At 45.9% G+C, this 143,682-nt stretch overlaps 3 protein-coding genes across 13 annotated transcripts; all 3 read right to left on the bottom strand.

Moving 5' to 3' along the window:
- Nucleotides 1-40,061: 40,061 nt before the first annotated feature.
- AREG (amphiregulin) lies at nucleotides 40,062-60,946 on the bottom strand. 2 transcript variants are annotated; one of them, XM_085057707.1, is made up of 6 exons: nucleotides 60,784-60,946; nucleotides 59,918-60,088; nucleotides 57,167-57,350; nucleotides 56,558-56,716; nucleotides 54,937-55,039; nucleotides 40,062-40,209 (listed from the first exon to the last, which is right to left on the bottom strand). In XM_085057707.1, exons 1-5 carry the CDS (start codon nucleotides 60,824-60,826, stop codon nucleotides 54,952-54,954), a joined length of 645 nt encoding a protein of 214 aa, XP_084913833.1. In that variant the 5' UTR covers nucleotides 60,827-60,946; the 3' UTR covers nucleotides 40,062-40,209; nucleotides 54,937-54,951. The 2 variants fall into 2 exon arrangements, with proteins under 2 accessions (XP_084913833.1, XP_084913834.1); XM_085057708.1 differs by lacking the exon at nucleotides 40,062-40,209 and adding an exon at nucleotides 52,742-53,997 and having other exon boundaries at nucleotides 60,784-60,942.
- Nucleotides 60,947-74,937: 13,991 nt separating this feature from the next.
- On the bottom strand, nucleotides 74,938-96,661 carry EREG (epiregulin). Of its 7 annotated transcripts, none has more exons than XM_085057698.1 (7): nucleotides 88,513-96,661; nucleotides 87,636-87,758; nucleotides 87,192-87,286; nucleotides 77,201-77,284; nucleotides 76,932-77,055; nucleotides 76,218-76,364; nucleotides 74,938-75,350 (listed from the first exon to the last, which is right to left on the bottom strand). In XM_085057698.1, the coding sequence occupies exons 2-7, from the start codon at nucleotides 87,740-87,742 to the stop codon at nucleotides 75,290-75,292; spliced, it is 618 nt and encodes a 205-aa protein (XP_084913824.1). In that variant the 5' UTR covers nucleotides 87,743-87,758; nucleotides 88,513-96,661; the 3' UTR covers nucleotides 74,938-75,289. The 7 variants fall into 7 exon arrangements, with proteins under 7 accessions (XP_084913824.1, XP_084913826.1, XP_084913828.1 ...); XM_085057700.1 differs by having other exon boundaries at nucleotides 87,636-88,583; nucleotides 90,303-96,661; XM_085057702.1 differs by having other exon boundaries at nucleotides 90,303-96,661.
- Nucleotides 96,662-99,814: 3,153 nt separating this feature from the next.
- On the bottom strand, nucleotides 99,815-136,043 carry LOC146437752 (epigen). 4 transcript variants are annotated; one of them, XM_085057692.1, is made up of 10 exons: nucleotides 135,831-136,043; nucleotides 133,730-133,914; nucleotides 133,270-133,392; nucleotides 128,448-128,600; nucleotides 127,615-127,722; nucleotides 123,790-123,882; nucleotides 119,647-119,772; nucleotides 102,595-102,715; nucleotides 101,719-101,871; nucleotides 99,815-101,425 (listed from the first exon to the last, which is right to left on the bottom strand). In XM_085057692.1, exons 1-10 carry the CDS (start codon nucleotides 135,956-135,958, stop codon nucleotides 101,371-101,373), a joined length of 1,245 nt encoding a protein of 414 aa, XP_084913818.1. In that variant the 5' UTR covers nucleotides 135,959-136,043; the 3' UTR covers nucleotides 99,815-101,370. The 4 variants fall into 4 exon arrangements, with proteins under 4 accessions (XP_084913818.1, XP_084913819.1, XP_084913821.1 ...); XM_085057693.1 differs by lacking the exon at nucleotides 119,647-119,772; XM_085057694.1 differs by lacking the exons at nucleotides 99,815-101,425; nucleotides 101,719-101,871; nucleotides 102,595-102,715 and adding an exon at nucleotides 110,609-112,302.
- Nucleotides 136,044-143,682: the final 7,639 nt, after the last annotated feature.

Raw genomic sequence — 143,682 nt, 5'->3', positions numbered from 1 at the left:
TCCTCTTCTTAAAAATTGTATCACCACTGCAACAGCAAAGCATTTCTTGGAACTTCCCACATAGATCTTCATGTCCTAAAATCTTGGCCTTTCAAAGTCAGTATTTCCATCTGACCCCCTTCTATAGTTCTATTATAAAGAACTTACAGTTACATATACAGGGAAATTGCCCCATCTCCTGCCTAAGAAATGATGTGACACATAAGCAGAAGAACCTCCAAGCAGAGCATCTGAGACAAACTTCACTAAGTGGCCTGTTCCTGAAAAATTACACTTCCCATAAATATTTTCTCCTCTCATTTCCTGTGTGCTACTTGTTACATTATTTGTTTAAGTCAAATCACTGTGTGGCAATTGCTAAGATATGGAAACTGACTGTAACTGCCCCAGGAGCAATTGAAACTCCATGGATGAGAAGTATAAGAATGTGAAAATGGAAATCATTGACATGGCAAAGTGCAAACTGGTAAAACAATAAAAAGTCCTTTCCAACTGGCAATGGCTTACTTGGTTAAACTGGCCTTTAAACATGGGTGAGAGACCTGCTCTAGGAAGGGTTTTTTAAAGACCAGAGGGCACAGGTTTGGGCTAATGTGGCTGTCCATGACTCAGGGCCTCTGAGATCATTCCTGCTACTGGCATGACAAAAAAAAGCAAGGATAGCAAGTTCACATAGAACCAAGACAGCTTCTAACTTAATATGAGTGGGATGTCACCCACCAGACTGGAGGAAGGCAGTGGCATCCAGTTGCCCCCAGAATAATGTCTGCAAGGAGGTTCGGGGAGACACTGTCTTTGAAGTCACTCCTTTTTCTCTTGTCCCCAAGAGGTATGGCCCTTCTTCTGTTGTCATTCCTGCTCCCAGTGATTTCCCTTCTCCCTTTTCCATGAAGCAGCATTTTGTCTCCAGCACCAACTCATCCTCTGCAGCCTGTGCAGGCAATGTCAAAGAAACCTACAGCAAGCTGTGGCCTGTCCCTAGGAATGCCATCCATACGCAGAGGGAGAAGAGGGAGAAGAGGGAGCAGAGGGAGCAGCAGAAAGCACACAGGACTGACCTGGCTGCAGGAGGCAGGGGACTGCATAAAATAAAGTGCACCTGTTTTATTGAAGGCGTGTTTACATCAAGGATCAGATCCTGCCTTACTCTGCTAAAACCGTAAAGTGGAGTGGCTTATCTGGAACAGCTCCTGCATGGGCTTGTCCAAACAGCAGCCAGGGAACATCAAAAGGTGCAGCGATCATCCACAGATAAGCACTCCAACTGTCTGATCCTGAGCTACCCCCAGGCATTGCTCAGCAGCTTGTCTGTCCGTGATGAGCTCTCTCTGCAGCCTGCCCTTGTACCAGAGCCACTTTCCATGGTGACTGCTCCATGCACATTGTAGAGACCGAACTGCCAGTCAGCAAATTAGTTCTGATCTCCAAAGAAAAGAAAACCCTCAGTGTGAAGCCCTTTGAGCAGAGAAGGGAATGGGAACACAGGATTGGGTCAGTGCTCGAGCAAGAGAGCCCTCGCCGTAGTGACCCAGCCGCAGTGGGAAGTGTGTTTGCATCAACCACCGCTCAGTAATTATAGCAACAGATGACTCAAGATCAAAGTGTTTTTGCGAATGATGTGGCAAAGTAAATCGATGGAAATCTGAGCTTTGTTATCTTTGGATCTGTTTTTAATGCTGACTTCTGTCCAGCTTTAACCTGCCCTGGGATAACATCTCTGCTCCCAGTGCTGCAGTGCTGGCCCAGGCAGACCCCTGTGCAGCGTCCAGCTCCCTCCAGGCTCCTGCCTCCTGCAGGGCATGGATGGGAGCCACCAAGGTGGCAGTGGGGACAGCAGCCACTGGGCTTTGGGGCCTGATCCCCAGAGTGGTTCTCAGTGCAGGGCACGTTTGCTGTCACAGTGAATCAACAGAGCCAGGTGCCCAGGTACTCTGTGCTGACATGTCGAGGTGCTGCTGGTGCTGCTTCCAGGGGCTGCCCCTCCCATTATGAGCATCCCAGCAGGCAGCTGCTCCTCTGTTGGATGCAGCCCAAGTGCTCCAGAGACAGGTTCTGATTCAACTACTCCTGGCCTTGCCCACCCATAAAGATAGACCCTAAAGAGGGCTGGACAGGAAGGCCTCTTTATTTAGGGTAACACAGCACATGGAAACCATGGCTGAGCAGCACATGGAAAGGGTACCATTTGCCAATTCCTTTGAGTATATCCCACGATCACCCTTCATCTAGGCTGGATTTGTCTTCTCATCTTCTTTCTGTCACATGTGATCCTATCAGCTTCTATGATGTGTTTATCCTGAATTTTGGAAAGAGTTAATTACTTTGCTAAGATGTTAAGCTCCAGTTGTTACCACACCAGGTGTTCTCTGGGTGCCATCAGTTGGTGCTCCATTGATTCCACACACTGGTCTCTTGTGTGGCTGCATACTGGCTCCAGACACCTTTCCTGCATGGTTCCTGGCTAGGGGTGTTTGAGTCACAAGCGGCAGAGTGTGGAGAGAAGACCAGGGTGGCTATGGGTTAGGTGAAGAGAACAAATCCTGACTTCCAAAGCGTTCCCCAGGTGTCTCTGAGACAGTCTTGATCTCTCTTGGTGATCTCTGTTGCTTTAATTTGCTGTTTTAATTCCACAGGCAGTGCCTCCTGCACTGTTATCACATGGCAAGGAGGGCCACGTTGGATAAAGTTTGAACTGCCTCCTGGGGCTAGGCACCGAGGCCAGCTAAACACGGGATTTCCCAAATCACATCAATCATCAGGGCTTTTCCTTGCTTATGCTGAGATGCTATGCTGCTCCTACCTGCTTATTTCCCAATAGAGCAGAGAGGTTTAATTACTGGTTTGCAAAGTTCCCAAAGGTCTTATGAATATTGACTTGGAAAAGTGAAGTATCATGATGTACTAAACCATGATAAATTGTTATCCAAAAATTTGTTGTCATCCAGGGGCAGTCTGTCCCCCAAACCAGCTACCCAGCCTGCATGAGTTTTAGTTGTTATCATCAAAGTCTACAAGATGAACAGGCAATTCTTTATCATTTTGGGTAGAGCTTTGAATGTTATCATTTGAGTTTCTTAAAAGGGTAATCTTCTGTCCCTGGGATCCTGATGAGGAACAATTAGTGTATCCTGTGGTGAAACATTGGATTATTATTAATGAAACTTGTGCTGCCCTGGAGTTTTAATTGACTCCAGTGTTTAAACACACGCCTGACTTAAAACATGTGGGTACTCTCATTCCTGCCACAGGAGCTACCAATGCTTTTCACGCAATGCCAGGAAATGTTAGCTATGAAAACCATGTTTGATCATTTATTAACCTTAGCGCCTCACATGTCCTACCCAAAATCCCTCAGCATAAAGGCCTGAGCATTTAATGTGCCCTTGAGACAAATCAGGGCTTTAACTACATTTTTCTTTCCCTTATGACTTAAAGGAAGAAATGTCTGGATTCTGTCAGGGCAATAGCTATCCAGAGATCATTGTTTTTCTCTGAGCCACCTTCAGCTGGGGTCTGTAATATCAGGAACTATTTTTGTCAAAGTTTTCAAGACAGGAGCCAAGCTTTGACATTTTCAGATGAAACTAAACTATTGGGATGTTTGACAGTGCCCATGGTAACAAGTGGTGGTAACAAGCTCTATGTGAGCTTCCAGCTGAGGTGCCATGCTCCAGCAGATTACGTGGTAGGGACAAAGCAGGTCCCATGGGCCACAATTGCACCTGGCTCACACTCTAAAGACAACATAGCTGAGGCTTTTGTTCACACGCAGAAAGCAAAGGGAGGTTTGCTGATTATCTACAGGAAGTCAGGGTTTGACATCAATGTGCCTGTTCCCTCATCCCACCCTTCCAATTCTCCTTTCCCATTGCAAGCTATCAGATAGAGAGGTTTCAGGAACCAGGCCCTGTGTGCTACCTGTGTGTATGACCAGGATACAGTTGCATCTCAGTTCCTGCATGGAGACTCCCATCCACTCCCACAGTACTGGCTGAATTTCCTGGGCCATGTGCTGGAGCAGAAGCAAGCTTTTTGCATAAGAAGGAGCAGACCTGGCTGGATTTGGATCTTTGTGGGAGCAGGACCACAGTTAGCAAAGGCAGTGGCTGCTGCCAATGGCTCTCAGTGAGGAGCACTTCATACAAGTCCCATCTGCTGCCCTCTTCAATGTCATGATCCAGGAATGCAGCTACTGCTCAGGCAGTTGCCAGATGGCCACAGCAACTGCAGGTGTGTAATTTTTATTTGTTTATATATGTAAATCGAGTCCAAAGTCTCAAACGATTAAGTCATGCGATGCAAGGCATGTGACAGAGTGGTTAATAGTGAAGGGTAGACAAGGATGACAGGAGGAAAGCATTTCAAAGTGGCAGCTGTGAGGTAAATCATACTGGAATTGGGTAACCTGGATTTAGGGGAGAGGTTGGAAAGGAAGGGCGTAGCACTGGGAGAGAAACTCTTTCTTTTTTTTTCTCTCTGGGAAGATCCCTTTTCCTCAGACTTAGGCCCTGATTCTCAGACTTAGGCCTAGATTTTTGTCTTACATCTGCTAGTGTAGGGCTGATGTGTGCCCACCAGCCTCAGTTGAGAGGGGCCTGACTGACATCCAGAGAAGCCTGAAGTTATTTGGTTGGGCTACAGATTTTGGGACATGCTCTCAGCACAACCAGTCCCTCTCCCTCTCCCTCTCCCTCTCCCTCTCCCTCTCCCTCTCCCTCTCCCTCTCCCTCTCCCTCTCCCTCTCCCTCTCCTGGCCTCTCTGTGGCACATGAGAAGGGTCAGAGGGGTGAATGAAATGGGCTTGTGGATGGGACTCTGTCTGCTGGACTCATGCTGGAACACAAGGGAAGTCTTAAGATGAGTGGAAAATACCCACTCGAATAGCAACTGGATCTGAACCCGTAATTACCTCTGCCATCACGTCTGATTTGCAGCCACGTGCACAAACAAATGACTTGTCCATGCACTGATTGTTCTTCACATTAAACACTACCTAGGCCTGGTCTTTTTAGAAAAAAAAACTGGTCTGATCCTCATGGAAATGAGTGGGAACCTCTGTACGGACTTCAGGAGAGCTGTACCCTGACACACTACCAACCCTGTGGCAGACATCAAATGATGTTGTTCCCTAGCAGTCTGCTGATGTTATCGCTGTTTCTTTGAGGAGTGAGAAACAACAAGATCTTACAATGACAAACCACAATGTTTCTTGTGGTACATAAAGACAGGTAAAAAACCATTACCAAAAAAATCCCCAATAAAAAATAAACCTTCCCAAATAATTACAAAAAAGGAGAGCATTTCATGTACTTTGTGTTTTTCATGGACCAAGCACCTTACAGACAATTTGCTCATGATTTGCCAAACAAAGGGCAAAAGGGACGATCATGAAAGGCAGACAGAAAGCAGATAGAAAATCAGATTGGAGAGGAGAACAGGACTACTACAGGGGAATCATTACCTGATACTCAAAACTCTAAATCAGAACCACATTTACTGAGCTTTCAGACTCACAATTTCAGGGAACAAGGAAAAGCCTATTTTACATTAACTGATATGTTACTTTGTGGGTTCTTGTTGGTGGCTGCTGTCACCCAGAGAGTAATGCTGTTTATGGTACTGCCTCATGAAAAGCACCACAACAGCCAGACACTGTTTCATCTTCACCAGCTATTGGCTTGGTAGACAGTAAGGATTTTCATTTTCTGCTATGAGTGTTTTAAATTCTTTTTTAAGTATAAGGCTAATACAAAACCAGAATGAAGAACTGGAATGGAATCTCTGATAAGCAGGAGTGTCAAATTTTACAGGCCGTTGTGGCCTGTATAGTTTTGTTTGTTTGGGTTTTTTCTGATGGGATTTCCAGACTCTTAAGCCCAAATCTTCTGAGGTTCTGAGTCCATAATAAACCAGCAAGGTGAAGTGAAATGTGTTAAAGACCAGACTTGTGTCCAAACCCAGTCGCATGGAGAGTAAGAGGTATGCAGGCACTCAGCAGGGAGGCACACTGATATCCTGCTGTGATCCTTCAGCCAGGGAAGCTGGGGCAGGAAAACTAAGTGGGTTTAAAGTGGAGCATGATAAATGAATTAACGGGATTATAGAAGGTGTTAGTTTGCCATGCCAGTGCCTGGACTTGATGCACTAGGAATTACTTTCCAATCCTGTATTCCTACACAAAGCCTAAAATACTTACTAAGTCCTCTGAATAAAAGTGCTTCTTGATCTCACTGGATGTTGCATGGATGTGGCACAGAGGGGAAAAGTCAGACTGTCTGTATGCAAAGTTTACTCATTAGATATTTACACCAACATCACAATTTACAGCACTGCTGTATGTAGATGCTGACATGCATTTTGAGGTTGGATTGAAGGCATTTACTTCAACAAACTGTATTAGCTTGGCAATTTCCTTGCTAGATACTCTTGGCAAGTCTGCCCTAGAAGAGGAGCCACTCTAGATCTAGAAAGATGCCAAGAGGGTTGAGTAATGTGCCTTTAGACTTCTGTGTCCTGTCATCAGTAGGCCATATGATTTCATGCAATTACCAAGTCCTAATACTCTCGTGGCGCTTTGGACTGACAGTCCGTTGCCTTTTCCAGAGCTGTTAGATAGAGGGGACAAGTATTTTTTTCAATCGGTACTGTTTGTTTTTCCTCTGTGAACTCCCCCAACTCCCTGGTGTCAAAACACCTGGCAGGGCTGCCATGTAGGTACTGCTTGTTTGTCCTGTTACTCCAATGCTGTGGCAGGTGGGAATTTGGCTGGCCCTGGGGAAGCGAGCCACATCAAACAACCTGTGCTCCGAGTCGCATGGGGATGGATTGTGCTGGCTCTTTATTCCCTGCTGGGATTCAAGTAGGTCAGAGCTTTGGGGGAAGATCATCCTCCAAGATGATGGCGCTGCACTGATGAGAATGATGGGAAGGATCTCCACAAATGATACGGGGTTAATGTGGGGAGCACAGTAATTCTGGATAACACCACCAGTGTAGGAGACACCCCAGCCCCCCTGGTACTGGCCACACATGGGTTTGTAGAAGTCAGCTGCAAGCTTGAGGGAAGAAATATCACCTAACCACATAGGAGTGAAGTGCTACATCCACATCTGCATCACCAGGTCTGGTTGCCCTCTTTTTAGAAGGCCCACAAACTCAGCCAGATCAGCTGCAGCCCCTGCTACTTTATGGCCTCACATACAGGAGCACCTGCAAATCCGGTTCAGTCCCTAGAAGAATGTGAGGGGAGCAGTGGTACAGACCATACTTCAGGGTGGAGACTCTTCTCCCAAAACTGGCTGCAATTGTTTGTTGTGTAATGGTGCCAATGAAGTTTTGTAACTCACTCACACACTGGGAGGATTCATTTGATCATAAGAGCAATTTCACTTTTTGGCATCTACCATCCATCAGAAATTCCAGGCCAGAGCTCTAAAGAGCAGCTAATGACTTAGGATCTTATGACTGCTAAACATTTCAACTGAAGTACCTCAGCAGGCATGCACAGTCCTCCTCCCCAAACCTCTTCCTCAGAACAGACATCAAAACTGTGGGTCGCTCCAACAGCCCTACCTAGGCTGTGATGTGGAGTTAACAGTTGTTCAAGATGAGTCACAAAAGGTCCCTCTGAACAGAAATGCCAGCTCTAACCCCCAGATGAAGATCCCTGCCCAGGATCCCTTCAGGGAGCACATGCACCTTTCCCTTTGCTGTGGGACCTCATACAAGTTTTAGGGGTGCAGCAATGCCACAGGCACAAAGGGCACAGCCGACGAACACTTGAAGGCACCGGTGGTAGAAGCTACAAGTCCTGGCAGTGCTGACAGGCTTAGGGCAACACCAAAACATGACCCCTCTCAGTCTCGTGTCAGGCTTTGAAGCTCACACAACCAGCTGGCAACATGTGAGAGGGGACATGGACACAGGGCAGGGTTGAACACTAAGTGTCTGATGGAAGTTGGTTCTGTTTTGGACATGCTTTGCACAAGACTGGGCTTCCGTTGTGAGATCCTGCAGATAGTCCCTGCAGGGCATACCTAGCTAAGTAGCTCCCAGGCTTTTCCATCCAGAGAGACTGAGCCTGTTTGGGAAGGGTGAATCCAGTGAAGCTTGGCAACTCTCTTACAGCTAAAGTTCTTTAGTTAAGCATCCTACTTCCCCTGAACCCATCTTGAACTCTGTCCTACACCATTCCTTAGCAAAATGGTGCCTGCATCTGTTCCACTGAGGCATACAATCAAACAGTGACTCATTGTCACGATCCTTATTCATGCATTTATTGCCCAGATAACTCTCCATTAAGCTAATGAGTCATTCTTTTACGCCCACCAAATGCATAGTTTGAAGGCTGCTGATTTCTGCTATTCATAAATCAGGAGAACAGACAGAGCCTTGATCCAGAAAATATGCCTCTAGTGGCAAGCTTCATATTCCAAACTCAATGAATTCAAGGTTTTCCATGTATGTTACAGGGAACAAGCAAGGCTCCAGAACCTCCTGCAGACAAGCACTGGAGGGCTAATGCTGCTTGGTGAAGTGCCTCACACCAGTCTACTTCTGGAGCCAGAGAATGCTGGCCAGGGCTTTCCAGGCCTTGGATGCCAGGACTTCTTGGCCGTGTTTGAAGCAGCATTGCTGAGATGAGCAGGAAGCTTTATTCCGGACATCACTAAATTTTAAGTGGAGCAGGAGATAAAATATTTGGCATAGCATTAACTATATGGATACACAATCCATGCAAACTTTTCTAACATATTAAACTAAGAATTTCCAGGTCTTGCTAGTTTGGCAATATTTTGGGTAATTTAATTTTTACATGCCTGATGTGGTCCATGACATAAAGCTGTAGCTAAATGCCTTACTGACCCCTTTCAGCAGTGCTTTGCAGCTGAGATGAGCTGCCTGAGCCTTGTCAATAAAAGAGGTGACCAGAAAAGTTCCACTGGCTTGGACTCTGGTTTGTGCTGCCGACACAGGCCACGAGTGTGAAAGCAGCCCTTGGTTTCACACCGACCTTCCCCCTGCTGGAGCAGCGGTGCCCTCAGACAGTGCGCTGACAGCTGCTTATGTCAACAGCCAACCGGTTCAGCTTCTTGAGGCTTATCAGACTGTTTGCATAAATACTGGGATCAGAGCAAGAATGAAGGAAGGATGGGCTTGAGCTTTAAAAAGGCTTTATCCTACAGTTTTCTTATCTTCTCTCCTCTGTCTGTCTGTCTGTCTGTTTAAAGGACTTGCTCCCCAGGAAGTCATGATCCCAGGTTTCCTCTGGACTGGTATCTAGAGCTGGAGCCTGCAGGCTCCTGAGGTGAGCTTGCACTGCTCTTGCAGTTCCATCCAATGCAGTTCCCTTTCTCATCAGTTCAGGTTGGAATCCAAGGAGACTGTTCTGGCAGGGAGCAGGGAGCAAACCAGTCTGTATGCACACGTGAGGAAGCAGTTCCCTTGTCTTCCCCTCTGGAAGCACAGACTCCTCGCTGGATTGCTGGAGCTTCTGCAAATATTCCATGCTTCTTTTTCTAAAGAACTAGGCACATATTTAAATGCTGAGGTCTTCTTGCTGGACACTGCTGTGAGTTCCCTGAACTTGCAGAGGATCCCAGGACTATCATCTCTGCTGGGAAAAGAAGTTCTCCCATATGTTCAAAAGTGGAAGAATGTAATATTGACCAATATTGAGAAATGTATTCTCCTGGTTTCAGAGGCAGTTATTAGAATGTGCTTGGTATTCTGATGATAACTTACACCTGCAGCAACTTGCTGAGTGATGCCTTGAATCACACTGTGATAAAGGGATGTGTTTGAAGTTTTTGAAGGCAGCACCTCACTATCATTCCTTTTCAGTGCTGTCACTCAGCTCTGCAGCCTTGCCTGTGTCAGCAGGTAGTCAGAGTAAACTAAACTTCCCATTCATCTAAATCTAAAACTCATCTGGGTTTGCTCAATTATTGATTAAAAACAGGCACCAGCTAAAACAAGGGAAACAATCTTTTCCTGAACATGTTATCTTAATACAAACAGCAATGGTGTGTTTTCCCCCAGTGAATGTAAGCTACAGAACAAGACCCTTCCAGCCACCCCAAGAACCCAGAGCAGGCCATGTCATGCGACTTTTGGGGTGCTGGCTTCTGTTGTTTTGAGGCTCTTTCCTACAGAAATGGGATTTAATTGCTCCTGCCATCAAGCCTAATAGGGGAGCACTAACACACCCACTGGCTGTGAGCCGGCCTGTGACTGCACATCAAAGCTGATCCCACCTCACAGCAGCAGCCACGAGCACATTCCAGGGCAACAAGAGCCCTGCAAAAGGTAGACGGAGAACCCTGTGGCCTCTGAACCTCCCCACCCACTGCCGACTTCCATTAATTAATTAACTCTGCAGCTTTGTTCCCTTATCATAATCCTCCCAGCAACAGCACGATAAATTGTACTTGCAACAGATGCCTAAATGAGATGATCCCAGGTCTTTGCAACTTGAATCAAGGGTGGGAAACTCACAGCTTTGTGGTGATCTCCAATTCATTCATTATACAATCGGATCTTAATTGCTTTAAGAATGTGATTCTAGTAAATCTGGCCTCTAGTACCACTCCTATTAGACTTCTGTTGCTAAATCTCTGCTGCTAAACACAGTCAGTCCATCCCTTGAGGTTTTTTTTAATTTCAGTGGGCTCTGAAGTATTGAATTATATGTAGAAATTAACACTGTGTTCACCCACTCCATATTTACCCTAAATGGACAGGCACCGAACCTAATTTAGCTGTTGCCAGCAGCAGTTTTCAATAGCTCCTGGGGGAGTCTCATGCTATGAACAGGTAACATAGAGAAACATCCTTGGGGTGCTTTTGAAGGTGATTCTTCCGTAAAAGAAAACACTGCATGGAGCAAACTTAACCCAAAGTCCTGCTATCCAAATGCAATGTGTCCAAATATAAGCATAGTGGAAGGGATTGGTGCTGCTTGTGAAAACTTCAGATCCAAGGGATCCTGACTGAGATCCTCCCCTCCAACTCTGTGCCAATGTGTGCCTGTCTGCTAGCTGGGAAACCTCGAAGGCAATCAGGTGTCCCCAGAGCCAGCTCTGTGGACTCAGTAGGTGGCAGTCTTCACCTTGGCTTTGCAGAGATCTGTCACCCTGTGGAAGGTGCTGGGGAACCTCTGGGCACAGAGGATACTGATTTCCTGGACAACAAGAGGTGGGCTGGCTGCAGTTCACAGCCCAGGAAGCACTGCCACCATCTCTGACTCCACTGTGCTTCAAAGGATCTTTATGCACAACCAATGCAATTACAAAGACAAAATAAATGGGTTTGGCAGTTTGGAAGAGGTTTGGATCAGCAGAATCACTGTTTGTATGTAGAGTAAGCAAGAAGTGGGAGCAGTGTAGTCTTTCTCTATTTTTTAGGGGGGAAATTTGGCACGGGAATGAAAATGGAACCCATGAGAGCTGTGTTTTGGGACAGGGACAGTTTGGGCAGTAAACAGAACATAGCAGAGCTTTATGTAGGCTATAACTCACAAGCCCATGAAGAGTGGAACACCTTCACCGTGCAAGTCAACATTCACTCCTCGAGGAAGGTGAAAGGAGAAACTAGGGGAGTGGGATCTGACCACAGAGGAGGTGAGACAGGCTCCTGACCATGAATGAAATAGCTGATTTCAGCTTGCCTCCTCCTAGAGTCAAGAACAGGGACCAGCCCCAAGGGAACAGTTTGGTGGGGACCAGCATCCTCCACCTGAGTGGGACAGGTCTGAGTGAAAGGGGCAGAAGCCTCTTCACATGGTACAGCTGTAGCTGGAATGACCTAGCTGATCCTAGCCTCGGCCTCTGCATCCCTGCAAACCCAAGGTGTTCCTAAGCATTGTAGTTTTGAGCTATGATACTGGACTGCTTTCCCAAAGCTCTTACAGTTTCAGGCACTATCAAGCTGAATTTTTTTTAACTGTTCACCTGAAAATGAGAGGAGGAGCCTCTGCTAATATGAGAAAGCATCCTGGTTTCCTCAGTGGATACTGACAACACCTGCCTTACTACTCGGCATTACGCCTGCCTGCCCTTTTTTCTCCCCCTGAGTGAGCTTGAGCGAAATACCAAGCATATTTTCCCCTCCTACCCAGAGGCAGATGTATACTCACACTCCTGCCATTCTCTCACAGCATCTTACATAAATCACCATTGGTTTTGGAGAGGTGCCAAAACAAGTCTGAAGGAATGTGTACAAGATCTACCAGAACAGGGTTTCCCCATGTTTCTGACTGTATAATCCCCTTATTCAGAGCTAAACCAATAGGCTCACACCTCCTAAACTGAAAACCTTTGCCAACTCCATCCACTGCCTTTAAAAACAAACAAGGAAACCCACAAGCTCATGCCCAGTTATTACCATGAAAGAGAAAACAAGAGACACAAAGCAAAAGAATTTGCCACATGCAGCTCTGTAAGTGCTAAGTCCATGAGTGGGGAGACATTTGTCTTTGTTCCGTGTAGTCAAACATGTCCTAATCTTTAAAACACCTTCACTCCAAAATTACAGCTGATTGCTTAGTCACAGGGCATTTGCTATTTAAGCAAGGGCCTTTGCTGAGGCCCCAAAGTGGTGATACTGGGAGACTATAAATTTAAGCAATGGGCAAGGTTTAGGGAAGAGAGTTCTGTGAAGAGCTGACTGAAGTTAACAGGGGTTGTAGGACTTTCCTGGGATCCCCGTATTGCCACCACAGGCTGAAAAACTCAAAGCTGCAACTCAGAACAGGCTCCGCACAGTGAGTGCCAGGTATGGAAATCATTTGGTGTCTGCTACATGCTTTGGCCATCACCTTTGGGGGAGGTGCTGATGAAGGGCAAAGTTCCCTCCATGCTTGCAGAGGTCCAGCCCTGACCCCTCTAAAGCAGAGCAGTCAGTGACATAATAGTTACAGAATCTGGCTAGTGCTGACAACATATTTATAATAACAGCTAAATATCTACCTGGAAAAGACTATTATCACTACAGGACTTAAAGCAGGTAATTAGAGAAAGGCAGACACGGGGGACCATGCTTACAGCATGGCTTTTGGGAGATGTTTCTTCTTACTCAAGGGGAACAGGCCAGAAGCAGTGGATATACTCAGGGAGTCTCCTCTCAGCACCACATACTACAACATGATATGGCAGACAGCCCTTGGTGAACCCCCGAGTGCCTAAACTGCTCTGGTGCTTGGAAGACTTCCCCCAGCTATTCCTTCATCCTTAAATCCCTGTAGACATCCCAAAACAGCACAGGGTCCTTGGGTGGCACAGACCAAGTTATGTGTACACAGCTAAATGTGCTTCTGCCATCTGGCTACAGAACAGGAATGCTCAGGCTTGCAAAACACCGTGAGAATGTGTGAATGAAGTCTGCAGACTTCTTCCTTGTTCCCAGTTTACTCAGAAATAATAGTTTACTTTATCCAAGCTCTTCCTGATCCATATCCACACATCAGCATCAGGCTCAGCACTGCAGCCTGGCATGCAGACAACTGAGACACAACAGGGCAATTTTCTCCTCAACACCTCTCTCTGACAGCTTTGAGGATGTTGTGGCTTTTCAGTGCAAGACGGTGAATCTGAGGCTGATGCTGGCTTTGAGTCACTACCTTTCAAGCCTGAGCACCTGGCCAGCTGTTGGCCCCAAAAGTGCTGTGCCATTTTTCAGAGCAAGTGTGGCTTTGCTATGGTTTCTACTGTTTATGTGCTCGAGAACCCTGGCTTTTATTTGCTGGTTACCTGCCAACCTCCTGCCAGTCGTTCAGGTCTCGTGTTTGGCTAAGAGCATCCTTGGAATCTCCAGTGGCATCTTGCTTGTCCCAGCCACGTGACTGGCCTGGGCTCCTGCCTGCGCCTGTTTGATGAGTGCCCCATGCATCGGCTGCCCCTTACCTGCGAGTCTTCGTGCAAACCGAGGAGTGACCCAGCTCTGGGTGCCACCCAAGGGAAGGCTGCGCTCAGACGCCCTGTCCAGATGCTAATCACCTGCCTTTGATCTGGCTGCCTTTCAACTGCAGCTACCATCTTCTCCCTGCTTTCCTCCAGGCTCCCAAGGAAGCCCTGCACAGCTGCCAGGGAACATGATAGGAAGTGCCACATCCAAGCAGATTACAAATCTCAAGCCTTGGCCAGGATTTTCGACAGGTAATTGAGGATGTTTGCGTTTTGCACCAGCAAAGTCAGTACCAGTTTGTGTGGGAAGTCCATGGCTGCACCACTGCCTGGTCTGGACATGCAAATAGTCCTTCGTGAGAGCAAGCACAACCTTTGGAGAGACAAACCTGAGACCCAAACTTCATCTCTGTTAGTCCCAGAAAACTGGGGTTTACTTTGCTAGCCCAAAAACAAGTAAGAAATTCAGTCACTAGAAACCAATGCCAATTTCTTGACTTCAGTGATCTATTAGAGATGGGTAAAGCTGCATTCACAGCCCTTGCAGATCTTCCTGTCTTCTTCTAAGTGTATTTTCTATTTATGGGTACCAGAAATGTTGGCATTTGACAGTTATTTTCATCTTACTCAAAACAAGAATTTAATGAGGTTTCCATGGTAGGTTATCATCATGGTCTGGAGATGAATTTTATTTTGATTTTTAGGTAGTAGGTTTTAAATAGTTGCTTTTTAATTTGTCCCCTTGAGCCTTATATCAGGCTGGATATAAAACTCATAAGCATTTGGGAGACATTATTTCTAACCAGAATGCAAATTTGACCCCAGAGCTTTTTATTTTTTTTTTTCTTCTTTTTTCTTTTTTTTCTTTTGAAATCCACAGCTGAAGACCAGACCTTTGTCTGGGCTTGGATCCAAAACAGGACCAAAGAACACAGAGCCCCTCTGCTCCATCTAACTCCCCAAACTAATCCAAAAGAGTGTATCCCTGGGCAGCCTGTTTCTAGGAACAGTATCACTATATGAGCCTTGTAACTCATTAATGCTAATAGCAGTTGCATAACACACAGCTGAAATGTGGTTGTACAGTGAGCTAAGAACATATCCCAGCTACACGAGGTACAATTGCCAGGCAGAGTTTCTAGTGGGCAGCTTTCCTTACCATTACAGCTGAATTTATCTTTGATTATAAATGCTCTGGAGGGGCCAAATCTCAAGATATCAAAAAGTGGTGCCGCCAATTCTAGAATAAGTCTCTGCTTAAATGCTGCATGAGTGGCCATGGTCTGGAAGGAGGTGTGATCTCTTCACCTTGTCATTGCTCTCTGTGCAAAACCACAGGAGCAAAACCTCAGGAGATGTCCAGAAGGGCCTCAGTCAGTCACTGCACCTAAATGAAAGGGAGCTCAAGCATCAAGAGTGGCATGATGTCTTTGAACCCTCAGGGAGCCCTGAAGTACCAAGATACAATGGAAATCTCAACCTTTACAAAAACTGTTACAGCCTGGTGTGCTGCACACAGGTGCAGAATTGATTTCTTTCATATTCTGCAGCTTTGGCCAGTTCCCATGACTCAGAGCAGCTATCTCATCCACAGGTGGCTTGCTGTGAGAATATTAACTATGCCTTCTTAAGGCCCTGTTTCTCTTCTTCTGTCATAGCCTCACTTAAATGCCCTTGACTGTCTATAGATAAACAAGCTTTGGACCGTATTTAAAATCCAAGGCCAGGTGTACCCCAGGGCCATCAGATAACAGCCAATGGAGCTCTGTATGTACAAGCAGGACTTAGCCCTTAGTTTCCATAGCAAACAGCTTTCTACTGCCTGTCCTGGCCAGCAAAAGTGTGGAGGGTAATTTCCTTAGGAGATACTTCTCTGTGTCCTGACCTTTGAGCTGTCAGTGCCAACTCCACAATATGCAGCAAAAACACACAACACAGATTTGGCTGCTCAAGGATGCTTCCAACCTTCCACCTATCTGGGCCAGTCTGGGGGGCTCTGATGCCATTGTGGTGCTCAGAGGGATGTGTGGTTTCTCCTGACCTCTACTACAGCCAGAGCCTGCCCTGCCTCCGGCCCACATGTGTCCCCCTGAAATCAGGGCTCATCAGGAGACAGCTCCCTGGCTTGCCAAGCCTTTCTGTTCTCACTCTGATCATCCTTTTGCTCTGGAGGCCAGGGTTTTTCCCAGAGACACAGAAAATGGTATTTAGCTATGTTGAAGGTTGCTCCCTCCCAGCTTCTGTGCCTGCTGCAGTGTCACTTCCATTTGGGAATGTGTCCTGCTTATAGCTGAGTGAAATGAATGTTGGGGCTGAATTATGAAGATGTGGGGCTGTGAGAGGATGAAGAGTGCTGCTACAACTTTGAAACAACATAAAATATGAAATAACTCTTAATTCCCTTCTGGCACATGTAGGCAGTATACATAAACATTGTAACTATATAAACAGCACACAGCTTCTAGGAGCTGGACCACCCTCTGAAACAGCAGGCAGAGGAGTCTGCTCCTCTGCAATAGAGGGATCATGCTTGGCTAAATTATGTAATTCATTTAAATGCACACTGTACAGTGACATAATTTTTGAAAATCATATTGTTTGACCCTCCAAAGTGATTCCCAGAAGTAATTCCTGTGAGGAACACACACCCAAGCCAGTCAGAATTTCTGGAATGACATTCCAGTTGCTCAACACCTGGTTATGCAGATAGAAGAGAAAACAGAGCAACGCCTTAGCCAGTATAATAGATAAGGGTGTGAGAATCCAACTTGCTGGCTAGCACATGAAAGTGTGAATGACCTCGCCCCACGTCCAGGATTGCTCAAGCCAGAGATGTCAGTATCAATACACACATCTTCCTTCATAGTCACAGGACTCTCCTCAATGCTTGCTGCTGCCCTCAGATCTTAACCCCAGAACGGAGGGAAAGCACCATGCCTGTTGAACAACTAGCTTGCAAAGTACTTTGCTTCTGCAAACCAAATGCAGAGAAGCATTAAGGAAATTCTCTTTTATTTTTCCATCTAGTGGAAGACCTTCCACCTCTTCAGATAAACTCATGTGCAATTAGAGGGAGGTCAAAGTAACGGATTCTCTGTTCTCTTCAAAATGAGACTCGTGGCTCCACTGTTTCCAGTGGTCATGGGAACTGACCACATCCATTCTGTCCCATGGAATGACTGGGTCACCTTCCCTGTACTAAATAGAAAGCAGCTCCTCTGGGTCAAAATCACTGAGTGTATTCAACTTTTTTTTGTTAAACACCTAACAGCTGGAAGTGAATACTATTTCCATCTGTGTCCTCAATATCTATCAGGACTAGGCCAAGAATTCTCAATTTGCCTCCCTAACCAGAGAAAATGTGTGTATCAATAGTAGTTATATAATTCACTGACTAGCAAATTTTGGCAGCTGTAGTGCAAACCCTGGGGTAAGGTAGGAGGGGAGAGGGGAGTTTCTTGATGTGGGTTCCTCCTTGGCCCAGCTGAGGTGTAGAGACCACTTTGCAGGGGTGAAATGCAAGGAAAGGGATTGTGAGTAGGAGTAGGGGATAAGTGCTGGGTGAAAGGGCACCTAAATCCTCATGCCAGTGATGCCTGGAGAAGTTCTGGAAGGACTCCAAAACCAAGCAGCCTGGTGCTAATACAACAGGCCCAGCACGTGTCCTGCAAATCCCTGACTGAAATAAAGACCAGAGGTATCTGGTTGCACAGTGGGGGATCACGTTTCAGGTAAATGCTTCCCCTGAGCTGGAGGGAGACCTTCAGCAGCAGCCAGTCCCCCTTGTGTTACAGCTGGGCTCCTCACCTGGCTACAGCATTGGCTAAAGTGGTTATTCCAACCCTGTAAAGGCAGCTTTGGTAAACAAAGACCCATGAGTATGAGTAGGCAGGATTAGGTGAGGGAAAAACACAGCATGTGGTGCCTCTCCCATAGGAAGGGAAGATGCTTGCAACAGATGCTGGTACCTATCCCAAAAGCCCTAAGGAATCCCTTGAAGGTTGAACTGGCTGACAAATTCTGCTTTTCTTTATTAGCAATGAATCAAAACCTTTCTTCCCCTCCAGAAAGTTCCTAAGGCATATGTTTTCCTACTGACTTCTCTGCTCTCCAAGGAAGAGACAGTAAATGTAATGAATTAGGAAAGCAGTCTTTTTTTTCTTCTATTTCCTTTTTTTTTCTTTTCTTTTTTAGCCTTTCTAAGAGCTCCACAACAACTGTCACACAAAAAATATATGGGAGCCTCATGTGACTTGAGGCATGAAGTTACATTAGAACATGTCTGGTTGTCTCCCAGTTGTGGAAGAAGGGCCAGATCCTCAAAGATAGCAAGACCCTTAATTTTTGCTGGAAGAAAAGGATCTTCAAGTATCTGGATCTGTTTGTCAAATACCCTCATTCTAAATATTTCTATTTAGACATTTCTATTTAGATATTTCACATTAAGTGACACACGCCAAGTCTCTTGGTTTCTCACTAATTCTGTGGGGTTCAGGCAAGCAAAGGGTTCTCCAGAAATGCTTGCCTCAAGCCTTGATGAGGTCCCACATGTGCAGTTCCCTCTCCCAGCTTGCTCTGCAGTATTATTGAAGTTGTCACACCAAGCACTCACAATTCATAATGAACCTTCCTTCTGCCTCCTTGCAGATGTGCCTCATGGAAGACCTCGAAGTCCAGGCTACATAAAATTATGTCCATAATTTTCCTTCATCAATTTACTTTGATTGAAGCCAATGGCCAGACTGTTTACCTGTTCAGCAGGTAAATTTCAATGAAATCCACAAAGGGGTTCATTTGAGTGTGCACAAGGTATATTGGTGGGTACAACTCATACTGGATACAATAGAGAAAAGGAGGTGAGAACAAACAATTTCTGTAACAGACAGATGTGGGACACTGACCAGCTAAAGAAACCCCCAGCACTAGAAAGCCCCCCTGAGGTTTTTTAGTGCTTGTCAGCCAGATTTCTACCCCGAAAGCAGAGCATGGTATAAATGACATGGAGTGTTCATTTCATTAGACCTATGCCACTGAGAACAGATACATTACCAAATCCTTTGATTTAAAACAGAATAAAGGATATGAAGTCAATAAAAGGTTTGGGTTTACCTCAAAGCATTGCTGTGCTTGTTAGCTGAATGACTGAGCTTCTCTTCTGTATCACTTTGGTTCTATATGCTTTCTGGGAACGGCAGTGGTTTCTAGGCCATTCAATATTTGCCTGCATGACCGATGTGTTTTCCCTCCTCCTCACCTGCACTGCTAACGTACTTTCCCCAGGAGATGGAATGTTTGTCATACCAAAATAGCAACTAAATGAATGAAAGTTCAAGCAGGGCTATAAATAGAAAGGGCACCAGGTTTTCACAGTGCACATATAAGCTACTTCACACCCACTTCCTTTTGTCTGCCATTAACTTTGAGATCTGAAGCGGAATAACATTTCTGCCCTTTGGAAGAATGAACAGCAGAACAATTAAGAGACCAAACTATTATGAGGAAGTCACTGAAGTGCTGTGTAGGAAAAATGGACAGACTATTTGACAGATAGACAGATAGATTAGATAGATAGATAGATAGATAGATAGATTAGATAGATAAATAGATAGATAGATAGATGATAGCACTGTGCCCCGCAACCAGAGTTGCCAAATAGTAAATTTTAGCAAGACTTACAGGGAGATCTGGGGATGGCTGAATGAAACTGCTTTGAGTGAAATTTCACTCTGCCTGTCCTTCTTTAGCCATTCCTCTTCTGCATGATGTGTAGCAGAGTCAGAGCTCAGGTGATGGGAAAGGCACAGTGGCCTCTCCTGGTGGAAACCAGCTTCCAGGGCTGCGAGCTGCAAAGGAGGGAGAAAAACATGTGGCGAGTTGTAAAATAAGATAGGAAAGCTGAAAAAAAAAATCCCAACTTTTTTTTCAAAAGAACAAATCCCACTTGCTTTTCCTACCAAAGGCAGAACACGCTGGCACTATTCCACTGTTGCTTTTCAAGGTAAATAAATTACTTTTCAGACTGCCACAAGCAAGGTGTGTTTAGGACAGCTATGGGTGGAAGGGATGGGGTTACAAAGGCAGAAGGGGTGGGGAGGTGCTCCAGGAGGTCAGACAGCTCAGGTCTCAAAGTGCACCAGCCCTCACACTCCACTGCATTTTCCTGTGCTCACCCTGGACCTGGCTAGAAGTTCTCTTGTGGAAGGCTGTTAATAGTCAATAATTGACCTTGAGATAAAAACCAAATAGACCTGTGAGAAAGCAGCTGAGTCATGCAAGGTTAGATTAGGTGGCAATTTACTATTTTTAGTTTTAGTTGTTGGACACAAAACAAAATCTCACAAAAAAGAAACCACCTGCCCCAAATGTAGGCTCATAAAAATGTAACAAGTTCACAGGTTGGGTTTATTATGCTTTCAGTGTGCGATATGAGAACTGTATGGATAAAGAGAGCCTTTTCTCCATTTATGGAGGTTCTTTGGAGTTTGGCATGTGGCACACTTGGCCTGTTGGGAGTTTCATGATGTTTCTAGGTACAAATGCAATACTGAGTAATAGAACAAAGTATAACAACATGTTCCAATGTGTCTCCTTGTCTGCTGAGAACTCCAGACCATTTCTGCACAGCTGTCTGAACAGAGCTCCCAGCTGATCCTTATCGTTTCGCTCCTTGCAATGGAGGTGGCTGTACTTTATTTTTCCACTTCAAAAATGTTGAGGAAATGAGATGGAAATGCTGACAGACCAATTTCCTGCTTTTTCTGAGCAACTGGACGTGCCAGATATTTGCTCTCATCTCCTTTACCTTACTGTGCACTGTGCTGGGGCTAGCTGGAGGGGTGACTGTAGCTCTCCTGTTACCCCTGGTGCATTGCCACTTGTTACTCCTGGGACTACAGTTACCCAGTCAGATGGTCACTACCAGTCTGTTTTCTCTTTCATCCATTCCAAAACATCCCTAAAGGGAAGTGGCCTGCATGAGAAAGAAACTCCAGTTGTGTTTAGAAAAGTGCTGCAGCGCAAAGCTGCTTATGCCAGGAGTTGCACGTCTGTACACAATGTGAGCAAGGAAATAATCTGTCTGGGAAGATGCTACTGCACATGAAAGCATCTGCCTGCAGCTAGATTCCATCAAAGAGCAGATCTGTGGATTGATTTTCCCAGTATGACATCTTCCATCTGCAGAGCACTCAAAAGTTCTTTTATTAGCTCCTCTGTTCATGATTCAAGCAACAAGATGGAACAGCTCAAGAAAAGGCACTCAGCTCCCAGAAATCTCCCCAGAAGCACAGGAAGTCCCAGGATATGGTGGTGGCAGAAGCAGAGCCATGCTGCAGGGGCAAGAGAGTACCACAGGAAACGCTGTGAGCATAGACAATGGGAGCGGTGATGTCCAGCACCGGCAACTGCATTTCCCAATCTGTGATTTTATCAAAGCCCACCTCATCCTCTAGGGACAAAACCTGAGATTCACCTTGTGCCAGCACAGCGCACCTGAGCATATCACCAACAGTGCTGCAGCTGCTGGCAGTGAAAGCTGGCATGTTTGTTTGCCCTTTCCGTCTCTCCACATGCACAGGCGTGTTTTCCTGCATTTTTATTTTATTTGCAATGATGTCAGAGGCAACCTTTTGATGACTTATGACCCACAGAAGCCTGGGTACCACTGGCTTATGAAACAATGAGGGAAGAAGAAAGTCAGGAAGAGAGCTGGAATAACACTAATTAAATAAACTCAGCAACCAAAAGGACAGAAGTGGCACATAATTTCAAACTGAGCTGGCATAGATGTTTCAGGAGGAGCCAGTGAATAAGGGAGGCTTTCAGAGTACCTAAGAGATTTGGACACAGCAGAATATGTTCCCTAGGGCTGAGCCTGAGTAGCCACATCAAACATTTTTGGGACATAGCACACAGCATGTCAATTTGCTGGGGACTGGGTTCTGCCACAGGATATGCGAATACTGCACAAGAAGTCTCAAGGAGTCCTCAGAAGAACTACACAGATTTGCATATCCTTCTTTAGAAATGGCTTTTATTAGTTGGCCTGAACAATTTATTTAGCACAAGTGTGCTTTTATGTCCTCAACCTACCAGAAAGCCCTATTAGATCATTACGCTGTTGAAATATAGACCCTTACATGTCAGAGGGAAACTCTTTCTGGGCCATTCCCTGTGCTTTTAATTGATGGGTGAGAAATATGTTGCTCCCCAAAAGCATTTCCTACTGATTCACTTCTCTTTATCATCTGTTTTACAGGTCTGATCTTGACTTTTCACCACACCCAGTTCTCCCATTGACTTCAAGGAACAGGGCTCTGTGGGGGCAGTGTGAAAGTCACCCAATAAAGGTTTTCAGGAGGAAGCTGCTGAATTCATTAACACCAGAATTTACATAGATCTAAAAGATGCCAACAGGTTCTCTGTGGCAATGATGAGTTGTGTCAATGGAAGTGGCCTGCTGCCCTGAAGAGGGACTGTGCAGCAGGGCCCACATGTTTGCATTGACAATCCTTCCCACTCCTGGGCAGGGTACAGCACATGCACTGCATGCACTGCCTGCATCTCCTCCAGTCCTGAGAGTGAAGGAGCTCTCATAAATATTATTTGTGGCTTATGAGGGACTGCAAAGTCTACAAACTCACTGCCCCCCTCCACAACGATACCAGAAGCCATCATCTCTAAGGGAAGCTGGAACACACTAAAATTATTTCATTTTTTCCATGAAGAATTTGCCACAGACACTTAGACAATCCTCAGCTCAAATTAGAGACTTGTGTAAAATGCTCCACAATCACAGAAAGCACAAGCTCCCTTTAGAGATCAACAAAACACAGCACTTCCTAAGAGGGCTATGATGCAGTGCAAAGAACCACAGGCAATGCTGCAGCAAGGGAAAGGTTGACCCAGCTCCCCTCTCCAGGTCCTGGTCTTGGAGAAGCACTGGGACACATTGAGGCTTTGCCAGCTGCATCCTCCATACATAGTACATCCACAGCAGAGTGGTCTTGTGCCCAGATAAACCTAATACTGCAATGATTAATTACAAACACTGCTTCTGTAACATTTGGATGGGAAGAAATCTTTTCCTTCTGCTAAGGAGAAAGAGAAATGACACCTTTGAACAGCATAATTTATATAAATTACTCTGCTTTTTACCCACAGCTCATCTGCCAAGTTCTCTTGTCTGGGAGGAGCCTGTGTGTGTTTTGATGTGCAAAGTAGGATAATGGATTTCCATTATTAAAGGGCTTACAAATTGGGCAGGCAAGGCCCCGGTGAGAGGTCACTCTGACTGTACAAAGGAAAGTTTGAACTGAGTTAGGAAGCTTGGGTTTGACTGAGAGAACAGGGAGTAGAGTTCTGTTCTGCAAGACTTCAGGTCTGTCTGCAGAGAAACCAGCTACAGGCCCTTTGTTGTGTTCTGAGTTTCTCACTCTGCCCATTTGCAGAGGGCGCTGAGCATGTGTGATAACAGAATTCATCCCATGCTCCTAATAAATCTGTCTGCTACAGAGAGGAACTGGAAACAAACTCCTCATCCTGTGGGGCTGGGGAGGGGTAAGGAACAGTAGGAATGCTGTGTGAATGACTAGGGAAGCTTCAACTGTCCTTCCCAGAGGCTGAAGTCCTGGGATTGAGATGCAGCCACAGCTTCATTTATTCCAGAGAAGGAGCCCTAGACAGCCAGATGGTTGCCCTCGGTATTGGGCTGAAGGGTCATATCATAATGACAGGAATGATACTTGTTTAAAGTACACCAATGCTGCAGCTTAAAGGGATGCTGGCCCTTAGGAAAAAATCCATCGTTGTGCCAGAGAACGGAGCTAATGAACTTAGATTGGGGTGTCTGCTTACCTGCTTGGAGCCTATTGCTGCTCCCCAGACCTCAGGCTGACACTGTCACCAGTTTCAGGGGTGGAAAACACAGGCTTCAGACACAAAAGAGAAACCTCATGAAACAAAATCGGAAAGAGGAATCAACAACTTATGTTTCTCAGGAGGCTGAGGAAGGGCCTAGTCCAGCACTTTCCAGAAAACAGTCTGTAGTGTCACTGGCTATGGTGACAGCGCTCTTAGATTAATCCTTTCCTTTTACAGCTGAAAATCCTGCAATTATATGAGACTCCCACTTTTCATTTTAAAGAAAGAAAGGAAAAGTATATACATTGGTAGCTCACAGGGTTTCAGAAAGATATTGAACTGTTTGACCCCTGAATTCTGAAGGATGATTAGCAAAAAAATGCAGTTCAAAATATTTAGTCTAAGATACTGTGTTTTACCAAGTTTATACCAAGCCTAAGAGTTTTTTGAGGGCTCTATCTGTGATTTCTGAGTATGAGGGTTTAGTTACACTGTTCAGTAAAACAGCTATGCTTATTGTCCTAGAAATTCCCTATCAGCTACACTTCATTTACAAGCAAAGAAATGCAAATGTAACTTGTGATTTGAGACTCCTGACTCCTTACTCTTTGGCCCAAGCTGTGCTCTGGCAGCATTAGTCTAGACAGCACAATTTGGGATGGCAGCTTTTACTCAAGGCCTCTGGAGGAGCCTGAGGTACACCTGAGCTTTTGAGTCCCATTCAAGCTCTTGTGTTCAGCCCCTACCTCAGACCAAACCAAAGAGGCTTCATTTAGTTTTTAACTCCTTCCCTTTGTGAATCTCACACAAATGTCCTCCTGGAACAGAATTCTCTCCACCCTTACACACTGCTGTTTTCCAAGCTGCCAAAGCTTTGCCTATTCTTCCTTTATAGTTTCATCAGACTGTGGCAGTAAACCCCAAAGTCCTTCCCAAAACTGTCCAGCCTGCATGCAGCATAAGTCTTCTGTCTCCTACACAGTGACCTCCAAAGGCCAAAAGGGCCAGGAGGATAATAGAAGGTATTAAGAAAACACAGATGTGCCACAGTGTACTTTAATAATGTGGTACTGCCTTGAATCCACTTGCAGTCTTACTCATCCCATTGCTCTCTTTTTCCTTCAGAACTATGGAAATCTAAGGTGACACATTTAAAATGGCTGTAGCAGCAGGAGGGAAGAACAGATGAGGCCCCTCTCACTTGAAAAGAGAGCTGAGATCTGCAGTGAAGCAAAGAATGTGAACAGGGGATGATTTTTCAGTTTGTCCTGTAACACAAGAAGTAGGCCAAAAATAATGGTATTTATGAGACTGCAGATGTGAAATGGAAGAGCCTTTTCACCCAGTGATGTGTTCTGAGGCTGCTGCCTGAATGGGCTCATTGGAGCCAGCACTCTTTTATACCATTTTGGTGCACCATTTGCCTGTGGAACTCAGTGCCACTGCCCGAAGAGAAAGTCAAAAGTATTTATCTGTTTCAAAAACTACCTGAAAGAATTCAAAGATGGATCATCAAAGTCTAGTGAACATACTGCTGTGAATGTAATGCAATTGTTTCCATTTTCTCTTTTTTCCTAATTCTTTTCCTGCCTTCCCATTTTCTTTTCTTCAACCTATATACCATTTTCTGGGACACAGAAGTTTTCTGTGTTACTCCTGGGCATGAAGAGATGGTTCCTCTTCCTTGCCTTTCAGCCATACACATTTCACTGTAGTTAAGAGTCCACAGTGAGGTTTTAGGAAGTGATGAGACATTTTTCTCCAGAAAACAGATTTCAAGGTACCAGAAAGCTTGGCAGAACCATGCATTATCAGCAAATAGAGATAATATATTGTCCCAAACAGGGGGGCTCAGCCCCAGAAGTGTTTCCTAGCGGTTGAAAGTTTTTATTGATTGGATTCTTCTTTATTTTTTAACTTAGTGCATCACTGAATCTTGGATTTCAAGTACTGCAGATCACTAGAAAGGCACACGACCATGTCATCGGAATGTCCTTGGTTCTGGCTCCATAAGCCAATAAACATTTGACCATTGTCTCTACACTGAAGTGGTCATTACCAGAAATGATCCCCAGTACACAAATCACCAGTGTGCAGCCCAGGGGAGGGTTGCTATCTGCTCTGTGGCAACATGGCTTCCTGGGCCGAAGAGGGTTCTCATAACCCCACCAAAACCAACAATGATCTCTGTGAAGTAACTAACAAACCAACAATGATCTCTGTGAAGTTACTAAACAAACACTGAAATACACTTGGGTTTCATGTCAGTGACATTAACTCTTCTCCATCCCTTGCCCCCCATCACTGTCCCATGGGTTTGCAGAGATGGGCCTGGCTTCAGGAAGTGACAAGACAGGGAGGAAAGGGCACAGGGAGATTGCTTGCCCTAGGGTGAAATTCTAAATCCACCAGACAGGAGAAGGAAGTAGCAGCCAAAACCAAGAAAACCTTTTACGACCCTCAAGCGTTTTATGTGAGGCAGTGCTGGAAACCAGTGCTGTTCTTTTCCACAGCAGAAAGAGAAATAGGTGTGAGGGAAGAGCTTTCTGCCACAAATCAGACACAGGTGATTTGTGAAGGACCAGTTGCAATGCCTGTCCTGCTTGAATAGCTCGATGTAGCAGAGAAGCCTCATCAATGAGAGGAGAGGACTCCATGCTGTTTCCCTTAGCTGCTGGAAGGACAAGTCTACAGTCAGCAGATTTGCAAGGGGTTTGTGCTGTGGCCATGAGGGCAGCTGTGGCTGCTGCAGCCCTGCACCGCTTAACACGGTTCAGTCACTTTACTACTGCAGCAAGAAGGTCCCACTGTCGGGAGAGAAAACACAGAGAGAGGAGCGGGTACCTCAGTGCAAAAGACAAGGAAGAAAAGCAGGGGATGCAGTACCAGGGTGGCTGTGCTGGGGCGCTGCTTCCCAGCACAAATCTAAGAGATCCTGGCAGAAGGCAGCGATCCCTCAGAAAGAGTCAATGGAGAAGGAAAGGCAGCTGAGGGGTGCAACCTTCCTGTCAAGGTCTCGTGGCTCTCAGCTGAGCATGAGCCTGCTTAGCCAAAATGGTAGGAGGGAATTAAAGAGTGCTTTTACTTTGCATTTGTTGAACAAATCAAGCAAATCCTAAAATGATTTATTTCTCCAGAAAATGTGAAGTCTGCCGATACAAGAAGCTGCTTTGTTTTCATTGGAAGGCCAGTAGAGACTTCTCTGCAAATGAGCATACATGAAGTAACGCCAAATCTCTTTTTCTCCTGTTATGTCATACCCAATATTATTATGGATATCTAGGAAGCTTCATGGATAATCTGGGTACTGTGTATCCGACACTAGAAGCTTGATATCCAATTTATTCTACATATTGAATGCAAAACTTACATGTTGAGCTGACAGGTGGTTTTGGTTTCCATGTATATCAATGTACATTTTTTATGCTCTGCCAGACTTCTCAAATGCTTACAGAGCTGTCTGGATCACCAGCTACAATATAGAGAATATGGAAACTGCTGGACAGGTCAGAGGTTTGTGACGAAGATCACTTTGAAGCATCTTGAAGCAGCAGGCAGTTACTCTACCTCCTTCACTCCTAAGCTATATCAGAGGGAATAAGAGATGTTGCTAGCAGAAGTCTAAAGGAGGATGGGAGACTAAAGTTCAAGGTTTTGTCTCCCCTCATGCCTAAGCAAGGATCACAAATCCTTGTTTAATCATTCCCTGGGCGCCCTGTTTAAGGGCCTCTCCCTCCCTGTTGGGATGAAATACCTGCTCTTGCTGCCCCGACAGCCCACAGGTGCTGAGAGTTGCAACATGTTTCAGAAGCCAGCACTGAAACCCTCGCTCCCCTGATGGTATCACTGCACCAACAGATGAGCTGGAGGTGATACAGAGGAAGGGCACCACGACCTGGGAGGTCAGCAGCTCCATCACAGTGAGAGATGGCTCTGGGAGAAATGAAATGCTTGAGACCCAAAACCAGCAGAACAGGACTTGAAGCAATGCTTTATATCAGGCAGGTGCCCAGATCAATGGGCTGTAAACTGTGTCTTTTTCTCTCCCCTTCAGACTCTTCTGCCGGAGCTGCCCTTCCTCATCAGGTGTTTAGTGGTCTATTTCACCTCTCTGCCACCACAGTCCAACAGAGCTGCCAGGAGCAGGACAGCCACCACAGTCCCTGCTCACTACAAGATACGACCAACCTGCTCCTTTCATGGCATTCTCAGGGGAGTATCTTCAGATCTAACTGTTCCTCTCCACTAAGATCAAGCTGAGCTGAGGGTAAGAATTCAGATGCATGTGGCCCTGGTTTGAGGGAACATGGCACAGCTTGTTCTTAACAAGTTATCCTGGGGAGTCACCCTGAGCCGCTCTCAAATCTCATGAAGAGCTGATGACACCAAAGCAGAAGCACTTGAACAGGAGAGAAAGAGATGTAGAAGTGGCTCCCTCTGGCTTAACAGCCTGCAGATAAACATGTTCTCAGCAGGAACAAGAGGCAGTTCAGCCTTTAGTCTGCACCTCACTGTTGAGGTCTGACTGGCAATCCTTGCAGCCACCACCTGTCCCCTAGAACATGTTGTTCGCCCTTGGTTGCACCAGCACACTTGGTAGTGCAGTGGAGACCAGTTACAACAGTATGAAAAGGTACTATTAACTGAGATTAATCCAGAGGAAGATCCTCTGCTATATCTGCTATGCTCCAGGCACACAGACTAGATTTAAGAACCAGTGGTTTGGATGAAGCCTGTTCTAGGACTGACCAAGTTGATCCTGACAGATCCTTTGACTAGTGTCCAGGCTTTTTCAGTTCTGTCCCCCTGGGACAATTCACAGCACTGCTATACAAAGGTGTGACTACTTGAGGAATGGCTCAGAGGTCTGACACAAGCACCCTCACCCACAATGCTCACTCCTGATCTGTACAGACTGCCAAGCATACCCTAGATTCACCCCAGAGCTGGCTGGGTCACAAATCTGTCCAATGAGGGCCCTAAAAAAGCAAATAGGAAGTTTCATTTATTTGGGTACCCTTTGGAAATAGCATGTCTGTACAGCTCTCATTTGGCTATCTTGTGTGAATGTGTTATGAAACAGACTCATTACACACAGAGCTAATTTTTTACCTCCTTTCCTACACAGGACAGGGCCTGCTCTAAGGATGAATCAGAGGAGAACACTATTGTCTGTAGCATCCCAGCTTCAACATCTGTTGAAATTAGACAATAGTGTGTAAGTGAAACAGGAAACTGTAGGAAGAGGAAGGATTAGGGCAGCCAATTGCTGTCCTGAGGATTTGGCTGCTCTCCTGCCCTGATGTGCAAAGGAACAAACCAGAATTGTTCAGGGTTCCTTGCTAAGAATGTGTGCATGCACCGCTTTTCTAAATGTTCATCTACACAGCCTTGCACTGGTCCTGCAGAAATGCAGGAAACTCAGACACTGAAACGAAGGAATGGGTTTGTGTTACCAGCCTCAGTTTAGTCTGTGCTACATGGACCAGCGTCTCTGAGTTTTTCAACAAGACTTGCAAAATACTCAGGTATCACAGGGGTGGAGGGCACAGAAGAGCTCAAGGACCATCTCATTGATTTAGTCTGCAAGATACCACTTGAAGAGTGGATTGCAGCAAGGCCTCAAGATACGCTCAGATGGAAAATTAGAGAACTCACACCAAAGGTTGGCTCAGAGCACCCTTCTTCCAGTACAGTTGTGTGTTTCTTACTAGAGAATGAGAAGGAGAGTCACTGGAGCATTGCAGGCCTATAGGACAGCCAGAACCACCTGCAATTTAGGTTGCTACAACAGCTGAGGAAGGGAGTGTTTTGTTTAACTGTAGCCAGGGTTACAGTCATCTATAACTGCGCGCGTTTCCGTTTCAGAGCACTAGTGGGGTAATGTCAGTTTCCTTGATGCCACAGGCCTGTTAAAGAGCAATACAGTTATTTAGTGCATTGGTGACATAGTGCTCTCTGGCATGGCAGGCCCTGTTTGGGCTAGTGCGCAAAGTGAAGTGTCACCAGAGGTTTATGGGAGGAAAGATTCCTGCTGTGCTCGCCTACTTAGGAAGAGCATTGGGTAAGAGGTGCTTGGCTCTCTAGTTGCCTAAGCACAACGAGACCTACATTCTCCACACATGGAAACAGCCAGCCCCAAGAGCGTCTGTGTAAAAGCCCCACAGAGTTGAGGGCAAACCACCCAGTGCCTACAGCACTAAGGTGAGTTTCTGTTTTAAATGAGGAGTTGAATTTATTTTAGTTTGGGATCTTTAGCTGGAATTATCTGAAGCCCTAAAAAACACAAAAAGATGATCACCCTGGTTTTTTGGCTTCTGCCTTGACTCTGTCCATGTCGAGGCTTGCTGCAGAGTTAAGATGAGGTGAACTGCCAAAGCAGAGGGGTGAAGGATACAGTAAGTAGAATATAAAAACTTTATTATAGCAGTGATCCATCCAGGCAATGAAATTACTGTAAGTGGTTAGTTCTTTTCAGTATCTTTAAAGGATAACTCCTTGAGCAGGTGCAAGAGAGTGGGCGTAGGCTTTGCCCCACTGATGTCAGTGGGAACGCCCAGTTCCTTTTGAAGCAGCTCCTGTGTGGAAATGCTTCCCTGCTCCCCTCCTGGGAGCGTGTGAATTCTCAACAATCTCAGCTGCCGTTTAGCTGCAGAGGTGACTGATTTACACAAAACCGGATAGCAAGAACTTCCTGAGATGACCCTGTTTTGTGAGGAGATTCTAATCTCATGACAAGTTTGTCTAGCCAGATAATGACAGTAATTAACCAGGAGGCAAGAAGGTGGATCTAGGTATTCTGCTTCACGAGTAAGAAGGATGTTTTATGGCAGTGGAATTAGGAGTAGGATGGAAACTGCTAATATCCTCCAAAATGGAGCTGGAACAAACACCACAGTGTGGAGGACTGCACTCGGGACTCCCCAGCCTGTTCTCCCTGCAGAGTGGAGAGGCTCGGCAAGGGAGAGGTCCTTTTCCAGAATAACACTGTGCTGAGCCCATGCTGGCATTTAACATCAGCAGCACCACTTTTAACATTCCTCCTGTGCAACCCAGTTTGTCTGAAACATAGAATGTGGGACAAAGAGGACTAGTGCAATAAACAAATGCCAGCATTTCAGATATTTGAGTACAATTTGCAGTGGATAAATGAGCAAAAGAAGAGGCAGTTTCTCAGTAAACACCATACTCATTCTAGGATACAATAAGCTGAAATATATCCCTGCAGTTCCTATGCTGCTTAACAGGGGCTTGCCTGCTGCAGCAAAGCCAGACCTGTCCTTATCTCTTGTAATTTCCAGTAAAATATTTGTGAAGTGCTTACATATGGGGTAGATAAAAACCCACAGGAATGGAGAGAATAGAGTACTTAATTCACAAGTGCACGCATGTCTTTCTCCTGGAAAAAAGAGGTCTTTATAAAGCAAAGCTGACATGTTCCTTGCAAACAGGTAGCTTGCAAACGGTGGTATCAAGTGATGCACTTTTGTCTTTCAGGGGTGCTGCTAGACACCCTGAAATGATAGAGTGCAGAGGAATGTGAGATTTCCCCCTTTCATCATAATGGTTACTTTGAAGCCTAATTACAGCATTTAAACAGCAGCCTATTAGCCGTGATACTGCTGATGGCTGCACTGAAATGCACGGCCTGACAGGGAGCTGGCTGGGCAGCTCAGACATTGCACCAGAGTTTGGGAAGGGCACAGAGCAGCAGCAGGCATCCTGGGATGGCAGCCTCTGCCATGCCTGCTCCAGGGCTCTGTGGACAACAGGAGCACTGTGGGACACACTGCAGTGGGACCCTCTGAGAGGTGATACTTGACATGCCACAAAGGCCAGTGCCTGACAGATACTCCAGAGGGCTTGGCCACATTGCCTCAGAAACTCTGCAGTTCAGGATTGTCTCAAAGGATGGCTACAACAGAAAATAAAACTAAGAGGCAGTGCATGAGTTGTGGCTCCTCCTGAAAGTCTCCTGAAAGCACCAAGAGTGCCTGCTGATCTCCAGCTGCTGCAGGACACTCTCTGTAGACAGATCCCCACCACTTCTTTGGCTATGACACTCAGAAGGCCTATTCACATTTGGTATGGCTTTTCTCTTGCAAGACTTTTCCCCTCCATTATGTTTCATGTTTCTGTCTCTGTGCACTCCAAAAACCAGGCAGCTTGGCTCAGACCTTGAGCATCCAAGCACTTTGCCCTTACCCAGGAGAGCTATAACTGGTAACTGAACTCTAAAAAAAAGGCCTAGCACAATGGTGTCCCTCCAACAGAGGAGAAGAAGCAGAGAGCTGAGAACACTGACACTCTTACAATCTCATCTTCCATTATGAAGATGGAACACTAACTAATTTCTGCATAGCTCCTCATGCTGCTTCTCACAGGTGGGCCACCCAACACCAGATAGTCACCTGGTATAACTGGAATAGCCGTGTCTACTGCAAGTCTGAGGGGGATATTCATGAGCTGCAGATCTGACACTAATGAAGTTCTCGTGCATCTGGTCACACTGTAAGGCAGGTGAACTTTACTTGTTTGATTATAAACTGTGGTAGTTCAGCTTCTTCGTGACTGACCAAGACACCCCAGCAGCAGAGGCGGGATCCTCTGAGGGCTGGAGCTGGGAGCTCAGGCAGGAATAACAACAGCTGTCCCAATCCACAGTGTTCCCACTTGTGAATCAAAGCCCTTACTAAGATCCTGTCATGTCCAGACATGTTTAATTCTTATTCTTGCAGACATAACATGAAGGCAAGGATCCATCCTTTTTCAAGTGCATTTTTTCCCCCTTTTGCAATGGGAAAGGAAGACAAACTGAAACATGCATTTGCTGAAAGACTGGAAACAGGAAGTTCTGTTTGATTTGCACATTCCCTGCTTCTAATGAAAAGGAGGAAATATAAATCACAGCCTTTTATTTAAAATTTGGCATAAAAATTTGCCTTCAAGGTAATGTCAAATAACAGACTTCACACTCCTTGGAATTAGGCTGATGAGAAGTACAAGGCAAAGGCTCAGTTCTGGGAGCATTTAATTTAGTTACAGTTCCCCATTCAAATCTCATCTTTGAGAAGCTCACAAAAATAGCAGCAGCAAGATAATAAATAATAACTATTTTACATAATTTGCATAAAATGCATCTTCCTTCTTTCTGCCTCATGTCATGGGGAGTACATTAGCATTGGGGAAAAGCACTTCATTGAAATATTTTTATGGAAAGAAAATAAACTTTTTTTTAAGTTATTGTTTTCCCTTCTTTTGCTTTCTTCTCCTTATGTAATTTGGCCTTGTTTTTAATCTTTTCTGGTCTCCTGCTATTTCCATCTAGGAACACTTCTGGTTATACTGGAAATTGAGACAAAGACACTCAGCAATAAAGAAAAAGTGTGAAGTAAGTTTATGTTTTGAATTTGAAAGAACAAAATCAACTTGAACTATTCAGTGGAACTATAACGAGGAGTCTGACAAACCAATTCAGCCCTATGACAGGTGTGTGCACAGAACTTTTCTTGAAAAAAGTGGTTTTGTTAGAGATGTTATCTTTTTCACTACAGTTCTTCTGTCAAAAGTATCTTATTTATCTGATACATCCCTGCCTTATCCCTGGCAGATACACACCTGAAAATTGTGCAGTGACGTGGACAAGTAATTTGACTTCACATAAAAACTTCATGAAGTTACTCCAAATGTGTGATGCTGGCATTCAAAAGCAAGTACTTCTCATTACTTCTGTTCAGTTTCCACTTCATGACTGTCTTAGTGTTGGCATATTTATCTGGGAATTTATAGTGCTGAAGAAAGGGAAAAGGTCTTGAGACCTGATTGCCTGCTGTCATGGTAATGGTCATGGACAGCTGCATGGTCCCGAGATGAGGAACTGCTCTGCTATGTGATCTGAACCTCCTCCTTGGAGCTGCAAACTATTGAAAACCTTGCTCCATAAAAACAAGTCTTTTATTGTACGTGAAGTGCTGCATTCTGGCTACTTTACTCACATTGAAAGGCATCTCACTTCAGCTGGGCTGCCCATGCAGAGGTCACAGCCTTGGAAAGGACTGGTTACACACAGGGTGCTCAGCTGGGAGGGCAGGGTGTGGATGGCACCATCCCATAGCTCAGCCACTCCGGCCCCTCAGCCTCAGCCATGACAGCCTCTTCAAGGAGCAGGTCTGCAGCACAGCTCTGTGAATACCTGCTCCTTCCAAACTGAAAAAGAGGAATACTGGATTTAATCTGGAGGGATGGGTCCTATACAAGTTCTGTCTAACTAGTGACAGCACTCAGGATCAGCAGTTTCTAAAGACCAAAAAGAGTTTGTGTGGCTGCACTATCCTAAAAACCAGACTAGAAGTCCTTCCTGATCTTCCTCCCCTAACATCTCTGAGCACAACTCTCGTAACAATGTGCCTCTCCTTTGAAGCAGCTCAGGAATTTTGATCTTATTTGGCTTCTCAAAATTTAACAAACATGTAAATGAAAACATGTTTTAGAAGGTAAACACAAACATCCCTGTCCAGCAAGCAGAAATGGAATGATTCCCAGGATTTCAGTAAAACATTATAATAATCACCATATAATTGCAGGAAGGTTTAGGCCCAGTGAAAGAGCATTTCCTGAGGTTAATTCCAAACAAGCAGTTATTTGAGTAGTGGAATTAATGAGTTCTAGTTTACCACGTTCTTCTGTCCTTTGTCCCTTAATCTCCCCACCACAAAAACCTCTGCCCCTGTGTCAAATGTAGATGAAATTAGTCAATGCCTTCAAAAGTTATTAAGAGGAGGCTGATAAATGATGAGACAGATAATGCACTCATGCAGGCTCACCTCCTCCAGAATCCAAGCTCAAAATGACCCACACAGCTTCTGCCCAGCCCAGTAATTACCGCTGCTCACAGTAAATAGCAACACAATATAAACAACATAAATTCATTTGTATGTAAATATGACACTGGTGTTCCATGCATAAGTATAATTCATGTCGTTGAGGCTATAATAATTCAACGATTGACTTTAATAAATATTCCTCTTAGTGATACAGATTTTAAGTCTGCAGGGAAACCTTCCAGAACTTACCAGTACCTAAAAGTGCTCCAAGAGAGGAGAAAAGGGACTTTGGATAAGAGTGTGGAGTGACAGGACAAGAGGGAGTGTCCCTGTCCATGGCAGGGGGTTGGAACTGGATGGTCTTCAAGGTCCCTTCCAGCCCAAACCATTCTGGGATTTTATGATGATTGCTAAGCCTAGTAAAGATCAGAGACAAAGAGGAAGCAGTGACACAAAGTTTAGCATTAAACAACAGAAGAGTTCCTGTGTCTGGCCATCTGTATGTAAATAACACAATGAAACTCTTGTCACAAGCAGCACATGGGTCTTCCCCTTGTCTCATACCTGGGCATTGGATGAACACTTAGGTGAGATGGAGTCACCTCTAAATTGTTCCCTCAGTGAAATTTCAGCTAAAAGAAACCCATCCAAAATGAGATCTTTTTCTGAACAGCTCCTGTGCCTGAAATATCTAGATCATCAGCACTACAATACGAGTATGTGGTTAGAGAGTAACTTCAATGATCTGGCTTGGCAGACCCACAAAAGCCTCAATATATCTGAAAAGATATCTCAATATATCAGAATTTATCTGCTCCTAAGCTACGATTCCAGCTCCTGAATGCAAAACCACCCTTCTGCATGCCTGTTCTCCTGGTGGTTGCTCAGAGGGCTTGTTTCACAGGATTAGTTGTAAAAAGCCTGTGTGCTCATACTCTTCCCTTTTAACATGAATCTATGAACTCTCATTTATGCAGTGCTATGGAAATGGTTGTCATGACGGGAGGATTGTGACTTCCAGAAAGGAATACATAGGAACAGATGTCCATCAATCTAGCCACTCCTATAATCATTACACACATGAATTTCTAAGATTTATGCCACAGTTTCAGAGTTCTCTACCAAGTTTTTATAGCTGAAGTTGCTGAGTTTGTACTGAGTGGGTGATTTAAAAGCACATTCCTAGCTCCAAATTCCTGAGCTAAGGAAAATGTCTCTGTTTGCATATACTCCATATGAAGACCCTCATGTTTTGTTCTACTGTACTCTAGCCAAAGGCTGGTGTCACTAATCACCTCCCTGCTGCTCACATTAGCAGAAACTTCTGCCCAGGTACAAGTACAGGCAAATCTTGGGGCTGTGCACAGTGCAGCTGGCCGCGGCCTTTGCTGCTCTAAGTCCCTGTCACATGCTGCAGCCAGGCCTGAGCCAAAGCCCTTTGATTAAAACAGGGTTTACTGAGGCCTCCTGAGGCTTGCCTTTGGTGTGCATGTACTCTGCCTGCAAAGGAGAATGCAAATAAAATTTGATTCCCAGTACCAGGTAATGCTGCCCTAACACAGATCAGCCTGTGTGCGTTCAGAATTACAGCAAGTGGGGCCATTTGTCCTCCTTCAAGCCTCCTTTGCTGGCTTGGGTATTGTATTTCCCTTTTCTTGTCATCCATGCACATGTTCACTCTGACAGCTTAAGTAAAGACATGCCAGGATAAAGGGCATGAACACTTTTGCAATGAACAGCTCACAGTGCTCAGGTGGGAAGAGCCCTGAGAGCTCAAGAAGATGAAGGCAAAGAAATATTATGGCCTATTAGAAGAAAGATCACATAGTAAGGAAAGCTGATGTGGACCATTTTCCCCTGAGCAAGCACTTAGGTGTGTTTACAGAGGGGGAGACAGTCTTCCCAAGGCAAGAGAGCAAAAAGGGCAGTTCTAAGGATATGTATATGAAACCAGCACCTGGTAGCACAGGGAATCTACTCTGTTTCTCAGTACAGCCTCTGTGAGTAACAGCATCCTTGCTGCACACAGGTGTGTTACTCCAGCACCAATGCCTCTCTGCATTCTCATCCTTTTCCTCTTCCAGGAAAGAGCTACAGGACAAAGATGATTAATCTCATTTTACAGGCACAGAAACTGAGGCAACAAGGAAGCTGAAAGGAATAATAAAACCCATGCTAGACAGTGGACCTGGCAGTTGCATTTCCCCTCCTCCAGAAGATTTTTGCTCATGGAAAATCACAAGCGTGAACAAGAAGCACTCCTCTGAAGTCCCAGGAGAGAGGATGCTTGGATTTCTCACTCCCAGATAGTGGTGCAGCCTAAAAACACTCAGCCACAGAGACCCAGCAATCTTTAGAAGAAGCCTAAGCAAGCTAATGGAGTCAGCTATATCTGTGATCTTTATCTGAGTCACTCTGATCTCCCCACACAGCCCTGTCTGCGGGGATGCCATGCGCCTCCGCCATGCCCCCCGGGAACGAGCCCCCAGCTGCCAGACAGCAGAGGGCAGGGAGCAGGAAAGGGGGCAGGTGTGTCTCTGGCACAGCTGGCCTTGCTCCCTGGCCCAAATCAAACACCAAACCACACTGGACTTGCAGTCATTACGAAAGGAAACATCAGCGTCACCAGGTCAGATGGCAAGGCAAGAGGGGTGTAACATTCGGCTGCTCTCTGTCACCCTTATTCTCCTTTGTTCAAAAATTCTTAGTGATTATGTATGTAAAATCCTTAAGTTTTTGCAGCTGTCATTGCAAATGCAGTTTCTGCAGATTCACAAGTTTCCAGACTTCCAAGAAAATCATAAATTGATAAGTTTGGGCAAAGAAACTTTTTTCCTTTCTGAATGTTTAAGCAACAGAGCAAACTAAGCTGCTGGATTTGCTTACTGGACCTTGCTTTAATTGAATAACATAGCAAGTCCTCATTCCCCTCTTGGAACTCCATCATCCCTAATACACCTTGGAGGGCAGCATTTCCTACTGTGCACTGCCAGTCCCTCTGCAAGGTACAGCATGGGAACACAAGGTTTTGGGGACCTTATGACTGCTGTGGTCAGGTGCCTTGGGTCCGAGAGGATAACAAGGAGGCAAGCAGTGGTCATAAACCAGTGTACTGCTGTGGGAAAACCTAGCTTAATATTGACTTGACTTGCACTGAAGTGTGGCAAGGTGAGGTAAGTGAGACACAGCAGTCTGAGTCTAGAGAGGCAGTGCAGCTGAGAGGCAGTGACTTGTCTCCAAAAGCTGTATCTGAAGGAGACAAGTGGATCTGTATAAATGGGTCTTCAAGAGATGATAATAGTAAAAATATGAGATAGCACCTAACAGCTAGAAATACAAACACACAGGCAAGCACTTACATAGTGATGCAAGAGCTGATGGGAAAAATCAAAATGGAAAAATGCAGTTTCTTCAGGCTGAAGTGAGAGAGGAGTAGCTCTTGTCTTTCCTGTGTTAACAGTGCTGAGCTGTGCCTTACAGCATGTCCCAGCTGAGGATCCACAGAGCAGCTCAGCCAGCGTGCTTAACCAGATTTTCCACCACACCTTTGGGCCACAGCACACTGTCATTATATCATGCATGCCTGAAATATCTCAGTAAAGACAGGATAAAGGATAAAGGAACCAAGGGACCTGTTCCTGACTTTGTTCACTGGAGGTAGCAACAGCTCTGTGTGGCTTCTGGGGGCTGTTCTGGAGGGGTGAGGCCAGCCAGTCCCCATGCACCTACCTGCTCTCTCTCTGTAAGCAAGGGCCAGCATCATGGCAGAAGAGCAGAACCATGAGAGGGCAGGAAGGTGTCCAGGTTGTTTGGGGCACACAGGGCCTTTCCATCCCCAGGTTCAGCCTATCACACAGACAAGTCATGTCTGCAGGCACGTGTGGGAGAGTGCATGTAAGCATCCCGAGATACAGAGGCGATACTAATTGGAATTCCCTTGCAGACAGATTTCAGATTCAGAAAGAGAAAATAACCCAAAACCTGGACAACTGCAGAGTCCTTGGCCAGTGCAGAACCTACTGGGCTTGGGGAAGTAAAATAGCAACAAAACCCACATGTTACTTGTGTGTAACTTTAGCAATGTGTCCCTGCACAGCCCAGCTAGGCCAAATTCCTGTACACAGACCTGCATTGAAATAGGATTCCACAGGGTGCCTGCTCCATCACCCACATTCTGAATGGCCTCTCACTTCACAACATTTTTCAATAACTTGTGAAAAGTTTTGAGTTCTTCCCAGTCATGTGGAAAGGGGCTAGGGGTTTCACAGCTCATTCTTTGCCTAGCCCCAGCCACAATTATTAACTCATCTTATTCTTCCAAGACCCACACAACCTCCCTGATGGAAAAGCGTGAGTCTTTCTATAGGATGGGCCCTGTAATTTATATCAGGAGATCATGTCTTGCACTTTCCTCATTCCTTTCTTCTGAGTAAGACCTTCTCCTGCAAATAGACAAGGGAGGGAGAGCAGAAAAGGAAGTCAAACAACTCCTTCCCTGCCTCACAATATGGTAATGTTCCCAGAATATTTGTTTGGGGTTAGTTTGAGCCAAATCAAATGGTTTTGCATGACAGGACCAAGGCCTTATTTCAACCTGTAGCTGGGCTGACACAGAGCATTTGATCTCCTTCTTGCAGGGCATTCTGACCATTCATAGCTGCCTGGCTGCAGCACAGTAAAGAACAGCCTGGCTGCATAGTACAACTCTTAGAGCAGAGGAAGGTTAGGCAGCACCTCAACAACATTGACACATTCAGGTTAGTCCAGCACAACTGAATGCTTTGGCATATACGGGTGGAGCTTGCAGGTGCACAAAACACCTTCTCCTTCCACTTCCCATGTTTAAGCCAGTACAAAAGCCCAACTTCTGGACTGCACAAGAGCAGCCTTGCACGGGCAGGCAGAGGTATCGTTCCTAGCTCTGCCCATCTCTGCAGTCTCCACCTCTCCACTGCCATACTCCTTTTCTGTAGGCTGGCTTTACAGAGCTTATTATTGCTCTACCTCAGATATAATTGTCAGGGTGGCTTCACCAAGACCCTGCCAACTCTACTCCTGCTTTCCCTGCTTTTCAGTGGCACCCAGCCCTGGCTCAGAATCTTAACATGTTTCCTCCACACCCAGACTCATGGCAATTCTTCGCTGTCTCCTGCTGAAACCAAGAGCCCATTGCAAACTTCTGCCCTCCCAGCACGGCTTGCTCCTCTCACCACATTCCTGGAGTACATCTTAAAACCCCAGGGATTTGCACACAGACACAATCACAGGGAAAACAAAGAACAAACAAACATGAGGACTCAGTGGGCTGCAAAGTGCCCAGGTAAACCTGAACATGAGTGCAGTTATCTACCTGTACCTTCCTGGCTCCCCAACAGAAAACAAGAACTTCATGACATGGTGACAATATTTGTTACTAAGGGCACTGGCCTCTTGAAGAGTTGTGATGTATATTTAGTTCCCAATGGGTATCTGTTAAGCGCTTACACTGGAGGTGAGCAGAGCTGCCAGATCTTGCTGTCTCTTACAGTGGTGAGACATCAGTGAGTTCACAGGAGGTGACAGGACCAGATCCACAACTGCAGAGCAGCATTTTCAGAAGTCTTCAGCATGGGCCCAACTCTGCCCTGTGGAGATCAGTGGAGAAACACCACAGTTAGTGACTTCAGGGTGTGCTCCTGGCTTTGGAAAACCAACTGTAGATTTCAGTAGGACTTCTGCTGTCATCTGTGAAACTTGGACCAAACGATGTGGTTATGCTGCACCCGTATTTTGCCTCAAAGGATCCCAAACTATTTACAGTCACTTGTGTTGTACTTTGAGGTGTGTTTGCGTGGGCAAGCAGCAGGGACAAAGCCATGCACCTAAGTCACCTTACTGTAAACAAAGATATCTTCAGTAATAGAGAATAGAAGAGAATATTCTTCAGCAGAATAGAGTGAACGAGTGGGCAAGTACCTGAGCATGCATACTTTGTGCCCTGTCCCCACTGGGCAGTGTGGAGAACTCACACCTTCCAGTGGATATTCTTGTGTGACCTTATCCAAGTGAAAATACTCCCAAACACAAAACACCAGGTCAAAGAAAAAGTCATCTTTCATTCAGAATAATAACTCTCTGTGAGTGATTTTTTAAATCATTTTATAAGGAATGAAAAATAACAAAATTTAAAAACTGAATGATCATTTTAAGAAGAAATACAAGATTTTTGTATTGAAGAGACTGAAATGACACCGTACCACAATATTTCTTTTTTCCTGGACTAACTTCACAGATCTGTTAGACAGCTATTGAGATCAGATGAAGGAAAAGCAGCATGCTCCCCAAAAAACCTCTCACCTGTAATCATAGTCAGACCAGCAGCCAGGTACTTTACCAATAACCCTCACTGCTGATCCTAGGGCAGAATTTCCCCCGCAGTCTCCCCATGTGAGATTATATGTTAATCAAATAAAAACAACCCAAGTGTTAAACTGTTTTTCTTTACCTCTAAAACAAGCACAGAAGCCTTCAGATCACACCCATTGTTTCACATACCTGAACCTTCTCACGTGAACTTTGGTATCTCCTGCAGCTGTGTGTGCTGACAGCAGGGAGGTCACTTGGGGTCCTTGCTGTTAACCCTGAGCAGTGCAGCTCAGGGCTCCCTACAGGGCTTGTGGCGGCCACATCTGTCTAAACTTCCTAACATTGTGCCATGTCCCAAGATTTGAAGAGTGGAGAAAACCCAAATGGTACCTCTAATATTGTACAGCAAAGGGAAAACCAAACAAGAAGATCCAAACTCCTTCCCTCTCCACCACAGACTTTCCAGACTGGTACTCAACCACCTCTGAGATTCCTCTGCCTTCAATATCCAAACAGCTGCTCTTGAAGCAAAGGCCATTCTGAAATGTGCCCTGTATCTCAGACATGCTCTAGTATGACAATGGAGAGGGGGTTTTTTTGTTATATACACTAAAGGACTATGAAAAACCAGAAGAGGAAAAGTCACCTCTATGTTAACTGAAGCAAAATGACAGTCAGAGTGGCTAGTGCAGGACACAGTAGGTCCCACTGATTCCCAGGGTTTCCATAGTTTGTTCCTCCTCTTCTGCTAGAAAACTGTGTCCATATAGAATTTGAGGCCTCTGGATATTTGCCCAGGATTTCTAGATGTCCTACAGGTGAGTCAGGGCATTAGTTCTTCAGAAATCACAGCCATGTATGCAACACACAGACAGACCATCAGCCAAACTATCCATTTCTGAGTCACTGGGAGAGACAGTACCTGTTTTATTTATGTGGCTCTCATTTGAGTGCTGGAGTCCCTTGGAAGAACAGTACTTTACTGGATTGCAGAGTGCAGGGGCCAAAGGAAAAGCCCAGGATCCTGCCTCTAATGGTGCCTGAAAGGAAGGGGAATGGGACAGCACCAGTACAGAGCACTGGACCAAAGAGCCTCCACCATTCAGTGTCTGCAATTGTGTGTCTCAGGGTCATCTTTAGAGGGAAGCTATACTTTGATCTTTGCAGTCAGTGCCTTTACTGGAGTTCTCCTTTCACTGGCTCTTTGATTTTAAAGCCACTTATATTCCAAGCCAATCTGTACTAAAAATAGGATTCCTTACTAAGAATGGCACTGGCATTACTCACTTTCTGCTCTGTTCTCATCTCATGCTATGTAGCCACACCTCCAGCTGGAGGAGTGTGCTGTAGTAATCATCCACAAGTATGTGCTTCTGTGAGCAAGTTTTGAACCTTTGCCATCCTTTGGAAGCTCCCACCGTTTTTTTCTTTCATGTGCTAATACAATTCAGTGGCTTATCTCCTTTCGCATCCTTGGGGCACACCTCTTTCAGACTGTATACTGACAACCCAACCAAGTGGGAAAAACACACAGGAGGTAGAGCCATCCCCTTCCTCCCCCTTGCAGCTTGAGCCAAAATGCAGCTCTCAGCTGAAAGGGATGCTGTTCTTACTTGCATTCAGGAGGAAACAATTTGCTCTACTGGGAAACTACTGCATCCTTTGGCTTGGACTGTCAGCTACGCTCCCCCAAGTGCTCATCAGTTACTAGCAAGAAGGCTTTCAGGCTTTCCGAGTGGGAGGGACACTTTTCCAGCTCAGTTTCAGCAGATGCTAAGCATTTTTGCAGGGTATCACTCCTCCTCAACATGTCTGGAAAGGGTGTGGGAGGTGGGACATACCTCTGGCCAGGTGTAACGTTGTACTTAAATTAATCCTACATGAGGGTTTGGGGGTTTTTTTCAGCTTCCTTTTGAATTTTGCACATCACTTGCAAGTGCACGAACGTGTTTCCTCCTGCCATCCATGTCAGAGGTGCTGCCAGTGCCAGAGCTGACTGTCACTTACTTGCTCTGATAAGGGGTTAAATACGTACAGGTAAACCTGGGCGTATGTCATAATGCAGGTGGCAGTGATACTTTAAAGGAGGCACCTTTCTTTGTTCCCTTAATGATTCATTCCTTGGGAGTGTGGGAATTAACCTATATAAATTTTTGCTACTAAGTAGATACACCTAGATCCTGAAATAGTGGATGGGTGAGAACCAGTTGTAGAGCCTCTACGCATTGTCCTGGTAGCACAGCAAGAAACAAATCCTCAGCGATAGGCTAGGAATAGATGACTGCATGGCATTTCTCAGAGCAAATTCTCTTTACCTCCCCTTTTCCAGTGACTCACCAAAAATCCTACGGGGCTGCAGGAGATGCCTCTGAGACAGGCCAGACTTCACTGAGACCTTCACCTGGGCTCTGTCTTCTGGGGGCTGAACTCTGACAGCTGGGATTTTCTAACTAATATGGCTCAGACTCAGCAGTGAGCCCAGGCAGCCACGCTTTGGTTGCACCAGCACTGGGAAGCAGCTGTGGGATTGCGTCAGGAAGACAATATGAACGGGGAGGTTGGCTTTCCAGGCCTGGCTCAGTGCCCCCTTTGTGTACTGCAGCTCACACCTCATCAGCTGGGAGGTGGAAAAGAAACAGTTCTGTATTGAAGGCACGTCACGAATGGACAATTGGCTCCTGCCTAGCCAAAGGAGGATAGAAACCTTTCTGGGAGCCTGTGCAGAACGGGATGAAATCTCCAGACTAACTCCTGTACTCCTAGTATTTTCTGATTCTGTTGGAAAAACCTTTAAGGCTCAATAGTTGATCAGCCTCATATTGCTTAGAGAGGACAGAGTAGTGCTGGTTTACCCACTGGAAGTTATAAATTCCATGAGCACCAGAGGAGCTGTGCAGGCTTGATGGAAGCATGAGGCAATGGTCATTGCCCTGTTGCTGGTTTCCTACAGCTTTGAAAGGAGGTCACACAGCACTCCTGTTGCACTGTGATGAGGTCTTGGTTGCTCAATCTCTTCAAGAAAGGCTCCACAGGGAGAAGTACACCGCAGACACTGCAGGACCTGCCTGTACCTTTCTGGAACCCTCAGCCATACTTCCCCTCACCACAATAGCCAAGAGCACACCACTTCGGATAAAAAGCCAGGAATAGCTTAGAGAGCACTATCCTGAAGGAGACAGTAAGAGGTTCTGGAGAGGCATCATCATCCCACTGCAGCTGGGCCAGGACATCAGAGCAGTGCTGTTCCACTAAAAGAACTCTCAGTGGCCAGGAATGAATCACAGCAGTTAGAGATGTGCAAACACACCTGAGGCACATGGGATGTCTTGCAACTGTCAGGTTTTTGTCTGTGCCAGGGATGAATTCCCCACTTAGCTGTGCTGATTCTCTGAGAAGGCACAGTGAATTTCCTGGATCTGACAGGGTTGCTGAGAAAAGGATGATTAAAGGTGTGAAGTACCACCAATCTCAGCTTCCTAAGGAAGGGAAAGCAGAGGGTTGGGGCTCCTGAGGAAACACATGGCTTAGAAGGGCACATGTATTGTGGGGAACAGCTATTCACACACACAGTGCCCTCAGAGAGACACAGCAAGGAAGAACAAGAGATACCAGGAGGTTACACTCCAGGCAGGATAAAACGGTCTTGGCAGAGCAGCACAGAAAAAACCTCCAGCCACCTCCAGTGGCTCTTTCCTGCCCAGTACCCCAGTGCTCAGTGGCCCCAGTCGCATCAGCCAGGCCTCTGTGCTGCAGTCAGCCACGTGAGCACAGCACTGTCTGTGGGTTGTGAGCGAGGGCACTCTGGGAGGCCAGGCAGACACGCCACGCCAGGTCATGCGGAAGGTGTGTGGGCACAGCAACCCAATGCAAAGTGCTCTCTTGTGTGGCATATCCTGTTTCTCCCCAAGACATGTACAAGCCGTGCTCAGCCGTGCTCGTGGGTGATACCATCTGTTTAATCACTGTTCTCTGTGCTACAAAGTCATCCCAGATGCTTTGCATCGGAGAAAGCTTTTCCAGTAGTCATTAGCAAGGTTGTGGGGTGAAGAAGGAATTGTCAGGCTTCTTTTTGCATAGGTTGTGGCATTAGTTAACAGCCTGCCCCCCAAGCCCTGCTTCCTGCTCCCCTCTCCCCGGTAACTGTGAGTCTCCCTGCACTTCACTTTGGGAGCTACTGCATAGGAATATTTCATAAATAGGCCTGAGGGTTTGTCTGCTGCCTGTCCTACTTCCTTCAGAGCACACGAGATCAGCTGGGCTGGAATGTCAGCCCATATCCTGCTCCCGTGCTGCCTGGATGAGAGCTGGAAACTTATCTTCTGATGATGAAGATGACTTCTCACTCATGGTGTCTGTCTCCCAGCTTAAGCCATGCTACAGTCGGCAGACAGACCTCCCAAATCATGACTCAGAATTAGGAGAGGAAATAAAGCTAAGTCTTGCTATTTTCCAAAGTCTTTATAGTAACATTTAGGTCATACACTGAACTCCAGGCCCTCCTTCCCTACTAATCCTGGGGGCCATAAATGTCCTTTCTCCAAAGAAGTATGTGAAACTTTAGGCTCCCAGGCCATGCCTCCATGCCAGAAGCCAGTCTTTTGTGTAATTAAGCATCTCCAGGGACTGGCCCCTGAAGGTAGTGCCTCACAGTACCAGGCAACTGTAGATACTCAGACCTGATGCACGTGTTCAAGTAAAAAACACAAAACTTTAAGCTCCCACAAAGCGTCCCACCAAAACAATGTTCATATAAAAGGCCAAAAGCTACAGCTGTTTCCTCCCTGAAGCACCATGGCTGATAGAAAAGTTCACAGTAAAGTCACAAGCACTGATAACCCTGCACAAAGCAGTCAGTCCGAGACAGCCCTTCTGGAAGGCTGGAGTGCTTTCCATAAAATTATCTGCAGCATCAGCTGTTAATCAGCACAGACCAATTGATTTCATCTTCCACTAAACAAGGGCCTGGCTCATCCTTGTTTTGATAGATGTTTGCCTGTGATAGTCCTACAGTTAAGACAGTGTGGCTTGATAGCATTTTTGTGCTGTTTCACTTATCACTTCACTCTGTCTCCAACTTTGGAGCCCAGAGAAGGGTTAATCCCTTCTCTGCTTTTGCCAGGTAACAGCTGTTCTACTTTCAGGATCGTTGGATCACCCAGGTTTTGGTGAGGTAAGTGGATGTCCTTGCAGGAGCTCTTGTGGGAGGAGCTTTGGAAAACCAGTCAGGACAGGTCCTGTCAGCCCTGGGAGCATTCCTGCTCCCATGCTGATGCAACTGGATCCAACCTCCTGGCAGACCAGCTGGCTGCTTTCCAAAGAGCTCCCTCCAGACTGGCTTGCACGCTGAGCCCAGAGGATGGCTGTGATCAAATTTGAGCGAGCGGACAAAAGGCCTTCAGCCTTCATTAAAGGAGGGAACACTTGATGAGGATAGTGTTGTTATTAACTGGCTCCTCCCAAGAAAACCCAAGCTGCCTTGTTTTGCTGTGAATTTACCATTCTGTGGAGCATCTCCCCAGCACCAGCAAGACCGTGGATGTTGAATCATAGTGTTGAACTGTAATGCAATCACTTGGGATGTATGAGTGGGATTCATTTAGAGACTGTTGTGCAACACTGGCATGAGACGGAAAAGCAGAGTTATTTCAGCAGCAACACTCACCCTATTCCCACTCAGGATTCAGTAACAGCTGAGGATAAACAGTGACACTCAGGATAAAGTGACAACTTTATGTGACATGCTCTGCACCAGAGCATGGAACGAAACACATCCTGAAGATGAAGCAGCCTAACAGTGAACATTGTTTAAGTACAGTCAGAACCAGGTAAAACCAGAAACAGGATTTTAGCAGAGAGAAAAGATGCAAATTCAAGTCACTTGTTCAAACTTTATTCCCGATGCACTGACAAGGCCTCAGTTACCCATGGATGCCTTCTGAATGAAAGCTCCTTTTAGCACAAGCCAAGATAATCTCAACAAAAGGAAATATGAAATGCTTTCATTGTGTCTTGAAACAGAATTTTTCAGACCCCAGCAAAAAGATGGGATTTTCCGAACATGCTGTTTTCCTTGAGCTCCCACTAAATCCATGACAAAACTGAGGCTGATGTTCCTAGGACCCAGGTGAGACAGGGCTGATGATGACCAAGCATCCCACCATCACTGTTCAACCCCTGTACCAACTTTTCCTGTGACAGTTTTGCTAACAGACACACATTGTTGAGTCTTGCACTGCTTGCTCATTAGCATTGCAGTAAGTGATTTCTTATGTAAATCATGTCAGCCCACAGAAAAACCAGTTCAATTCCAGTCTGCGTTGCTGGGATGGACATAGAACAGAAGAGGAGTGCTAATGTTCTTTTTTCCTTTTTTTTTTTCGTAATAGAAAACCAAGAACCAAGCATAAAAGCAGTCATTGCATATCTTCCACTATGAGCAGAAATCCCCTCACATTTGCAGAGACCTCCCCAAATACAAAATTCCACTGGTGGTTATTTTGCAGGGACTATCACCAAGCTTGCACCTACAGCAGATGTTTCTGTGCACCTAACTAGAGGTTTGAAAAACTGATGAGAATTTTTCTCTGTGGACCTCATGCCTTCTTTCAAATCTTAATTTTATCTTTTAAAGGCACGGCTACATAGCTAAAGGCAACATATCTTTTCTATGTGATATCTCATAACCTTATAAGACTGTAAATCTGACTGAGAAAAATAAGTGTGCAGCCATGCTAAAGGGATCCTTTTCTTCTTACTGCTGCTAACACAAGCTTCCCAAATGTCTGTGAATGGTTTCTGGTTTTATCCCCATCACAGCATGTGTCAATGCATCAGTTTTCCCTCAAGTCTCTCCCCTGGTGCAGGAAGGGAAGAGGTGCTCCCTGCTGAGCCTACAAAAGGCCCTGGAACTGGTATGCACTGGCACTATGATATGCACCTAGACAGCAGAGGAGTCATTCCTTAATATGCCTCAATATGCCTTAGTATTCCTTGCTATGCCTATGGTAAGAGAGAATTATTGGTTCAAATCCCGTCCTTATTCTGGTCCATTTTGCTCGACCCTGCTACCCTATCCTTCCATCTAACTCCTCCTTCCAGCTGAAACCCCAACTGCTGCTGTCTTTTTCAGGCAACATGCGATAGTGCTTGCCTAGAACATCTCACAGGACTAACACACATCACTACAATGCATGTGTTTCAAAAGCTTTCATCATAAATGAGGGGGACCGAGACCTGACAGAACGTTTGTTGCCCTAAGCCCTGGTTTGGTTTTACTCCACTCTGCTCCACCCAGGAGGTGTCTGCCTTTTATCCCCAACAGTAATCATCCCCAGGCATAAGACAGGGAAGTGCCTTTTAACTGCAAGGGAGGCAGATACGGTCTGAAAGCAATGCAGACAGGTATCAATGGGAGCCACACTAACTCTGTACCTACCCAAATTACACTTGGAAGTTTCATTTGAAACTCTTTACCTGTATTTGCTGTGTGCACCTTTAATAATTTCTGAACAAAAATTTCATTACTTAGAAATGTGAGGGCAAACAATGCAAGAGAAGGGGGGACTTGTAGGTAAAACCTGGTACAGCTACCAGGCTCAGCTCTTGTTCAATCACCAACAATTCACATTACCAATCCAGTAGGAATGCAAGGAGACGAAGAGAGACCTGACAACACTTTGGCTAGTCTGAGATTTTGCTGAGATGCTATGACCCTGCACTGACAGGAGCTGTAGACGCTCTAATAAAAACATTTAAAAATATATTCCTCACTTTAAACTTTTAAAAGTAATTTCTGTTTCCACTTTTTTTTTTTAACTAGTTACCTGCAGAGCTGAAAAGATTTCCTTCCCTAAGCAAAAAGAATGTAACTGATGCTAAAACATCAGCAGCACTTTCTTATCCTCTGGAAGAGTAGCAGGTTTCCAGCACCGCCCATGAACCAATCCAACCTTCTGATGCCCAAATACAAATTCACTGCAGCTGTGTAAGGAAAATCACAACCAAAGAAGGAAACTATTTTCCAAGGTCTGTAACAAAGCATCAAAAGGCAGGAACCCAAAGGGAGTTAGAAGCTATGATGGCATTATCTGACTTAGGGTGCGAGGTGTTGGAATGAGGGTATAACATCTAGGTTAAGACACACTGAAAATTCTGGATTAGATCAGACTTGCAAACAATTTAGCTTTGCTTTTTGTCCCAAGATGCAAAAAGAACAGACTGCATTATTTCAGTCAAAAAATGCTGAGCTGAGAATTAGCTATTTTTCTGAACCACATGCAAAAAGATGTATCCTACTGACACATAGAGCCTATAAGTGAAAGCTTGCTCTTTCTTAAAAAAAATCCCACTCCTTGCTTTACTAGGAAAATGTATTTTGAAAGCGTTTCTCTACTTTGGACTTAGAATGTGCTACCTCAGAGTTCTTCTTTGGTTGAAGAAAGCACAAATCCTGCTTCCTTGGCTGTGGGCCTACAGAAAGCAAACAATAGCTCTTTCCCTCTGCAACTCACAGGTGTAGCTGTCTCGGCTAAGCAACTCTGGAGTCATAGACAAAGCCAGACCTGCAGCAAATGAGGATTACTGGCTCAAGAAAGGTGTAACCAGTAGAGGAACGAGAGGTATGCACATCTTTATTCACAAAATGAGAAGGAAGCTAGGTTTGCTTATTAATGACTGTCTGGCCCTTCTGTCCACTGATCCATCTCATGTGAACAGAGTCCAACAGTGACAGCAACAAGCAGGCCTTGCTCCTTGAACATGCTCACTCATTGCATTCAGCAGTCACCACAGACACGAAGCCATGGCTTCCTATCCAAGAAAATGCCTCACGAGTGCAGGATTGTTCTCTGAAGTGGGACATAGTGTTAGTGCATCAAGAAACTCTCTCCAAAGACAGGCAAGCATCTGTCCTAGTTCACAGCCTTGCTTTCAGACATGCTTGCCCAGGGCGTTTATTGAAGTATCAGTAGCGCTAACAGGCTAGGTAAGTACGTTGCTATAAAAAACACCCAAAGTCTTGTAGGGACTCAAACCTTTATACCAGTTAGTGGAACAACTGGAACAACTCAAATGCAGGTGAAACAAACCACTGCACATCTATCTGGGGTCACTGACAGTAAAAACACCTTTACAGATGTCCATGTACATCTGGATTTACCAACAAAAACTTTGTAAATTCAGACTAACATCTGCTACTGCTCTGAGGGAAAAGGGGCATCCTGGGAGGTGTGCAGGAGGGAAGCCAAGTCCAGAAGCAGGCAGGAAGCTCCCTGGGCATGGACAACTGCAAAACACTCAAAAGCTCCATTAGGTGCACAAGAGATAATACTGGGATGAGCTATCGTTCTTTCTACAATAGTCATGGAGAACACAACGTTCAGGAAAGAGGAAGGAATTGTGCAAGAAGACATGACCATCACATTATCCCTGGGTACTGATCTCGATATCAAAAATACCTTGCCAATTCAGCCCTGTGTGCAGAAAATTGTGCAAGAACATGACGCGCCTCCCTCAGATCTCAACTGAAGCAGCTACAAGTGGCAAGGACACAGATGCCCTCCTCTCAAAGTAATATTGTCAATGGAAGGTCAAGAAAAATCTGGAGGCATAATTTATTGACAAGGTGTGGGACCAGAAACCCAGGCATGCTCAATGAAACCAGGGTAACTCTACAGTGAGGGGAGAAGGTCAAAAGCCAGATGATGTATATCCTGAAGCGCAGACCTGGCTGTGCAGGATCAACAATAAAAATTATCTTTGGCCTTGCCCTGCAGCAGATCAGATTTGCTTGTCACACAAGCACAGCATCCTTGGACAGCAAGAGACTTCCAGACACACAGTTCCACCCATCTGTTGTGGGTTCTTTTAAGCAACCAACCCAATGGACACTGTAGGTCTAGATGGTGCTTGTGCATCACACTTCTATTTGGAAGCTGGGAGCAGGCTGTTATTAGCCAGGGCCATGGCTCAAGTAGAAAAAACACATTACTGCTTACTAGAACTTGTAATTGATTAAATCATAATGAAAGGAATTTTTACTTTTTTATATACATCAGTTTTGAATTTATAATTACCTCTGCCATTCATGGACAGGGAGATTTGCCCTCAATTCCCTGCACTACATTTCTCAAACACAGAAAACAGTTCAAAGTGCTCAACAAGCCGCCAGAGCAAACACGGGCAGTTCCCTGCCCTGCAGGAGAGAGTATCATCTCTTAGGGACAGCAAAGCTCTGCTAGCAGCAGCTACAGCAGTGCTGGATGTGACTGACCAAATGCAAAGCACAAGTCTTCTCTGTAGTAGAGTGGCGGCACCTCTCAGAAAACCTGGCTGTAATCTAAATCCTTCGAGAGGAACAAGTCTTCCATGAAGTCTGCCCTCCGCTGTTGCCTCTCCAACTCCGAACTGCTTATTTTTGGGCAATAGCTTCCAGTCCGCTCTGTAATCAGAGTATTAAAAGTACACAACAGGTGGAATCGACAACTTACACTGGTAGCTTCACTCCTGTCAGGCTTAGAAGCTGGGGAGAGAAGAGGGAGAGCAGCTCAGTTTCCTACACTAGTGCTGGTTTAGCCTAACAAGTGGAAAACTTGGGACTTCCCCCAGTACAGACTAGAGAAAGAAAAGTTTCTGGGAAAGAGTCTAATGGCTTTTAAAAGGGAGCAATAATCCATCCCAGTCTCACTAGGCCATGGCTTGGTTAGCACTGATATCAAGCTTGTTTACTCCAAAGCATAAAAAACTTGGCAGGACTGACAGAAACAGCTTTTCTTGCCAGAGCTCTAATAGCAAATGTCTGTGGAAAAGCCACTTGGAGAAGTGCTGTTTACTTTGGTAATGAAGCAAGTTCCCTGGAATGAAGTCTCGCAATCTTCCCAAGAGATGTTGCAATACTTTACCTGTACCTCAGCTACATACCATACAGGCTGCTCTCAGAGCCTGGGAACTTCTTGGCCAACTCAGGAGGCCAAGGCATCTCAGCAACTCCAGGCAGGACTAAGCTCTAGCCCTACACTAGATATACAACCTGGATCCTGATTGAAACTGATTGCTGGGGTTTTTTCTCAGCTCTGCTTCAAGCTAAGCCCCAGCCATCAACACCTCTTAAAGATTCTTAAGGGAAAAGGGCCTCAAAGCTCTCTATCCCCTTCTTTTTAAGTGTGACTACAAAGCCAAGTTCACCTCCTTGATACTCATTTTCTTCAGGCAACTCTGAACTTAAACCCCAGCTCACTGCTAGCAGTGCTTAGAGAGAACATTAACACACAGCTGGACCAATAACTACCAGGGAAGAAAAGAAATTCCAAGCAGACAGTGTAGGACAAGGCTCCCTTTCTGCTTAGGGAGTAACTGGCCTGATGCTGTGGTGCTTTTCTGATTTGTTTAAGACCAGGTTTCAAGCTGCTGTCCAAATTCTTTGTGACTGCACAAAGATGCAATGCTTTCCCCATTCAGTATTCCAACTCTTGACTCAAGCGGAAAGGGCTACACATTTGCTCAAATTTCAGTTTGAAATTTCACTTCCAATGAGATGGCTCACTTAGCCTCTCCCTAATTCAGTAACTAGAAGCTCCCTTGTCACTGAATGAAATGGATTTCCTACCAAACAGGTACTTGCATTTGTATATTTTGTTTACAAACAGCTTGCACTCTTGTGAGAGCACCAAGCCCGTAACTTGACACACAGCTGCAGTTCTTCACAGCAGTACTTTGTGCACCCAAGTGTTGAAATTCCTGCTTTGAGGTGAAACCAAGCTCTAATTTCAAGTGTTTACAGGTACTCCTGAGAGCAAAAAAAAAATCTTACCATGATTAGGTTATGTAAAAAGTTTAATTATAAAATAAATAAGTCTGTTATGGAAACATTAAATATTAAATACAGTAATAAATATTTACACATTTACAGATACAACTTGACAATTAATGCTGTTTCTCTGCTACCAGAAGAATTCTGCTCTGTTTATACAGAACACAATCACCCTTCCAAGAAGAAACTGAACTCAAATAATACTCTGTGCTCAAGACTGCATGGATAGTTAAGAAACCAAGGACACTCAGGTCAAAAAAGATTGAGGTAAGATGAGTTCTTCACACCTGAAGGTAGAGCACAAGAGACGACTGCTTGCAAAGCATCAGTGCCTGAATTTAATTCTTCAAAGGAACAGGTTTTTGGTCAAGTTCAACTGATGGGATCTCATGTGAAGGGCTTTATATTTAAGCACTGCTTAAAGCAGCAACAAGTATCTGTTTAACAGAAGTAGCTTTGTGTTTAGAATATATGGGTCCAGGCTTATCAGTTGGTTCGAGCATGGATCTTTTCCTTCAGATACAAAGCTTCAGGTCTTGGATCTAGTGTCTCAGCATCCTGAGAAGACTAATTTTAACTTGGACTAGCACACATGCAAATTGATAGCTCCACTCACACCACGAGTCCTACAGAACTCGGAGGGATTACTTCCACACACACAGTAACAGAACCCAGGCGTGGCTGACAAAGATCTGTCACCAACGCCCTGCAAGTCACAACTAGAGATGAAGCTCTTGGAAGCCAGTATGGACAGGGAGCACAGTGACAACAGAACTAAGTTTTTCATCCACTGAGGTCTAGGGAGAGAAGCCATCCCAACCTCTTCCCTATTTCACTTTGGTAGAGGGAGGGGAATTTTCTCCCCTCCATTCTGAAAGCGGCAACACGTTCTCCCTCTTAGAGTTAGTGCTGCCAAAGGAGACTTGCTAAGAGAACAAAGTCCATCCACACAACAGGAGAGACTGGAGCTCCAGCACAGATAGAGAAGGCTCAGTAGCAGTAGTCTCTAGCAGGTCTTGACAGCAGGTCCTGTCCCCCCACAGAGCCAGCTCCTTCCACATTGTTGTGCCAAGATGCAGTGATAACTGGTCTCCCCAGCAAGTGATTCAGCAGCAAGTGGCCTGTTGACATCTCTTTGCAGCAGCCTCTGTCTTGATGAATCAGGGCTTAGTGGCAACAGCTCCAGCCCACAGTGTCCAGGTGGATGTGTCAGGTAGCCAGAGGTACCCTGCAGCTTGGCAATGGCCACTTCAGAATTGTTCTGTAAGGGGCAGACCAGGCACATTAATCACCATCTGAGACATAAGCACCCTGTGCTAGCACCATGGCAAACCTACGTGCAAAGCAGGTAGGTTAAGGATGTGCACACACCTGAGGACACTCTGCCAGATACTCTTTAGCTTCAAGTCAGCTTTGAGCAAAACCCTCCAACTGTTATTCAACAAAGCTGAAAAATGTCTATAGCTGACATGTGGCAAAGCAAAACTTCACAGTTCTCCTGGAACTTTTCAGGACTATCTTTTATGGTTTCCTCCTCAGCTTGTAGTGTAACTCCTGTTCAGTAAGGGTTCTTGAGTCTCCTGTTAGGTACACTTGGCCTCAGAAGAGACCAACTTGCGTGCTCAGTAAAATCCACTACATCACTCCTAGAAGCAATCCAGATAGGCCAAGCAGCTTTGGACCTCAGTTGCTAGCTATGACAGTATGAAACTTCACTGTTAGATAGAGGCTATCTATCTCCAGTGCTCACAGAATTGGCAGTTTCGTCTTGGTCTGCAGCTTCTTAGCACCAGCAACTTCCTGAAACTCTCCTTGCAGGAAAGACATGAAAATGCTCCGTACTTTTCTTCTAAAAGGTGATGATGCTGTGGGCACCATCTTCCATGACTGAAGTCTACCACTGTTTCCTGCACTAAACCTGCCTCTGCCCAGATATTCACAACTTTTTCTTCTTAGCACCACTTATCTCAGTACAGCTTCCCATCCTCAATTGATAGCCAGAAACTTAATAGAGCTGTTGGACAACTTGTACAACTCCAGTGGTTTTGAGAAACCAGAAAGCCAAGCCAGCTGCTCACATGTAACCTATGTGTTTCAAGGCACTTGGAGTGTTAAAAGCAAACACTAGCTTAGTGAAGCAAGCATGCAATTCCCATAGAGCCTGGAAGGACTGAAAGGTGTTTGAAGTCAGTGTTCATACCTGCTTTCTCCCCATTTACACACCAACATGGCCATTTCTGTTTTCTTGTCGGAGTTTTTTCCTTTCTTCTTTCTCTTCATACTGAGGACACTTTTTCCTGACCCTGTGGAATTACGGCATGTTAGAGATCATTTTGGACCCTGACATACATCCTGTTGTCACCAGCCTCCACATCCTCTGCAGCATTTAGACCCATGTTCTTTGAATCCTCAAGCAACTCCTCAGCACCAGGGAGTTTCAAGCAAGACAGTTTTTAAGCATTCAGCATCAAGCAGTATCTGCTGATAAAATCAAGGAACCCCTGAATTCAATGTTGACACTTGTGCCTCACAGAGATAGGGCTTCTTGACTTAAGCCAGATAAGGGAGCAAGATGAAGGGAGTTTATTGCTGGGATTGAGCAAGCACCAGGAGATTTTCTGGGTGACAGATTTCCTAGTGGCTTCAGCTTATAGCTGCAGAGACCACACTGTCTTCCTTCCTCCTCTCCACAGCAGAGCGCTTCAAGTCTAGCCCCTGACCCTTGAATACATAGTAAGGAAACTCCTTACTGATTTCCCCCCCAGTTTCTCCAGTTTTTTCTAGTAACTATTCCAAGGAGTTTCTCTGGATGAAGGTACAGATTAGCATGCTCCTAGCTTGTTGGGGTTCAGAACATAAAGCAAATGCATTTCAGAAACTACCAATAATAATTTTCTCTTAGCACACTACCAAACTGGTTATCTCTCCTAGCTGCAAGGAATGAGGCAGTGTTCAGAGAACAAGTGTTCATCCCAGCATTCTTCAAGTTCAGAGTTAAATATGAAGCAACAGTGAAATGACAAACGTGCACCTTGTTTCCTGAATTGCAGGAAAGGGTACAACATGTTTCCAATTCAGCTGATGTGCTTCATCAAGATCTAAAATTAGACTGAACCTTGGAGTTTCTACGAGATCCCAAGCCCTACAGTGCTGGAGCTGAAGTGGCAGAACTGGAGGACTGTTTCAATATTCAGTTTGGTTTGAAACTGTTATATGGTTTGAAACACATACCCAGGAAAGCCCTTTGAATTTATTAACAGGACTCCAGATTCTGATGACCCACCACTCTGAACTGCAACAGCTGGTTCAGCTGAAATAGTGTTCTCTCCATATTAACAGCAACCAGAATTTGGGACCACCAGCATTTGTCTCCCCATTTGCTTTCCCTTCAAGTGTAAGTATTTAAGCCCAGCAACATCCATTAATAAATGGACTCTTAGAGCACCATTTCCTACCCTCCACCTGTGCATCCAGCTGTTGGATAACAGCCACACATGAGGCTGTCACACTGCTGCTTTCAGGCTTCTCCACAAGGATTAGGGAAAGCACTGCTATGTCAACATTAATGCTCCTCCTGAGCTTCCTGCTGCTGTTCTGCAGCAATCTAACTATCCTGGTTATAGCAAGAGCAGAAAGGCTCTTGGTTTACAATGTCAGGGTCACAGACCTTGCTTCTACCCTCCAGATACATCCAAGCTGGGATAAGAACTCATCCTTTCTGGATGCTTTTCACAAAGGTAATTCAGATGAGCCATGCACATTCTGGGGTTATTGGGCGCTCGCACTTAAGGAAGACAAACACCAAAGAGGACAATACTTACTGCACTATCACAATGATAAGTACAGTAATGAAGCTGATGCTTGAGAGCAGGACAGCTACCACCACCAACACAGTCTTTGAGTAGTCTGCCACATCATTCTTCCTTTGAGTCTTCATGAACTGTTCACCACAGCGCTCACCAAAAAAATCCTGATGACACCTGCAAGTAAATATTAACACAAGTTCTTATCAGCTCTTGTGCTGTCTGGAGCCAAGGACACCCACACATATTCAGACCTGACTTAGACATCTTCTGAGTTTCCCATGAATCTCAAGATGCTCACTTCAGAGCGTGTTCATGAAATGCAGTCACTGCTCTAGCACAAGGTTTGTCAGCATTTCAACAAGTTGAGATTAGTTTGGGTGTGATGTTCCAGAAAGACACGCCTTTTCATTCTTTTGGTTTGAGTTTATGACCAACTGATGAGTTCAGTGGCTTGTTATGCATCTCAGATTCCATCATCACTTAATTTACATGGCAGAAAAATTCTCAGTCAAAATACAGCAGGAGATGGATTTATGCCAAGTTGACACTGATTTTTCCTCTGAGCCCTCATATGCCACTGGCTCATGGCAATCACACCTAACTCACAAGGTACAAGTAACTTACTTGCAGGTCACCATCTGGAGATGTTCTAGGTATATGCATTCTCCATGGATGCAAAAGTTTTTGTATTCCATTTCACAGGGAGTCCCTTTCTTCTTGTTTTTCCCTTTGTTTTTCTTCCGTCTTGATTTGCCAGCATTCTTCTCTCCCCCCCTCTTTGTTGGCTTGGGTTTAACCACAGGTTCAACTGAAAAAAGGACACGATGACTTGGTATAGAAGTGCTAGAAAGCACGATTCTGAGACAATTGAATTAAAGAATTTGGTGAGAGTGAGTAGGACCATCACTGCAGGAGAATCTGTGATCAGGGAGCACAGGATGCAAGTGAGAATTCTGCTGGGCATCTCACACCCAACACAAAGGCAGCAAGCTCAGCGGCTCATTAAAGCACAGCTCTGCTACCCTTAAGCCCTGTGCCATGCAGAGCAGAGGCAGTAGGAGCAGATGAGCCAAGAGCCACCAAAGATGAAGAGCAGCAGAGATGCAGGACTGCAGCATTTCACAGCATAAGATACTTGAGTGCAACAGCACAGCGACAAGCAAAGGCCTGTAAAGAACAGAGAACTCATACTGAGCCAAGCCATCCTCTAGTTTTATATGGACTCAGATACAAGGCTAATAGCTCCATGGCTCTAAACTCTCCATTTGCATCAGTGATGAAAGGCATTGTAACTTGCTAGATAGTCCGGGGCGCTTGCTGAGGCAAAGCAGCTTGCTATCCCGGTTGGCACACTTGTTTCTCCTAAACAACCTGCAGTGCTGTCTTCAGCAGGAGAGAGTTCCTTTCCAGTTCTCCTACTTTGTGAGAGATGCTGAGCGCAGGGACGGAGTGAAGGCAAGAGTCCGTGAGAGTCAGGCTATTTATTCTGCCACTTACTGCTGCCCTCATTATCTCAATTAAGACAAACCTCTAGAAGAGTGTGGTTTAAAATCCTGGTGACTTAGTAGCCCTTGGATTTAAGCAAGGGCAATCATGTTCCTTTCGCTGAGGAGAACAAACCAGACACTGACAAAGGGTCAGAAGCTCCAGAGTTGCCCCATGCAGCCGTCACAGTTCAATAGCGCTGATTTGGACTAACTTGGCAAAAGGATGTTTTTTGGAAGAACCCACCCACTGCACTGCTAGCTGTAACACCAGCCCTCAGTGCAACACTGCTGCTCAGGAGTAACAGTTACCCAGCGGATTTAAACAGGCCTCAAGAAATGGCAGAGCTATTTACGAGAAGCTTCAATTTTGCTCTTGTGCTCTGCAGACCTAATGAAAATAATTTCTGGATGATTAATATTTTACCCAGAGCACTATGCACACAGGCAATCACCACAATAGGGCACAACTGGATCTAACTACTTCCTAACCCTGTATTTCTGGTGCCGAGAGCCCGTACAAAGAAACAAGGTGTAGTTCACTGTTGTCTAGACAGCTGATCATTTTAACTTCTAGAGCAACAAGCCTGGCTTGAAGTTGCTTAAAAGCAAAAATGCCTTCAGCAACCAGAAGTCTGATGAAAATGGTATAAGCTATATTAATATGTAAACGAGGTTCCTGCAGCAAGGTTTCCTGTGCCTGGAAGTGTGAGCTCACTCCTGACAGTCAAAGGCCCCTGTTCTGTCCCGTCTGACTTGATATTTAGGTTCGCGCTTTCATAATTGAGGCCGCTTCCCTTCCTCCCTCCCTCTCCCAGGCTCAGCTTGTCAGCTTCATCTCTGTGTCCCTGTCTACAGGCTGCACGGCCAGGAAAGCCATCCACAGCTGAATCATAGCAGCTTCAAGGTTTAGCCACAGATAAACCTCATGCCAAGCAGAAGAGCTGGTCTACAAACCAAGTCTGGTTTCTGTGCAGTTAAGGCAACACTTAAGTCACCAAGCCAGTAGTTTTACAGGCTGAACAGCTTGATAACACCAACAGGCGCGTTTCCCCTGGAGATCTTCATGGAGAACTTAAGCAAAAATCCACAAATTCCCTCAAGTGACCACATAGAGCGTGGTCCCACTTCACTTAAGAGGTTCTTTAGTCACATTCAAGTTGCAGGGTGTTTCTGAGGGAAAATCAGTAGTCAGATCCACCCTGGAAGCAACAGGACCAGCCTACTCACACCTACTGAGGTTCAAATCACTTGTAGATACCTGGCTTGTATTGCAACTGCACTTAGCCCAGAACCAACAAAATACTCCTATTCCCACAGTCAGGCGGACGGCTCAGATCTCCTCACAGCTCATCAAGTGGGCAAATTACAATAAATACACACAGCAGCTATTGACAGTGAAGCATTGCCCTAAAGATGTTTAACAAACTTTCCTGTGGCCATTTAAGAGGTTTAAATGTCTGCTTTCCCAGGAAATTTCAGTTGACTCCAACCCAAATAAGCCACCATCAGAAAATACCCAGAAAATTCTTGGAGCAAGACAGACAACGTGATATAAAACAAACCTCTAGGGCCAAACAGCACCTATAAATGCCACTGGTGCTTCTACACTAAGCAGGTAGTTGGCACCTGACCACAGCCCGCCTGTCAGCTTTATCAGGAGATAAAGCTACACGGCAAGTTACCAGCTAACCTGCAGCTTCCACACACCCTGGGCACACTCATGCTAGGTTTCCACCCCTGACAGCTATTTCTAAAGCAGCAGCTTCAAGCACAAGCACGTTTTTGCTCCATACTCCACGAGCTAAGCATAGCAGCGTTTACAAGGGAGAAAAGGCGTAAATTGGGGCTCACAAGTTGCGAGATCCCGGCCCCGGCGCCGCCGACTCACCTCGGATCAAGTCGTCCACGATGTACTGGTGGACGGGTGGCGCCTCCTCGTACTCCTCCTCATCCTCCTCGTAGTCGGGAGCCGGCACGGGCTCTCCCTCGCGGCTCCCGGGCTCCCCGTGCCGCTGCAGCTCCGTGGCGTTGGGAGAGGACCCGGCGGCCGCATGGTTGGCTGTGAGGGCGGGCAAACGGCGCCGTGAGAAGGGGGCAGAGGGGCCGCCGCCGAGCGCGGCAACGCGGGGTCCCTCGCTGTCCGCGGGGTCCCTCACTGTCCGCGGGGTCCCTCACTCGCAGCGGGGTCCCTCACTTCCGCGGGGTCCCTCACTGTCCGCGGGGTCCCTCACTCTCCGCGGGGTCCCTCACTCTCCGCGGGGTCCCTCACTCTCCGCGGGGTCCCTCACTGTCCGCGGGGTCTCTCACTGTCCGCGGGGTCCCTCACTCGCAGCGGGGTCCCTCACTCGCAGCGGGGTCCCTCACTTCCGCGGGGTCCCTCACTCTCCGCGGGGTCCCTCACTCTCCGCGGGGTCCCTCACTGTCCGCGGGGTCCCTCACTGTCCGCGGGGTCCCTCACTCGCAGCGGGGTCCCTCACTGTCCGCGGGGTCTCTCACTCGCCTCAGCGCCTTCGCGCCATCGGCTGCCGCGCGCGAGCTCCCCTCAGGCGCGAGCTCCCCTCAGGCGCGAGCTCCCCTCAGGCGCGAGCTCCCCTCAGGCGCGAGCCCCACTCGAGCGCGAGCCCCCCCCCCGCCCCCGCTTCCCCCAGGCGCGAGCGCGGGCTCCCCCGAGTCCCGATCTCTCCCATTCCATCCCATCCCATCCCTTCCCTTCCCTTCCTTTCCCGTCCCGTCCCGTCCCGTCCCCGCACGCACCTGCCAGCACGGCCAGCGCGGCCATCAGCACCACGGCGCGCATCGTCCGTCCCGGGGCGGGTGGCGACACAGACACTGAGGGAACGTGGGAAGGACTCGCCGTATCACAGCAGGTGCCGGCGACGCACAGCGCTCCATGAGGAGCCGCCTGCCGCGCCGCCCGCTTTATGGGCGGTGGAGCTGGGGGCGCGGACGTGGAGTCGCGTCAGCGCAGCAGGCGGAGCGGAGCGGGGCGGGATGTCCCAGAATCACAGAACACGACAACCGTTCGTGTTCGAAGGGGCTTGGATACCACCTCATTGCACCCGCCTGCCATGGGCAAGGACACCCTCTACTTGCCCGGGTTGCTCCAAGCCCCGTCTAGCCTGGCTTTGAACACTTCCAGGGATCGGGCAACCACGGCTTCCCCGAGTTTCCCTGGGCAGCGGCTTCGGAGATACGCCGGGTTATTGCAGGCACACGTCTGTCGGCTGGCTCCGTGCTCCTTGCTCTGCCCTTCTCCCGGAGCAATAAACCCGGCCATCACCCCTCCTCGCCCCGGTGGCTGAGTTCCTGAGCGGTGCGTGAACACCGCAGGGACAAATGTGCTCCTCGGGGCACTGCGGTTCACAGCTGCCCCGGCAGAGCTCCCCACCCGGCAGAGGGCACCTCCCCACGGCTGCCTCTCCGGGCTGCTGCGTGAAGAAGCGGGAAGCAGGCCCGCTGTACAATCACACAATCAGCAAGGGTGGAAGAGACCTGTAAGATCACCAAGCCCAGCCACCGACCCAGCACTGCCACTGTCACCACTAAACCGCATCTCCCAGAGCCAGATCCAGAGAGCCCTTCAACACCTCTGGGGATGGTGACTTCATGACCTCCCTGGGCAACCTATTCCAGTGCCTGAGCACCCAAACAGTGAAAATATTTTTCTGATATCTAATCTGAATCTCCCCTGTCTCATCTTAAGGCCATTTCCTCTAGTGAGAGTACTAGGACTGCTTCTGCAGTCATGGCAGAAGCAACCAGCTCCACACCACTACAACCTCCTTTCAGGTAATTGTAAAGGGAACTGATGCTTTGAGGGGAGAAAAAGCTGGGACAGTGGGTTCTAACATGCTGGCCAGCGTGGGAACCCAAGAGAAGCCCAGGAAGTCGAGGATGAATGGACTGGAACCCCCCTGCTCTGGTCCCATGGCACAGCGGGGTGGGAGGGCAGTGGGTGGCAATGCTGTGTTGGGGAAGGAGGATCTTGACCTTCTAACTGAGAGAAGACAGAATGTCACAGCTCATGAAGCTTACGGAGCCTTTGCTCAAGGTGGCAGGCATCCAAGTTGCTCAGTCATTGAACCTTCTCCCTTCTTCCACATGATATCTGGCTCCCAGAGTGCCTTTGACAGGTCATGCCAATCCCAAGAGGCAATGCCCAAGAGGTCTGGAAAAGAAGATGCTGAATCACTCACTCAGAATTTAACCTGACACAGACAGCTCCATCAAACCTTCGACAGCCCTTTTGTGCATGGTGCAATTAAAACATCTGGCACGGGCTGACAGCTTTACTACTGGGGTTTTTTTTGGTTTCTCCTTTGTTGCCTGTCCTCAGAGATACAGCACCGAAAAGGCAAATCCTGCTCATCACTTCAACCCCACGTCAGAGAGCTCTGCAGGCAGGTAACAAGCATCTCCTGGGCTATTTGGGGGCAGCCAAGGGCTTCACAGGGCCCCTCCTTTCCCCTTCGAACTGGAGTTCCCTTCCCACAAGACCTCCATAAGTCCCGTGGCCTGGAGTTCACAGAGATCATTTGCATGGGAGGGGAGTCTTTCCAAAGGCAGAGACTTTGGGGGTTGGGGTCTCTTCTGCTGAAACATGGGGTTGGTGGTTTGAGAATGGCCAAAGTGTGGTTGTCAGCCAGGTATCCTCCCTCCCTCCCTCTCTTCCTCCCTCCTGCTCTGCTCAATTGTGGCTTCCTCTGCCAGGCACCACAGCTTCCCTCACGAATTTTCTTTTGTTCAGCTGTTAAAATGAACTATTTCTCCCATTTTTTAAAATCAGAGATTCACTGGAAACATTTTAATATTTTAAAGCCCAGTCTGAGGCATATACTGAGCACTGAACGTACCAGCCCCGCATGCTGCACTCGGCAAACTGCTGAGCAAGTGGAAGAGGCTTAGCAGGGGAAAGGTTGAATGCCCCAAGTGCAATTGACCATATTACCTGCACTGTTTAGAGACCAAACACAGCATATCCAGTGTCTGACTCACCGTGTTCCATCTCTTCTCCAGTCTCCAGCTGATAGCTCCATCTCACTGACTGCCAGCAGTGAGGAATTTGGTTTGGCATGCTTTGAATCTGTCATTTCATCAACTTCCTCCTGCTGCTCATGTGTCCTTGGAGAAGAAGGGCAGCCTGGCACCAACCAGCACAACTCTTAACAGTCCAGATAGTGCAGCAAGATGAAGACAGGTACCTGGTTGTGCATAGAGAAGTCCTGGTGGGACATCCGGAGAGCTCTTCCCAAATGGCAGCATCCTGGCCAAGCCCTGCTTGGCTGTTTCTTGGAGAGAACACCCTCCAGAGGCCACATGTTTCAGGACATTCTGGGTGGGATCTGCCACAAGCCCCAGCTTGTCTGTGTGCTGTGAGGGAGGAGGCACTAAGCTTGGCTGTTGCCCACCTCCAGGGCTGGAAGGATATTTGGACTAGACTCTGTCCCCAGGATGAACTTCCAGAGGATGTCCTCAGGAGTGGTGCAAGGAGGAGAAGGCTTTGGGGGGCTGCAAGGCTCACTCCCCCAGGCTGCCCCACTGCCAGGGGGCCTGCAGGCAGGTTGCTGGGGCTGCAAGGGCAGGGCTCACCTTTGGGAAGGTGCTGGTTCCCTGTGGATGCAGAGTGCCACCTACTGAGCCACCACTCGATCCCGGCAGCACCCGGGGTTTTCCGGCAGGACACCCAGGCTGGGGCTGCTGCTCGGAGAGCCCTTGCTCTGGCTGTTCCATGAGGTTGGTCCCAGGGAACAGGGAGCTGCCACAAAGGCTGGTGAGCCCAAATGGGTGCAGCTTAGAGATGAGCAGGGAACCTGCTGAGTTTTCCCTGGCACCTGCCCTGAGCCAGACCTGGTTTTCCACAGGCTGGCAGTGAAGTGAGATGAAATGGGGTCAGGAGGTCGGCTAGCCCTCCCCAGGCCTTGCCCATCATTTTGAAAACCTTCAGCACAGCCTGGGCTCAGACAGCACCTGGCAGCACCCAGCACAGGTGATATTGCTGACAACTTTTTGCCCATCTGATCCCTGTCCATGTTTGTGGAACAGGGGGTGGCCAGAGGTGACTCATCTCTTCCCCAGCTGTGCCATGATGATCCGAGGCATAGGCATGGACTTGTGGAGGAGAAGTGACATCCATGCTGACAGCTGCCAGGCCTTGGAGGAGCACATTTGGACATCGTTTCTTCAAGGAGAGTCTGAGTGCCTACTGGGATCTTATCATTCACTCTTTACTTTTGATAAAACCCCTGAGAAATGCGTGAAGGGAAAGGAAGTACCTGAAATGCCATCCCATTAATTTTCTTCACTGACATCAAATGTTTATTTTGCAAGGGCGGGCACAGCTGACCTGGTGTTTGAACATGAGTTATCCTTTCTCATTCATCCCAGTGAGAACAGGTGGAAAAGGATAATGACTCAAACCAGAGTGGTGTCTGTCTGGGCAGCTCACCAGACTTTCACTTTGCTTGTGAGCTGCAGACACCACTATCTGCTGCTATCAGCAGCTCCCTCACAGGCAGGGAGGGAGCTTTGAAGTGAGGCATGTGTGACTCGAGTTCCTGCTGATGTAAATCAAGATTGCTGTAATAAAGAGCATGCAAGTGTATAGCCAGGGTATTGGGGAGGAAGGAAGGGAAAAGGCCTGGATATTGGTAGAGTTTGTTGACCTCTGAGACATGCAGGCGTTGAGCTGGCTGTGCCACCCTGCCGAGAAAGCCCTCAGCAAATGATAATTTTCTAAGATGGTGACACTGTCACTGTGCTTCACTCCTGAAGCAGAGATTGTATGAGGAAAACTTGTCCAGAAAGGGAATAATTTATGCACTGTTCCCCTGGGAAAGTCTGCCCAGTGCTCTGTGTTTTCCATCCCTCCACATTTGACTACAAAATCTTCTGGAGCACGTGTAAGAAGAAAAAAACAAAAAGAACAGAATCTGCTGGCCCTGTGATGACAAGGTTTTGTGGAACTTTCTTTCATTTGTATCAATACAAATGAAAAACAGTTCCTCCTGAAAATCTAAGGGGTATCTTCTCAGACAACATCAACTCCAGGGACCCCCTAATATCCCTGCCTAATCTGATGAAACATGCAGTGGTGCTAAGGAGTGTGAGGCTACCTAATCACAGCAGTGGGGTTTTACACTTGCTTTCCACAGGCTTTCCTGAATGGCAGGCAGTGGGGATCGTAGCCTGATCATTTGCAAAATGCCCTGTGCCGTGTTGTGGCTCCAGTTGCTGCCTCTCACTGGCCCCAGACAGAGTTCAGCAAGACAAGCTGGGCTTGGTTTTGCTTCAGGGCTGGGTAACATGCTGCAGGCCTGCCCAGGACAGCAGTCCTGCTACCTACTAGGAAGATTTTTGGGAAGTTGCCTGCTGTTAGCACACTGTTCTGGGCTTCAGCTGCTCTGCTTTTCACACAGTGTGCACTGTACAGCTCTTCTTTGACCAAACACATCCTCCAGCACTCACCCACTCGTTTTTGTGCAATGGCTCAATCTCTAAATGCTTGGAGGCACATCCTGACCCCACCAGTAATTTTAAGGGCCTGAAGCCAGGACCTTGGTGAAGCAATACTGGATTTACACTATAATGGGGAACTGTCCCTCAGCTAACAATCTCCTTCTCTAAAATACCACATCCTGACATGTCACAGAGCATTGAAAATTGCTGCCCTTTCTTCCATTTCTCGGGGGCAATTCACAGGAGCTTCTCCCAGGACTCTCTGAGGAGGGCAGGCTCATGGCTTTCCCCACGTGCACCCCAAGCCAGGCTCCCCAGTGGTACCTGAGTGCAAATTCACCCTTCTGACCCCTTTCTGGACAGAAAGGGGAAGGTGCTTTAGACAGGAATGTCTAAGGACACAAAGGCTCAGCTGTTGTAGCCAGTGCCTCTACATTCATTTACCTGGCAACATTACTGTAGCTCTTTACCTTCAGAATGACAGTGCTTCACCTGCAGTGCACATTATTTTACATATTCCATTTACCACACCGTTGTTAGATGAGCAAAATCATCAGATCATCTCTCTAACATCTCCAGGATTGCACAGTGCCTGGCAGAGGAGAGCACCCCGCTCATCACCTTCCAAAGGTGTAGGGAGCCACTGGATTGTTCTGCAAGTGCTCAAAAAGTCCTCATTCTAAAGAGAAAATAAAAAAATGTTTAAATGTGCAGCTGTGCTCAAGGTAACAGAAGCTGTGTGACTACTGTTTATTGAGTTTGGAGAACAGCCAGCTCAATCCCAGGATGCACTGACTTTGAGACCAGGTATAGTTATGTGGGCAGGATGGCTGCTGTAAAAATGATGCCTATATTTGGGAAAATAGAGGCGTTTTCCCCCTAATGTCTTAGAGACTGAGCTGAAAAAAAAGCCAGAGCAGAAATCTTCAAATTAAGAAAAGCCTTCCCAAACCAAAATGCCACTGTATGGTGGTATAGATGGAGTGGCAACAATCTGGGGTTACCTTTAAGGGACTTGGCCATGGAAGTCTGGCTGACCTAAAGTGTGTTGGTGCCGATGGAAGCTGCAGTAGGGATTCTGACTGAGTTTGTTATATTCCTTTCCTTGCCTTGGTGGCTGGAGTATGAAGTCACCTGGGAGATATCTATCACAGCTCATTTAACAGCACAGACCTGGTCAGCAAATTATACAGTACTGCCCGTTTTGTGGGAATGCAGCCTCACACGAGGACTGGGAGCATGTGACAGAGACTGTGATGTTTTCCTCCTGTGTTGCACATTATTTCCAATTGTGTCCAGAGTAGCAGAGAAATAAAGGACATGTGAGGATTGTTTGGGAATTTTCTCCTGAAGTGCAGCTTTAGTCTTTGCTTTTTGCTTTGAGATTTTCCTAGTGCCTTCCCATTGGTGAATCAGGCGGTGAATTTTCTTTACCTGTTTGGAATCATTTGGTATGTGAAGAAAGAATGAATCACAGGAGAAGCCTACAGCAATTAGAAACTCCTTTCCTCTCACCTTTGCCAGAGGTAAGTTTTTTCCCTAGAACAAAACCCAGGCAAGGCTTCCTACGCACAACAATGATTACGTAGATCACTCTGGATTTTGTTTTTTTCACAGGCTATGAGCAAGCAAAGAAGCTCAGGAGAACACTCCATTTCACAGGCATGTTTGTTATGCTCCCTTGGAAATCCCATTGTTTGCTGGTGGTGCCTGCTTTTGGCTACTGGTGCTGTGCCCTCGTGACAGCAGCTTCCTTGAGCAGCGCCAGGGTGCCAGCAAAGGGCCATGAAATTTGGGAAACTAGAAAGATGCTGCTGGAATCAGTCAGTCCTGGCAGCTGGAGCATTCGCGTCAGAGTGCTGAAGCTGGGGTCAGTGAGGGCTTTGTGAGCTGCTTCCGTCCGTCAGCAGAACCTGGGCAGGTAGAGCACCTGGTGTCCCCCCTCGCCTGTGTGTCACCTGGTGTCCCCCCTCGCCTGTGTGTCACACGTGTCCCGGCAGCGTGGGGCCAGCGCGTTCCCAGGACAGGGCTGCTGAGGCACCGCGTGACTAAGGGCTTATTTGCATAGCGATTGCACACTCACGCTGCGAAGGAGGTTCCCCAGGCAGAGGCTCATTTCCTCCTGTCGGTAGGTTTGTCTGCATGTAGGAAAAACCCTGTTCTCGAAGGCCTTGGACCCGGCCCAGCTTACACTGGCACATCCTGGCATGTTTGGGTCTGCCCAAGCCCGACTGCTGGGAGAGACATTCTGCCCCTCTGGAGCAAAACCCAGTCTCGGCGTTGAGGTGCCTCAGATACGCTGCTCCCAAAGCTGTGCTTCATTGACAAGACGTCCCAACACTCCTAAAACGTTTCTCAACATCACCGATGCACCAGTGTCTGCACGGCTCCTCTCCTTGCAGGCTCCACCCAGGATGTTTCAGCAGCAGCAGAGGTCTTCTTCAACAGGGAGGGAGAAACCTGGAGATGGCAAGTGCAGGGCTGAGAGCTCAAGTTGCCTGGAACTAACTGCTTCTGTGTAAAAAGAGGAAGAGAATTCAGTGGTGTTTGACTACAGTTAAATTATTTTAGGATTTAAAGACATTTTGTCTTAATATGCATGAAATAAACCACTAAGCATTGCAGCCAGATAGCCATTTTCCCCTCCCATTAGCAGGGTGTTGGCAAATAAAATAAAAAACACTTAAAAGGAGCTGAGCTGAAAAAAAAAATTGCACAAGACTTTATGAAAATTCAGAACTGGCCCTCCAGTGACAATTCAAGAATCACATTTCAAGTATCCTGACCCCTGTGAATGCCAAATTCTTAATTTTGCAGGTGTTAGGGGCTACACATGAAGCCACAGCGGAAGTAAACACTTTGTTTTGGAAGAGCATGAGGGGAGAGCTGAGGCTGCTTGGGGCACTCTTGGCCTAAAACGAGTGGCCTTGTGCTCAACCTTAAAATGCCTCCACAAAAGGGATTTTCATGTGGGGTCTGTCCCAGCCCCACTGCTGAACCCAGGATCCGTGTCCTCCCAGCATGTGCCCACAGGGACAGAGCTGTTATGCCTGTGCCTGTAGCCCTGGGGGTGGTTGCTCTGGTCCCTGCAGCCCTTCCCAAAGCCCAGTCCTGGGTCTCTGAGGTTTTTCAGCCTGACTGGACTGTGTCTGTCAGCCTGTGGCTGTCAGGTGCCATGTAGCCACCTTGCTGTTGCTGTGCTCTGCAGCACTACCAGGCTGGCTCTCCCTCGTCTGGCAATCCCAGAGCTTTGGTGCAGCAAGCAGGGCACAAAGGAGCCTCTCCCTAATGCCAAACTGCTGCTGGATATGGTGACTCCATGCTGTACCACGGGCAACGACCTGCAAGGGAGACAGACAGCTAAAGCATCACTTCAGCAGCAAAGAGAGGAGAGCCACAGGACAGCCTTCTCTGACACGGGGCTGCATCCCATGCCAGGAGAGACACAAACTGCATTTCCTTGCCACCCACCCTTGCCAAATAACTGCTGTGACAATCAGAGATCCCAGGTGTCCATCGGTGGGCTCAGTGTGTCAGGGCTGAGGTCATTGCCAAAACCCTGGGAGAGCATGGTGACTCTTGCATTCTCAGACCATGAGCCTGAGCAGCTCATTTGGAAGGTGATGAATTTGCAGGAAGGGCGGCTGTGGGGTGAATAAAATCTGTCATAGAGCTTGGCATGGCTTTCAGCTTCTGACAAAGGCAGGCTGAGTTCAGGGTACCTGCAGAGGTGAGGGATGAGGCTGACAAAATTTTCTTGGTGGCTGCACATCTCTGATAGCTGATGCTCACCTTTGGTTTGCAAGGAAAGGAAACTTTGCCATAAATATCAGGAAATTGAGTCTTGCATTAGTGATTAATCACTCCAAGGATAGGAGAAGCCTGCAGAGAACCTCTGCATTTCAGACTGGGGCTGAGCAAAGCCATGCACCTGCCCCTTTGGGAAGTCTGGCTTTGCAGCTTCCATTTCTAATCCAAACCAAACCAGGGTATTATGCAAAAAATATGATTATTTTATCCATGTTAGGGGTGGTGGTGCTCCCAATTTTGCATTAAGGAAACGCCGAGAGCCATAATTTCAACCTTTTTTTGGATGTACACAAAAATATAATTTTTCCTAAGCTCAGAATGTCCCCTGCCTTTTTCAGGATGAGCATAAAACACTGCTTTTCCACAGGAAATTTCCCAGCTAACTCCCCGTGGCCTGGCATAAACAAGGCAGGGAGGCCGTGCTCCCACTCTCCTCCATCCCGACGCCCGAGCCCCATGCCTGCCAGCATGGGATGACACTCCCGCCAAGACCTGGGGCTCTGGGAGTGTAATCTTCCAGGTGGCCACTAGATGGGAACGAAACCAGCGCTAGGAATGTCACGGGACGCCGAACCTGTCAGGAATACCAGCTGATGGACAGACTTTATTCTCCTCTGCTTGATACGAATTCATTGGAACAAAACAACCTGAGTGAGTTAAAAAAAGCCAACAAGCTTTGACCAGTGATTCAGGAGCTGAAATTAAATATCCCGGCTCAGTTATCACAGCAGAAAAGAGAACAAAATAAGTAGGTGAAGATGCTGGGAGAAAAAACAATCCTGAGTCCGACTACCAGTCTGATTTCTGACATTTTTCCTTCCCCCTTTAAATGCTCCTCTCCTCTTGGTGAGCTTTCACAGGGGCTGGGTGAGCTGACCTCGAATGAGCAGCAGGTGCCCTGATTTTGTGAGGTACTGAGTCCTCTTTCCTCCAGACTTCACTTCTGTGTCCTTCTTACAGTCAAAAGCCTCACCATCCTTTCTTGCCCTCACCGAAACTCTATTCTCTGATTTTCTGTCCACTTATTACAACTCCTCAGTCTGGTTTCTATCATCCCCCTCTCAGCAGTGACCTGAAGGCTCATTCTCGTGTTGCTGTATGTATCCAGATGGATATCCACTCCCATCAGCCAGTTTTCTCTCCTGAAATTAACCCCCCTTTCTCTGTACTGCAGAAATGACAGCAGCTCTGGGAGAGGCAGCTGAACTGGCTTCTCTTCCTCTTCATGTGGCTTTTCCAACTTCCTCGGCTTCCCGTTATAATGAAGGGCATCAGCAACCAGCCCAACAAACCAGACCAGAAAGAGCCACTGTCATAGGACCACTGGAAACAAATGTCCAAATGGTGGTTCCAAATTGTGACTGGTGCCTGTTCACTGTTGTATCTTGTCTCCTAAATTCCAACTGGCTTTTCTTATCAGGAGGCTGATGCCCTCTGGTGACTGGGTCAAGAAGGATCAGACTGGCATCCATCAGGGTAGGGTACAGAGATTTCTCAATATTTTTTTGATCAGTTGTCTTAATCTCCAAGTTTGCTGGGAAATCTTTTAATCATATAGGTTGGAATTATATCATGGGAGTGTTGGGGTAATTTAGGTTTGGCACTGGCTTTATTAAAATAATGATGTCTATTTGTGCAAGACTAAACTTCTACATTTATTGATGAAACACCTTCCATCCATCCTTCCTTTCATCCATCCTTTCTTCCCTCCTTCCATCTCTTCATTGGTCCACCCACCCATCCTTTCTGCAGCATAGACACAAAAGATGACTGCTACTGACCCAGGTCAGATATGTGATGAGTACATAACCTGTTAGTATTTCCAGCCCACTTAAGCTCCTCTCTCTCTCTCTCTCTCTCTCCCCTCCCTGAGCTCCATCCCTGCCCTTCTCACGAGCAGCCCCGGCATGAGCTGCCAGATGCACTATGCAATCTGAGGCTTGCCTCAGCGGGGGCAAGGACCAGTTGTCCAAACGTCCTCCGCCTGTGTGATGTAACCCAGGACAGTCACCGAAGCTCCCTCCAGCTCTGTGGCTGACGCACTCCGAGGAAACCCGCTGAGGGGGACGTGTGACTCACAGGGCACCGAGATTGCCCAAGACAAGGAGGCACGCAAAGGCAGCAGGCCTATGGAGACAGGAAGGTCAGCTCTGGAGCTGACTGCACCTCCATGGCAGCTGTCCTGTTGGCCACAGCTGCAGAGTGTACTAAAGCGGGGTTGCTTTTAAACCCGCGGCAGCCGCGGACATGGTGCAAATGGCAGCTCCAGGTTTGGTACCTAGGCTCACCACAGACACTGAAAATATTTGTCGCTTGGGAAATGATGAGGTGGTGAATGGCTTAAGTTGCCGTGAGGACCCACACTCTGATCTCTTTGCAGTTCTGTGGCTGGTGGCTGCTTTTGGAAAGGTTTTTCTTCTAATGCCCTCATAAAACAAGTCATCTGTGTAATGACCAGGGGAAGCATTAACACCAGTGATGTCTGCACAAGGGCAGAGCGTTTTGGAGAGTTTACAGTGAGCCTTCACATGAGCACCATCCTTCCACAGAGCACCAGGAAGGAGTTGTTGCTGTTGCTTTCTAGGTCAGACATCCTCAGGCCTGAAAACAGGCATCAGCTGGTCATTGCCTGAATCCCCAGAGGCTGAAATGGGTTTCAGATAAAATGCACAGACTGGTGGTCAAGAAGTCCAGGGCAGTGTTACCAAGAGGGCAGATCCGGGATGGGATAGGTTTGAAAAGGATGGGGAGATGTCAAACGGAGCACTGCTGCAGCTATGGGAGCTGTGGCTGCCCAGTCCTCCAGAAAGCTGCCAGCACAAGTGTCCCAGGCAGAAACTCTGCCCAGTGACACGGTGGTGGTCCTGAGGACAGGTTGATGGCCACATGTCACCTACCTGTATGATGGTGAGGTCATCAGGTGGGTTTCTCCAGCACCAGACTCTAGTCCCTGTCCCTGTTCCCCTTCCACACACCCCCTCTGCTGTGAAGCAGTTTGTCATGGGCAGGGAAGAACTGCCCTGGCAGGAGCCTGTAACACTCATGAGGAGGCAAAGCCATTGTGTCAGGAAGGCTTAGGCAGGGCCACCTGGGAGACACCCCACGGGTGCTCTCACCACAGGAAAGAGGCAGCCAAAGGTGACTCTGACAGTGGGTGGTGCAGGCGAGGAAGAGCTGCACCAGAGGGACAGAGGTGGTGCCAGCAGAAACCATGGAAAGAATGAGGGAGGTTCACTCTCAGAGACAAATTATTTGGGGTGTGTCTGCAGGACCCAGCTGTGTGGTTGCTGGACTGGCAATCTACATGCAGCCAGTACAAGCTGTTGAGGTGGCAGGCTGGTATGTGGCCCTAAGCTCTGCAGTTTCTCAATCATGTACAGGAGTGAGAAAAACACAGGTGCTGGAAGGGCTGCTGTGGGCTGGGAGTCAGATGAGCAACAGGATAGGTGGAGAAAGCCCAAGCCAGATCAAGACAGTCAGCTAAAAGTTAAGACAGATAAAAAACTCCAAACAAATCCTGCACAGGCCTGAAAGGGGACTATTCTTGTAAAATGTGTCTGACCCAAAGAGTTAAAGGCACGATAAACGCCAGGCTGCTGCTGTTACTGCAGTTGCAACCTTCTGTAAGAGCAGCAAGCAGCACATGGATCTGAGTGCTGCAGCAGAACGGCACATCTGCAGCTCCAGGGGCTGCTCAGGTCCCCTTTTGGGATTCTACTGCCAAGTGGAGCACAGGAGCAAAAAGGTGAGTGTGTGGGGGCCAGGCCTCTGGGCTGAATCTCTCCATGAGTCCAGGAAAAGTTTCTGGAGGATAAACAGGGACAGGCCAGAGTGGTTCACAGACAGGCAGGGAAGCCTGAGGGGAAAAAAGATGTGTCACCACATATCCTAACTGGGTCACAGCAAGAATGGAAGGAGGCTCCAAGAATCGATTTTTGCCGCATCTTTCCACAGGGAAAGGCTGTGTAACAATGAGGCTGTGGCTGGAGTTGCCATTAGCTGTCACCAGTTACCCAGCAGAACAGGTTCCTGTGTCACAACTGCATTACAGGAGAAGGAGAGAGGAAGTGAAAAGCTGAAGAGCAGCTAATAAGGGCCCTGTGACACGGAGTTAACCCAATTAACTGGGAATGGCCAGAAATCCCCTTCTAGTTCAGTGCTGAAGGGAGACATGAGGGCCCAAGCAGACCAGGGAAAACTTTGTACCAACCAAATTCATCTTAACCCTTGACCAACCTGCACTGAGGGCTGGGCAAGGACAGGTCTGCAGCACTGCCAACGAGCACTTAGGTTACCTCAGAAGGTGGCAGAAGGTAGCCACAGGCTATCTGCACAGATCCAGCACAGCGAGTGTAATCCCTACAGGATAACCCACTGTTGCACAAGCCAAGGGATCACTGCTCTCACACCCATGAATGCCCAACAACGCAGCCCAATGCAGCTCGCCTGGATGTCTGGCAATGGCCAGGAACGACGTAAAGGTTGGGCTTTTTCTCACATCTTCTGAAAGTGTGAGAAGTGATGGGATTAGCAGGGATGATTCAGGTGCTGCAAGAATCACAGGGAGCTGACACTTGGGGTGCAGAACTCAGTGGGCTATTTTATCATTTTAGACCAACAAGTTATCTATTTCATACCCAAACTCAAAAACTTTCCTTGCCCTGCTCCAAGCTGTACAATGGATACTGTGCCAGAAACTCTATGGGGGGGACTTGTGTGCTGGTTCTGAAGTAGCTTTTCTGCTGTAGCTACACTCACAGCCTGAGCTGCCATGTGTGTTCCGCTGTAGACCTATCAACTTGTGCTGCTGCCTCTCTGCTCAAATCCAAAATATAATCAGCACAACCTTCCTGAGGTTATGGATGAGCCAAGATCCATGCTGCTGTCACACAGTTGGATATGCTGCACTAGGAGATGTGCTTTAAGACTGCCTCCAGTTGTGCCAGTTAAAACTATCCATTGGAACTAAGGTGCATTGATACACTTTATTAATAATACTGTGGTTTCTCCCTCCAAAAATAGCTGCTGAGGCTTCAAAGATACTGCTCAGCCAAGCCACGTTGGGTTTCACTCTCAGATCATAGAGTCAAAGCATTAATCCAGCACTGCCAAGCCCATCACAACCCATCTCCCCAGGTGTCACATCTACATGTCTGTTTAACCCCTCCAGGGATGGGGCATCCACCACTGCACTGGGCAGCCTGCACCAAGGCTAGACAGCCCTTTCAGTGAAGAAGTTTTCCCCAATATCCAATCTAAACCTCTGCTGGCACAGCTTGAGGCTGTTTTGTTTTGTCCTCTCCCTTGTTCCCTGGGAGCAGATCCCCCTATCCCCCCCTGCCTGCCCACTCCTGCCACAGAGTTGTGGAGAGCCAGAAGGTCCCCTCCAGGGCCTCCCTCTCTCCACATTGAGTCCCACCAGCTCCCTCAGCTGCTCTTCATCAGACTGATGGTCCAGACCCTTCCCCAGCTCCCTTCTCTGGATATGCTCCAGGCCCTCAATGTCTTTCCTTTTGTGAGGATTTGTCAATAAAATTACGAAACAGGACTGGTCCCAGTACTGAGCCCTGGGGAACATCCCCTGTGACAGGCTGCCGGGTGGAGGTAACTCCGTTCACCACTGCTCTCTGGAATCAGCAGACATTTTGACTTTGTCTAGGACTTTTATTTCAAGGAATACAATCGCTTTGTGTATATTCACAAGAATAAATATAAAATTCTTCTCTCCGGAGCAAGAAGATGAGTTTTTATAAAAATATATCTCTATCCCAAAGAACCGCTGTGGTGGGGTTCCCTTTAGGAAATATTATTTAATAAAAAAATAAAACACTGAAAATAAAATGCTTGACCTATGCTGACTGAATCACGAAACAATTGAAATTTTTTAAAGGTTATAAATATTGTAAATATTATTAATAAAAATAACATTTAAATAGATGGGAAGCCACTGAGTCCATCCAGATGAACGGAACACTGCAGGAAGCCACAGTTTCTCCTATAGGGCACCAACTTCCTTGTATTCACTGGCATTTGTTTGTCTCCTCTTGTTTCGGTACCTGGAACAGAAGAGACAAATGTGAGTTCTAGAAAGCCAGTTGCTTTTGGGGAGTGACAGGGAGTGGGGGGTAAAGGAAGGAAGGGAAAAAAAAGCTGTATAGGTCCTCACATCTGTTTTAAATCTCTAGCAGCCGGGCTCTGTCTATGCTCATTTCCAGGTCTGACATCACTTGAATGTAGTGTCTCTCCTCAACTCTTCACTGAAAATTCCACATCTGCATTAAAGTCTTCCTGCTGGTACTAGGTTTGTCTGTGAGAAATCCTGCTTGTTACCACCTAGCTACCAGATATGGGAAGCTGAGCTCCCCCTCTGGAGCTGTTCCACCTCCTCGCCTCTCTGACAGCTGCTCACCATTAGTTTTTAGGCTGGAGAATGATTCCTGCTGCTTGTGGGTTCGTGGAGCAGAATTTTGTCCCTCATGGTAAAGCTGATAAGGCAATGCTCATGATATCACACTCACCACAAAAACACACCAGACCAACAAATTAGCTAGTAGTAATCCAGCTGCTCTCCAGTCCCTGATGACGGGGGGAATGGCATTACCAATGAAAGAACTAGAGTTTTCCTATTCCCTGTCTGGTGTCTCCTTGATCTCAACACACCTTCTAAGCCAGACATGAAACAACCTCCAGAGTCCTCTGTGTCAGGGTGAACAGGCACCTGGGAGTGCTGCTGCCTGCCCTGCAGTCTGGGCCATGGCACACTGCCTGTCCTGAACACTTCAAGGGCAGCTGAGTGGGTCTGTGCATTGAACTGTCAGGTGAGTGAGGTGTCCCAGGGGAGGGAGGTACCCGGAGGTGCTCAGAGGATGCCTGACACCTCCAGCTGGCTCGCCCTCCTGAGGCACTGCAAACACGAGTCTCACCTCCTGCAGATGTAGTAGCTGGCGAGAGAGATGGCGGCGAGGAAGAGCAGGACCACGATGACGGTCAGTGCCACATACTCCTTGCTGAGGGGCTGCCGGACGAGCTCCGAGTGCACGCACCGCACTCCGGAGAAGCCCACGTCACACCTGAGGGTGACACGGGCAGAATCAGAGACATGGCTGTGGGGTTACACCTCAGCAGCCCACAGAGCATCCCATGCTGCTGGCCTGCTGTTTGCTCAGGGATTAGACATTTGAACTGATGTAACTCAAGCCCACGCGGTGCTAGAGACGGTTGCAAATTGTTCAGGTAAACAAGCAATACCCTTAAAAATGCCTAGAGGATCTTTATTTGGGAGGCTGGATCAAAGGAGAGACCTTGGTGCTCTGCCTGAGATCTGGATCTCACACTACGATAAACACAGATGGACAGGGAAGCACATCAGAATGAATGTCCCAAGTCTAAGCTGGGTTGGTGACTAATTTTAGGTGTCTGAGACTCTCACAGGGATTTCACTGGAGGCAGCACACGTGCTTAACACTAAATCAAATGCAGCTGAGCATTATAGACACCGTGCTCCTCTTCAAGTTCTTGTGAGAATTTAATACTTGGCTGGATTGGTGTTTCAGCAAAGTGTCAATGGCAGTGAGATCAAAGTTCACCTCAAAGCCCACCTCAGGGAGACCTGCAGGATGAGTGGGGCCTGTCCATACCTGCAATAGTGCTCATCCATGTCCACGATGTACACACACTGCCCATGGAAGCAGTAGTCCTTCATTTCAGGCTTGCATCTCGTTATCCCGACTTGGGCCACACGTGGGCTGTTCTCTGTCTGGACTGCAAGGATATTTCATTAGCACCTCAGGATGGGGCAATGTTGCTCAGAGTAAAATTATTTCCAAGGGCACCTCAGTGAGGCTGCCAGCCCAAGGAAGATGGGAGCCAAAGATTTGTTGTTTACAAAGAGCTGTGCAGTACTTACTGAGCGCTGTTGTGCAGTTCTCCATATCACCAGGCCCACATAACGGGATCACTGTTGTGCCCAGGACTGCTTGCAATAGGTAACCTATTGGAGAATAACAACAACAGTCAAAACTAGATGCATTTTGAGTAAGTATTTATGCTGCAGTACTCATTAACACAAGAAGAACAGAAGCTTCTCTCCATGGTAGGAAAAACCCGAAGCTGAAAGCTGAAAAAATATAGGTCTGAGTGATCTGCTGCCTACATTACATGTGGCAGCCCAAAGAAACATCTCTGAAATACAGATTTATAACGCAGAACAGAGATTAACAGAAACCTGGTGTCTGTGACCATCTCTCTCCCACACTCTGAGTGAAACTGGGCAGGAAGAGGCTTGGAGAGATTATGGGGGAGAGGCAGGAATAAGGCCATTTGATGATTATGCTAGGTTTCTGACTGGCATGGTACCTGTGCAAGGGAAATTGCCAGGCTTTCATAATTAGGCATGACAATACAGCATGCATCACAGGAGTCCTTTTGCTGATCAAAATCAAGATATCCTTGACTCACAACACCCCACAGGAAGAGAATTTCCTAGGAATCTGCAAGTCAGTGCAGCTGGTGACTCAGCACACCAGGTCGGTGCTGAGCCATGCTCAGCACCCCACCACTGGCTTCAGAGACCACAAACTACTCGAGGTAGGCTTAACACAAAAGGTGCTCTTTACCAGCAAAGAGCTTCCTCAGCCCTGCCCTTGCTGAAGGGCTGGACAGTTCCTGCACTAACACTCACTGTTTTGGCAATTCTTTGGTTAAAAGCTTGCTTACAAAGCCACAAATATGAGATACAAAACCCCTCTCATCTGCCCATGGGCTTGGACAGGTTACTGACCACTTTATGGACCCTGGGCCGTTGTTACTTAGCAGAACACCCAGAAGAAACAGGCACAGGTTTCAGGTATTCCACTAGTTAAATGAACATTTTTAAGCAGGATTCAAAAGCCAGCATAGGTACCTGTAGTTTCATGGCTAGCCCATGAGGAACAGTGAATGTCTGGCCATGAAATCTACCTGGCTAACACTCCTGCTGTGGTCACAAATTAACCTGCTCATGAACTGCTTAGTCATCAGACCCATTCCACGGAAGTCTGTAATTTGTGTCTTTGGGCTGTTTGCCTCTATTAACTTGTCAGGTCATGCATGTCTAATGGAGGGAGTGTGCCTCCATAATTTCCTGATCACTCTAATTCAACTCCAGTTGTTAGAAAGTTTCATTACATCTCAGGGTTAAATCTAGTAGTGGTAATTTATGGATTTCCGGCAGCTCATCTATTTCTGGGTGATTAGCAGGCTTCCTTTACCCTTCATTCCAGCTACACACAAAACCAGTAGAAATATCTAAGAGGGACAGAGTTTTTTCCTGTGTTTGCACTTTTAAAAACATCATTCCTCCTTCTTACCCACCTCTACACAGCATTCCTTGCAAAGCCAATAAGCCAGATTTCCACCTAGCTCTAGAAGAAAGAACTAAGACCAGGTCCCTGAGAGCCAGAGCGACAGTAACAGATCCATGATGCTGGCACCTGTACCAGCTGGAGACTCCTGTGCCTGCCGGCATGACTCAGCAGGACCTGCCTTCTTCTCCAGTGGGGCAGGACATGCAAGTTTACTTTTAGGGTGGGATTTTTTTTTTTTAAGCAGCACTGTGCTCACTGTAGATTTCCTCAGCAGCAGCAGTTTGACACTTCTGTAAGACCAGTCTGAGTTAACAAAACAGAAAGTTCAAGGGTTTGAAAGGAGAGGTAATCAGCTGTCACACAGTGGTAGCCCAGGGACCTGGGGTCCCAAAAGTTGCTAGGAAAACATTTACCGAGTCAGTTCTTCTTCCCAGGAACTACGTGGACCTTTCAGGAATAATCCATGGACTAAACTGCTCCCTTGGCAGGAAGGAGCTGCGGCCCAGGACAGCAATGTCTCACTAAGGATACACTGTGTCACAGAAAGAAGTAACCAAAGAAATTGACAAAAGTCAAGGCTAAACATGCCACAGGTATCCGAGATACCCACTTGTTCTGCAGATGGATTAAGCCAGCTGAGGATCTCATGTAGCCTACACATTTTTGTCACAGTTTGCACACTTCCTTGACCTGAGCATAACCCGAGCAGCTGCTTTTTAAGCTGAAGTTCCCAGTTTGAGAGTTACCAGAGCCCAGCCTTCGCGTTTGAGAAAACTCCAACCCAGGGCCGTGGAAGAGGCAGGTCAGCTCTCCTCTTGCTCCAGAAGGAAGCACTGCTTTCCAGTTAAAGGCCACAAATCAGACATCTATGAGGGACAAATTAAAAATAACCTCCTCCTCCAACACTGCCCAAGGGTTTTCCCAAACCCAGCCATGTGCGGGCACCTCCTCCACCTGATTGCAGGCACTCAGGCTGGAAAGGCTGGAGTGCAGGCGTGGATATTTGCTGACACCCAGCAGTATTTGCTGCTTTTGGGCAAAGTTCTTCCTGCTCTGCACTGCTCTACTTTGCCCTTTCCCCCATGCACATACTTCCCCACTGACATCATTGAGAGGATAAGGAATCCGCACACAGCAATGGCAAAGGAGAACCTTTCCTGGGATATTTATCAGATGACGTATACCAAACACAGGACCTGGGAGAGGTTATATTTTTATACCTTCACTGTACATTAAGCAAACACGGAGTCCAAGATTCCTGCAAGGTTAACACTGACTTACTGGAACAGGAATATTGCAGCTGCTTACTTGTCCTTCCATGAGGGATGAAAGGAAAGTGAGGGCCAGTGACCAGCTGCATCTGCTTCCTGCAGCTTCCATCAGAGATGACCTGCAAGGGCTAATTATCTGTGTGTCCACTGAAAGCCAGCTGTTGTTTCCACTGGCAGAATGACTGCCAAGGATGACGGATGCACACGCAAGACACACTAAACTGAGGACTACTCTTTGGAGGATTTACGCTAGGGGAACTGGCAAGTTTCTGAGAGCTCAATCCTTATTTGAGTTGGCTTTGTCTGTCACTGAGGTTGCCAGTCTTGTACTTATTCACCTGAATGATGCCACCTCCCATTTGGCATCTCTGTGGTCTCTCTGCCACAGCAGGTAGCACCTACACCCTTCACATGGGTTGCACTTCCAAAGTAGAGGTGCCTAGGTGACACACACCTGAAGGATCTCAGCCCATTTTAACCACAAAGACAGAGCAAGGTGCACCTCTATCACCTGGTTTTGGACATCCAGGGCATGTCTTGACTGTCTAAGGCCTTTCTTGTGTAAACTAAGTAGGGAACATGGAAGTTAGCCAGTCTGTCCCACTGGCTTTGTGAGCGTCCCTATTACCACCATTTAATTCCAGAACTGGAGACTCACAGTCATGCATGTCCAGGATCAGGTCACAGCAGCTCCAAGGTAGCCCTGGAAACATCAGTCTGTCACGGGAAGACTGGTGCTCCAAAATGGCTACAGGCCCACATGATCATTTTCAACACAGTGCCAGGACTTATCCCTAAGCAGAGATAATGCAGATAATTGTGCATTTTGTGCACCCAGTCATCCCAGTACTGCTTCCACTCTTCTGGAGACCTACACCCCAGTGATCTTATTCACATGCTGTCCCTGTGCCTCGGCCACTCTGCTGTGCACCACTTGCATGGGGGCTGAGACCCCTACGCCACAAAAGCACAAATCCATTATTATTTCCAGCCAGACACATCAACCCCTAATACTTTCCCCATCTTCAGACTCAGGGATCTTTATGCTGAGCCCATTTGCTGACAGCCAGGCAAATGTGACACAGGAAAACACAAGGTCAGCAATTCCTGGAACTCTCCAGTGAGTCTGGAGGTCTGATGCCTGCCATCCCCACTGAGTGGTCATTACAGTGAGCACAAGGAGATCAGTGCCAAGGCTCCTGCAGCAACTCGCAGAAAAGTCAGGGCCTGGGCTTGACTCCACCACCACATCAGCACGTGGCTGGCACAGCACCATGTCACCTCAGGAGTGAGTGACATCTCTCTCCCACCACTGCCTTTCTGCTGCGCAGTCTCCAAGCCCACAATAGCCAGGGTATGAACCCGGCAAGGACTGCCACTTCAGTAAGGCTTCAGCCATTCAGCAGGGAACCTCTTCCAGTCTGGCATAACCAGTGACAAACAGTCTTCCCAGAAGCACCAAGTTCTGCTCACACTCCTGCCCTGGGAGGGGAAGGTAGTAAAGTGCTCATAGCACTTGTTATGATGCCACCTACCTATGACTAATCCATCCCTTGCTATTAGATGTTGTGCCTGCCCCGGAAACAAATAAATTCATATACAGATCCATGAAGACATACCAGTTCCTTCCAGTGCCAGTTTTGTGCAAAGCATGGCTGACTCACAGACTACAAGATGTTTAGCCTGCTGTCCTGGCAAGTGAGGTGCTGTGCAGCAGCTGATCCATCAGCTGTGATGGAAATACCTGGCTAAGATGGAAGACGCAAACTCATGCTGCAGTGGGCTTAGCAGGTGAGGAAAACATCTGTCCCAAAAAAGAACTCTTGGGAACTGAGTGTCTCCATTGACTATCACCTCGAGCCCAACACCATGAGTGTGAGAATATGCTTTGTCATTAAAGCAAGGTGTGAGTGTGCCAAGTCTCAGAATTTTACCCACACAGCTCAAGTTGCCCAACCAGTGCCAGGTCTCAGCAGTCACCACCTGTCACTGCCAGCGCCCCATGGAGGTGTGTGACAAGGATCAGCTCTGGCATCACAGCACACCCAGGCCCCAGGACTCTCCATGCTCTAAAGATACACGTGTTCACTTGGGACTTTCAGGTAGCTTATGTCATACAATAGAGCAACACCTCCAGCGAGGAGGTGGAGAAGTGTCAAGCAAAAGGAGGCCACAACCTGTTTTGTTATCATGAGGAAGTCTCTGCTGCTGTGAGGATTCACCCACTGAGTTCACCCAGAGCATGGCTTGGGTGAAGGGAGCAGGACCAGGCTTCAAACAGGACAGGTCAAGGTGAAAGAGAACAGATTGCTCTGGGAGCAGAGCTGAGGAGTGGGGAAAAAATGTTCACCTTGACACACCTGAGCATCATACAAGAAACAGAACATCCCATACGAACACACCACAGCGGGTGGTATGTGCTCCACTCCTCAGCTCATACAACCCACCTGGGTACACCTGTCACTGCCCGGGACTTCATCTCGTAGAGAAACACATCAGGTTCACCTGAAGGCAACCTGAAATTTACGCTTTGACACAGATTTCCCAGCAGCCAAAGAACGCCCCTGCCCCAGCACGCAGCACCCGATGCCCTCCCTGCCCGGGGGAACAGGGCCCTGGCCGCTTACCGAGGAAGAGTAGCAGGCTGCGGGCCCGCTGGCAGCCGGCGTCCATCGCCCTCGGTCCCGGGGGAGCAGAGGAGGCGGCAGGAAGGGAGGCGGTAGAGGTAGCAGCTGCGGAGCGGTGTGGAGTCGGCCGGACGGCCGCCCGCACTTTTATGTGCCCGCGGAGAGGCGGGGCGCGGCGCGGTGACACCGGCCCGCCCCGGCGAGGGGCAGGGGCTCTGTCCGGCCTCCGCTCCCTGCCCACCGCCCCCGGCGTTCCGGCCGGCCCGGGCCGCCCCCGGCTCTGCCCGCGGGCGATGCCCCGACGGCGGGCAGGGATGGCGCCCTGGCCCGGCTGTCCCGGCCCTTCGCCGGGAGCGGAGGGCAGCTCTGGCCCCTCCGGCGGTCGGCTGGTGCCCGAGTATATTAGATTTCCGTCGTTCCAGCAAGTATCACTGCCTGGGGCCGTAAAATTACTCGTCCCCTCTGAGCAGTCTGGCCCAGGCACTGATGCGCGGGACTTCCGGGGGCTGTGGATGCCTTTGCTTGCCCTGCAAGCATCCATGCAATATGCCCTGCAGACCCGGTGCCAGCTGCTGCCCAGGTAAGGCCCTGTCGGCACGAAAAGGACCATTGGGTCATTGCATTGCCATGAACAACACCTGCGCCAAAACCAAGGCTTGGAAAACACCCCAGGGTGGGCAACTGGAACTTGCTGGCCCAATCTCCCATCTCCTGGCATTTCTGAAGTGACCCTCAGCACACATGTGCACTTGCCAGGCAGCCCCTGAGCTAGGGGCAGAAATGGTCTATTAAGTTACAGCACTGGCACCAGGAATGCCAGCACCTCACCTGGCACCTGGGCTGGCTGCAATGGTCTTGAACTCGGGGGGTGTGTATGCCACGTTCCACTCCAGCCCTTGGCCTCATCATAGCTCAGTAGCACAGGCAGTTCCTGGAAGCAACAGATATTTCAGTTATAAGATCCTTGAAAGAGCAGCCAACCAGTTACAGCTACTTTAAAAAAAATTCCTTTCAAGCATCCTGTTGAAGCCCACGCACTCTGTTGCTATATTAGGCAAGACCTCATTCAGCACTTACATCCCACCATTGGATGATTGAGGGATCCCACCCACCAAATCTCTATTGCACACATTTGCCTGAAATATGAAATGTGTTTCATCTCAAGAAGCTGCTCAGCAGTGGTGGTTGCTTCTTTTCCTTTTAAAGGAAAAATCATCTTCCCCTGCCTTACAGCTGTCCATAAAGGCACATTGATACCCAGTTTATTGTGGCACTGATAAGCCTATCTCACAGTGAGAGGAACCAAAATATTGACACTGAGCTGCACTGTAATAGCTGATGACTCAAGTCCCCCTAGTTTCTCTGTTTTATAAGGATTTATTGATACAAGACAGGAAACTGTGGAAGATACTGCAGAATACCGATATACCACAACTCCATGTTTAGAATGCAGTTCTAAGAGACATTCATTCAGTGGGTGCAATAGATCCGGTACGTACAAATCATACTCCTCCTTATTTTGGGGGCATTTTCTTAGGTCTACAGTGGCATGGAAATGCTGAAGTGAAAAAAGGCAGTATGTTGCCACAGAATTGTGTGACAGCACCACTTCTTAATTACCTAAATGGCATGAAAGTTGGCAAGATAAATGTAGTAAAGCCCAGTGTGAAAGCAGCATTTAGAAGGATGCCCTCCGCAGCAAGTGGGACATGATATGGCTGCAATCTTTTTCTAAGTCCCCTTCTTTCCCTCTCTAGCATTAGTGTCATGTCATGTGGATGGTATCTTTTTTGATGCCACGAGTGTTTTTGTTGCTTCTTTAATTTGTGCTGATCCCCCTTATTAAAGATTTTATTGTCTGCTCTTTCAGGGATCATAATGAGTAAAGGAAGGAATTGCAATTATTAGCAACGTGTTTCTGTGTGTGGGCTTACAGATGCCTTAAAAAGCAGCATCACCATAGAACTTCCACTTTATAATTAATTTTACCCTTAAATTCCTGCATGATTTATCCTCTGAAAGGCAACATTTAATTATAGTCTTGTACCGGTACCCAGATACCAAGTAACGCTGACACAATGGGAGCAATTCATTGGAATTTCCTCTTTCAGATCTGAATACATGGAAAACAAGTATCACGGACACATCTTTGTTTCATCTTTCTGTAATGTGCTTTGTTTCACGGCACCTGATTTCGCACCCGGCATCCCCGTGTGCGGCTTTCACCATCCCCTCCTCCACGTGGAGGACGCCTCTTGGGATAAGGCTCGCACACACCTTAAGAGCCAGTTTTCCCAGAGGCCTTGCTGCATCAATGGGGTCATTGTAAGGCAGGCTCGTTGCATCCCACAGGTCCCGGTAGGAGCAACATGTCTGTGCAACGCCGAGAGGCAGCACAGATTGGGCAACAGAGCATCATGGGTGCATCTCTGCTGCTGGCCTCGATTTCAGCCGGGGTGAACCGGCACGCCCAGGGCAAGGCGCCGATGGATTTGTGCCCCTTGGCACCTGACCAGTGAGTAGCCCCCTGAATGCTTTGACATTTCCGGATTTTCTTCTTTACAAAGTGTAACAAGAATATGAGGAAATACCTTAAGAACTTATGCAAAAGGCTTGCTTGATTTTATTACCTCGCAACGCCTTAATAACCACCTTCAAAGAAAACTTCTTTCTACAAAGTACAGAGGCTCAGCTCAAGCCCATGCTTTAGCCCCTTCCAATGTCTCAAGCATTCATCTCCCCTTTTGGGACAGAGCAGCAGAGTCACAGCAGTGATTATTCAGGGATACAGACTGAGCTTTGTCTGTCAGTGTGTTTATCACTGATAACACAACAATTTCTATGAACAAAATGACCCTTTTGATTTAGAGAGGAAAAAACACAGCTTAAATGTATTGTTTCATGTGGTGTCTATTTTCTTCATGGGGACTTGCTGTAGAAGAATACCTATGTTCACAGCAATGAACTGCCACTTTATCTGTGTGTTTTTACATAACTAAAACTATGCCTGGAGAGTGTCTATACCACTTACTTCTGCTGCCTTCTGTAGGACTTGTACTTGGTTCTATGCATTGCTGCTGTCCGGATGGACCTGCATTGGTTTCATCTGTTCAAGACCAATTTGCAAAATCAACATCTTTTCTTGTCAGAAAGTATTTTTGAAATGGAAAGAAAATCATTCCTAGTCTTGCACTGATGCACTCGGCTCTGTTATGCACACACACAAAGGAACAAAAAGCCACAATTTCATAAATTCTTGCAAAAATCATCCAGCATTTTTTAAACAGCATGAGTGCACGTCAGTATGTGCACATTTTACACACACATATAGCAAGCTTTCATTGCACAGCATGAGAGATACTCAAGAAATACTCTCAGAAGGTCAGACATCAATTGGAATGCTTTTCTCTCTTGACAGCATTTTCATTTGAACTACTCAAGATTAATATTAAGTTCCTGAGGGGATATAAAAGACATGTGGATGTTGCCCTGGGGTCACAGTTCAGTGGTGGGCTTTGCAGTGCTGGGGGAACGGTTGGAGTCAATGATCTTACAGGGCCTTTCCAACCTAAATGATTCCATGCTTTTATGAAAATCTTAAATGGTAAAAATGTTGGGACTCATGGGAACACAAATGCCTTAAGAAGGGAAGGTATTTTTAACTGGAATACGTAGATGTGACCGTATGGAGGAAATGGTGGAAAGAAAAACCTTGAGCCAAATTACTCCATGTGAAGGTCAGTTTCAAATTTGCCATGAATGTGAGGGATTAATTAGGTCAAGTGCTCTTAAACAACCAGTCTCTTCTATAAACTATGAGAGTTCAAATTCTGCGCCCAGGGCTGAAAGTGGCCGATGCCTCTTCCTGTAAACACAGCATGAGGTCAAAGTTACTGGACAACACAGATGTTTTGCTATTAAAATAAAAAACAATTCCCCATATTCACTGATTTCTTTTCCAACTTCTTGGGTCAGCCTTAACCAGCAATTTTTAAAAAAGAAAGAAAAAAAACCAAAGCAGCTAATTCTCATTCATCTTAGAAGACTGAAAAGGGAGACAGGCATTGAAAGGGAAGACAGGTCTGCCAGTTCATACTGCATTCCTCCCTAAAGGGAAGTTTTAAAAACTTTATTCTCCTGGCTTGTATGACTTTTCTATTACTCTCCCCTGGGCAAATCCTGAATGGCTCAACACATCTCACGGGCAGCAAGAACTCCATAATGTTCAGCTGGTGATTTCCCTTTCCTAATTACAGCCCAGTGCTCCATGCTGAGTGATTTCTTAGCCTCCAAGGGGTTTGAAGCCTTTCTCATTTGTGGAGTCTTCCCATGGCTTATGACTTTACTTGCTGCTTAAAAAAGTTTATAAAGTCATCTCTTTCACAGAATTTCTCATTCTCCAAGGACGAGGACTAAACACTGAGATACAGAACATATGCAAAGATGAAGGTTGCCTTCTCTGATAAGTCACTGTGTGCACACACGGGTGCATCATTCAGGCCTGTGATCACTGGCCAACAGAACTGAAATTTCTACATGGCAACATCTTCCTGGTGGATGACTCTACAGCCCACCTGCTTGATGGCTCTGCCCAGAGAGTGACATCCACCTCAGGACAGTGAAAAGACAGCAAACTCACTGCGATGGGGACTCACCAGCTGCTCTCAGGTTTTCTGCACAGCAGTCCCTCCTGGCTGTGGGCTCTCCACCATGACCTTCCATCCCTCTCCTGTACCTCCCATCGGGACAGCTGGTGCCAGCATGGGGAAGACAAGAGGAAGACATTGCCAGTGAGAAGGACAGACTTGCTGAAGCACAGGGTCAGCCTCTAAGGCCTGCACTAAAGCCTGAGCAATATGTGCTGCACACACACTACCAGCAGAGCCCCTGACTCTCCACTGCTCCATCTGGGAATCTTGGCCATCTCAGGCCTTGGCTATATTAGTTTCAATCCCTCTGGCAAGTGTATTTCAGCCCTTGACAAATATTTTGCTCATATATCTCAAGCATGTATGAGCAGAAGAAAGGCTGACTAGCGGGCTGTTTCCCTGCCTGTGCTTGGCCTGCTGAATCCAGAGCAGCACTGAGCTGTGACTCACCCTGTGCTCCAGGCCCTGCTCCACCACCGGGACTTCAGCCATCCGCAGACTCCACGTTTTGGCTGCAACACAGTGGTGACTGTCACCTGCACGCCAACCATGCACATGGGGAGTTGGGGCACCCTGGACAAGAGGAGTGTGTCATTAGGGATGATGGTGTAAACAGCAATTCACCTGAAACCAGCTTAGCCAGCACATGTTCCAGAAACCAAATCTAGGAAAGAGCCACGGGTCTCTGGTGTATTTGTTTGGCCTGGTAACCAGCACTAAGCACTGGAGCAGATGTGCTTAGTGGAATTCCCCCATCCACTAGAATTATGGGACACTCCCACTACTGTTCTGATAATTATTATTAATCATTACTATTACTGAAGTGACAAAAAAAAAAAAAAAAGGCTGTGAGGATCAGGCCTTTATTGTGCTGGCTGTTGTCATGCAAAGGTGATGAGACAGTTTGCCCCAGGGAGCCTATAAACACAGGTGCCCAATTCACCGCTGCAGTCATATTTTAAACTAGGACACTGTGGTCCCCAATGAAGCTCTCCTACAACTCCAAAAGAATTAATCCATAGCACTCCCTCCAGTTCACCTCAGCTGGGAGCCAGGCTGGATATCATGCTCTCTGTCAGCAAGGTAGATGCAGGTAGAAGGGAAAGAAGTTGATCAGGAATACTTTAGAATTGCAATACCCAACACCACATTTCCATTCGGTGTTTTCCCTGACTGGGCCCATCCTGCTATAAAATTCCATATTCTTTGATCTCCAGTGAATTCAGTACCACCAACTCATGAGGGCCCATGAGTCATATGGTATGTGGAAACCTCTGGGGTTTGGTTTGGGAATGACCAAGACTATGTGAAATCATCTTCTAGTCACCTTCTCCTCCCACCAATGGTCTGAACATCACCTCAGGTATCCAGGTATCCAAGTCTCCATGGACACTGTTCCTAGGTCAGAAAAAAGAAATTGATTAGCCAACTTAGCCACAGACTGGGTACTCACTGGGAGCCACAGGGAAGGACTGTAGGCCTCTGTGGGGCTGAGAAGGGCAGGGAGAGCTCCTGCACAGGTGGAAACCATCTGCCTACAATACAGATTTTTCTTCCCATTTATGCAGGTCAGGCTGCTGTCAGCTACCAGGAAAGGAGACAGACCCCAGTTCTCTGGTCAGAGCTGGCTGCTCCCCAATCCATCTCAAGAGTGCAGCCTGGATTCCTCCCACACTAAATAGCAAAATAAAAGGTGTTCAGTGCCTGCATGTTTCTGTGCTCTCTCAGCAATGAGTTGTGGGTTTGTCCAAGGGCCAAGGGGAGGTGAAGGTCCAGGCCCCAGGGAGCTTGTCCCCATCTCTCCATCTGTGGGTATGGAGTGTGTTGGTCATTTGAAGTGCAAACAGGAGATGGGACAGGACAGGAATCTGCAGCTGGATGTCCTGGGGGGGAGGTGGCAGCAGCCAGTCGGCTGACTGTGACACTTCCACAGATAACTCCTCCGTGTGGTATCTACACATCCACTCCCTCGCCCTCGTTCCTGCAGCTTAGCGCTATTTAAGAGAGGCAGGAGATTTCCTTTATGGCACTAGGAGCGCATGCGTGTAAATCAAGTGGGACAGGACAAAGGCCAGGGCTGGGTTAAATTAGATCAGCGATGCTATTCAATTAAGAACAGCAATAAGCTATGGCTGGCAGTTCTTGATTGATCCTCCTGCAGCCAGAGTCTTTGTTCTCCATACAGGAAATAAAGGTCTAGGGATAAGGCTGCCAAACACAAGTTCGGTCTCTGAACCTCGTTAAACTTCTGAACAACAACAGTTCCTCTATAGGACTTTCAACAGATATCCCTGAGAACTCCTTTTTTGTGAGGCTGCACATCAGATGCTCAGGATGAGACACTTTTGGCCTCTGACCTGCAGCGTGCCTACAGCCAAGGTCACCCCCTCAAGCATCACACTCACGTTCCAGCTCCACACCCAGATTAACCTACCCTGCCCAAACCCAGCACACAAGCAGCCTGACATCAGCCAGAAGCCCATTAAGCCAGCACAGGAGACGGCCTGTCTCAGGTGAAGCAGATACCAGACCTGAGAGCCTGTGCAGAACACGGCTCTGCTCTTCCATCTCCATCCTGCCTCTTCAACCCTTCCCCTTGTTTTGTTCCTGTAACATTCCCCTTTGTGAACCAGGAGAGAGATTTCCAGGAAGAGCTACAGTACACAAAGCTAATTACCCATCTTTCCAAACCAGCCACTTTAAAGGGTACGCCTGTTAACTAAACTCAAACAGAGGTCTCTCTGCAAGCCTTTTCCCACTGTCTCACCCTGTACCTTATGCAACGCACTGCGCATCACTGCGCGTGTTTAATTACAGCGGAGCAGCTTTGATTGCCATGTCACAGCATCACAACTGCCGACTGCATTGCACATGTTGGAACTGTCTTTTACGCAGATCTGAGTAACATTGTAGCCTTTGGGCAACGGCCTTCGATTGTTTACATGGTTCCCATAAACAGGATATCAGCAATTTGTAAATATCCTGTCCGAAGCCCCTCAGCTGCACTTGACCAGTTTGATGCATGCCCGTCTGCAGCAAGTCTGTGTCTCTCCTACGGCTTCACTGGTAATGTTGCACAACTCGTACAGACCACACATTGCCTCTCATGGTACATACCAAGACTTCTACTTCATGGCTTCTACAAATTGTTTGTGGAGTTGGTGCGTTTGGAGAGCATTTGCCGGGGAACTATAAATCAAAGAAGAGATACATTATTGTTGGCATTATTTCCCACAGGTTTATGATTTGTAGTTCTCACTCTGGTAGAAAAGGCAAGGGAGTTATACCAATGCTTGTTGCTAAATCTTACCTAGAGGTAGGTTTTTTCTCTTTCATATAAACAATCCATTCCAGCTGAATGAAGACAGTGACACACAGAGAAAAATCTAAATTTTCTTGTGTTTCTTCAGTGTTGCAAAATAGGGTATTTTGACGGTCAATAATTAGATACCTGTGCCTAATCCAGCAACTTTTCTGCAGTAAATCTAAAGATACCTTCCAAAAAGAAGTCATAACACCAAAATCTCACATTTTGGCAGTGTATCTCAGGACAGAGCCTCCCAGCAGAGCTAGAGAGAAGCTCAAAGTTCCCTCTGAGCTTAATACTCTATTAAAAGCAAGGCACACCTCTCTTGGTTGGCTTGTATTTGCCTAACTGGGTAGCCAGCTCTGGGGAATGGAGGAGTTGCTTTTGTACAGAGGGAAGCTCCAGCTTGGAAGGAAACAGAAGAGCAACACTAAGAAGTATTGGCGTAGAAACAGAAGCACCAACTCGTGTCACTGCTCATTCACATGTGAATAATCCACTAATGGAAGCATGCTAATGCCAAGTAGTCTGACAGGACATCCTTAGCTCCAAAAACAAGTGCCTTGAAGAACTGTAACTCCAGGCTACAATCATGGTAGCATCAGGTCAGATGTCAGCAAAGCATTCAGCTACTTCCCCCAGACTTTGGTTAAGAGGACAAGACTCATAAGCCATGTCACAAGCAAGAAAAAACTAGAACAAGTCTCATTTCAGTCTGATCCCCAGCATAACCTCAGTGGTGTCCCCAAAACCTTCCTAGACAGGACAGCATTTTCTTCTCCTTTGCTCCTGTGGGGGGCACAGACTGCTCTGGTGTCATCCCTACTGTCACCTGGAGTGGGAAATGTCAGGCCTGTGTTACACCTCTCTAACCCATAATTAGCACTACCTGAACAGGGCCAGCTGCACCTGAAACAGGTGTTCCCTGTAAAGGAAATCATCAGGAACTTGTTTAATTTAAAACAAGGAGGAAAAGGCAGCAGTGTGAAGTCCTGACCCTACCTGTTCTAAGGTAAATCACTGCTTACTGCACCATGAACTCAGCTGGGCTCCAGATTGCTTTGCAGATAGAGTAGGAGGAAGCTGTAACTTACACCCACTACAACTGTTCCTACAGCCAAGGAATGAGATAACTAAATGCCCTTGGGGAGATATGAGAGGCATTTAAAGCATAAAAATTGCTTACCTTTCCCTTACCAGGTAGGCAGATAAACACAAATGTCTCTGTTCAATAGTGCCTGAAAGTCTGATGTAAGCCCTCAAAAGCAAAGAAAATTAAGGCTTAGAATAAACTATGGTGCAAGGATGTGCATCCCCAGTGACAAAACATCCCCCATCATTTCCAAAATAAGCAGCTCCAGAGAACTGCACGAGTTGGCAGAGATCATGGGCCCAGTGAGCGTGGGAGAGCAGAGGCTGGTGCTTCTGTGCTGGACACGGAGCCTGTGTGTTTCACACAGGCATTCCCAGCTTCCCAGGTGCTGTGCCGTGTTCACTTTCAGTCACGTGCCTACTGGGACACACACTGCTTACCACATGCTAAGGGAGGGTGGGAGCAATTTGCTTTACTGCTCCTGCCAAATGCCTCTATTACTATATGTTATGAAAGCTCTGGAGAGGCAAAACATTCTTAAAACCACTTTATTAAAATTAGTAACACCCGAAACTCCCCCCAGTTGTTTATGGATGGCAGGGCTGAAGAAGGCAAGGAGCAAAAGCAAAAGCAGAGGCAGAGAAGCCTCCACTTTCTCTGCAGTATGACAGGCCAGAGGAGTCTCTGGATAATTTCAGCTGGATAATTTCAGCTGGCTGCTGAAATGCTGCCAGCTTCCCCCAGCATCCATGCTGGGAGCAAGACTGGTTTTCCATCTACAGATGCAGAGTGTTACTTACGGACTAAGTATTGGTTTACCATACCCCAGCATCTCTTCACAGTCCATAACACTTCCATCCCCGTGGCATCCTTTAGCTGTTTGGATATTTGTCTGAGGGCAGCAGGGAGGCAAGCATGGGGTCTGCAACTTACCAAACCTGTGCAGAGGCAGGGACACGTACCTTTGTCCCTGTGCTCCACTCCTGTCCTTCTCATGGATCACTTCCTCTATGGATGCTGAGCCAGATCAGCACTGCTGCCTCACAGGTTCCTCTTCCTGATGCTACAGCCCTGATCCACACAGCAGGAGAAGGGAAATTTAAAGGTGATCACAAGAGATACTTAAGAGTGGAAAACTGTCAGGTAATTGTATTCCCAAGCTGTGACAGCTCTGTCTCTTGAGCCTGCTTCCTCTGGGACACATCAGATGCTGTGCATGGTCTCAGCCCAACAATCTCTGCTATTCCCTTTGCTGCTTCCTCACCCTTAGCACAGGCTAAATAAACTTTTAGCTCCTGTCTCGCACCCATGTAGCTTGTTGCTTTACAAAAGAGACAGGAGACATGTTCAAGCTCAAGCCTCTGAACTACCAGGTCTCCTGAAGCAGATCAAGCTGCTTTTGTACCATCTCACTCCATGTGATATGTAGAAAGCTTTGCTTGGACTTCTTTGGCAGTGACTTGGATCATTAGATCATATGGAATTGTAATTTTGTCTTATTTACATTAATTGTAATTTCTATTAATTATTGTTTTTGCATTCTGCACAGGACAATAAACTCTGGGGGAATTTACATGTGGAAAGGAGCAGACTAAGGCTCTGGTGCAGAATAAGATTATGCAGGCCCTAATCTACACCTTTTGCATACAGACCTGACCCTGTGCCAGGGCAGAGCCCCCCACTGCCAACCCCCATGGGGCTCAGAAGGGAGATGCAGAGGTCACAAGGGGTCCAACTCTCCCCTGCATTGCTGGGGTTTGGCTTTCCCTGAGTTCTTTGAAGGATAATAGGATGTTTTTTGCAGGGCTTTCTGCACATGTACTGACCTGCATGAACCCAAGCTCTGGGTCAACAAAGATTATTTTTATGAGAAATAAGGACAAACTTGCTGTTCAACATTACCAAACCACCTGATATTTAGGGCAGAGCCTCAGCTCTTCATCAGCACAGTATGGTATGCACATTAAAGTCTGAGATTTTCTATCAGGCACACACAAGGCACCTCTGTCAATATTTGACCATGTTTTTCCGTGTCACCTGGACACTGATCACAGAAAATATAATTTGGCATAATAGGAATTCAGCACACAGTTTAAGTGCTGAAGGAAGGATGTGCAAATAATGAAGCAATGCACACTCTTAAACAAATGTATTCGAATATTTGAAGGACAAACGGAATTTGTCTCCCATCTGTGTCGTGTTTTCTTTCAATGCACATACACAGAACTATTTGTATTCAGAGAGAGAAGCAGTCTCACTTCAATTCACCAAAATTATGGACAGTGCACAATTCCTAGGAACCCTGTGGCAGCCCAGAATTTCAACAGGCTCTACCCAAACTGTGCCTATACACACACACACTGGGCCAAGTGCCCTTGAGTTTGCTCCTCCACCTTTTTTTAACCTCCGAGTAGCACTCAAAGCACATCTCTGAGCTGCTGAGTGTCATGTTGGCTTGTACCGCTCACCTTGCTCTTATGTATCATTGTACTTCTCACTCAAGAAACCACCACAAACAAATAGGAATTTTTAGGAATCCCACAGCACTCAAAAGCCATAAACACCTAAATACCCACAGACTGAAGGTAGTGCAAGTAGCCTGAGTCTGCACCCACTGAAGACAACATATGTTTTGCTACAGCCTGCAGCAGGCCTTGGAGATAGGCCAGAGTTGATTGGGAAAACCACGGATCCCTACTTTATGATTGTCTTGAAAAGCCTTCAGTGGAGGCATTTCACCAGTACATTTCACAAATCCTTAATGGTTTAAGAAGCAGTCAAACTAACCCTTACTTGGAATCATCTTAAACACATCTTTAAGTCCTTCTAGTCCTTCCAGTTTGAATGTGACACCTGAATTAGATGAGGGCACCTGCTCCTGCTGGGAAGGGGAGACATCTGTTTTGGGTAGGCCAGGAAGGATGAGAAAAAAAGGTGAGGGAGAAATGTGAGGGGACATCCAGCTGGGTCAGACCACCCTCAAATTCCTCATTGTCATGCTGAGGTCATGGACATTTCCATGCAGGATTTGGAGCATGTGTGTGTTGGTGCAAGGTCGCCCTTCGCCTGCGTCACTCCCCATTCTTCCTGGGAACAACCAGGAAGAAACTGCTAGTGTTTCTTGGCTCCTGCACACACTTTTCACGCACAGGGGAGCACCTAGCCCATAGAGAACATTTTCTTCCTGCTGTAATCTTGATGGAAAACGTAGCTAGTGATGGAGAAAGGAATTCAGGAGACGGCTGAGAAGTGCCTGAGGGAGAACTTTCATATCTATTTTCACAAGAGACATTGTGAACATGCCACCAAAGAAGTCAAGAGAAGCATTAACAAGGCAAGGGGAAAGGGCAAGAGAACTTCCTCTCTTTTAGCTCCCTGGTTGTCCTGCCTGTGTTTCAGTGCATTGGTTTGCTCCAGAAAACCAGGATGGCCTGAAGGGGCACTGCTTCCACAGCAGCAGTCGGCGCTGCAGGAGTCATCCATCCTGAGACACGAGGCAGACTAAGCTACCAAAGTCCACCAATCATCGTGTCAGAACTACTAAGACTTGCACCCAAAACCCCAGCACTTGAGTTGCTGAGAGTTTCCAAAAATCAGACAGACAAGGCCACTTGGAAGCCCTCCTTGAGTTTCCCTTCCTGAAGAGCATCCCTCCAAGAAACACGCAGGAACCTGCAATACCACAGCCTTGAAAAAAAAAAGGGGAAAAGCACAAAACTCTCAGCCAAATCTTTTATGCTCTGGCACGGCCTGTAACTCAAGGTCCCCCTCCCAGCCCGTGTCACTGACTCATCCCGCCCTGCTTCCCCCGCCTAGAGGTGGCTGCTGGGCTGCCCGGCTGGCGGATCAGGGATGCACTCAAGGGAAGCACTCGGGTCCTCCCTGTGACGTGAAGCTGCCACAGCTCCCTGCGAGGCTGTGTTGCCCCACAGCCTTTGAATTCAGTGCTGGCATCTGTTAAGGCAGCTTCCTGGAACAGCGCTCGTGGCCAAATCCGCTGCCGCGCTCTGTCAAGTGGCTGGCAGAAGTCAATAAAATGCCGTTCATCATGGGATTTGCCGTAACAATGGGACACAAACAGACTTAGCCTTACGTACAGAAATGATGTCAAACAAATTAGCTTTGCCCGAGTTACTCAGACGTTCTTGCAAAGCTCAGCCCTGTCCTCTCGTGTCTCAAGCCTGGCTGTGCTGTTTGCCAGAGGGAGCTGTGGAGAGGCCTCTCTGCACAACAGCCTTGGACAAGGAGGAGGAAGGAAGTTCTTGCATGCCCTGTGTCCCCCAAACAAAAAAAACCCTGGGAAAAAAAAAAAAGACAAAAAGTGTAACAGATTTGGAGTGACATACTCTGCCTAGGAAGGTGTCCCACGCTGGGCACCTCAGGCTGGCTCCCCATCAGCCTGGCTCCCATCAGCCAAGGGCAATGCTGCCATGCTGCATTTTGGTCAGTCCTGGCCAGGAAACCCACCTGGCATTTGAATATCAGGTATTCAAAATGCAGAAAACTGTATTTTTGCTTATTGTAGGACAAAATACCATTAAAAAGAAATGCCACTAGGGAATTTACAAGGAAACTTCCTTGCCAATATTCACCAGATAAAATCAATAATATTGATTAAAAATTAGCGTTTAAGTGACTCAGTCTTAGACACAGAATCAAAACCTCACCTTTGGATACCTCTGACCTTTTTATGAATTAGAAAACTGAGCTCAGAGCTAAGGCAGGTGACCATTCACAGGTGGTCCCAATTCCACAACAGGGCAAAATCCCCAAAGCATTGGATGGAAAACTCCCTCAGGATGACTATGCAAGACATGCAAAGCGTGCCTTGACTACCAAGTTCAGCTCATCCCAAACTGCTCAAAAGAATAAGCATTTAAAGCAGTTTTAACCCTAATTTGTCTGTGAAACTGTGTCTCGCAATCTATTTTTATGTTTATACTGATGAAAAATGAAATTAGAATTTTAATTTGACTTGAGCAGCCTCTCATTTAGAGGTTTGCTTGCCCACAGGCCATTGGCTTCACAGCAAGTCAAACCCTGCTCTCAATCAAAACCAGCCTGTGCCCCAGCTCCCAAACCAGCCCAGTGAACACTTCCCTCTCATGCAAACCTCCTTCAGCTCGCTGAGATCTGCTGCTCACAGAACCTGCTCTCGCTCCCACTCGGTTCAGTGAGAGTAGGAGCAGGCCCAAGTCTAGTCATAGTACAAGATTTTATTGCTGTCATGATAATTAACGACTACTTACACTGAGCTTTTAATGAGTACCTGTACCTTTTTTTGTTTGTTTGTTTGTTTGTTAACTAGGTCGTAAAGGAGGAGTCTCAAATGGTTTCCTGGATTTGCAGTACAATAGGGACCTCTAGAGGCATTTCCCTGCTCAGAGCAAGGCCCAGGACATATAAGAACAGCCACATGTCACTGCGGATGGCATCGGAGCTCTGTGACACAGAGACCTTGGAGCAGACAGCACTGGGCTCCGTGACAGCATTCACTGAAAGGAGTGGGGCTCTGAGGAGCCTATGACAAGACTGGAGCTGACTGCATCCAGCCTACAGATTATTTATCTGCATATTGCTAATTGTCTGGTTACAATCACATGTTGCCATGATACTTTTCTGAATAGCTCTAAAAGTTAAAAAACAGAAATTCTGCACTCATTTCACACCAGAGATAGAACTGAAATTAATATTAAAAAATAAACTTGCTGTTTGTCATCAAACTTGCATTTTACCAAGTTTGACTCATCTTGCTCTCTCAACACTTGTTGATCTACCCAAGATCTATTTCTTAAAAGAACTCACAGAAGAATGATCTACTTTTTTAAAAGGTTTGATGTTTGATGCCTCTCCTTCATGTGACTTCAATCCCTCCTTGTTTTGGTTGTCCACAGCACACCATTCTCAAAGCCTTGCTTCCTAGGGATGGCACAAAGGTAATCCATTAAGAATGGTGAACTTCAGGGATGAAGGAGATATTCTGAACTTAATTATTAAATCATTTCTTTTGCAAAATTAGCCCTCTTCTTGTGGGATATTTTGTACTTTTACCATAAGTGGGATGGAGAAGAAACCTTGCTGTGTCATTATCCAAATATACTCTGGGTTACTATGAATAAGAGAAAATCTCCAAGGAAAAACTGCCTCCTACCTGCCTGCCAGACATCAGTGTGCCCTGACAGGACACAACCAAAGGCAATGTCTTTGAAGCACTGCCATCTTTCTCCCAGGTGTGCATCTCACTGTTTGAAACAGACCTTGCAGGGATCAGGGAGACTGCAGGCCACCCACACAGCTGAGCTCAAAATGGGAGTTGAATTCAGGGAAGGTGTTCAAGTGACAGCCCAGCACACCTGCATGGTGGCTGCAGATGCCAGTGAAGCAGGTTCAGGGCTGGGTGGCTTAAGGGCAACTCAGCTTGAGAGATGTGCTGCAGGAAAAGCCAGTGTGGTTCTACCAGCCAGGATTACATATAGAGTAAGTGCTGTCCCGTTCAGAAAGGCAGATCCTGGTCTTTCATGCCTCTGGCTTGGCCCTCCTGAGCTGGTGCCCCTCACAGCTGAGGCAGGCCTGCCTAGAAGTCACACAAACATGGGGGCTCCTCATGAAAGGACAGTTTTTGGCATGTGCAGCTGGAATGGGAAAGAGAAGGTTAATTATGCTACTACAGAAAGAGTCTGAGCCTGATAAATGAGCCAGGAAAGATGTTCCTGATCCTCTGACAGGCCAGTTCTGCAGGAAATTCAGCACCGTAAGCAGCAACACACCATTCCAGGCTGGCAGCATCTGTCACTTATCAAGGCAGGGCTCAGCAGGGCTGACTCCACGAAGTGATCTGAGACCAGGCAGACACCCCCAGCCCAACTGCACCATGAGTCAGTCATGCAGCGATGCCTTGCACACAGCTGGGTCTGCTCCAAGGCCCTGCTTCTGCAGGAAGGGCACACAGAACCCAGGTGGCAAGGAACCCAACTGAGGAAGCCTTCACACCACATGGAAAAGGAAAACTAAAATCAAACTTCCTTCCTTCCTTCCTTCCTTCCTTCCTTCCTTCCTTCCTTCCTTCCTTCCTTCCTTCCTTCCTTCCTTCCTTCCTTCCTTCCTTCCTTCCTCATTCTGCCATGACCCAAAGTCTCACTTTGCATGGCACATAGTCATCTGGTGTTTCATTCTCCAGGTTTTCTTCCACTAGCAGAAAAATATCAGCAAACTCTCACTTCCAAAGCCAGCTTGGGCCAGAAAGCCAACTAGAGAAATGTATTTCATTATGTAGTCTCCCACTAAATTGTGGCCTTAAAATAAACCTTCCTTTTCACTTATGTTTAACCAAACATTGAAAAAATGAAGTTAGTGTATGTTTCTGTAGATACAAAATGGTTCACTGCAGTGCATAAATACCCCAAAGAGGCACTTGCATATCCTGCAAGGCACCTCCTTGGCCACTGGTACACAAACAGCGTAACATCAATAAGAAGACATGCAAACAGCTAAACACAAACAAAATGCCTCTCTCTCCAACAGTTTCCTTTGGGCAAGGTGAAGTCCAGTTGTTCAAACTCCCGCCATTAGAACTTCTGTGACAAGTGCAAGGTACCCCCTGAGCCAGTTGTGTAGGGTGTGTGTCTGCTCCAAGACAGCCTCTGTAGTGGAGAAGGTCCTTGGGAAGTGAATACAACACCAGCAGTGTCCGCACAGAAGAAACAACTCACTGCTGAGAGGGAGATTCACTCACGGGACAAAAACTCTAAAGCTTCTCATCTTTTGGATATTCAGCTCTAAAATTTTCTCCCAGACCAGTGAGAAAGATCTCTCACCCATGTTTTCCTGATAACATGCACGTTTTCAGTTTCCATGTGAGAGGGGTGAAGGGTGTTTTTTGTTTGTGAGGATGTGCAGACTGTAATTCACATTTAATTGCCCTCTGACCACATACGTGTGACACATAAAATGTTAGGGCCACGACCGAAAGATCTCTTGAAGACTGTGAAGAGCACAAGTTATCTGGCACTGGACATGAAGAAAAGGTCAGAAGAATGGAAAGAAGCAAAGAGTGTACAGATTTGAAGATGTGACTGGAGATGAAGACAACAAAAAGGCTGAGAGTTGGAAAATGCTGGTGTCAATGTGCAGAGGAAAGGGCTAGTGTCCATCCAGCTCCTCACCAGCAATCCTTTTTGTATATGCCCAGGCTGCTTGCTCCCTCTGTTACATGGGATTCCAAGCAGTGTGTGATGTGCTGTTTCATTTATTGGTATCAGACAGCCAAGATGGCTTAGCTACTGACCAGGACCCCACGTGAGAAGCCCTCTGAACTTCAGACCATTCAAGTGCCACACTCACCTTTACCCTTTCAAACCCCACCTTTCATACACATTTCAGCATTGTCACTGTAGTCTCACAAATACAGTTTTTTCAACAAACAACATGCATCCTTGTTGTGAAAATTAACTCACATAACAAAGAAACTGAGCTTTCAGCAGGGCACCTGAATTTAGGAGCTGATATTACCCTGCAAGTACCAACTACCTTTCCCTGAGCACAGCAGAGTCTACAATGTGCAACAGCTGAAATGAAGATCTCTGAGAGCCATCTCCAGTCACATCAGCACTGGCAAAGACTCCAGCTGTCAGTGAAAAGTCCTAGTTAGTGCCACCAGCTTCAGAACCAATTTTCTTTCCTTTTCCTTCAACTAAATCTTTGTACCTTCCCAATTCTTTGTAGATAAAATGAAGAGAACCAAGCATTCCATATGGAATCTGTTAGTCCAGGGTGGAACCAAATCCCTAAGATCATTTTGTTCTTATTTGAGTGGTCACATTGTGCCCATAATGTGAGAATGGAATAGAGAGAGTCTGTTTCCTGGGAAAAGCTGTACGGAAGTTTGATAACAAAATTCCAACTTCTCTAGCAATTCAAGTCTTGTGGAGAAATCAGGGTGCAGCAAGGTGATGTTCTGGCTGAAATTCCATGGATCTGAGGAGCTGCTGTAGGATGTTGGAGAAGAGGAGAGTTCTTTGTCATGAGCACACTCCATAATCCATTTTGAGAAAGGCGTCTGGTTGCTTTGCCTGTGAAGACAATGAGAACATGCCATGCCCAGAGGTGTCATGGTCTAATTTTCCAGGAATTGCCTACTCTCTATATTCCTAAGTATAAGGAAGCATTTGAGAACCAGCCATCTTCCTCAGTCCAAAGCATTTTGATTTTGTCCTTTATGGCACCAGAAGCCCATACTTGGCCCAGCACACTGAAGGTAACTGCTGGGTTGGGAGAGGGCTGTTTCTCCACACACACAGCCAGCAGATACCAAAATCAGAACCCAAATGATTTCTGGTCAGTGCATGATGTCCAGAATATAGCTCCACTGTGAGGGAGGTGCTGCTTTTTCTCCAGAGGAGAAAAAAGAAGAAAACAAAGCCAAACCAAACACACAAAAGACCAAAGCAGAACACTGTAGGAGCACTTGAAATGACTGAAAACAGCTAAAACCAACCAGTCCTCCCCACGGCAAACACCGGGCACAGGAGAGCGCCGAGAGGCCTGCCGGTGGCCTCAGCTGCTTGGACCTGAGCATGAGCCACCCTCACCCAAGAGAGGAAGTCTTTCTTCAGCAACACACAGAGCCTGTCAGTCCTGCAGGAGTTCCCTTCGTGCACTCCTCTGCCGTTCCCTCGAGTTCCTCTCCTCAGCAAGGCCGGGGTACCTGTCGGATGGCGCCAGGGCCCTTCCCAGCAGAACTTCCCCTCCTTTGCAGGGAGAATGGTGAGTGTCCCAGCGCCAGAGCTTCACAACGCCGTCTCGCCCACACACACCTTGTAGGGTGATTTCAGTTTCCTGCATCTAAAACGGACACCATCGTGTGATTTTTATCAGCCGAATCTGAAAGCACGGTAGTCTGCACAGAACCAAAATCTAATCCCTTAACTCACGCAGGCATCCCAAAGGAACCCCATGTTTCAGCCAATTGCACTGCTGGCCCCACTGGTAGATCAGAAATCAGAGGTATGGACTGCTAGTTCCTTTAACATCACACCACAGATAAGTAACAGGCAAAAACACGGTCCCAGTGCCCTCAAAATTTTGCCCACTGTAATTCAGACTGATGTAATCAGAAGATTCCAGATTTCCCATACCTCTTTCTTACATAGCAGTAGATGATGGCAAGTATTCCACTGGTCAGTATTCCTACACCAATTCCCACAGCAATGTAGCGCTCGTAGGAATTATGTGCATATGAATTTAGCGTTAGATGTTCACACCTCTCTCCATTATAACCTGCGAGGCACCTACAAAATAAATACACATCATGCAAAAATTATTCCAAACTTGTTATGCTTTCTATTTCAAACACGTTAGTTTTCATGAGTTTTAAACAAATCACAAGAAGTCTAAACAAGGAGGGGCTGAACCTGGTGCTCACTCAGAACCTCTTCCCTCCACCAAGACTACCAGTTGCCCCAGTTTATCTAGTTTAAAGGTAGCTCGAGTAGTGCAGTCACAGCAGCAACGCAGTCTAAACATCCCCTCACAGCGCAGGGTGTGGACCAAGAGCAAGTGCTCTGCTGATCCTTAGCTGCTGTAATGTCCCCACAGGCCAAGGCTGCCCAGTACACATCCTAGAGAATTGTAAGGACACCATGGTCCTGATTGGTATGTAGCTGTGGAATAAGGGAGCTGTAACTGATATGTTGGAAGATTCTGTCCCCTTCTTTGGACCCACTGTGAACATCTATTGATTCCTCTACTACTTACTCCAGCACCAGCTGTGATTTGAGATGGCACCATGGCAGTGACCTCCAAAGCCGTGAATTCCCCCTCTCCCTTCCTTAGTTTTACACTAGCACAGCACTACAGCCTCATTAGCAGTCCTGAGGCACCACAACTCAGGTCAGTGTCAAACTTTAACCCTGCAAATACCTGACTGGCACTGCAAAGTTGAGCATGCAGCACATAAAGAATCAATGCCAGTGTTATTTTTGAAGAAGGATAAAATAGGCAGCATTCTTTACTTGCATATGGGCTTCCTCAGTTCGTTGTGGAAGGCACAGAGACCATTGATACAATAGCTGTGGTGTTCCTCAAGGCAGCTCTGCATCAGCTTCAAGAGCTTTGGCTGCTCTGTGTAGTCTACTGTGAAACAGAATAAATTCAGGTTATGTTTAGGACAAAACATCATTTGCACATATTTTCACAACTGGAACAGACCAGACACTGTGTGCAGCAAACACTCAGTACACTGATTTACTGTGCTGTGTCTCGTGAGCTGATTCAGTCAGCACTAAACAGAGCAAGCTTCTGAAACAGTCCAACACAGCTTTGAGGAATCACAAACTGTAAATAAATCACTTTCTCTTGAGGAACATGTACAAAAATTACTATGGGGGATTCATACAGGGTAACATCAGCACTATCCAACCCGCAATCCAATCAGAAAAACTATCCCAGGAATAGCAGGGGTTTAGGACACAAGGAGAGCACTGCATTACTCTCAGTATCCTTCCCAGTCTGAATTCAATTTAATAGTTAATTAATTTTTTCTTTTCCTGATCCGAACTATTGCATTTCTAGTGTTCCTGCCTGCCTGCCAGCCAGCTCTGCAGCCACAAGTGAGGATGAATGCTGGGACTGCTCCCTCCCCTCCCTTCTTCATGGTTTAATGCTAGCTGAGTGTCCAAGGACAGTAAGCTCCTAAAACTGTCAGGATGGTCTTCCTGTGCAAAAGCACAGTCCATGGCTACCAAGCTTCTGATCTTGTGCAAAATTCTACACATCTGGGTCAGCAAGCACACCTCTTGCACAGAAAATGCTACCTTATTCCCAGCCATGGTGGCTCAAATGGGAATAAAGCAGTCTTGGGAACAGGGGTGCAGCAGGTGAAGAGAAAGCTGCAAAGCTTCACCATCACTGCAAGCATCTGTTCCAACTGGTCTCTCTACCCAGTTACAGGAATCACTGGTGGGGTGGGGTGTCCAAGCAATGACTTACTATTTCAGGGGACTGCCTCAGTGAAGCTGAAGGTGATTTCCTAACCGAGTGCATGTCAACACCAGCTTTCAGTTATGACCACAAGAAAAATAACATCTTGCAGGAAGGTGACCAAGTCTGCTCAACAAAGGTGACTCAACAAAGGTACAGCAAGCAGAACCCTTCCTTTCTGACTAAGTGCTGAATCAAGGTCTGGAGACAGTACACTGATGGAAGCAGTGCCACAGACAGAAGCCTCAAGCACTCTCGAAAGCAACTTGTGATCCCACCACACACTTTTCAGAAGCAGCACCACCAACCCCTGAAATTCCCAATCAAAACCCAGTTTGAGCCTTTTACTGGCAGCAATCTCCTTTGTGTGCTCTTCTAAGCATTTTTTTTTCCTTCCTCCCCTATGCAGCTTTATCAGAGATGACAAGCAATGGCAAAGAGCTGCTCTAGCTAGAGCAACTCTCAACTTCAGCTGTGAATGATGTGGTTTGGACACCCAAAAGGCATGATGCTATCACTGACACTCAGATCAAGCACGACTGCTTTGAGAACAGTGCCCTCTCAAACCTGACAGAGTAATCAGACTCCCAGGTTAGCAAGAGACTTAGGGAGAACAAGTGACGATTCAGGTCTGCTTGAAAATGACGTGTTGGCTTACCGCACTTGCTCAGGAAAAGCTACAGAGGTGGGAGAAGCAAGTCTTGCTTCAGAATGAACTTCTAATGGCTGAAAAAAGGGCATCTTATGCATCCTTTCAAGGCAAAAAGGTTACCCACAAGCTTTTCTTCACACTGTGGAGCCTAGAAACAGTGCAAGGGAGGAAGTTGGTGCTGGCTAAACAGGAGCTCTAGTATCCAGTTCTGGCTCTTTTCTGGCTGGCTCTGGGAATGCTGCTGACAACCTCTGGAGAGACGCTTGTTGGCTAAGAGCAGTCAGCAAAGGATCAGGCCTCAGAGGAAGTTAAGAAAGGACAGTTTTCATGAAGAAAAGACAGATGTTGGGACAAGAGCTGCATGACACTACTGTCTGCACAGGAGCACTGTGTGCTGCTCTCTGATGAGGAAAGCACAATGGAAAGCACGTGGTCAGCACAGCTGCAGGCTCGGCATGCCAAGGAGATCCTGGATGCAGGGGACGTGCCAAAGCCCATTCTGGTTAGGTCTAAAGTACCTGCAGAGCAGCTGCCTAAGCTCTGCAGGTAAGAGTTTCAGAAAATAGACAACAGCACATTCACACTTTTCCCAGGACTCTGCTCAAACACTCAGGCACCAACTGTTTTGAATTACCATTTCAGCCCAAAGTGCACTACAGAATCACTAAAAATAAGCCTTGAATGGGAGCCTTTAGCCAGCGTTCCCTGCCACCCGAAGTACCACTCTTCTGCTAGGCCCTGAGAAGGTGTCTATTGCACAGGTTTAGCTTTTCATTCGTATCTCTTCCACGGGGGGAAGAAAGAAAATAAACATGAGGAAGGGACAAATTCACACCTCAGAGGCACAAAATCCCCAGCCACCTCTAACCCAACTTCCAACAGATGGATTTGCACATCCCAAAATCCCTCCTCACTCACGCCACTGCTGCCGAGAGGTGGCAGGCTTCCACCTACCAACATCTGCAGGAAACCTGGCTTTGTGCAGGTACAGGAACCTCTTCCCTGAGCACTGCTGTCATTAGAAACCCAGGTCAGCCTGGAGCAGCAGCCTGCCTAGAAAGCATTTGAGACAAACCAACACATTCTTTCATCACTGTCAGGAGGAACAGCTCAGTCCATTGTGGGTAAGATCAGATATTAAGTCTACACGCAAAAATTCCATGTGCTAATTATTTTGACATTGCAAAAGTACAAATTACCTCTGAAAGAATGAGTCTTGAAAACAAAAAGGATGATTTCCTAGCCTGCCCCAGAGCATTATGTTAATTCCTATCATACTGTTCCCCAAGATACTAAACACAAGCTGTTGAATAAACAGGTCCATGTGCCCCTTTCATGTCACGTGAGGGGAGGGAAATACGCCAGGTAAGCACTTGACAGCTGCCTGCAACTGAGTCATTCAAACAGATACACCTGGCAAGACCTGACATGAAATCAAGGCTACAGGTACTTGGAAGCTTGGGCTTGCCAAAACTGACAGACTGGCAACAAAGGGGATCAGCCAGTAAGACCGTGACAGCTCAGTCCTCAGCTGCGGTGCGCCGGGGAGGAAAGGCAGCTGGAAAGGGGAGGCAGGGAAGGGGACAGTCCCAGCTTCAGTGCCTCCATCACAGGCTGCACAGAACCAGCTGATGGCATTGAAGGGATCCCATTTTTTCCCCAGTGCAACCAAGACCTTCCCTACTCCTGCCTGCCCATTTTGCTACAAAGGTTCTCCATCAGCCCAAACACCACCAAGGGTTCTTTGTCCATGCCATGCCAGCTCCCAGCTCCTCTCCATGACCTTTCCCCCCTCTCAGCTAATCACTAAGCTCAAAATTCCCTGGCCCCAGCATTGGTGACAAGTAAAGCCTATGTGACATATAAGAAGGAAATAGGATGAGATTTTGTAAAAACAAGGCAAAGGGATTGAGCAGAAATTAATGGTTTTCCACAGACTGCACCTCAGTCCCCAAAGGACTTGAATCCCACAAGAAACTGGCAGTACCTCCAGTGATGCTGAACCTGGAATTCATATTCTTAGAAACCAGTATTACTGAACCCTAGCAGTAGATCTTACTGGAAACTTACAGTGCACAGAAATAGGAGCTACCAGGAAATTGGAGAGATTCAGTCGGGTTCTCTGGTTCTCTTCTTTTTCAGCATTTTTTTTCAATCTTCTTTCCGGAAACGCTATGTTTTAATTTTTCAGTGGCTTTCTAAGAGGCCCACCAGTATATATTCCTAACTCTGTGTGTACATGTGTGCTTGAATGTTTGTGAAATTGATTCTATCTTTGAGTGGAACACTCTCAAAGGAAAATGTTGGTGTCCAGTTGACCATCACAGCTCCAGCTGCCATAAAGGTTCACAGACTACTGCAGACATGGCTGTAACCCTGTAAATAAGCATCCTCTTTGTTGAAACATGACCCATCACTCCTGCTTTCTAGAAACAACACAAACAGGGCATTTAACGAGCCACAACATATTTCCACTTCATTATCCTCCTGTTTGCTGTATGCAGCTCTGCAAGAATCGTGTCACAGAATAAACCAGACCACAGTGCTGCACTGATAAACAAGAGTACTGTGGTCAAAAATTAACACCTTGCTGACTTCACATGCATATGAGTGTGTATACATATTTTATGTATATATATGTATGAAACCCACATTATATAGTATGTGTATGGATGAATATATATAAAACACTGTACCACTATGACAGATCAGAAATGAAAATAAAACAACAGCTTGACTTGTTATGAGGAAAAAAAAAAGCATATGTGTCTACTAAAAAACACTTGGAAGACATCCTGTGATGACTTAGAATTAACAAAAGGTGATTTGTTTGCATGCTTATATGCCTTTTAAAGTACAGAGACATTAAGAAGTATCGCAGTTAGACTCCTCTCCTCCTTTACTGACCTGCCAAAACCTCAGTCCCAGATCGCACAGCTCTCCCAAAGAAATGACATCACCAGCACCTCAAGTAACATCAAGAATGCAGCTGGCAGGATAAACACAGCTCTGCTCTCAGATGTTGGCAGGTAAAAGAGCCTGAGTTCACATTTCAGTCAGAAAAGAGAAAGCAAGAAGGGAGAGAGCCAGCACTCTGAGGAGGGCAGTGGAAGCCTTGACAATCAAAAGCAAAACTGCAACAAAGAAAGAACTACTGAGTAACAAGAGAGGCATTGCTCGAAGTTGTGCCTGTTCATTCTTACTTCTGCACATTAAGGTGCACACTGAGGACAGACAGAAACCAAGCAGTGGGTAAGAGTAACAGAAATTGCCATCAGAAACTGAGATCATCAGCCTTAAAACGTCATCTTCAAATTATGACTCAACTTGGATTAAATGATCCTTCAGCTGGTCATTTTTGAGCCTACCCCTGCTGGGTGGCAGCTCTTACTTCAGAGAGGTTTTGAAGGCTCCATGAGGAAATCAGCTCATCTCACAAATAAAACTCACAAATCCAACAGTGTCCAAGAGATGGAGCATCACAGCAGCTAACACAGATTTTGTTGGAGTTTTTGGTTTGTTGATTGGGTTTTTTTCATAATTGACAGATTAACAGAGACAAATAGAACAAAAAAGCAATACCTTCAGTGTTGTTTTTTGTCCAATTATTCCATAAGTCAGTGCTGAGGGATGAAGCTGTAATAGCTGACTCTTCACTCAGTGCCCCCATTGCTGTGTAATGCAAATAGATGCTTACTGGAACAGAAAAGCTCAGTATATCTATTCAAGTGCATTTCACCTAGAAAGCACTTCATACAAGATGCACTTCAAACAACCCCCAGAGAAGGCAGCAATATAATAACAATTAATTTAAAACACTCTTGCCTCAAACTTCCTTTTGACACAGCATAATTATGATTGTGGGACAACAAACAATGGCTTGCAAATTTCCCAAATACAAAGTCCATCCTGTTTTCCATTCTATTGTCTTCCACAATTTACGACACAGATACACGTAACATACTACAGCCTTAAACCTATTTACCAGTTTAAGTAGCTTATTTTCAAAGAGTCTAAATTATACCCTATCAGTTAAAATTTCATCCAGGTTTCAAATTGCTGAAGTAGTTCTGCTTTGCAATGTCTTTGTATGCTTCCCACTCCACTGCCTATTTCAGGAGAGAAATACTGTTTAACAAAGCCTTGGACCTCACAACATGGAAAAGCCTCCTCCAAACCTACCTTTCAGTAAAATATAGATTAGCATTCCAAATGCCATGGCAGGCAGCTGCTTTAACACCTTCTCAGCTCTTCCTTCCAGGTGGCTTGCTTGCTCTGCTTATCTGTGCTCCCGTGTTTTCTCTTGCACTTATACGCCAGGAAGCGTCATCTCCTGTTCTCACCAATCAAGAAAAGGTGCATCTGGCAACAACCTAACCCCCGGGGCAACCACACATTTATTTAGGAAACCGCCATTATCTAGCAATGGCATCAGGTTTTCTTTTGAAACCCTGGTTTCCTATTACCTGTGGGCATCCTTGTGCAGGCAAAGGTACAGTTTTAGAGCGAGACCCAGAATCTAACAGAGCAGAAGAACAAAAAACCAGCAAAACAAAGGTGAGCAAAACAAAACATGACGTGAAAATGTTGTGTTTCCTTCCCTTCACAACGTAGGTCTTGTGTTACTTCCAGGAGGATATTCACCTTCAGGATGCCATGCTGGAGTTCAGAGCGCAGAGACCAGTCCCTGCTCTGCTAATGTTCCTCCCCTGGTCCTCCCTGTCCCTCAGTCCCTGCCATCCAGAAGAGGAACTTCGGGAACAGCTAGTGCCGGAGATTAAGAAGTGATCAGACACAGAGATAATGGATGATGCTCTCCATCAGTGACTGCCAGCCAGAGGCCTTTGAACCCAGGCTCTGCAAGCCTGAGGGCTGTGCTAATCACTTTCCGTTCAGCCTGGCTGTGCACAGCCCTGGAAGCAAGGCAGCCCACCGGCCTGTGTGAGGCCTGGGATTGCCGCCTGGAGCTGCAGGTCACAAGCGCTGACAAAACTCATGGAAAGAGCAGATAAACTGTCACCTCCTATAGCAGTAGATCCCTTCATTACTGCCAGAAAAGCCCACCTCTGCCTCTCCAAGAAGTGACTGTGCATAAGGAGAACAATCATACTTTTCACATCACGTGTTTGCAGGTCTCTAGCACAGACTTGTCAAACACAATTGTTTGAAACCACTCTCCACAGCTCCAAATGCTGTCCAGCTTCCTTGGTCACAGGCAGCTTGGAACAAGTAGGACTGGTCTCTCTGAAGGGTACTGATGTGCCCAGACTAGAGCAGGTAATTGGAAAAGCCTGGTTCAATAACACACAAAGACATCAGCAACCTGACTGACCAAAGGAGAACTACACACTTCACTTCAGCAACAACTCTCACTTCCTCCACGGTGAGCTCCAAGCAACATTTCACAATTTTTATATTTTAAAACCTAAAATCTTCTAATAAATGCCCTAGTAACTCTGGTTGACTCAAGTTCTCCCTCTCCACTGCACTCTCCTCAGTGATCTGTAGGATTACACCTAACCACTTCACATATTAAGGGAAAAACAGAAGCTAGTTATGCATATTTTAATTATGCTTTTTCCTGCTCATGGACTGCATTCCAGGAGGCTTTTCCCTTCCTTTGCTATCCTGAATTGCTGCATGCCTGCACACTGATTGAGTGCAGCTTGCACACTCCCTGTACGGAGAGGAGTGTTTTTGCCTACCTGGATAACCTCTGCTATCAGTCCCAAGCAGGGATGAAGCTCATGAGCCTTGCTTTCAACACCCAGCTGCACAATGGGAGTTTAATCTGGCCTGAATCCAAGAGGAGGCTTTGTCATGAGGCAACACAGAGGGTGCGGTAGGCTTGGGACAAGGCTGCAGTGGGCAAGGCTGTGTTCTGTCTGCCACAGGGCGTTTGTCCTTGGACAAACCTTGACCAGGTCAGGTGCACCAGCATACTTTTTGGGCTGGCTAATGGGCCCTTCCCTCTGGATGCTCCTTCTGGATGTTCTCCCAGCGGAGAGCACTCTCACAGTGGGTCTAGCAGCTGTGCAGACAGCATGCTGTGGAGCCAAGCCTGAGCCTCACTGGCTGTGCTGTAACACTAACCCAGCTACCACAGGATAAAGGGAAAAGGTGTACAATGCACAGTGACCTGTCTGTAGGACGTGACACAGGCAGGCTGGCTCAAGGGGCACAAGTGATAAATGGGACAGAGTGATAAATGGTTATTCTGCCAAAAAATGTGGAGATGATCAGAGTTAAATCAAAGAAAACAAACAGCAATGCAGACGGCCACAGCAGTGACTGAACCTGCAGCGCTCTCCCATCCGCTGCGCTCTGAACACACAACAAACAAAGAACACAACCATCCCCCAAACCACACCAACACTCTCCAGCAACACCAACAGAACAGTGAACAAGTTTTATTCCATCTTTCAGTCATGGGTTGATAAGTCCAAGGACAGTCTCCATGGGTGCCTTGATCCTCCCACCACTTTTATTACCACTTAAATTTGTATTACCGCTTACATTAAAAAAGATAAGCAAGTGTCTGCACTGATGGCATTATATATTCAGTAATAATCCTGTCAAACTTCTGCAAACACTGTGTTAAAGCAAACTCTCAGCAAGTCAATCATGAGAACAGTCAGCATGGAAATAATGTTCCACCTTGACCCTTTTATCACAGTAAGGGCATTTTTCCCTTTAATGGCAACAGTACTTAGCCACAATCTTTCTCCTTGCCATTTCACGTTATTTATAGCCCCCTAGCAAACACCTAAGGCTCCTGATGACAATAAATCAGTAATCCCAGCCGAGATAAAAACATGAATATAAAAGTCCAAACACTCTCCCACTGCCTTCAGTGGGAATGTCAGTGCACACACTCAGCTCAACTGGAACCTCAGCAGTAACTCCACTACAACTTTTACTTTGCATAGGACTAATTCTAGATCCATCCAGGAACCAAACTTTTGGAATGGAAACATACTGATCTTATCCCATATGCTCTTCTCTAACCAGCAAAATATGGTGGCTACTGAAGCCAAGGCTAACAACACAGAATAAAAGAAGCCCTCTTCATGCAGTTTCAAATAATAAGAGAATAATTAAATGGCTTTAAGTTCCAACGCAAACATTTTATCAGGGATAAGGTTTTGGATTTCTTCTCCTCTTCACCTCTTGCCCCACTATACATATTGTGCATACATATTGTGCATACATATTGTGCATACATTTCCACTCATTTCCATTAAATTTAGTTCTATTCCATTCATTTTAAGTCAAGTTCAGCCTAATCAATTGTTCAGGGTTGAAGGTTTTTTGGAGGATGAGGGTATTATGCACCAAAACAATTTGTCCAGACATGGAAAAAAAATAATACCAGCCTCAATTCTAGCTACTTGTTCATGCTTACCTCTTGCAGATGTTTAAGGTCAGAATTTCACCAGCGCTCAAGCTTATTTGACTATTTTAAAACATTGACTGAGCATTTGCATTCATGTCAACATTACCGCCTGGCCACTGCTGGCTCTAAGTGTTCAAAAAATATTTAAGGACTCTGAACTACATCCATAGTGCTCAGCGACCTTGGAACCCAAACCATGTATTTAAAAGGTATCTAGCAGCATGTCTTTAGATTTTATACTGTTTGAACAGGTCCCACGTGTTCACAAGACCTTGATAACTGCCCCAGTTCATAGGTGCAGTTGTAATTTATGCTTCATTCTTCATTCTCAAACATGTAATTCACCACCACCATCAACATACCTGTGTAGGCTGCATTCTCCAACTCATTTTTGCTCACAAGAAGTCAGTAGGAGGTAACGCAAAGTATTTGAACATTCTATAAACCATCAGATTTAACGTACTTGACATGAAAAAATAAATACAATGTAGAAATAAATATATTTGTAGTAAAAAATAAATGTTTTGTGCATCAATAAATAGAATAATGCAGATTCTTCTTCCAAGGTAACCCATTTGCTCTAGTAAATGAGCTTTTTAGCAACCAGGAGTGTGTTCTTCAGAAGCATTGCAACAGTCATAGGTCCTACTCCTCCTGGCACTGGAGTGATAAAGCCAGCCTTCTTCTTCACTTCTAAGAGAAAAGAGAAAAAGGCATTGACTAAGAATGTTTCCAAACCTTTTCTTCCCTCCCACTGCCCCCATATGCCCAGCTGGGGATGAGCACAAAGGGCTGTGACTGGGCAGGTACTGCAGGGAAGGGACATTGCTGCAGCCATGGCAGGGATGGAACATGGCCAGGACTGGGGCTGCAAGGTACTTCTCCTAATCTGAATTTGTTACCCAGGGCTAGTTCTGGGCCAGGGTTTCACAACCTGTTCCAGCTGATCCACCTGCAGCACGTTGCCCTTTCCCCATGGCAGCAACAGGCACTCACACAGCCTGTGGTCAGACAGATGAAGGTTAATCCCAATGAATTCTTTTGGAAAGGGGCAATTTTTGCCCATGTGACCTGGCTGACCAGCTGTCCCAGGAACATCTGGGATGACACAAGGTCAGGATGACCCCAGGAGAGCAGCATGGATGTGCATCACCCCCGTCTGCCAACTGGGATACTGCACCTGCAATAGCCAGGAGAGCTGTGGAAGCTGGGGATCCCTTTCTGTAGGTAAGGAGGTGACCCCCCAAAGTCTGTGTTCCTGAGGAGCAGCATGCAGACCAGGAGGCTGCTGGAACTACTGCCATCAACAGAGGAGCACCAGCAGCAGCCAAGTCATCTAGTCAGCTTCTGTCCCCACTCTGTCCCCCACCTCCTAACTGAGACATTTTGGGATCACAGAAGGAAACAAAACTGGAGAGGGAGAAGGTACAATTTTCTGTTTGGTTTGTTTTTTCTGCTTCACAATAAACACAAGAAAGATGAGAGCTGTCTTTGAGGAAAAATACAATTCTGGTGGCAAAACTCCCATTGCAATTTCAGCCATAAACACTCAGTTCCTCCAGAGATGACTTATTTTTTTTAATCAGTGTTACTAGGGTGCCTAGACTAAACCAGGATCCAAAGGAGCAGCTCTTTCCAAAGTATCACAAAGGAAAATCTTACTGATGAATTAGCTCCAACCATGAGCCATGTCAGACTATTCAAATTCAGTGTACACCTTGAGTGCATTTAAGTTAACCTGTTTGTATAAGGAATTCATATAACATAGCAATAAATCCTGACTTGATACTCTTATCTACTGTGCAAAATGCCATTGACTGGAATCGCAGGTTTTTTGCAAAGGACTTCCGTTCAACTCTGTGGGAACTCACCACAGGATAAACTGTAGCAAGTTATTCACTAATTATGATCTGACCAATTGGCACATTGCTAACCTTGTTTATTCTGAGACTTGTTTTTCTTTTCAGGTGCCACTGTGAGAGGTTTTTTGTTTGTTAGGTTGGGGGTTTTTTGGCTTGCTTAGTAATAACTTCTTGGAAAATCACACCCCACTTTCAAAAGCATTCTTTTTCCAAAGGCACACTCACAGGAGACAACTGAGCAAGCATAACTGACACAAACACATTCAATTCCATTGAAGTCACAACAGAGCAGGCTCTGCCTGGCTATGAGAAGAGACTAAGGGATGGAAAACCAGGCACCTGGCTTTGGAACAAACAAGCTCACTTGCTACTGCTTTAAGCATATTCATCTTGAATCTATGTGGTGCTTTACTGTCAGAAATAAGAAGGTCTCAAAACCAGAAATATTACAAAAGAATTTTAACAACTGGATATTTGGGTTACTTTTTAAAAAAATACTATTTATTAGATTTGAAGGGTTGGGGGGTAAATGAAATTAATAAAATGCTGTCTGAACGCCAGGGCACACAAGAGCATTCGCACGGTTAACAGCGAGTATCTCACTGAACTGAAGAACAGAAGGTTAACCCTCATTGAGAAGAGATGGTAATTACAACCAGGAGAGTTTTAATTACTCAGTTGACTGGCACCACCAGACATACTGTTAAAATATATGGAAAGGAAATCAAGTTACAGTGTGGTTTTTCTTCGCATGTAAAATATAACAAATTAATTAAGATCTCGTATGACAGTTAATATTCTCAAACACAAATAACTAACCTTTTTAATAGTCATACTACTTTGAGCTACCTACCATTTCAGATTGGTGCTTATAGTTAATGCAGTTACAAATTGTCAGATTAGTGTCATAACTATTGAAATGTACCCACATCTGAAGAAAACACAGCCATTAACACAGAAAATACTGTAGGCGCTTTAAATTGAAATATGTTTGTTTCCATGGCAATGTTACATACCTCTTTTTGTGGTGTTATTCAAATTACTCCTATCTGACCCACAGAGAGGGACAACCCACAAACAGACCATGCCTTTCCTGAAGAAAGCCTTCTAATGAGTATCAGGTAGAAGATGGATTGCCCATGGTGTTAGTAACCCTACCCAACAGGAAACATACAGCACAATGCTTTCCCAAGTTGTTGGGGAATTCCTCTACCCATACTCTACCATTATGGAAATCCCTGTGGGTTGGTGTGGCAGAAGCCAAATTTTGTGTCAGTTAGCATAAAGCCTCTCACATATAGTTTATGCACAAAAGCTGATCCAGGCTTTTGAACACACAAGTGTCTGTGCTGGGGAAACGACCATCTGATAAGTTTCCATTGGTAAAAGTAAATACAGATATGGTGAGTGCAATTTTCCAAGATGAATGCCAGTGACCAAAAGGGGAATATAGCTTGGCCTCAAAAATGTCAATAGATTTTCATTTCCTGGTGAAGTGAAATGGGTCAATGCACAGTTCCCAGACAGCACTTAAGTGTGTGACTGATCTCATGTAGGCAGGTGAGGTGCTGTGCTATCAGTTCCTTCCGGTCCTGTTCCTGCTTCTCAGGAATAATGTAACTTTGTGCACAGCTTTACTCCTGCTTTTTCCAGATGGCAGCTGGTCTCCCAGACCTTCCCCTGACAATCTGGAAAACGCAAATTAGATGCCTATGGGGGCGGAGCTGCTATTTTGCAGCTTCTGTAGAACCTGGAAATCTTCTTTTGGTTCTTCAGAAGAAATGAAATGTAGATTGTTTCCTTGAAAAACAGGATCCACTGCTTTGGAAACAGCCCTTCATTCCTAGGTTCCTTTAAAGCTGAGGACATCAGACACCTAATAGGGTTAATCACACAAACCAATGGCAAGTCTCAACCTGAAGGCAGTTCTGGGTCTTGTGCATCTGCATTAAGTGATGCAGAGTAATTCCTGCCTAAGCACTGTTTCCACACAGCTTTACGAGTCCCTGTAAAGCTACACCAGATCCCTGCATTCCTGCAGCACTGCCCAGGTGAGAAATCGTGTGCTCAGCAGTCACTCTAGATATCCCATGTTCTGCTCCACACATTCTGGGACTACTCTCACTACACACTGTGGGATACCAACCAGCAAGCATCTACCCCATTTCTCAGAGTTCCTTCTGTTTGCTATCCCTGTTTCTCTTACTGCAGCTATTTTAACTGCATTATAAAGGAAAACCACAGAATTATGGCCCAGTACTGTAATTCTAGCAGTGCATATTTCCTCTGAAAGCCAAGCAACAAAGGCAATCTGAGCAGAGAAACCCAACATGAAATGGCACACAATGGCTTCTCTGCACTCAGCTTATTAGCACAGATGGGTGGATGGGATGCTGCTGTAGCCTTGGGATAATACGTGGAGGCAGCAGAAATGCAAGATATCAAAGATTGCTTACTGAGGCCCCTGAACAACACCCTCTTCTGTGCAGGGGAACCTCGATTGGGCCATCCAGCAGCTCACTGACACCAGTTAGCCAGCAGCCTGCCTGGCCTTGTGGCTTCTGTCACAGCCTAATGTCAACCTTCTGATTCCTTCCTTGCACTCATGGAGCACAATAACAGGCAATGGTTCCCCTAATGTTTGCAGGGCAGTAATACAGTGACATGATTACACAGACTGAGCTCTTCTTCATGGCAAAATGAATGCCAGATCTTCGAAATCAACTGAGAAATGAACAAATAAAGCTACAGCAAAAGCACCTGGAACATCCATGTTCTGTTTTCATGACCACTGTTTGGGAAAGCTCCACGGGGAGCTAATTAGGAAAGGATTCAATAAGTGAGGAGCAGCCTGTGGCCGGGCAGGTATGGCAATGAACGTGGAGTGGCAGCAGATGCCGTCAGAAGCAGCTGCTGTCACAGAGCCCAGGCTCCCTGCACACTGCTGCTAAGGTACAGCTGAAGGACCACCACTTTCATTAACTAATTGGATTTGAAGAACATGGTGGCCAATCTCATTCAGAGAAAATGGATAATGCAGGCCCACCATCTTGGACCACATCAACTACTCGTTCTGCTGTTCAGCACTGGGAATCCCTCCCTGCTCACGGTGGCACCCACTTCAGAGTCTCTTTCACACTGTCAAGTCAGAAAGAACAGTTCTCATGTGCAAATCCCTCCACTGATATCACAACTACACCACCTAACCAAGGTCTTACACATAGGATTTCTTTTGTACACAGGCATCCAATAAAGACTCAGCAACCAGCACTGAGGCCTGTTAGTCAAAAATATGGAAGGAATTGTAAGGAAATATAAGCAACTTTGGTTTCATGGGCACTTCCATTTCCACTTGCAAAGGTGAGCTACTACACTGGTGTGTTACTACCCTGCTCTACCAGTCACTCCTGGAAACCATGCTCCACCCAAAAGATCTGTTTCAGCTAAATGTTCTGGGTAAGTTGCTGCTTTGTTTCATGTCCCTGGTCCTTGAAGCCCTCCTCCTCCCTTGGCATTATAGCTGTGGCAACAAAAGCCTATAAAACAGGGCCAAGTACACCCACATGTGCACTATGCTGTTCATAAAAACAGTTCTCCCTGTCTGTGACTGAAACTTCCTGCCCAAAACAGCTAAAATGGTGCTGGGGATCACATAGGGATGCCATTGTTGCTTCTTCTTCTCCTCCTCCCTGGCACTTCACTCCTCCTCCTGAAGCTCCGAGAAGGCAGAACAGCCCCTTCCTAGACACAGATTTTGGCAAATTCTAACATAAACAAGTACACTCCATGTGCTGTGGTGGTTCTACATGGAGAGCTGCACATGCAGCTTAAAATATCCCTGCAGTAGCAGGCTGGGTATCTCACTGCTTTGCAGCTAGCCTCCAGATGCACAGTGTTCATCTGTTTTGTTCTTTTAGATACTTTGGAACTGTACAGTAAACTATTCTGGACGAAAAAATTACTATTTTTTGATGTGGACACAGTCTGGAGTGTCAAAATAAAGAGAACATGTGGGGATGTGGGAAATAACAAACACTGTTTAAAGGCATTCCATTACTTTCTCAAATGTGTACACTGAATTTAAAAATGAAAGACATGAAAAAGAAGAATTGAAATGCATCCCTTTGTTGTTAAAGAGATAAAAATAACCTTTGCTGTCTAACTTACCCTGCAGAGATTAGAAGATGGGATCCAAGTATTGCCAAGATAAGCAACTGAATCAAAACAGCTTCCAGCCATCTAATAAATTTAATTTCTACTACAGGAACTTTTCAGCCAGATGACCTGGTAAAGGAAGCCATTTCCATCTATTTTTGTAAATGAAATTTGAACTCTGATTGCCCAGTTAAAGCTCTGCTCTCCCCACAGCCTCATTTTTCTCCTAAAGAAGTGAATGAAGAGACAATAGATATTGGTGGGCTACATGGTGTTACACAGGTGCCACGTGTCATGTCAGACATTTATGCGCCTGGCCTCAACCTGCAAAAACCATTTTCACTTAGGCTTAAATATAAATTCAGCCAAGTGATCAAACAGGGAAAAAGGATAAAATGATTTGCTACACAAACATGCTGGCTTGTTCCATTTCCTAACTGCCAGATCAAATACTTGCCAAGGGTGGTTTACTTGTTAGTGTTCAGAACTGTATACACTGGGATGTTTTCTGTTGTTGTTAAAGATTTAGCGAAACTTTCACCGATACCAATGAACCAACAATAATTTCCCTTTGGCAATGCACAGTGCAATGCTACTTGCAACTGTGGTGGCATAATCCAAGCTGAAGTTCCTCCCTCTTTTTTGGATCTTCCCTCCCCCCAGGTAAAATCTCGAGAACAACCCACAGCAGACATGACGAGACAGATACAGCGCATTGCTGAAACTCTGAATCATGGCCTTGCCACTGAATCTACACCTTTATTGCAGGCACAAGGTCCTGTGTTTGAAGAGAAACAAACAAGAAGGATGCAGTTTCACGTTTCTCAGAGTTACAGCTTTTTCACTCCCACACCTGCTAAAGCAAACCGAACACCTGAAAGTCCTGTGTACTTTAGCTCACCTCTGAAAACAGAAAATAGAACCTTTTATTTGTGATAGCGTAAACAGGATAAGAAAAGAAGAAAAAATTTTCAAGTTGTCCTCCAAAGATTTATTTTCCTGGAGCTCTGTTGCACACATCCAGTTACACATTTCCAAACACATTCCAAGACAGTCGCTCAGCTACACTCATGCAGGTAATTTCACAGACTTTAGCAGACAGGTAACATGCATGATGAGTAAAAGCAGCAGGGAGCTAAGGGAGTGATGTAATTACAAATACACACAGCTGGCTAGAAACATTCTGAATATAATTAAGCTTTGAGACATTATGCCAGCCAAGATGTTAATAACTGTGAAAAAAACCTGTGGGTGATTTTCATACTTATCAAAATAAGGAACTGTTGAGAACCATTAATAATGTGGGTAAATGCTGTCTAAGCTTCCCACACTCAACACTGCCAATAAGTGCAACAATCCTGCTATTCCAGTCTGGAGCTCCTCCAGAGCAGAGATATTTAATCAAGTTACATTGTGAACTTGCTCTGCAACACGTTAAACATAAAAAGATCAATATGTAACAACAATTTTTATCTGTTAGGCTTGCCTGGACCAAGATGTTAAGCACTTTTAGATGAACTCAAATTAAACTTTAGCGTAAAGGATTGTTTCTACAAGCCAAGTCAACATTTTCACAGACAAGTGTAGAGGAAGAGTGCAAAAGGAGGCTTTGAGAAGCTGTGGTTTAATAATAATTGCTATGAACAGCGGGACACCCTACGCTTGAGAAAGAGCAGAAACTGTTTTCATTGATTAGTTTTGAAACATTTTAGGAACCCCAAGGATTAAAAAGAAACTGGGCACAAGTACCTTCTGCACCACACTGCCAGAAGAGCTCATCTGTATCTCTTGCAGGTTGCTGGTACCTATATTTAAAAGTAACACTTCCTCTCCTAGCTGACATACCATTTCTTAAGAGCAGATAATTTTTGTGTTCTTATTCAAGTAAATAAATTATAAAAAAATCTTGAAAACATTGTCTCATTTGAGACACTGCCTAGTCCAAAAATTTACCATGAGTGAATCCTACAAACTTCAATATGTTTACCCAACAGGTTCGAATAAAGAGTGTTTCACTGACCTTCAAAGTCCACATCCCCAACTAATTTGGTTTTTCCTGTAAGAGGATCATGGATATGGTTGATGCCTACGTCAATCACAGCTGCACCTTCTTTGACCATATCAGTTGTAATCAACTTTGGGATACCTGGAATCATCAACACATATTTAATTACCCTGGCCAGGTAGTCTTAGGTCATCAGTTTTGACTTATATCAAGGGATGTGCATGCACAGCTATGCATGCACAAAATATAACAGAATTCTTTCACTAGAATATTTCTTGATACACCCCACACTGGAAACAACAGTTCCTCAATTGCACACAGTTTGTGACTGCTACTACTTCAGAAAAGAGGAAAAAAAACCCCACAAAAAAGACTCCACCAAAAGTTGTGCCATGGGATTGGTTTTGGTTCAAGAAACACACTTGATCAATAAGCAATTTCAACTGTTATGGTAATCCCAGCACACAACACTGTGTGACCTTGCACACAGAGGACAAAACACCATTTCTTTCTATTCATAGCAATTTGGAAGTCCTCTACACTTGACCAGAGAGGCCCAGCCTGGGCACTGCACGCCTTGTGGGCTGCATCTCTGTAGTGTCCTGGAGTAGGAGTTTTTTGGTATTAAGAAATCCCAGCTAAAACAGCCACGAGAAGCCACCTCAGCCTTTTCATATGCACCATATATCTTCAGCACATTCAAATGTGAAGCATCTTGATATTCATCTTGAATATGTGCATCAGTCAGGACCCAGAAAACCTAAAAGGTCACTTCAAAGTCAAGATAACGAAATGTATCCATGGCTGTATGTTTCCTATCACTAATTTCTTCCCTACCATGTAACCTCCAACTAACAGTAATGGGAATTTCCAACCTAAAAATTACAATTCACCTTACCTCGTGAGCAATTCCATCAGTTCTTTGTTCTGAGAGGAATGTTAGAGTATCTCCAAAAAGGGAGTCCAAACTCCCCTCTCCCATCAAAGCTGCTCTCTCTCAGGTGGAGAGAAGACAGAAAGTAAAAGAAACCTAATGCCTATGGTTTGAAACTGCAGTTTTACCAAAGGGAAGAGCTGGCATACAAGGCTCGGGCTCCATGTGAAGTGCTGGAGCACAGCCACTCAGCCATTTGGATACAGGCAGCAAAAGAACACCCTCTGCTCTCCACTTCTCACTCCCCCGTATGACACCCGCTTGAAACTCTATTTCTCATGTTGAGCAAGCCAAGATCTCAAACTCTTTCCTAGTCCACTTGATAACATCTGACTGCGTCTCCTTCATCCTGCTCTGATGTAATCCACGGCAACCTGGCTGGTAATTGGATAATGCCTGAGCCTTATGGGGGTAAATGATCTGTGTGTGATAGGGCTGGAAGCACATTAACGGAAGCTGCACAGTTACACCCTTTGTAGAATGGTTTGATAATAGGCCAAATACTTAATAACAACAAATGAACTAACCCCCAAACCAAATGAGCATATCTATTTACTTAAGACTACTTTACATAGCAAGTAGGAAGGGATAAACATTAGACCAGCTTTTCCTAAAATGCACTGACTGAAAAATATAGGAAAACCTTTCATTGGTAATTTTTGCAGAAAATGATGAATCACATTTTAAACAAAGAAGAAACAAGGCCCTACCTAATCCGAGTTTAGGTGCAAGGACTGTGAAACAGCCAATTTCTAAGAAAGCTAACCAGACACTACCTGAATAAAGGGTCTGACTAACCAGCACTTCCTACACAAGAGGACTACAGATCATGTCCCGAGGGACAGTGCAAGTAGTCCGAGCAGAATTTTGTCTGGCATTTAGCACAGCCATCACTTTTTCTCTTTACCCCCTCTCCAAACCTAGCAGGCAGATGAATCCCGTTTCTCTCTGCAGACTAGAAAGCCCAGAGAGCAGGAGCAGCAGGCTGACTGGTTCAAGAGTCCTGCTGCTTCCATCACCGCCTTGTCTGTCCTGTGGTGGCTCTAGGAGCACTGCTGGTAAAGCTGCACTTACACTTCTGCCATGGGTCAATGGCAAAAAGAACAGACTCCTTGTGATGTCTGTACAGACAGGGATAGCAGGCCAAGATGGGAAATGACATGGTGGGATACAAAGTGCCAGGTGTGCATAACAGGCAATACGATGCTTTGGCTAGAAATCCAAAAGCTGTGTGGTGTAGAAAGAGATTTTAGGGAGGGGCAGACTGGACAAGAGAAGCATTGCTGGAACTTAGGATGCAAGGAGTTGGGAAGGAATGAGAAGGAAGGAATAAAATGCACAGATAGTTGCAATCCAAGTAAGCAGGAAAACTCAGGCCCCAAGCCTGGGGGCAAATGAGAGACAGCACACAGAGATGGATCTTCTCACACTCAGGTGTAACAAGAGAAAACCATGAATGCAAGTGAACAGAAAAGCACTCAGAGGTAGAGAACCACATCAAAACAGACTCACTTCAACAAGTCACCAGTCAGGAACCAGGATGCAGATAGCTCTGGTAAAAGTACTACACAGGAAAAGGAGAGTGAAAATAGGAATCTTGGGTCTTCCATGTGGGCACATGCAAAAAAACTCCTTGCCATGTGCACATCTTGCACAGTGGCCTGTAACAGCAGCTGTTCCAACCTGGCATGGTGCAAGTTAACCTTTTTGCAACACTCACTGAACAGATCACCCATTTCCGGGGAGTGTGTGATCCCAGAGGTACAATGTGCACAGTTCTCATGTAACAAAAGGAAGCTTGGAGTGATTCCACCTGCTTAAAGCACAACCTTCCCCAGAGCACCCACTGGGGCAGGGCTGTGTGCTGTTTGCACAACCTAGCCCTAGGTTTTCTCATCATTCCAGGTATATCTCAAGTTGTGTAATGAGTGTTGTATCATGCTCCTGTTACAAATGACACAAGGAAAGTAATGTGAAAGGTAAACATGGCTGAATTGCTACTGGATCATTTAACTCCAAGCATAAATGATGACAAACCATGTTCAGCATAAAAATCAGAAGCAATGATTAAATTGGAAGCAGTGAATTTGGATGAAAAGTTGCTGGTTTATTTTCAGTCAGCACACTATTGGTATCTTTTATTCACAGTGGTGAATTCTGGTCAGGCCCACAGCTGAGCAATTAGATGTGGAATAAATAAGTTGTTTCTTGCTCCTAGCCTGCCATGGGAAAGAGGCAGTGAAGTTAAACCCTGAAGGAAAGGGTATCTCACTTCAACAGGAAGTGATGAGCTTTAGACAGATACCTGTCTGTCTTCATCTAGAAAATATGTATGGAAGTCTTGGGTCTTGAGGATGAGGAAGGGGGGGGAAAGGGAGAAGAAAAGAAGAAAGACACAATCCTCGTGTAGTCTTCCGAAATGGTACAAGAGAAGGATGATACCCTGAGCTGCAAAGGGACACAGAATTTTACCAAGTTTATAATAAGTTGGGTTGTTTGTTTTTTTAAAGAAATTTGTATTTCTACTTGTAATACCTGCAAACAAATAACAGAAGCTGCTTAGAAGCATAGTTCTGCTTGTTTCTTTGGGACAAATTAGTCAAACTCTAAGTATTTCACTTTACATTGCTTTAAGAGTACAGACACAGATCTTTTGGTCCCCTTCCTCTAGGCAATTACCATTTTCTTTCTCTTGACATGATAATTGTAAAAGAGAAAAAAAAATCAGCCATTAATAACAAAGGCTACCAAAGCCTCCAGTTAATTTGGCGAGGTTGGCCTTAATTCCAGCAGTGGGGGAATGATACCACAGTTTTATGAATGCAGCCTCCAGCTGATTTAAAGAAACCCTCCTGTCAAAATTTAAATGACTCATGGTTTTTGCACGGCACAGAGAATGTTTTAATTTACATAATTATACCTGTATAAACTATGCACTGACTGGTTCCCGATCTTGAGTTCACTCTGAAGTCTCCCTAAGGGAAAGGTGTCGCATGTGAGGAGAAACAGTTTATGAGTCTGCAAATGTGAAGGGCAAGAACAAAGAGCCAAATCACTTGCCCTTCCTACAACGAGAAATCCTACCTCCTGCAACACCCTCAGTGAGCACGAGCACTGATTATTCATTGAAATGTGCAACAGCCAGTGCCATGGACACAGACTGCAAAGTCCTCTTTTTAGGTTTGAAATGTTGCAAATGGAATATTAGCAACAACCAGTATTACCTGCAGCAACTATTACTATGTCAGCGAGCTGTGTATGGATCTTGAGCTGCTCTTTTGGGGTGTATCTGTGAGTAATGGTCACTGTAGCATCACCTGAAATGGAAGAGGATATCAATTAATTGTCAGATGCAATATGCTATAAAAAGTACAGCATTTACTTTCAGGTGCAAATCACTTACTTTGGTACATTAACAACAGTACAGATGATCAGTTTTGCCTTGGTATGTGACTTTCAAATCAGCATAGGCAGAACACTCACAACGCTTGCAGCTCACACAGATGAGAAAACATTTGCTCTTAAAAATTCTCCCAGGATGAATTAATTTATAAACTGTGAACTAAATTATCCCTTCCACAGCTTTGTTACATTCAGTGGAACTCCACAAAGCAAACTTAGCATGGAATCCAGCATCTGCTTTATCAAGCCCAGTTTGTACAGGGTGCCACAAGACTCAGCTGTCTGCCCCAGTTCAAAGCTTCAACACAAGATCACCAGGAGAAGCGAAAGAAGTACACATCCTTCTGGGCTAACTCAAAACACCAGGGGCTGCTCCTACATGCACCCACATTTCTGGGCAAGGGCTACAAATAAACTCTCCCAGTAAGATATGAAAAACCCTTGTGCTGTTTGATGAAGCTACTGAGGAGAGCCCACGACATGAACAGTCATGGAGAGAGGGTATGAAGTCTCCTACTGCATCCAACAGCAGGCACGGTGATCCCTCAAGGATTGCCCAAGCAAGCAGCAGAGATAACAGCTCTCAAAGAAGACTCCTCCCAACCCTCTCTGCAATTATTTGTAGTGCACATTGTCCAGGTGTAACATACCCCCATCTCTGCCTTCCACTCATCAAAGACACCTGGGCCTTGTTATTTGCCATTAAACTAAAACTTTTTGCCCTCTCAGACATTACCATCACATCTGTTTCCTTTGGAATGTGTCTGACTGATCTAATCTGTGCCTCTCATCTTATTAACTCTCTTCTCAGGCATCTCATCTTCGACCTTTCTGTGCTCTGACTTCTCTGCTCTTTCCCCTCACCTTTTATCCCTCTTCTTCAGGCTCTATAGCACACACCATCTCCTCAATGAGAAGCAGATCAAGACATTTCCAGATAATAAAAATAGAAAAGTACAGGCTTGAAAAGAATTGAGGAGTGTTCTGATACCTGCTTCAAGCAAAAGAATCATGTCTTGCCCAAAATTACAATAACTACTCAGCAGAGAGGTTATGAAAAACCAATGGATAAAATCCAAAGTTACAAAGTTACCTCTGAGTAAGAAAACAGGTACTAATTGGCCACTAAGATTTTAGTGAGGAATGTCTGTAGTCAGCTCCTGAAATCAAATAATTGCTTTCACTACCAAAAAGGAAAGGAGGAAAAAAAGAAGAAAAAAAAAAAAAAGCCCCTACCTTGAGAATAGCAGTCCAGAAGCTTACAGACACCTCAGAAAGGGGAGGTTTTCCATTTATTTGTGATCATGCCCAAACAGAAAATAAACAACTATTTTTACACTGCTACTTCTGCTGAAAGAAGAGGAATATATTTAACAATTAAGATTCCACATTATGCTCCCAAGTCAATTTCCTAGCTTATAAAACAGAGATAGTCTCTTGACCTGCCTACACAGAACATTATTTATTTTGGAAGGGGTCATACAGCTTTTCCATCTGATCAGATATTGCCACCTGCAGGACATGAGTGTATAAACATCTAAAGGATCACAAATTAAGACAGTCCCCAACTTCTCATTTTTGTTCATGATCCATTAAAAAAACAACCAAAACCTACAACAAAAGAGAAATAAAAAATAGTACCACACACGCCCCTCTTGCATAATTTCTCAATAAAAAATATTTAATCAAATCAGCCCCATTGCTGAAAAAACCCTATCCTGATTGATAACCTGATAAAGTTCTTTTTTAGCATTTCATTGTTGGTCTTGTCTGGTCCCTATCCTCCTGAGTTTAAAAAAAAAAAAAAAAGCTGAAACCAGGGCCTGGCCTGCCTTCACTTCCACACGCCATCCAGGCCATTCTCTTGCTGCTCACAGCAGAAACAAAAATTAAACCCAACTGCAGAAGACGAACCAGATCTTTGAGCAGAGCCCCATCCGTGAGTCAGGAAGGAAAACTCCACCAGATCACCCCAAATACAGAAGTATTGATCATCATGTACACAGCATGCACATACACCATGCCAGTTCATTATCAGACAGGTACACATGTTCCTTTGTTTCTCATTGCAGCTGCTTTATACTGTGTACCAACACTTAGCAGGCTGGAAGACTAGAAAACTACCTGAGAAATAAATCCATTTCCTCAGATTAGGTAAAGATAACTCCAATGAGTTAACTCATTCTGTATCTAGACTACAGTTTCAGTAAGGGACTTTCTGAACATCCTTCTGTCCCTACACCAAATGTGTGACCATAGAACACTGGCAATGCCAGCAAACAGGTTTGCCAGGGAAGTCATCTGACATGTCAGGAACCAGAACACCGGCAGAAGACCATGAAGCACCACAACACACTCACAGACTGGCCCCCCAAGACAGGCTGCACAACCAGGCAGTCAAACAGGAACTACAAACGCAGGATACAAGACAACAAAACTGAGCCATGGATCCAATAAGCTCAAAAGCTGGAAGCTGCAAGTAGTATTTAGTTACAGTTAAAAACTGTCCATGCAACTGCTGTGGGTTTTGCAACAAGCTGCTGAAAGCATCACGGGTCACCAGGTCTCCTCATTTCCAGCTGGGAAACATGTAAGTAGTTTCCAAGATGACTTTGTGTTGTACCAAGCCTACTTCAAACATCAGCTGCACTGCCAGCAATACATGTCACCCAGTATTTGCAACAAATGGCAAAAACGCTACTAATTTTCATGGGAATGAGGATGAGACCAGAACTATGCACCAATGGTAATTACAATTCAAGCACTGAGAGAAGTTCCAAACAGCAACTTTCCCACAGAGGCTGAAAGGAAAAACCAACTCTGTGATTAGTATAAAGCTTTTAGTGTTTTATTATATTAATAACACATTACACTCTACTCCAATTAAACAGGCCTGGGATTAGAAGTCCATGTTTACCTTTTTTGTGCACACCACCATGGCAGTTTCTAACATCAAAATGAAGTTGCAAAAGGGCAGCATTCTATCTAAATTATATTTGTTTTAATTTCTACAGCACAATTATAGCAGCACATATAGGCTTCTGTAATTAGAATTACTTAAAAATATTTCCACCACAACACCCAATTTCCAGGGGGATATAAACTGCACTGCAGAAATATCCCCCAGGCCAACATATAATCATAGAGCTCACGCTGAGAAGTTCCTTGGTTGGTCATTTGTGTATTTTCATAAGCAACATCTCACTGACATAGCACAACACCAGGGTCAAACCATACTTTTTTTTAATACATACATAAATGTGTATGTGTGCCTCTACAAATGAAATTATTATTGAACAAGTATGAGAATAAGGCATAGATAGCTACACTGTATAAATATCACAGGAGCCTCTGCAGCACTACAAGGCCTTACTGCCAGTATTACCCTCAATGATCAGTGCTGACTCTGTTGAAATAGTCACTGTTTCAAATGGAGGAGGAAATTATGACTTAATACCAGAAAAAGTTGAGCCTAGAAACTGCTCTCCTGAGAATAAATCAGGAAATATGTTAGCAAATTTATTTCCTTGCTCTGGTTGCAAGTATTGACAAGAGAGAAAAGCTTTCTCTTCAATCTGAATTCTCTAGTTGGCTTTATTTTCGTGACTTCACAAATGGAAACATCAGGACAACATTCCTGCTCTTACCTCCAGGCCTTTCATGCTCTCCATCAGTATGTAAAAGCATTGAAATAGGCATTCCAACATTCTTAGATCTTCCAGCTACAAGAACATTTTTTCCAAATGTTTGTATTCCTTGTAGGAAAAAAAAAGAATTAAAAAATTATATTCCTCTATTTTGATACATCTAAACCCTTCTTCTCAATCCCCAAGACAGAATTGTTTGTTGTTGTGGACTGCTGACATCAACACGTCTTGAAAACCCACAAGGCTAAATTTGAGGGATGAATCCACCAAACAACTTCCAGCTTTCACCTTGGAGAAAGAAAACTGGCAACTCATTCAGGTTATCTGAATCACCCTTAGCAAGGACTTAATTTCCCTACTCCAGCCACAAAGGGAAGTGCTTATGTCTACCAATATGAACATACACATTCTAAACATAAAATGACAACTACTGAACACATATGCATTTTTTCCCCTTCTAGTACTGAATTAAGTGCTCCCACTTTTTGTTCTTCTTTCTTCCCCCTCCTCCCCAAGAACTTACACATTCAAATCTTCTATTTGATAAATAACCATGTCAACAACAGCACAGAAAATTGCCTGTAAAACTACAGAATTAAGAAAGTTACTGAAGTGTTCCACCAAGTACTACAGTCTACATTTAATTAATACTCGTGCTATTGGCACAAGATCCCATCTAATTGGCAACTCCTTATTTTTCAGATTAATACTCTAAATGTTTATTCTTCAATCCCAATGCATTTAGATAATCTAGACCTTATAACTCACACCTGAGTTAATCCTTTGTTCGTCTCCCAGGATAAAGAGAGTTCCAGGACAGCTCAGTCTCTTACCTGTCCGTTTGATGATCTCCCAGACAGCGGCAGCGGTGGCAGGGATGATGGAAGGCTGGTCAAGACACAGACGTCCAATATTCATGATATGGAATCCATCCACATCCTTTTCAGGGGCGATGGCGTTACAGACTGCCCGTTCATCTATGTGATCTAGGGGACACACTGCTCTCAACTACAGCTACTCCACGTGTCAGGTGCCATCAACACCACCACAGGCATTACAGAGACAAACACACAGCCTGGATCTAACCAAGGTCATTAATTACTGTTCTTGATTGGACAAACTATACTCCCCCTAAAGGGAGCAGTTGCAATTTCACCTCTTCAAGCAGTTTACTGAAAATTAGGTTATGGCATTTGTCACAGGGTTAATACAACAGATTCTGTCAAAATATGAGAGCCCAGTACTCAGCTGAGAATGAGAACAGTAACTATAAAGAGAAATGTTTAAGAGAGTCACTTCAGAGTCATTTCTGCATTCTGGAAGTCTCAAACATGAAGTGGCTCAAAAAACCCAACAAACCACAGGAGAACAGCCATATGCATTTTTCTGGTTTCTAAGCCCATAAAGGATATATGATCTAAGTTTAAAACAAGTACAAGGAAATCTCAAGCTGAAATAACTTTGCAGGTCTAGCTTTCCTTTTCCAATAATACCATTGATTTTAGTCAACTGTTAATCAGTAGGACCAAAACATATCCTACTGCATTAGAAAACTGATAATACACAAAAATGTTTGATATTGGCGATCTCAAAACACTAAGTATGGCTTAAATGGCATTGCCTGCACATAATTTAGTATTCACATATATTCATAATTTTTCATATGCACTGATGATATGGGACAGCTCTGCAACTCCTTAAAGCTTATACTGCATAAACATTAGTAGTGATTATGAAAAACTGTGTGTTCGCCAGACCTCTCTCTGCAGAGTTACAAACCCAGGCATAAGCCTGGAAACCTGGAATACGTAACAGCACTCCAGAGGAACAGCTCCACAAAACATCCCATACTGACCCAGAATGCAAACTGTGCTTAATGACTGACCCATGGCCTGCTGAGAGCCCCAAAACAGTGGTGACTGACCCACAGACTGCCCCACAATGGCCATGACCTACCCACAGCCTGCTGTAATGCAGACCTGTTGAAGGTTTTCTCCTGCAGAATGTCAAGCTGACCCCCAGAGAGAGTAAATGAGAAGAAAGCCACTGACCCTCTGTGGGTTAATGACCAGTTTGTTACTGAACATGCTGAGAATTTGGTTGTTTCTCCCGTGCAGTGATAAGACTGAATCAAATTACCCTCCCCTAAACCTGGCAAGTGAGCTGGGGCTTTACAAGTTTCATCTCAGAGTGATTGCTTTTTGCATCTTTCACATCACCCATTCTAGCCACAATCTAAACAGAATCCTGCAACTGTGTGGCAAGATATCCCAGTGTGTCCAAGTCAGAGAGCACTACAAGAGGTTTAGAAAAGCCAAATAAAGGAAAATGAGTGTCAATAAGGAAATTCAGACTTGCCAGTAAAAATATTTTAGAGACATAAACAGGATGTTTTAATTTAGTTGGTTTTTGTGGTTTTGCATTAAAAGGAGTTAGATGATTAAAAGATAAGCATGTTATACAACTTAAACCATGGTAATCTCCTGTTAAAAGATTTCCAATTAAAAAAACCCTAGAGTTAAACCAGGCTGCTATGATTTACAATTTAATTCTCCATTTTTTGATGAGAGGAAGTTTCCTTCTGAATCCTAATGAGAAAGGACTGTGGAAATTAAGATATTAAGTAAATTGATGAAAGTGTCTCTTAGAACTGAAAATTGGCTCACAGAGACTGAAAGCAACCATAACCTCGTTTTTATGTCAACTTGGGGATTAAAAAAAAAAAAGAAAGAAATTTGGAGTAACCTATTAAATGGCCTTTGGAAAAGAGAACTTGTTAGCCTTAGGCAAGTCAGTTGTTCATCCAACACAAACTTGGCAGCGTGCTTTTCCTTGTGCCTGGGATGAGCAGAACACTGCTCTGAAAAACAACTCCTCCTCACTGTCTGCCTTTAGCTTCCCAGAAACAGACACATGATAGATACATGATGTAAAAGGGAAAAAAAATCATACTTTACATGGATATTTTCCCCACTTAAAACCAATCTGCAGAATTTCACAACAGGGGTCACAGTACTGGGAAGAAATGCAGCTGCATAGCTGGGGACAAGTGGGCTGTGGGCCTGAGAAGAGGATGTGGACACCTTCCTTCCTCTTCAGGGACACTTTCAAAACACTGTCCTGGGCAGACCATCCCCAAACAAACCAACCAATCAACCCAACTCAAACTATACAGTCACTACGTTATTTAACGAGCAGATTCTGTTTGCCTCAAGAAATGCATTTTCTTGGTTTGCTTCCACATGCCTTCGTTATTTCCAGAGAAAGAAAATAATTTTTTAATTATCTTATTGTCAGTTTCATAAAGCATCAACTGAAACGTGTACAAATTTCCTTGCTGTCGTTCCAAGCCACTCTCCAGGCCAAGCTCCTCTCTGCACTCCCTGTTCTCCCTTGTTAGCTAAACCTGCAGGACTACACTGGGCATCACTTGCCATGCAACTCAAACTTGCACACAGAGAAACATCTATTTACACAACAAACTGTGCTGGCACACGAAAAAGAAAGACAGGTTTTCTAGTGTTGGCACATGAAAACTGGTTTTCAAAAGGGAAGACCGACAAAAATAAAAACATAGCACAAAAGGGATTTGAAAAAAATACTGTATGGATTTTCATCTGTCTCAAACAAATAACATTTCATAGCCATCTCTCTGGCAATTCAAACTAAGATACAGGAAAGTCTCCAGAAAACCATCGCCACATCACAAGTAATGCACTCAAAAGGTGCAAAGAAAAGAAGTTCTCCTCAGGCAAAGATGACAATCCTCAAAGTTAGGTTGCTTCAGCTAACAAAAGTGCAAAAGAACAAAGCTATTTCTGATTCCATTTTTAACCCAATGTTGATCAAAAGCCACACCTTGTGCGGTTTACTGCAAAAAACCCCAAACCCCACACAACAACCCCAACTCTGGAATATGCAGCCTCCACTGACAAAGTTTTCACAACTTCTAGGCTTTGTCTCCTTCTATTACAAAGCAAATTTTAAAAAAATGGAAAATGAGCTAACTTAGCTTTTGGACCTTTATTTTATTAAGTTCCTCCAAGGAAAAAAGCAATTGTGTTAACTGGTTATATTTGACATCTGTTATGGAAAGAACTTCCTGAACATTTCCAGTTCATGACACATTGCACATTTAGCTTTACTACACAGACACTACAATATTGACAAAGTTCTGCTGTTGATTAAATTATTCTAAGGCTTTTCCTAAGGCAAGCAACAGCCAGGCCTTTCTGACAAGTTGGATGGAGGCTAATTAGTCTTCGTGTAGTTATTGTGACAAATGTGTCACAGTTCTTGAGAGGAATCTTCAATCAATTATTTTAGGGCTTTAGCATTTCAGTGTAGAAGCATCAGACATTTCAATAGACACAGCTAGAATTATCATCAGGCTTTTTTTCTTTTCTCATGTTGACCAGGTTTAAATGTTTCAAAACTGAAGGAAGTTCTGAACTGTGTACTGGTGAAAGCAGACAGCTCAAGAGCAGACTGTACTGACCTGATATCCTCCTCATAAACAACAAATGCATTTCTGCAAGTGATAGCTAACCATTTCCCTGAGTACCCACACCAGTGAGACAAGTGACACAGGACACCTCCCATTTCTGGGGAACACAGCATTGGATTGGGAGTCCTGTGTAGGAGCCCGCTGCCTTTGCTCCAGGTGGGATGATTTCCATCCCTAGGCTGTCAGTTCTCCATCTTTTGCAGGACTTCTTACTGATGAAATGAAACTTTGTTAATTACATTACCTGCTGCTGCTAGTCTCTATTAGTTTGAGAGATGCTTGTTCAAAGGAAACCAACCTCATTCCACCTGCTCCTACCGTGAAGGCCCAGATGTAGCTCTTGTGTTACACTTCCACCTTGTGGCAATTTTATTTCAGCACATGGCCCATTCCAGGCAGCTTTCATGTAACACCAAGTGCAAACCCTTCTCATCATGAATGCTGCTATTTATTACAAAGACAACCAAAGAATTTTTTCCTCCATAACTCTCAGCTCCTGCCCCAGTTTTTCTGTTTTACAGATAAAAGAGAGTTTGTCCTGTTTTTTTCTCTGCAAGTTTTATCACTGCAAAAATACTGCTTTGCCAGCTACTCCCTAGTGATATTTCAGTGAGATTTTATTACAAATTCGGAGAAGGGAAACAAAAATTCCAAGAATTTAGTCAAGGCTTTTAGGAACTTCGCATAAAGCTCACCTGGAACATTGGGGAGAGCACAGAAAACAGAAATAAATGCTTAAGGCAAAACCTGGAATCACCCTGAGAAAGGCTATACCATCATATACTGCACAGCATAATTTTGCATGAATAGGGGATGAAAGTATAGAATTCAAGGCAAACCAGTGCAACATGTTAAAAAAACAAAGATAATTAAACTGGGTAAATTATGTGAAATGCCTTGAAACACCACTCTGACTGATCATTGAAAAAGGCAAGTTTGACATATGAAATTATTCTCAGGATTTGTTTTTTCCTTTAAAATGAACTGCAGGTTCAACAAAAAAATTAACATCTCAGCTAATCCTTCACTATGCATGTCCTCTTTCGAGAGCTTCTTATGTCCCTAAGACACACTTGCAGCCCAGAACTATTAAACTCTTTCCTCTTACATACACTGTACACGAGGAGTAGGACAAAGATGTCACCTACCTGGGAGAGGTAGCTGAACTAATAAACCACTAACTCTTGAATCCTTGTTGAGTTTTGCTGTCATATCCAAGAGCTCTTCCTGTGAAATGTCTTTAGGCCTCAGTATGATCTCACTAGAAATGCCTGATAAAATCAAAAATCAGAAGACATCTTGTAGAATAAGGCAATCAAGCAATGTGCAGCTTAGTCATTTAGTCTAAAAATCTGTATGATGCTTAACAACTATTTCCTAACAACATTTTAAGAGACAAAACAAAACTTATGGCTCCCATTCAAGTGACATTAAAATTACTTTCTTCACACATCCATGCAATCTCTTTTCTTTAGGTCCACCAGAGAAAATGTGGAAGAAGTTGGTGCCAAATTAAATTAAGACACTACGGGGATTCCTCCTGCTTAATTTTTTTATTTTTAAATAACAGCATCTTGTGCTTACCAAGGGATCACTTATATGACATACCCACAGCTGCAGCTGCTTTTATCTTGTTCCTGACATAGATGTGACTGGCTGGATTGTCTCCTACTAGTATGACAGTGAGGTGAGGCCTTTGGTTCCCAGTGGACATCCACGATTCTACATCCCTTTGAACTTCTTTCAGAACTTGGTGAGCAAGCTTTGTCCCTGAGATAACAGTGGCTTCGTCACTATAAAGACAAAAAGATACACAGTATTTAGGTCTAAAATTTCACCAAGAGAAAGACACCCTTAAGTTTGTTATCTACCATTTTAAACACTGCCAAATGTTTTGATTATTTGTTGGCATTTCAAATACTATTTGAAAAACATTAACATGCTACAGATCCATATGGGAAAAGAAGTGCTTCCCCACTCTCCCATTTGAAGAGCAGGGATGTGCCATCAGTGCATAGGGAAGAGGAGCTCACTAGGCACAATTCACCTTCCCAACACACACAGCCAGCCATGTAAACACACATGAACTCCTGCATTGTGGAATAAAACACGAGAATATTCTTATGTCCTTAGGTTTCACCAGTTTAATGAATGTTTACCCACTTCCCTCCCCGAATTTCCTTAAAAATGGATTTGACATGGGATTATTTACACTGTTCTTTTGTCCAAGCCTTGATACGAATATTTCTCATATTTCATAGCTGCTGGGAAGGGAGATGGTAAATAGCACTTCCCACAACTGTAAAATATAAAAATAGCAAATACTGAAATACGTTGATGCTTCTTAGGTTTAGAATCTAAATAGTTTAAGTCCTTTGATAGAAATATCATACAAGAACTGCATGAACAAATAAAGCATCATCTGTACAGAAAACTTACACTGAAGCAGGTTATTCAAGACGTTACTTTAAATTTTATACAGATTAAAACCTTGACCAGGTGTTGGTCAGTGACAGGTTTAATGACAGATTTGTGACAGATTTCATGACGAAGTTAAACGACAGACCTAATGACAGACTATGCCACCCTGTGCCACTGTTATCCCATCTGCCTGTGGGTGCTTTTACTCTGAACCCAGTGTGGATTTACAACAGAAAATTCACATACCAAATTATTCTTGTTTATTAATCCAGTGACTTGCAGGACATGACAGAAACAAAGATGTGAGTTGCTATTTTAGATCAATTTGTACCCTAAAAGCCTGAGATCATATTGAGCACCACAACTGGACCTTATATATCCCATACATACCGCATGAAAACCTCTGGAAATTATTAGTGCAGGAACTAGTATGTTTTGCAGAACTCAAAAATGTTACTAGCAGCACAGAACAGAAGTAGGATATGCACTGGTCCAGAAACACAGCTACTTGTTCCTAAACTGGCATAATCAATTGTTGATACACAGAACAGGCAAGGGATCAGATGCATATTTCAATGGCTGGTCAGCTTCTCATCTTTTCATTCTTGAAATCACAAAGACGGTGCTTTCAGCATAGGAAATTCTGATCTGCTGAATCTCTTCAGTCAACTTTCAGCAGAGACTTAAGACAATTACATATAAATGAAAAGGCTGACAAGCAGGAGCTCAGAGACACCCTCCCATGCACACCCAGGCAAGAGCTCAGAGCTGCAGAACCAACAGCAGAATCCCTGTACAGACAGTGCAATAAATTAAACACACGGGGTGATAACTGTCAGGACACTGATGCTCACTGCACCAAAGCATGCCCTGTCTGCCACTAAATGATGACTACATAGAGTAATTCTGTGTCAATCCACTGACAGGCTCTTTAAGGTACCAGGAGCAAGCAAATGTGTAGTCACACATTCGCCTCGTGGACTGGGCAGGAAAGTCACATCGCAAGGGCTACTTCAGTTTCAGGGGCACCGCTTAAACCCTCGATGGACCACCAAGGCCAGGGCCCTCCCGCTGGCAGAGCCCCGTTTTCCCGGGAAGAACCGCAGAACTCGGCGGGGATCCGAGGGTATCCACCCCGCAGGGCGATCGCGGGGAACCCCAGCCCGCTGATCCCTCAGGCGTTTCCCTTCGGAGCCGCCGCGCCGTGAGAGGGACGAGGATGAGGAGAAGGATGAGAAGGAGGAAGGAGGAGAATGGAGAGGAAAAAGACCCGACCGGCGCAAGGTACCTGGCGGCGCTGCGAGGGGAGCTGCTGGTGCTGCGGGTGAGGGTTCGCCACCGCCTCAGGGGCGCCCAGCCCGGGCGCAGCAGCGCGGCGGAGGAGCAGGAGGAGAAGGCTGCAGCGGCCGCCGCCATTTCGATCGGTGCCCGCGGAAGGAAGCGCCGCCGCAACCAGGCGACGAGGGGAGGAGGCGGGGCTACTGCCGGGAGCGGGAGTGGGATCGGGGTCGGGCGGGCGGGCGGAGCGGAGGGACGGGAGGCGCTGGGAAGTGGGAGAGGCCGAGCGGTGCTCAGGGCAAGGCGGTGCTGAGGGCGGGAGATCGTGAGGCGGGCGGTGCGTGTTCGACTCGAGGCTTTTCCAAGTGTTGACAGCCTGAGGACTCATGGCGTAGTGGCAGGAAAAGCATAGGAAAAGTGTTTTTAAAAGATTGGCTATGCTTTGATGTCGCTATTTCCCTTCAAGATCCTAAATATGTATTTCCATCTCGAATCTAGTTCTCTTCCCTTTCCTTGTGTGCCTTCTACTTTAGCTGACAGCTAGGGCAAGCACAATTTCTGCTCCTGTTTGTTTCCCTGCCACCACCACCCAGGAGAGGTTCCAAAGGGAAAAATACATTAAAACACGTGAAGAAACTGGAAGCTCTTTTTTTACACTTCAGAATAATGACCACACAGCAAGAGATTCAGCTAAGGCCACCAATAATGATCGCCATGGCGTTCAAACCAAACTTTAGAAAGCTAAACTAGTGTAAGGGGCCAATGTAAGGCGACACCAAAGTGTGGAACATGGGTTCTTCTTGGTGGCTTGCTTCCCTTATAGCATCCCAAATCAGCAAAGATGTATATACAAAAAATACTTATAATTATCCTTTTATAATGTATAATCCTCTAATAATGTATGAACAAAGGTAAAGGCATGGTCTGGATTATTGATGCACATTTTAAGACTGTCACAACACACAGTGTCACACAAGCACTCACAGACACAGTATGTGTGACTTTCACGTTTGCTCACATTCCAGAAATTCGCAATATCCTGCTTTCTGGGCCCAAGTTTTATAGAAGAATATGAATAGTAGAAAGCAAGAATATGCTTGCTTCTGCCTAAATCTATCAATGATTTTGCAATCAATATACTTCTGAAGTTCATAATTTTTTCAGTCACGATTTGCATAGCAGAATTTATCAGAAGCATTTATGATACAATGGGATGTTTTTATCTAGGGTATAATTTGATAAGAAGAGTATTTTAGAAAGGACAAGCCATTAAAACCCAGTGTGCACACTCTCTGCAAGCACCCGAGCCACATTGCTTTTGGAAACACCTAACTCATCAAAAACTTTGCCAGGACCATAGCAGAATGTGAAGCCTCACTAAGCTGACACACCTTTCCAAAGCTTTCCCCAACTTTATAAAGGAATTTGCCCACTGTCAGTAAGCTGGTGAGGGTGCTATTGATACTTTGGAGTGCTTTTTATACGCTGTTTCAGATCTAGGTTTGTTTTCTTCTTCCACTCCGCACAGAGGATTTTTCGGAACTCTTTACTCTAAAATCTGCCGTTGAACACGATAGAAGGCACCAAGATGGGAGCTGCAAGGAATCCCGCAAGACTTCCCCCTCAGAAAACACGAGGGGAAAACTATGAGGGGCATCCATGCTTGTCTGCGGAGCTCTGTGTCTGCTCACTCCACACTGTGACGGGAACAGCAGCTCACGGCTACCAAAGGCTGCAGCCGAAGTGTTTGGGGCACGGGCTGCGTGCCTCCAGCCTGAGGCGCGACGTCCCTGTCACACCGACCGGCGGCTCCACCCCTCCCTCAGCTCCGCCCGCCCCTCAGCTCCGCCCGTCCCTCAGCTCTGCCCGCCCCTCAGCTTCGCCCGTCCCTCAGCTCCGCCCGTCCCTCAGCTCCGCCCGTCCCTCAGCTTCGCCCGTCCCTCAGCTCCGCCCGTCCCTCAGCTCCGCCCGCCCCTCAGCTCCGCCCGTCCCTGAACTCCGCCCGCCCCTCAGCTCCGCCCTCTCCTCAGCTCCGCCCATCCCTCTTCTCCGCCCATCCCTCAGCTCCGCCCGCCCCTCAGCTTCGCCCATCCCTCAGCTCCGCCCGCCCCTCAGCACCGCCCGCTCCTCAGCTCCGCCCCACCCTCAGCTCCGCCCATCTCCGAGCTCCGCCCGCCCCTCCGCTCTGCCCGTCCCTGAACTCCGCCCGTCCCTCAGCTCCGCCCATCCCTCAGCTCCGCCCGCCCCTCAGCTCCGCCCGTCCCTGAGCTCCGCCCCTCAGCACCGCCCATCCCTCAGCTCCGCCCGCCCCTCAGCTCCGCCCGCCCCTCAGCTTCGCCCGTCCCTCAGCGCTGCCCGTCCTCACGGTTCCCTGCTCTCAGTACCTGCTGTCCCTGTGCGTCTCTCGCCCTCAGACTCTCCCGCTCGCCGTGACCTGGATCCCGCTACTCGTCCCGGCTCTTCCCCTCGTCGCTTGGTTCCTTGTGTGGGGTCAACATGGCTGCGACCCCCACAGGGTTCTCCTGCTCCGCGCTGCTGCTGCCGGACTGGGCGCTGCTGGCGAGCCTTCTTCCTCCCTTTGCCCCGGGCCGCCCGCAGCTCCAGCAGCTCCCCTCGCAGCGCCCATCTGGGAGTTTTCCTCCTCGCTTTTTCCTCACCATTCCCCTCATCCTGCTCGTCCCCTCACGCTGTGGCGGGAAGCGCACGGCGGGCGAAAAGGGCGCGAAACGCCTGAGGGGCGGCGAGGGGTGTTTGGTCAGCATTTGGTGAGGGATCGAATGTGGAGCAAAAGTTCCGGTATTACTTTTGGAAAGGAAATAAAATTTGGTCAAGCTAGCCGTGTAGTCCATTTGAATTGGAAAGAACATAAAATGTTCTCTAAATTTAAGGAAATTCTGCTCAGACTTTGCCATTTCGCAGCGCGGTTCAGATCAGCTCGATTTGCAGCAGTGAGGAGTGTTTGCTTTGCCACGGCTCTTTCTGAGGGCTGACTCGTTATAGTTCTCCGCAGGAGTGACAATGAGGTGTCTAGCTGGTGCTTGGGCTCCCTGCCAGGAGTAGACAGCAGAGAACATGGATTTTCAGCCTCAGGTAGCTTCTCTTAAGCTTGATTGACATATTTGTGTTTACATTTTGTGTTATTCTGAAAGAATCGTTAAGAATTACAAATGTTGCCAAGAATTCTACTGTGTAGTCTAACCACACATTACAAATTGTGTCTGATAAGAGGATCTTCCTGTGGATCTTGCATTAAAACCTATTCTATTCAAGGAAAAGAAAAATCACTTTTTCTGATAGAAAATCATTAAATAAACCCAGCATTTTACGTTGCTTTTATTTGGGTATGCAGGTACAATTAGCACTGCTACTCAAGTCAACAAAAGGTGTCTTTATGAATTTAAAACAAAGCAAATCCACACTCAAGTTCCCAGCAATCCCTTGCTGATTCACCCCAAGCGGGACCAGAGACACTTCAGAGACAAAGTCAGGTCCTTGGAGGCCCCCAAAGACCCCTCCAGGATGAAAGTCCCAGTAGTCTTCATCACAATGCATTTGTCACCTTTCTCTCTGGAGCATGCATGGGGTGATTCAGCAGTTTCTGTGCTGGCTTCAAACAGATTCTTGTCCCTCTTGATAAGATTAAGGGAATCCCATTTTTCTAGGTTTTAGAATTCACATATTCTGTCTCTCAATAGTCAGCTTGAGTCACCTATTGACCACTCCTTTCTCTCTACTAGCAGTGTCAGAGCTATGGACATTTCCTTAATTTCCAAAGCATTTGAAAGAAGAGGTGGGAAAAGACATATGATCTCCATTGTCAGGAGAGAGACTCAGAACCTAATATCAAAACCTTTGCTACTATTGAAAGCGAAAATTGAAGAGAACTCTTCACCTTCCAGGTATTGCCTCTAAACAGTGAGCTTCTCCAAACCACATGTGTTATCAAGTGTTTACCTGTCATGGTTTAGAGGGGAATTAAAGTTAAAAACAAGGGATTTTTTTGGTGACTTTAAGAGCTTGAGGAAATGGATATGTGATAAAAAGGATAGGCTGAGGCTTAGGGTTTTTTGACTGCTCTTTTGGATTTTTCCTGAGCATTATCCAGTTCAAATCCTTGAAGCCTCGTCAGTCATGCACATGGTACTCCTTGGTGACAGAATTGCAGAATAATTTAATGTAAAGGGATTTAGTAATTTAGTAATTTAATTTGAAGGAATCCTTGCTCAGAGCAGGGCCATTTGAGATCAGATTGATTGAGGCCTTGTCCTGCTGAGTACTGAAGGACAGAGAGTCAAGAGACACCTTTGGAAAACCTGCTCCAGTGTTGGACTATCTTTGTTTTGATTTTTTTTCTCCCGCAATAGCTGTTCTGTCTGTCCTACCATCCAATCTATGACCAAGATCATTTTAGGAAGTAATTTACTGTCTTCAGAATTTGCTGCACTTCTCTGTTCTTCAAGTCTTGGACTCTGATGTTGGAGGAGTGCAACTGGCAGGAAATCTGGAGCCAGTTCACCACAGAGTGTCCTGTATCTTGGCAATCCTTCTGGATTTTAAAGCCAGAAAGGATTTTGTGCAGTGCTTTGGATAAGGTCTTAGCATAAGTCCCACTGAGCAGCTGAGCTGAGGAGCACCTTTCGCTAAAAGTAGTCAGGAGGGTCAAGGTTTGTACTTCAGTGGAACCCAGATTTGATGTCTTATTTTTGTTTTCCCTTAGGCTGGTGATTTGCAGCCAGGTGCTAAGAGCACTGCCGTTTCTCCAATCCCTGCTCTGCTCCCAGAAGGAGAGGCAAACTCCCTCACAAACACTGGTAAAGGATTACTGGTGCCTCAGCTTATTGCAGTACTTAAAGTTGTGGACCACAGCCCTCTAACTGGCCAGTGCACATGCAGGTAAGCAATGCCAAGGTGGACTGCAGTAAATGTATTTTTCCATGCACACTTTTGCCAGGAGCAGCCTGTTTCCAGGTATTGCCAGGACCCACCTCAACTGCCAGCTGCTTGTTCCTGAAACCCTTTCAGCTGTGCCAACACAGCTGTATATGTTGATGTTTGGGAAATGAGTAATGAGACCACTTCAGTTTAAACTGACTAACAATGCTTTTTGTTTTTTTTTAAGAATTTTTCTCTAATACCTGTTAAATTCCCTGGGCCTGATGCACAGGGTGGCCTTACAGATAGTTGTGTTGATAAAAGTCATATGGCTCTTGAGAGAGCAGGACAGGCAGCAAGGAAGCAAAAATTGTTGGAAGCACCTTAAGTTAATACTTCTGCCAAAAGCTAGGTCTGTCCAACCTTACAGCCTTGTGATGCTGCTGCTGACAGGTGAGCTAAGCTGTTGCTGTTGTGTCCATCTTACAGTCAGCCTCTGCAATGCTGCCACATCCTTGTATCAATTTGCTCATCAACAGTGGTAAGCTAAAGGTTAAATTAAAAGAATGTGGTGAAAAGGGATCCCTGATATATTTGTAAAGGTTTTTAAAAGGAATTCCTTGCTCTTTGCAAGCACAGTACTGCTGAATTTGCAGAGCAGGGCTCTTTGGAGTTGTGGAATAGAATGCGAATTAGCAGCGTATTTAAAACTGAGGTTCTCATTTAAATTTTTATGTTAATTTTAGTCTTCCACTGATGTCACACAAGTGTACAGCAGGAATAATTTTACTGAAATCACAGACGTTGCTGTGTCCCTTGTGAAGTAATTTCTACCTGTGTAAAATGCATATGAAATGTTACTAAATCAAGTCAGCATTTTGTACTGTCTTGACACCCATATTGCAGTGATGTAAATTGTTGCAGTATGAGGCATCAGTGAATAGAATTGCACTAGAATAAAAGTCTTGTGTCAGAATTTGATCCCAGATAAGTGTTTTGTACTGTTGTTTTAATGGAACATTGCAAAATTGAAAAATCATTAGTAGTCCTGCCAATGCTTTAGCATTTAAAAGGTCCTATTTTCTTTTCTCCCGTAGTCCCTTTATGCCACTCCATTAGTTTAAAAAGGCTATAAAGAGAGCACATTTAGCCACTTGGGAATATTTTCATTTCTGTGTTACTCTTGCCTTTGGCATAGCAGATCAGTTAGGTTGTGACTGAGGAGAAAGGGTCATGGCTGGCCCTCCCCCTTGTTCCAGCTATTCTTGGCTGCTGGAGCAGCTCCTGGGGGCCCCGGGCTGCCAATTGTACTAAAATTGCTGGTAGCCTTAAGACTATTCAAGGAGTAATTAGCTACCAAATGTGGGTAATTGTGACAGAGTCTAGCTAATACTGCTTTTGTCTAACGGACTAATTAAAGGCTGCGCGTATGAGAAGAAGAGAAAAAATGCTCTTCTTTTAAGGAAAAGAATTATTAGGAAAGAAAATCTGATCTAGTAGTTTAAAAAAATGAAAAAAAGAAAATGAAAGAGTTCTGTTTCTTCTAGCAGGATCCTAGAAGTTTTTGATAATTAATCTTGGAAAATGAAGCACAACTACAGTTCTTAGATTAAATGCTTCATTGCTTCATTGCGGCACCCTTTCATACTCTTCTTTGATTCCGTAAAAAAAAAAATTGTGAAAGTGTTGTTCAGTGCAAGAACATTTAAAAATTATTCTCGCCTATGAAATATCAGGAGTTCTATTTGTGCTGTCAGATGTGGGTTGAATTTAAAGAAGCCCAGCTAAAGGTATGTCATCGTGGGTACCTACGATCTGTTTCTCCCTCTGTACAAAATGGGATGGGGAAGGGGAATAATCACCTGCTGATCTGGCAAGACTACAGTTCTCCATGCATCAGTGTGGCGTGTTTGCTGTAATTTGTACCTGTGCTCCTCCCCTTTGCTGCTCTTGCAATCAGCTGTGAATAGTTCCATTCCAACCCATTTATGTTGTGTGTGTCTTCAGTGGTACTTTGATATTTGCTAATGCAATCATAAAATCTTACATCTCAGCTAAATTTTCTATGCCTTTAGCTGTGCTGCAGGCAATAGCAGGTTTCTGAACTGCAGGAGTCCCATCTATAGCTGATTATATTTACTCTTTCTCTACTCTGAAGTAGATCACAGTTAAAAGTGAGCAACCAGAATGAGGCCCTTGCCAAGAGAAGGAGATTGAAAAGCAAACAGCTCCCTTTCCTTCCTCCTGCCCAGGTAAAAAGATTATTTTAGAAAACACTTCCTTGTGTTCTGAGATGCTGCAGTGTCACTAATATCCTCTCGGCCAGCACTTCCCAGTGCCTCCTGGCCACCCTCAGCAGTCTATATCTTTCTCTTTGACCTGTAATACATCTCTCAGACACAGCAAACAACTTTAAGTGTCCTGCTTTGTGAACTGACCCACATATGCAGACATTCTGCAAAGTTTAAATCAGACTGAATTCCAGCCATTTTACAGGCAGGAATATAAGTGTTAACTTGTTATGGCAGCAGCATCTCCTTTTTTACAGACTGCTTCAAAGCACAGCTGATACAGCTTTGTTGCCCTGTTTAAATACCTTCTTACTCTGTGTTCTGAAAGATTACAAATAACATTGAAAGAAGGATGGACCACTGATAGTGGACACAAAGAATGCAGAATTTAGGGGGCACAAGGGTGTTTGTCAGAACCCCCAAGATAAGGAAGAAACTAATAAAGCCAACCCAGCAACTGGGCTGTAATCAGCTCGGACTGGGTAAAAGGTAATTCTGGCAGGGGTAAATCTGTGGCCACCAACTCATAGACCACCAATCCAAGAAACTCACTGACCCAAAAGAAGAGAAAGACTGAGCATGCAGACTAACTAGCATTAGAAGTGAGAGAATCATTAACCAGTAGAAGATAGAATACTAATTAATAAGAGAACTATGTAACTTGTAGCCAATGAACACTAATCCTTTTGTTTGCTAAGA

The sequence above is a fragment of the Lichenostomus cassidix genome, chromosome 4, assembly GCF_008360975.1.
Source record: "Lichenostomus cassidix isolate B80296 chromosome 4, HeHo_3.0, whole genome shotgun sequence".
Classification (NCBI taxonomy): Eukaryota; Metazoa; Chordata; class Aves; order Passeriformes; family Meliphagidae; genus Lichenostomus; species Lichenostomus cassidix.
The sequence above is the reverse complement of the archived record's forward strand: the minus strand, read 5'-3'. Positions and strand labels throughout refer to the sequence as shown.

Bases quoted from the DNA above. Each gene is read 5' to 3' on its own strand.
- AREG (XM_085057707.1), bottom strand. From the start codon at position 60,826: ATGCGCGCCGTGGTGCTGATGGCCGCGCTGGCCGTGCTGGCAG. The intron at 56,717-57,166 runs GTAAGTTACTTG...ATTTACTTGCAG, and splicing joins CTCCAGATGGTGACCTGCAA to GTGTCATCAGGATTTTTTTG. The intron at 55,040-56,557 runs GTAAGTATTGTC...GTAATTCCACAG, and splicing joins CTTATCATTGTGATAGTGCA to GGTCAGGAAAAAGTGTCCTC.
- EREG (XM_085057697.1), bottom strand. From the start codon at position 87,742: ATGTGCATGGTTGGCGTGCAGGTGACAGTCACCACTGTGTTGCAGCCA. The intron at 87,287-87,635 runs GTGAGTCACAGC...TGCTGGCACCAG, and splicing joins AGCAGGGCCTGGAGCACAGG to CTGTCCCGATGGGAGGTACA. The intron at 77,285-87,191 runs GTGAGTCCCCAT...ATTCTCCAATAG, and splicing joins AGAAAACCTGAGAGCAGCTG to GTTACCTATTGCAAGCAGTC.
- LOC146437752 (XM_085057692.1), bottom strand. From the start codon at position 135,958: ATGGCGGCGGCCGCTGCAGCCTTCTCCTCCTGCTCCTCCGCCGCGCTG. The intron at 127,723-128,447 runs GTAAGAGACTGA...TTTTCCTACAAG, and splicing joins GGAGATCATCAAACGGACAG to GAATACAAACATTTGGAAAA. The intron at 119,773-123,789 runs GTAATACTGGTT...TGATGATTCCAG, and splicing joins CATAGTAATAGTTGCTGCAG to GTATCCCAAAGTTGATTACA.